Raw genomic sequence first — 143595 nt, 5'->3', positions numbered from 1 at the left:
GAAATACAACAGGAGGAGCAGTTATGGGGGGTCACCAAGAAGGTGTACAGACATGTCAGAGAGCTCCCTGGGGAAGAGATGGGAGCCGTCAGTAGAAAAGATGGTTGAAGTTATGCAAAGGCCCTGAGCATGGAAAGGAGCGTAGTGTTCATGGAAGGTTTGAGGAGAGAAAACATTGTGTGAAATAGTTAATTGGGTGAGTGGGGAGCATGTTTACTGGAGAAATGTTGTAGGACTGGTAGGCGGGGATAGGTACCTGGTGTAGGTTTGCAGTAATAAATTTAAACTAAGACCAGCCCACATGTGATTTTCCCCCAACAATGTTCAGCTCAAGAAGTACAGACACCAAGTAGGTGGGGTTGGAATTCTTAGACCGTCATTGCATATGTGCTTAAGGACTCTCTGCCAGACTCTTCTTTATATAAATGAACTTATGAACAATTTTACACAGACTGCATTATTGTTTAAATTATTATTTAAATGTCCAGGATAAACCATACCGGATTATCTCACATTCTCTGAAGGCCCACGAACAACCTTTGCATCCTTCCCAGGTTATTGCAGACCCACTCTTCTAGGGGTTTCAGCCTTGCTGGGGGTCTTCACATGGCACTTTAACAACTTATATTAAATTCTTACCACTCTTAAAAAATGAATCAAATGTTTTCAGCATTTGAATCCCCTGAAAGAAGATTAATATGTAGTGGAAAATCTAGCAGAGGATTACTTGTTGTGCAGGTGATTCAAACCATGATCCAAAAATCTAAAAATTCAGGAAAGGTTGAGATTATTGCTTAATATTCTGTGAAACAGCCATGGAGTTGTGTTCCTGAATTCTCCATCCCTTTGGATTTCTGTGAGGTGTGGATTCTGGCAAAGAAGGTTTCCCTAAATCCTGCTTTGACTTTTTCCTCTCCACGGGGGTCAGACCTGACAGCTAAGGGCAGCCTTTGTCATGAGAAGTTTCACTACTGTTTTCCTCTTTTTCTGAATAATCAGACAGAAAGGCCTGGGGCAACAAGGCCAGCTCCCAGTGCTATATTTTTAAGAGACCTAGGTGGCCTATCTCTGAAAAAGAAATTGTTTCAAGGTATTAAACATTCCGATATATTGATCCTGATGACCCGGTAGGTCTCCAGAGGTCCCCAGAAATTGGCAAGCAATGTGATTAAATATCTCTCACCCAGGGAGTTCAAGGTGGACTATTTCTGGAAGACCATTTATTTTCAACAGCTCTAGAGAGCAACCAAAAAAAATTACAGATTAGCAATCACGTAATCTTTTATATTAAGTGATAAACACAAGTGCAAGTGTTGACATTGCTAGAATGTAATAGACACCTCATGCTTCAAACCATACATTTAAAAATAACATAAGCAGAATAATTATTCTGGGTATGTACTCACAGACTTTAACTGTTTCTCAGCCATCTCTGCCTCTAACACCATATGTCACTGGTTTTATTCTGAAGGATATTTTTTCAACAGCATTTTATTATTTTTTTACTACTTATTAAAATTGCCAGTGACCATTCCCAAAGTTGCATTTTATGATTAACAAATTTGAAATTGTTGACATCTTTAACTAACTCTTTTCTGTAGACCATAATATTTTAAGTGAGAAAATACTCTCTTTACAATTGCTGAAGTACCTGGTAAACTCAGAAAATTCTGCCCAATAGAATACTCTATCCTAATTTTTTCTTTTTGAAATGTGTAAATATTTTGGCCCAGAAATTTTCACAGATAACTATCTTCTAACCTGTTGACAAATATTTTTAGAAGGCAAAAGGAATTGACAAGTGGTCTTTAATTTATGATTCTTTGGTTATTTCACCAGATTGAGATCCTGCAATATCATAGGGCTTCTCAATTTCATCTAACTCGAGAAGAGAATATCAATTTGTTTGTTTAAATATAGAAGCTCTATCAAAACACTTTTCCCACAAGGTTGAGATATTCTAAATTCTCAGAATTAAACCTTGTAAACTGCTTGAGTGCTCATCGTTTGATTTGTTTGATTTTCACTTGCTTTTCTGGAGATAAATTTCAACGTCTCCACAAGCAAACTGTATTTTCCATTGTTGCAATTTACTAAAAGTTTCAAATGCTGAAGTTTTGCGCACGTCATTTAAGGAATATTTTTATTAAATATTTCCAATGAATTTTAAACAAAGTGCACTCACAATTCACAGGTTACTGTTCATGAGTATATACCAGTAATAATTATTCTGCTCATTTTTTAAAACTTTCATACCATTGTAGAACATTTAAGTTGATGACATGAGCTTCCTCATAAATTATCTTAGCTCATACATGTATAATGTACACATATCTATGCTCATACATATCTAACTTATATGTGTATGTTTATGTATGTATGTTTATTATGTATATATGTATGTTTACACTCATAAATTATGTATCATTTGTAATTTTATATATATTTGTAAATTTTTACAACTATAGCTCTGTTTGGATTGGTAGAACACTGTCACATATTTGGCCTCAGTTATAAATTATATATGCACAACAAGCACATTTCTACTTCATAGTATTTTTTTAATTTTGAAACATTTTTACCACAACATTATGATCCTCCAAAAATTTTACTCATATTATCACCACAAAAACAAATGATTTTATCTTCAAACTTAAATTGTTTAACTAAATTAACATTAGTATTCTCAATAATATCAAATGAACTTCCAGAAGCTTTATTTTGATTCCATGAATTGAATGGGAACAAAATTGAATTATTGGAATTAATTAATTTTCTACTTGAAATATCCAATGACACTGATGGTATAACATCAGAGAAGCCCGCGCACCACAATGAAGAGTGAAGCAATGAAGACTCAACGCAGCCAAAAATAAATAAATAAATTTATTTAAAAAACAAAACAAAACACTTAGCTAGGGAAATCAGGCTATTTGCTGTATATCTATTACAAAACTGATCAGCCTCTCTCTCCCACAAATATCTCACGTAACTTCCCAGGTTTCCTACTGACTCTGTCAACCTATGCGCTGATTTTTGTTGCACTTCGCAGGTCATTTCACAGACCATTGAACAACTGGCTGACACAGCAAGTGGCCAGAAGGAAGAACAGTGTCAAATATTTTTCCCACCACCATGCAAGGTCTGAAGGAAATAACTGTCCCTAACTGTTCCAAGTAGATACATTATTTTTTATCAGAAGTGCCCTGCATGCAGTCCTTGAAAGGGAGGTGCTAGTCAAATTGCATCTATAAAAGGTAAGAAGGAAAGGTTATCACTAGCTGTCTTTCAGATTTAATCACATGTTAAAGTGAGTACATGGGTTTCTCACACTTCTCAACGAGACCATGGCAGAAATGCACAGTGAAGTTCTACCAAACTACCTCTGTTTATTGTAATGTAGTTATTAATAATCATATTAATACCTTATTAAAATATGTAAATTCCAGGTCACATGCTAACCCAGACTGAACACTGGGAAAAAACAGGCCTATACTGGGACTGTCCCAGGCAAAGCAGGACATATGGTCACCTTACTTAGTACTTACTTTAAGCATTTTACACTGTCTGCTTCCACCACAGAAAATATAAAATTTCATAGTAATAATCAAATCCCTCAATTTAAAAAAACTATTCAAATAAGGGGTGTTTGCTAAGAATATACCCAAACTAAGATGCCTAAGCAGAATTGCATTAACAGAGATCAAATGTTGTTTCTCAGTTTTACTGATTAAACTTCTCCACTGAAGGATATCATTGTATTGGTCTCTAGGGGAAGAAGCTCAAGGTCCCTCTTCACTCTTTTTCAAGGAGAGGAAATACTTGGAGGCCAGAGCAGACTGCAGACCCTCACTGAACCTTGTTTTCTAGTTGGGGACAGAGGGGCAGGGTGGGATAAATATCTGTGTACAGTGAAAACCTCTCTCTGGCTCATTTTCCTTTGACACTGATGGCTGTGGATTTCATCTCTGCTGAGTGGAAAATTCCAAGATTTAAATCTGAGCTTAACAAATGGCATATTTTAGGATTCTAAGCCACACAAAATACATTTCCCATATGGACCAATTAAGCTTCCTAAAGTTCTATATTTTGCCTTGAGGCCATAGAGTCAGTCAAATGATTGAATCAATCCAACAAAAAATAAATGTTGAGTGGTTTTTATGTGTCAGACGTGTTCCAGATGCCAGGAATTCAACATTGAATTAGAAGTCCTGGTCTTGTTGGAGGAAGAAAGAGTAGAGAAGGTTAGAAAAATAAATCTCTCAGTATATTTCAAAATGGTAAATGCTATGAAAGGGTATTATAGGGTGCAGGTAAAGTCTATTAGAACCATGCCTAATCAGAACTTAAAGAATAGGAGAGTACTTCCCAGAGAAAGTGATATAAGATGAAAGCTGTTAAAAAGCATTACTCAAATATGGGGATTGGAAGTGAAGGGGAAGGTAACATTCCAGAAAAAATGATGGGCATGTGCAAACTCCCAGGAATAAGTGAGACAAGGCTTGCTCAAGGAACTGAAAGAAAATCTACAAGGCTAGGACACAGATTGAGAGGTGAAAAGAGATTAAAAAAAAAACACAAAAAGCCAATGAGGTGGTAGGAAGAGGCCAGACCATAAAGGACACTGTAAACTATGTTTAATTGCTGGGGGATTTGGGGAAGGTTTGTTTTTTTTTTAATTGAAGTATAGTTGATTTACAATGTTGTGTTACTTTCAGGTGTACAGAAAAGTGATTCAGTTATATATATATATATATATATATATATTCAGTTATATATATGTATATATATATACATATATATATATATATATGTATATATATATTCTTTTTCAGATTCATTCCATTATAGGTTATTACAAGATATTGAATTTAGTTCCCTGTGCTATACAGTAGGACTTTGTTCTTTATCCATTTTATATAAAATACTGTGTATCTGTTCATCTCAAGCTCCTAATTTATCCCTCTCTGCCCCTTTCCCCTCTGGTAACCATAAATTTGTTTTCTATGTCTGTGAGTCTGTTTCTGTTTTGTAAATAAGTTCATTTGTATCATTTTTTAAGTTTCCACATATAAGTGGTATCATATGATATTTGCTTTTCTCTGTCTGACTTACTTCACTTAGTATGATAATCTCTAGGTCCATCCATGTTGCTGCAAATGGCATTATTTCATTCTTTTTTATGACTGAGTAATATTCTGTTGTATATATATACCACGTCTTCTTTATCCATTCTTCTGTTGATGGACTCGTAGGTAGCTTCCATGGCTTTGCTATTGTAAATAGCACCGCTATAAACATTTGGGTACATGTATCTTTTCAAATTAGAGTTTTGTCTGGATATACTCCCAAGAATATGATTGCTAGATCATATGGTAGCTCTATTTTTAGTTTTTTAAGGAACCTCCATACTGTTCTCCATAGTGGCTGCACCAATTTACATTCCCACCAACACTGTAGGAGGGTTCCCTTTTCTCCACACCCTCTCTAGCATTATTATTTGCAGACTTTTTGAAGATGGCCATTCTGACCAGTGTGAGGTGATACCTCACTGTAGTTTTGATTTGCATTTCTCTAACAATTAGTGATATTGAGAATCTTTTCATGTGCCTGTTGGCCATCTGTGTCTCTTCTTTGGAGAAATGTCTATCTAAGTATTCAGTCCATTTTTTTTTTTTTTTTTTTTTTTTTTGCGGTACGCGGGCCTCTCACTGTTGTGGCCTCTCCCGTTGCGGAGCACAGGCTCCGGACGTGCAGGCTCAGCGGCCATGGCTCACGGGCCCAGCCGCTCTGCGGCATGTGGGATCCTCCAGGACTGGGGCACGAACCCGTGTCCCCTGCATCGGCAGGCGGACTCTCAACCACTGCGCCACCAGGGAAGCCCCAATCCATTTTTTGATTGTGTTGTTTGTTTGTTTTTGATATGGAGCTATATGAGCTATTTGTATATTTTGGAGATTAATCCCTTGTCATTTTCATTAATTGCAATTTTTTTTAAGTGCCAGGAGAAAGTGCAAGAGAGAATGGAGATAACCAACAGAGCAAGATTTCTGAGAAGGCAGAAGATGAGAATTCAGAGTAGATGAAGGGTTAAGTCTTAGACAAGAGAAGTAAAAACTCTCACACAGTCACTGTAGAAGAGGAGAAAAAGGTGGATGTAATTACATGTAAGATTGTAGATATTACCAGGAAATAAAAGGATTATATGTCCAAAACCTTCTATTTTCTCTGTGAAGCTGATGGGGTTACCTGGTGTGGGTGAGACAGGATGTGATGGGATAGGTGCTCTAAGGAGCTAGAATAAGGTCTACTATAGCTTCTATGGAAATAGGAGACAGTACTGACTAGGAAAGCATTGTGGATTTGCTTGGACAAAGTTGAGAGTCTAGTTGAGATTACACACCAGAAGTTTAAATGTATTATGTCTATAATTTTGTGTCTTTTCCTCTCTAGATGTGCTCAGTAGCCTGGAATAGGACCAGAGAAAGTAGATAACCAGTTTCTTCAAGGACCAAAATTTTGCCAGACTTTGTGAAAGTAGGACCAGGGAGGAGTACATATTGGCAGAAGACTTGTCTAAGTTGGTGGACCATGCAATTTAACTTGGAAATGGAAGCAAGTAAATGCTGGAGTAGACATACATTAAAAAAAAAAAGAATTAAAAGGTCAAGGAAGTGAATTTTGAAAAATAGATGTAAAGGAAGTATCAAAATAACACAGTTGGAAGTAAAGGAGACTGTGGTCAGAGAGTGGGTGTTTTCAGAAGTGGAGTAGCTCTGAGTGATGCCCAGGTCCATACTGAGCATGGGAGTTCAGATGAAAGTCATGATGAGCTCAAGGAACTGGGAACCCAGATTGCTGGGTGGGTCATGCTCATGATCCTTGAAGTTGTCCAGAATCTTGAGACAAAAGAGAAGACGACCATCCAAGGGTCAGTCTTCCATGAAGGAGGGGTATGAAGTGATGAGGAGGGGTAGACAGATGACCCGGGACTCCTCGGAGGAGGATTTCTTAGTGACACGTCTGGACACTGCTGTGAGTCCAAAGTGGTCAACATTGTAGCATCCTCCACCGCTAACCTGAGGAGCCCAGCTGTAGGAATGAGTGGGCCACACTTCAGAGACAAAGGGAGATGCCTGGAGAGCTGTGATTCTCCAGCTGGGATTGCTTCTTTTTACTTTTATAAAATTTTATTTATTAAACTATAGTTGATTTACAATATTGTGTTAGTTTCAGATTATTTTCCATTATAGGTTATTAGCTTCTTTTAAAATTTAGTTAAATTAATTCTATTTTTATATCTATTAATTCCCTTCTCTTCTTTTTTTCAGGGTATTTGGTTGGCCGTTTCCTAGCCACTAAACCTGAATTTATTTTTGCTAAGTATTCATTTCTCATGGAAGCACTAAACACCAGGGATCCTGTAAGAACTCCATTGGCTGCAATCCAGGTAAAAATGTATAGTGTTCATATAACATCCTTTCCAAACAATCATAATTTAAGTTTCAGTTTTCTTTATGACCCAAAAATTATTAAGAAGATTGTTCTTTTACCCCAGTGGTTAGTTTTGTTAATTATTGTCAGTTCCCTTTCATTTTTTTAAAAAAATTTATTTTATTTACTTTTGGCTGCGTTGGGTCTTTGTTGCTGCGCTCGGGCTTTCTCTAGTTGCGGAGAGCAGGACTACACTTCGTTGCGGTGTGCGGTCTTCTCATTGCGGTGGCTTCTCTTGTTGCGGAGCACGGGTTTTAGGTCTGCGGGCTTCAGTAGCTGTGGCACATGGGTTCAGTAGTTGTGGCTCGTGGGCTCTGGGGTGCAGGCTCAGTAGTTGCGGAGCACAGGCTTAGCGCTCCGCGGCATGTGGGATCTTCCCCGACCAGGGTTTGAACCCACATGCCCTACTTTGGCAGGCGGATTCTTAACCACTGCGCCACCAGGGAAGCCCTCCCTTTCATTTTTAATTTCTAACATATTATACTGTGGTAAGAAGAAAGTGCCCTTCATAATTTCTTCTTTGGAGAATTAATTCACATTCTCTTTGGTACATAGTATTTAATCATTTTGTAAAAGCCCGTGGGTGTTGAAAAAAAATGTTTATTCTCTTTTCATTGGGTATAACATTCAAAGCAAGCTTGTCAGGGCTTCCCGGGTGGCGCAGTGGTTGAGAGTCTGCCTGCCGATGCAGGGGACACGGGTTCGTGCCCCGGTCCGGGAGGATCCCATATGCCACGGAGTGGCTGGGCCCATGAGCCATGGCCGCTGAGCCTGCGCGTCTGGAGCCTGTGCTCCACAACAGGAGAGGCCACAACAGTGAGAGGCCTGCGTACCGCAAAAAAAAAAAGAAAAATCTTGTCCATTGTGCTAGTTCAAAACTTCTATATACAAAATTATATTCAGTCCACATAAATCATCACTTCCTGAGATTTCCTACAGAGATCGTGTTTTTGTCAAATATTCTTCATATTTATAACAGTCTCTGCTTTGTTTCAGTGTATAAATGTTTGTAACTATTTTATTCTCTTGGTGAATTTTACCTTTTTCTATCTATGCTAAGTAACACTTTACATTCCCTTTAATTATTTTGGCCTTGAATTCTATTTTGCCATATATTAATAGTGCCATCCTATTTACCTAACATTTCTCTAACCATCCCTTTATTTTCAACTTTTGTGTGTCATTTTATTCTTGGTGTCTCTTACAAAAGAAATCTATGACTTCAGTTCACTTTCTAACCTGCCATTTATTTACTTTGGTTTCTTGTTCTTTATTTCTTTTTTTCACCTTGCCTTCTTAACCTTCACTGGGTCAATCAAAATTTTTGTTGTTGTTCCTCTTTTCCCTCTCCCAGTATGGAAGACTGTAAATCAGTTAAGATTCAGTTTGGCTGCATGAAATAGAAACTCCAAAATAAGCAGCTTGAAGACTTGAACGCTTTTTTTCCAAGCAAAAGAAGTCTAGCGAAAGTCAGTCCACACCAGTCATTTATACCAGGACTGGAATGGAGGTTCCATTGGCTTCAAGAATCCAGCCACCTTTCCTCTTTCTGCTCCATGGTTCTTACAAAATAACTCCTGTTTCTCAAGGTCATAAGGCAGCTGCTCAGGCTTTAGCAATCATGTACAATTTCCAAGCAGTAGGGAGAAAGAAGGCACAAAGGGCAAGTGTCAGCTGAATCAGCTCCTTTTGAGAAGACTTCCTTGACATTTCATACAGCACTCCATTTACATTTACTGATGTGACCACTACTTATTGCAAGCGTGGCTGGGAAATGGCATCTTTTCAGGAGACATATTACGTCCCTAAATGACATCAGAATTCTATTTCTATGGAAGGAACCAAGAATGGATACTGAGTAGGCAAGTAACACACTGCCACAGCTGCATACTATACTCATTCTATTAATAAATATATTTCTATTTCTAATGAACTTATTTCAATATTTTTGTATTAATATCAACAATTAATATCCATGACTTTCCCCCTGCAAAAAGTGAGGCTGCATCATGTATAATTTTGTACATAATTTACCCCTTTCCTATTCAGTCTCCAAAATTTTGATGAAATTATCTTTAATTTTATTTCAGATATTGTTAATTTTTGTTGTTATATAATAATACATAGTAATATTTTAGATATAATTTTATATGGTTATATATTATTAAAATATACATGTATAATAATATAATAGTAGTCAATATAATAGAGACTATATATTTTAGGAATCATTTCTTAACAATGCTATTAAACACCATGATAAAAAAGAGAATTGTTTATACTTAATTATAAATTCTGTTGGTATCTCTGTTTACCAATCTTTCTTGTATATCAGGTTCTCCTTCCTTGAAATTGTGCTGTTTTTAGACCAATTTTTTTTTCAAAGAATAAGCATGAGTGATATACCTTCACAGCTCTTTATTTTGCCCTCAGAATATTTAACTGGCTACAGAACTCTAGCTTTAAAAGGTGGCAGCTCTGACCCATAGTCCATTAGCTTTCTGGGTAGTAGATAGGACACCAGCACTAATCTGATTTGCTTTCCTTTGTGAGTGACTTTTTTCTCTGTAAAGTAATAAGGTTTTTCTTTACACTTGAAATTCAGAAATTTCAAGCATGTTTAGATGTGAGTGTCTTCTTTCAGTATTCTTACCTAGCTAAACCTTAGTGGTCACTTTGGATCTAAAGTCTTGAGTATATGCTGCCCTCAGGGAAATTGCCTTCTATTTTTGTAAATTTCTGTCTATTTTTCACTTTTTGTCTCCCCTGTGTTTTCTTCTCTTTAACTTCTCTTCAATGAATATTTGTTCTCCTGGGCATATCCTCTATATCTCTTAACTTTCATCCCATAATGTCTATTGTCTTTTTGCTTTACATTACAAAAAAAAAAAACTTAATTTCCAAATCACTGATTTATTATTTAGCCATGTGTTTTCAGTTACTTAGCCCTCCTATTAATTGCTTTCTTTTTAAAATCATAAATCTTTCTTGTTTAGCAATTGGCTCTTCTTCAACAAAATCTGCCCTAGTTTTGTGGATTTAGTATTCACTCAAGGTTTCCTAAGTAATTATAATTTTTGTGTGGAATGAAAAAAGTTTGCTTCATCAAGAATTAGTTATCCTGGGCTTCCCTGGTGGCGCAGTGGTTGAGAGTCCGCCTGCCGATGCAGGGGACACAGGTTCGTGACCCGGTCCGGGAAGATCCTACATGCCGCAGAGCGGCTAGGCCCGTGAGCCATGGCCGCTGAGCCTGTGCGTCCGGAGTCTGTGCTCCGCAACGGGAGAGGCCACAGCAGTGAGAGGCCCGTGTACCGCAAAAAAAAAAAAAAAAAAAAAAAAAGAATTAGTAATTCTGTATTTTTGTCTTCGTTCTTCTTTTTTTTCCAAACTGTTCTTTTTCCGCAAATATTTTGTAATTCTCCGTTTTAAATGAGGCACCTTAAGGCCTTCCTCTCCTAGCACTTTATAATGCTATAAATACCTGGCATAGGTTCCTCCAACTTTCTACATGTCTGTTTCCATCATAGATGGCTCTCCTTCTCCTGAAAGGCCTAAAGGAGCAAACAGGATGAGGATGCTGACAGAAAGGTTTCTTATTAAGGTATGTGGATGTTAAGAAAATGGGGTCAACAGGTAAGCCGGTATTCCTCCTGAAGAACAATCCTTCCTTTCTTTTCTCCTCTGTGACTATCTGAAGGTCCAGAGTCACTGCAGGCCCTGGTTCACTCCTCTCTCCGTTTGCTCACTCCAGGGCAAACCCTTCAGTCAGTCACTCTGTAAACATGAAGAGGGGTGGGGGAATGACTAGCCTGGCTATTCCAGTCATTTGCTTATTTATCTTTATGATTATCTCGTTGGTCAGTTTCTTCTTGAGTTTATTTATTCCTGGCTTCAAGGCTCTCCAGGATTCCTGGGGGGAGAGCAGGTCACATTTCTGGCAGTAGCCCTGTCCCACTTTTATTTCTGCTTGAGTTTCTCCATCACCTGGTCCCAAAAGTTTTCTTTTTCTTTTAACTTTTCAATTGGAAAAGTATTTGGTGTTAATTCATTCAACAAATACTAAATTGAGTTCCTTTTCTGGGCCCTGGAGATACAGCAGTGAAGTTTTCCAGACTGAAGGAAGCTAAAGAGATATGAAGACCAAATATCATGCATGGTCCTAGATTCAATTCTGAAAAGAAAGTCAAGGCACAAAAGAGAAGATTTTTGTTGTTTTGTTGTTGCTGGTTTTCTTTTGTTGTTATTTGTTCTGCTACAAGGGATATGATTGGGACAATTGACATTATTTGAATGTGGATTACATGGTAGTATTGTATCAGTGTTAACTTTCTGACTTTGATGGGTATACTATGGTTATTTAGATTAATGTCTTTGTTTTTAGGAAATATACACTAGTTAAAGTTAATTGGGTATCATGTCTCAAATGGCTGAAAATAATAAAAATAAGTGAGAGAATGATAAGGCAAATGTGGTAAATTATTAACAACTGGAAAATCTGGGTGAAGGGTATACAGAAGTTTTCTTGTTTATTTGTGTAACTTTTATTGAAGTTTGAAAGTATTTCAGAATAAAAAGTTGACCTTTTTTTTACGGAATATGGCAAAGGATGATTAAGATATTACATTTCCTATAGATAAATCTGATAATGGAGAATAAAGCTCATATTTATACAAAAGAAACTTTCTACCACTGGATTCCCAGAGTTAAAGACAGTTACCTGTCTACTCACAGATGGTGCTGGGCCACCCCAGGCCATCCCACAGGAGGTCCCCAGTGTGGAGGAGGACAGCAGGACACGTGCACTCCAAGGGCAGTTTGGGTCCCAAGGGAAAGAGGAGAATAGGTGCTCAGCCCACCACACCTATTCGATCTCTTCTTCCAAACTCCCCACTCATTTCAAGTCACTTCTGCTTAGGGGTGAAGAGAGGCCATGAGTGTTATGCTTGGAGTTTTCTTAGCATGGAAAGAGCCATTCTGAATAGAAGAAACTGATATCTCTTCTAACAACATATGATAAACAAAAGGTTAGTAAGGAAAGTATGTTAAATGAACATATCCCTTGAACAAGCAATTCAACTTCTAAGAGTCTATCCTTCAAAAATATTCACACATGTACACAAAGAATTCCACTTCAGCATTATTAACATAGAGGTAAATTGAAACAACTCCAAAAAATCTATCAATAGGGAAGTGACTAAATTAAAGAGAGTACATTCATTCTTTGAAATACGAGGCTACCATTTTTTAAGATGAGATAAGGCTGTATGTGCTAATAAAATAAGAAAGATGCACAGATGAGAAGTCATCTTAAGACGTTGAGCTGTAAATAAAAATACGGTCCTATTCTTAATTTTTAAGTCTATACATATGTTTGTAAAATGGAAAAGACTCAGAAGGACACATAGAAAATTAAAATGGCTTTTTAGGGCTTCCCTGGTGGCGCAGTGGTTGAGAGTCCGCCTGTCGATGCAGGGGACACAGGTTCGTGCCCCGGTCCGGGAAGATCCCACATGCCGCAGAGCGGCTGGGCCTGTGAGCCGTGGCCGCTGAGCCTGCATGTCCGGAGCCTGTGCTCTGCAATGGGAGAGGCCACAACAGTGAGAGACCAGCGTATCGAAAAAAAAAAAAAAAAAAAAAAAAGGGCTTTTTATAGAGAGGAGAGAAGAATTTCAGTAGCAAATGGGAATTTTCATCTTTCCATATTTTCTGAATTTTTATATGAGCATGTACTGCCTTTCAATCTTTAAGTAACTAAAATGAAAAATATACTCCATTCAGGTAAGGTATGGTTGTACTGTTATTAACATTGAAAAATATTACAATATAGTGTCCATTGAGAAAAGCAGTGCATATATAGTATGATGAAATTCTTTTGAATGTATGTGTGTCTTTGTATGTAACTGGATGCTTCCATGGGACCTTTCTGTCTTTGTTTTGGCAGAAGCCCCCAGGAAGAAAAAAACAAATAATAGGTACCAAGTACCCTCACTTCTAAAGCAAGGTGTTATACCACCTGTGCAGAGCATAGATAGTTCAAAGGATTTTGCCATTCCCCATCACCCATCTCCAGATTCTATGAGACAAACCTCAGAATTCATGGAGCATTTAAAGCCCGTCACTGGGGATTCCTTTGGAGAGGAATGTCAGTGTGCCAGGGAGGAAGAGTGTGCTTCCTCCCTTCATGTTAAACTAGATGAGAAAGGCTTCAATAGAAGCACTTAGGGAGTATGACATGTGTCTTCTGGATCTGAAGGAATGGCGAGTCATATCTATCACTCTTTCTCCTGAAAATTCCAAAAGGAAGAAGCTATCCCGTCACACTGCTCTCACAATGGAATCAAAAGGGCTGTGCTGGTCACAGCCCATGTGTCCAGAAACTGGCAGGGCAAATGGTACATGAGTTTCCCATGGGCCAGAGATAGAGTACAATTGGGAGGAAGTCTCCCTAGGTCTCCTTGAGATAGACTCTACCAGTAGGACACTCCATGAATTGACACAGGAGAGAGGGGATCAGGGACACAGCGGGGGGCATTGGCAACCAGGCCAAACGTACTGTATGCTTCCAAGCCAGAACAGTCCATGAGGGAAGGGAAAGCTTTTAAATGGATGAAAGTTTTGAGTTTTGATATTATAATTCACTTCTTATTTATTGACAGTGTTTGGAAAAGCTATAAAAACAGTTTGCAGTTTCATCCGGGGGTAGAAAAAATGGTTTTACAGAAAAGGTTTCCAAAGGTGGTGGTGAGAAGAATGTTGTTTCTCTACTTTCCTCCTACCATGTCCAGCTTGTTCAATAAACAATTTACATAGATTAACAGTGGCAATATCTGTCACACTGTCGCACGGGCTCACAGGAAGGTTCTCAATGGCTCTGCCTAGTTACCCTTGGTCCAGAGGTGAGGATTTCTCCTCGGGCTCAGCCTCATCATAGATCTGTAAGTACACCACCACCTTCCCAGGGAGGCTTTGGAAGAGTCCAGGATTGTTGTAGACAGTTTTCTACAGGATCAGTGGAGTGGATGAGTCCACTTTAAGAACTGGTTCAGCACTGAGTTCTGACAGGCAGCTCCCAGGTCCTCAGCATGGAATCCAAGGACTGTGATTCCTCATCCTCTCCAACTCCACTCAACCCCTCCTTCTATCCTCTAGCCCTGCCTTGTCTGGTTTCTGGGAGAGGAACCCCTAGCTCAGCAAGCAAGCAACTGTATCTTTCTGTCTTGAAATTAAGCTGAGATTTAAATCTTTGTATCTGCTCCAGTGTAGGCTGGGGAAAGGAGAGAAATAGAAACGGTCCTTGAGGTACTGGAACAGAGCTAGAGGAGATAAAGTCCTGCCATATCTATATCTATATCTATCTATCTATCTATCTATCTATCTATATATATATATATATCCCCCAAACCTGAAAAGGTTAACAACAGCTAACTTTCAACTGTGACATTCCAAGTGATTTTTTCATTCTCATTCTTTTTTTTCCCTTTTGATTATTTTATATATTTTGTATTTTCTAAAATTACTATAAGTATATGTATAGAAATGTATATTGTAATTTAATGGCCTACATGGGACATGTAATGGCCTATATGGGAAAAGAATCTTAAAAAAGAGTGGATATATGTACAACTGATTCACTTTGCTGTACACTTGAAACTAACATAACATTGTAAATCAACTAGACTCCAAGAAAATTTTTAAATAATAATAATAATACCACATAGGAGTGGAAGCATAGAGATTCGGCATTAAAAAAAGAAACATATCTGAATGTGTAAGCAAGAAAAAATTAACAGTGTTCATCTGCAGTCTCTTTTTCATCAGCATTTAAATATAGTCAAGCCAATCTTAACTTGGAAAGAACCCTCCCTCAACACAATATCCCTGCCAACACAGAACTGTCACCACCCAGGCCAAACTTCTTGAAAGTGTCTCTACTCCCTGTCCTCGCTTCTTCATTTCGCATTGACCCCTTTATCACCTCACCAGAAGAACTAGCCTCTAATTTCCCTTCTTGGCTACACGTCAAAGGTCAGATGTCCTTCTCACGGTAACTACTGCAGTCACAGATGATGAGGGGTCCAGGGAGGCCAGATCATCTGCTAATCACCAAAGAAGACATTGCCTTCACCAGGTACATAAGAAATTCAGTACCCTTTCAATGAAGACTAAGAACTATTTTCTTGCTTGGATAACGTGTGATTGAGATTGTTATTTTTTGCTTTTGGAAAACCCTTGAGGAGAATAAGTCAAGCCACAAGGTCCAAAGGAGGGAGACAAATCAAATATTAAGACTATGAATGAATCCCTTAATAGTTAGGCAGGAGCTAGAAGAACATGCATTAAAATATAAACATCTTTAAGGAAAATAAACCAAAATATCCCCATATTGAAATGAGGAATACAAGAGATTGAAACTGAGAGAGATTGAGAGAGGAAGTACAGCGGAGAGGTTAGAGTGTGGACTCTGAAGACGGCTGACCTGGATTCAAATGCCACCAATGCCACTTATTAACTTGGATAAATTACATGACATATCTTGCTTTAATTTCCTAATTTGTAAAAACATACAAACGTTAACAGGATTAGATAAGAAAATCAACTTAAAACTCCCAGCACAGTATCTAACACATAGTAGTAGTATTTTTGTCATCACTGTACCGCCAGCCCGAAATCTTTCCTGAATTCCATACCCGTACATTGAACTACTTAAATAACATCTTGGATAACACCCAGCCAGTTCAATACAACATTCTGGGAATCGAATTCATTATTTCAATCTACCCTACCCAGCCTGTGCTTCCTCCAATGTTCAATAACCATTTTTAATGATGGATTTGTTCTCTTCATTTTGTTAATCCACATTTTCAAAGATTTTAAATGAACTTGTCTAAGGAAAAATGGTGAATTATTTGTAAAAAAGGAAACTAGTCGGCAAAATCAAATTCATAAAAGAAATATCAAATAAGGATTAAAGGAGTTTTGTCGGAAGGAATGTTAGAGCAGAATCCAGATAAATGGATGTAGGAGTAAATAGAGAGATGAGAAATAGAATAAAAGCATAAAGAAATTTTGGTAAAAGGTAAAAAAGTGATAGAGCAGGTAGAGGGAAGCACAGGATTAAAAGAGAGATTTCTCTACAAAGTAGGAATAAAATAATGTTTGTGGGCTAGGGGAAAACTGCCAGAAGAGGAATAAGTTCAAGTTGCAGAAAAATGTGGGAATAAAACCAAGGGTTTAGGAACAATGCCGTGTCCGCTAAGATTTGGGGGACAGGGGTGAGGGTGTTGAGAGTGAAGGTAGGGGAAGAAGGAGAAAGTATGGAAACAGATGACACTGTGTATCAGTATGTTTATATGTGTGTATATATGTTTGGGAAATTGGAAAACATGATTTCCCAATATTTGGGTATCAAATGGATAATGAAATGACCTCAGAGAAATACAGATGAATACTCTGAACCAAATGCCAAAGATGTTGATGAACCTGAGAGACTAACCAAGAAGTCAGTGGGTAAACAACAACTCAAACACAAAATGAACTCCGAGTCCTAACCAGAACCCCCGGTGGCTTGGTTTAAGTTGCATCTGGAAATGCATTCACTTCTTGTCACATGAATTTCTGCTTCCAAAAACCAGACTCTGTTTCAAAAAAATCTAATTATCTCTTTACAGAAAGTTGTGTCATCCTTCTCTTATAGATGAAGAAACAGGCTCAGAGAAACTAAGTCACTGTTTGAAGTCCTAGAAGAGGGGAGTTAACACACCGTGTCTGTCAGCAGAGCCCAAGGTGGTCAAACAGCACCGCCTTGCTGCCTGCCCTGTTGCCCAAAGGTAGCAGGTTTCAGTTAAAGCCGGGAAGTGGAAGAAAGTTCCAGAGAAAGGTTCAGTTGTAGAAGAGATTCTTGGGGACAAAATGTAGTTTCAGGAGGGGGCGAAGGAGGGAGCTGAAAAGTCTGGTGAAAGAGGAGTTAGGGGATGTAATTAAAGATAAAATCTGCCAACCCAGAAAATCCTTCCACAAAAGTAGAAGACAAGGAAGCACTTGTATTACTGAATAAGCATTAAACCAGGATGTGGTGCGCATCACAGGCAATTCACTAAAGAGACTACAAAGACAGAAAGGACTCTCACCCTTATGTATAGACAAGTACATTCGACTTGCATACACGGTATCCAGATAAATGATAATCACACATAGTTCATCTGAAATTCACGTGGTAATTACGGTGGTCATGAGCATTAGCTAATTGCCTTTATCCAAAGGAAAAATACACTTATCTTTATGACGGGAGGTAGTTTTTTTGTTTATTTGTTTTTAGCAATCTGCTCTCTCTTTTTAAATTTTTTATTTATTTTTGGCTGCGTTGGGTCTTTGTGGCGGTGCACGGGCTTCTCATTGCAGTGGCTTCTCTTGTTGTGGAGCACGGACTCTAGGCGTGCGGGCTTCAGTAGTTGGGGCACACGGGCTCTAGAGCGCAGGCTCAGTAGTTGTGGCGCACAGGATTAGCTGCTCTGCGGCTTGTGGGATCTTCCAGCACTAGGGCTCGAACCCATGTCCCCTGCATTGACAGGCAGATTCTCAACCACTGCGCCACCAGGGAAGTCCCGACAGGAGGTAGTTTTGCTACTTGGAGCCAGGCACCTTAATTAGACTCCTAGCCTCCACCGGAATAGGAGATAAGGGAGCTCTGTCCTTGATTGTATTTCAAAGAGTTGGCTCCCAGGCCCTGAGAAAGATGTTCCTTGATTGTAAAGCCTACAGGAAGCTTTTTTTTTTTTTTTAACATCTTTATTGGAGTATAATTGCTTTACAATGTTGTTAGTTGCTGCTGTATAGCAAAGTGAATCAGCTATACATATACATGTATCCCCATATCCCCTCCCTCTTGCACCTCCCTCCCACCCTCCCTATCCCACCCCTCTAGGTGGTCACAAAGCACAGAGCTGATCTCCCTGTGCTATGCAGCTACTTCCCACTAGCTACAAGAAGTTTTTGTTAAAGATTTACATCTCAAAGGAGCAGAGAAAGGATTTACAATTTCAAGTTTTCTAAAGTAAATGCTCTAAGGAAAGGGAGGAGGGATAAGGCATAGGGAAAAGAAAGTTTACCTAGAAAAGACTGAGAAAACGGGGGAACGTGGGTGTTAGCAAGTTTGCTCCTTGAGCTGTTGCTGTGAATTGGGCTTCTGAGCGGTACTTTAGTCCAGAGTTGTTTTGCACCCCATCAGTCTGTCTCTCCCAGGAGTGTGAGGAGGGTCTGCTGATGGTATTACAGATTCGGGTACAAGTTGCACAGGCAGGTAAGATCACATGGTACCTAACAGGTGCCTATTGTATACACACTGAGCACTGATCAGCTGCCCCCAAAAACCCGAGAGAAAAGGGGGAAACCACAGGACTCATTTTGAAACATCACACCCTTCCAAGGAAGGTGCTATTCTCACCCCCTTCAATCACCAAGGTCTATATTTCCCTGTCATCAGAACAGGGAAGTGTGTCCCTTAAACCCACATTCTATTCTATCTAGCGTTGTCCTCCTGGGGACTGGGAAGCAGGACCTCACCCTCAGTGGAATGAGTCACTCGTCCCGCGATGGACATGAACAAGCATGCAGAGCAGGGCATGTGTCGTGTGAGCCCCAGCAGAACATCCTTTAAGAAAACCCTGAGGTGGTGTGTATTCTAGATCTATGTCATATAAAACAAAGTTTCCCACCTGGGTTATCCAGATCCCTAGCGGTTCATGAGAGTGGTAATGTAGGGCCTCTAACTATTTGCTGTCTTTCAATGACTCTAATAATAATTACACATGTCACTAATAAGGATATATAGGAGAAAATATAAAACATCACTCCATTTATTTTAAATTATATAAAACCAATGTTCCAACCCTAATTAGCTTATGTCAATCAGGTTATAAGTGTCTTACATGAATACTGGAATTGATTATTACTTACGTAATGGAATGCTTAGTAAGACAGAACTTGAGATTTCACTAACCTTTTCTAGGTCTAAAGAGAAGGGATCACCTCTGAGCAGATTTTCATTGTTCTGGTAGGAAACACTAAATAGTTATTTTAATTGTACAATTGCAGGATGGGTGGGTATCCGCTCTCCTGGGGAAATGGTATCATCAGAACTTTTCTACATGGCTAGACAAGGCCACTTTATTTAATATCCTCAGCAGCTAGAGCAGATCCCTGGGGTGAAAGTGAGTAAATATGCACAGAGTCCAACAAGGCTTCTAAGAGGACAGGGATCAAGACACTGAGCCCTTCCCTCCTGGGATTAAACTGTAACACACTCCACTCTCATTGCTTGGCTTATCCCAATGGAGTCTGTTGATAGAAAAGGACACCAGGGGCTCCCAAAAGGGAAGTCACTACACAAGGCCAGAGGTGAGATGGGGGAACTGACTGTAGTCCAGCATGTGGCTGTGATCATAAAAGATACTTAACCCAGAAACTCTGGCCTGATGCAGGGTTTTGGGAACAAGGACAGGACATGAGGTCAATGGAAAGAACCATGATTTTGAACCTGACCAGTCCTGGCACTGCTGCTGTGCTGGCTCTTCATCATTCACTATACTCACTGTCAAATTATATATGGTGTGTCCCTGCCTGAAGTTAAGACTAAGAAGATTAGAACTTCCCCGGTATCCAAGAAGAAGGAGAGCAGTGCCAAAGACCACAAACTCTTAAGAAAATCAGTAGAGGGAACACAGTCCGAAGTTCCAAAACCAGAGACCCTAAAAGAAGATGGGGGTCCCCAAGGATCAAGCAGGTGATGAAGGACCCCAGTCTCACTCACTGAGCGAGCCCTGGAGACTTATCACCGAAGAAGTGGTAATAGCTGGACCAGGCAGATTTCTGAATCAATTTAGATTATGAAAGAGGAATAGTGTACTACAGTGGAAAGAGCCAGCACAAATAATCAGCCAACCCAAGGTTTAGTGCCAACTTTGTAATTTATTAGCTGGATGACCTGGGAGGGTTATTCTATGCAAAAGGAGCAGTCAGACAAATTTGTGGCAGGGGAAAGATCGCTGAGCTGTCAGAACTGCTCAGAATGGAGATACTAAAGGGGTGCATGGGAGTATGGAAAGGAGAACTTTCTAGAAAAGGACTAGAATTTTTTTAAACCTTTTATTGTAAAACAAAATACAGATATAGAAAATTTTCTGTACAGAAGCTACAAAACATTACTGTTAATATTATATTACTAGTTAATCATTATTAATAAATTAAGGAATAAATCATGTTCATGATGGAAAGACTCAATACTGTAAAGATGTCTATTTTCTCCAAATTATCTATAGAGTCAATGTTATCCCAATAAAAATCCCAGCAAGTTTTTCTCCCTGGAAAGTAAAAAGAATCCTAGTTCTTAAAAACACTAGATGATGGAACAGCCCCGCAATTACTTCTTATTTACATTATCCTAAATTATACAACAATAATCTGAAAATAACAATGTTAATACTACCAACTCTGATACTCAGAATAGTTTTTTTCAATGCCTATGCATGGGCTTCCCTGGTGGCGCAGTGGTTAAGAATCCTCCTGCCAATGCAGGGGACACAATTTCGATCCCTGGTCCCAGAAGATCCCACATGCTGCGGAGCAACTAAGCCCATGTGTCACAGCTATTTAGCCCGCATGCCACAACTACTGAAGCCCACACGCTTAAAGCCCGTGCTCCCCAGCAGGAGAAGCCACGACAATGAGAAGCCTGCACACCGCAACTAGAGAAAGACTGCGCACATCAACAAAGACCCAACATAGCCAAAACCAAATAAATTCATCTTTTAAAAATGCCTATGTATGCTCCTCATTCTTGTAACCCTGTATCTTAACTGATTGAATATATAACCATTTCATGCTATACCCTTCTTTTTAACTCTCATTTTGTTTTAGTTCTACGTGTAGCTATATTTTTAATGCTTGCCACCGTTCCTTATGGTGATACCTCTCTAGTCTCTCTGATTTTCCGAAGCTCATTTTCTAGTAGATTCCTCAGGAAGGGCACGTTGATAATGGTGTGTGCCCTTATATTTTAAAGTCAGTTTTGCTGGATGTAAAATCCTTAGTTCACATTTTCTTTCCTTGGAGGCTTATATATGTTACTTCATTTTCTTCTTACACAAAGCATTGCTATCACAAAGTCTGATGATAATCGAATTTTCTTTTCCTTTTAAGTCACTTACTGTTTTTGCCTACATGACCAAAGGCTTTTTATGTGTCTGAAGTCCAACAATTTTACTACATTTTGTCTTCGTATTGGTCATTCTGGGCTGATATTCTCAAGTAGAGGATATGCTCTTTCCATTTGTAGCTTCAAATCTTTCTGTTTTCAGGAAAAATTTCTCAAAGTAGGATTTTTAATTGTTCTACTCCCTGTCTTTGGTTTCTTCTCAAGGGACTTCTATTACATGTATAATATTTGCCTCTCATCAATATCAGTCACTTGCTCTTGAATCCCATCTTTCTTAATTTCTCTTATATTTTTTAAAATTTTCCTACTTTTCACTTCTATTTACCTGAAGCATTATCTGTTGTGTTAATTCACTTATATTCCTTCTAGTTAAGTTCACTCTGAAATAATTTTTTCTCTCTTATTTCTCATTCTTTCTGAGTTTGGTCACCTCATTTCGGAGTTCATAATTCTGATTTATGTTGTTCTTTTATGTCTTGAATAATTTTCTTGATGTCTTTTACCTCATTTTTAAATAAAAGATTACAAGATTTGATCTGTTCTGTGAGTATGTTTTCTTGGCATGCTTTCCTTGTCTGTAGGTATGTTATTCTGGTGTTTTTCCTTTTCTATAAAAAAGCTTTTATAGTATTTGACCTTAATACCTTTCTGTTGCTCATTTTTACATAAAATTCGTATTCTCGGACTTTCAGAAGGAAATGTGATACAGGGTGGCTTTTCTAACTTCACAAGCTCCCTCTTCTGTTGTTTTCACATAGTGTTAAAAAATATACATGGCGGCTTCCTTCTGAGATTTCCCATTCTGTTCCCCTACCTCACCCTTACCTTTTCTTCCCTATATTTTGCCCCTCTTGTCCCTATCCTGCACTATTTTTATTCCACTCCCAGCGATTTCTCCTCCGTGGAAGGGAGCCCTGATATTTTCACACCAACAAGGGGTTTGACTCCCCCAGCCAGCCAGCCTCTTCAGACTCCCCGCAGGGCCCTGGCACCCACCCACAAATGCAGTGAGGAAAACCCTTCTCATCTTAAGCTGCTGTTCTCAGATTGGTCTGAAATGCCTTCCAGGGAATACCTGTTAGGCGTTTAGGGGTTTTTCTGCTCTTGAGTTTGCAAGGTTTCCCATCACTTGTCTCTGCTCTCTCCCTTCTAGACACCAATAACAAATTCTCATGTCAGAAGGTGACTTGCCCTCATCCCCTTGCATTTTGGGGTTTGTGAGGATATTGTAACCTAATTTTGTTATAATTATTGTTCATGATTTGGGGATTTTGTCATTTAGTTACTCTGTCTTTAAGTGGGAATTAGGAAAAATTCTGAATCTATTGCTATCACAAAGTCTGATGATAATCTAATTTTCTTTTCCTTTTAAGTCAGCCGTACCCTCTGCTTGTCCCCTGAAGCCTCCCCACTCCTCCTGTGGATCTTTCCTTCTTGCACCTGGAGTCTATATTCAACACAACAGAGATCACCTATGAAGTAGCCTCCACTTCATCTTCTCTCCACACTGCTCACCTGCAAGCTCCCTAAAAGCCCAGAACAGTTCACTGGTGTATCCCCCATGGTGTTCACAGGAAAGAATGCACAACCCAAACAGCCTGGGTTCTTCTCCCAGGGGACCAGACTGCAGCGCTCAGGCCATAACCCCATCCTCCTTCACCCCAGGCCTCACCCAATGCTGAGCCCCAGAACCACCTGGAGAGGAGGACACACTGCCCCACGACCCCAGCTCCTCCAGGACCTCAGTGCCTTGGTTATTCTCCCATCAGAGACAGCAGGAGGACAGCCCACCTTCCTCTGGTGCATGGTCCTGGTCTCAGGCTTGCTGACCCTCTGTCTGTTGGTCTCTCTCTCAAAGATATTCTTGACATTGGATGGCGCTTCGTGGGATTTAGTCAAAAAATGAACAGCCTGTGCACAACCAGAACAGTGATTCAAGACTGCTGCTCAGGACTCAGCACTGCCTGCTTGCAAGTCTCTAGGCACTTGGAAGAAACAGGCCTTACAGGGAGACCTCCGTATTCCAGCAAGATTAGAGAGGGACAGGAAACCAGCTGGGGCAGGAGCGCCTCTCCTTTGTCCACAGAAGTAGGAACTGAGAAGAGATTTCTGTTTCTTTCCATTATTCATTCATTTGACCAACACACACACCAAGTACCTTCCATGTACAGGGCACTGTGAAATTACAAAAATGAAACAGGCTAGGGCTGGGCTGGGCTAGATGAGGGAGAATCTGGTTTAAAGGCAGGGGTGGCCTGAGATGACCTCCGGAGGGAAAGGAAGGCTGCGGGGACCATCAGGCTGCTCCCACAGCACCCTCTGCTGTCCCGGATTTGCTGCAAGTGTCAGACAGCTGATCCCCCTGGGATGTGCCTCCCCCAAAGCACTTCCATCCTCGTTCATGAGAGGGCAGCCTCCACAGGACCAGGGAGGGCAGAAAACACACAAAGCTGGTAGGAAACTGCTCTTAATCCAGTGTTTCTCGCAGGCAGAAGTGTCCTGGGCCTGGGGAAAGGAGGAGGGGAGGGTGAGGGGATGTGAACACTGTCAGTCCAAAGCATGGACTCAGCATCCTCCCGGGAAAGGGAACTTTCCACTCAGGCCTGGTTCCAGCCCTCAAGTCTCAGGCAGTCTTGCATCAGCCAGAGAGCACTGGGAGAGCTGGCAGGGGCCAGCCCACCCACTGGGACGCCGGAACTGGCAGGGGCCTGAGAGGGGTCTAATGAAATACACTTGCTTTACACAGGAGGGGTCAGAGGCCAAGGGAGGGGTGGTGGCTTTCCAGAGAGACCCAGTGAGCCAGTGGCAAAGCTGTGAGAAGAATCCAAGTTCTCCCAGCTGTTTGGCAGAAACGTTCCCAGGGAATGACACTCACAGACCAAAGGTAAACCAGACACATGGCCAGAGGCTTCCTGTGGACATGATATAACCAGGGACCAGAAATGCACGGCTTACAAGCATCAGCTGCAGCAAACGTGAAAAACATTCTAAGACAAGGGGAAGGGAGGTAGGACCAGGTGACTGCTTAACAGATATGGAAACCCAGGCTGTGGCCCTAAAGAAGCCCCCCTCCAGAACCACAGCACGTCCCCAGTTCTGACAGAAACCAACCCACCACGTGAGTCTCTTTCTATCACTCCTATTTCTCACCCCGATGCTCTCCTTGAAGGAGGTTAGTTTGCTTGCCATTCCCCATAGCCCTGACCCTCCATGAAAACTCAGTCCTTAAATGAGCCCTAGATATAAAACCTGTCCTCTTTTCTTAACTCTAAACTCAGAAATGCTAAGTAAGTTTTGTACTGGAAGAGAAAGAGGAAAGAGCCTAGCCAGGCAGCCAGAATGTCCCCATGAAATGCTCTGGAGAATGTCCCAGCCATACCACCACATTCTGTCCCCTGATGTCCTCCCAGGCTTGTGTATGGAAAAATACCCTTTGTTTAATTCGTTTAGCACAGCAGAATTAATCTGGAATGATCAGCATGATTTTACTTAAGGAAAACAAACAGAGAATTTAAAAACAAAAAAACAGGATTCGAACAGCCCAGCTAACAGAATTTTGAGCCTCCCAGGGAGCGCTCACTGCCAGGGTTCACGGGCTGCCCCTTCTACCCCCTGCCTCACAAGACCACTGCTGGGGCTCTGGAATCAACTGGTGGGAATCTGCAGGCACCCCACCTGAGTTCTGACCCTCCCTGGTCCCTGGCCTGTGTTCATTCTAGAAAACTCTCTTCCACTTCAACACCCAGAAACATATCAACGATAGATCCACTGCAGCCTCCAATAAACTCACGTGTGGCAAAAAAGCTAGAAATCTGGAGTGGGAGGGGGAGGGATGGAGGAGAGGCAGAGAGTGTGTCAGACATTGACACTCCAGGTGTCAGAACCAGCAGGGACCTGAGGGTCAACCATTGCCCAAGGAATTACCTGAGCCTTCAGGTGGGACCTCCTCTTCTCCCCAGGCCCTCCTCATACAAACCAAATTACATCATTCTTATTATAGAATAATTTATATCAAAAATAACTGGCCACAGACCTCCTGCCCTCCAAAATAATGACGTCATTTATCCAGGTGTACATTTTTTTGTCTGTAAGAGAATATTTCAGTGACTTTTGGGTAATGTCAAATGAAAGGACTTTGGGGTGATGTCAAAAGAAAACTGGAAGACTCAGAGGCAAATCTGTACTTTTTTTTTTTTTTTTTTTTTTTTTGCTGTACACGGGCCTCTCACTGCTGCAGCCTCTCCTGTTGCGGAGCACAGGCTCCGGACATGCAGGCTCAGCGGCCATGGCTCACGGGCCCAGCCGCTCCGTGGCATGTGGGATCCTCCCAGACCAGGGCACGAACCCGTATCCCCTGCATCGGCAGGTGGACTCTCAACCACTGCACCACCAGGGAAGCCCTCAGAGGCAAATCTGAACATTTAAAATAAAGTTCTTTTAATTAATTTTTATTGGAGTTTAGTTGATTTACAATGTTGTGTTAGTTTCTGCTGTACATCAAAGTGGATCAGTTATACATATACATATATCCACTCTTTTTTAGATTCTTTTCCCATATAGGTCATTACAGAGTACTGAGTAGAGTTCCCTGTGCTATACAGTGGGCCTTTACTAATTATCTATTTTATACAGTAGTGTGTATATGTCAATCCCAATCTCCCAGTTTATCCCTCTCCTCCCCCTTCCCCCTTGGTAACTATAAGTTTGTTTTCTACATCTGTGACTCTATTTCTGTTAAAATAAAGTATTTTTATTTGTCTTGTTTACAAAAAATTCCTTTAGAAGAACTGGGCTCTCTGAATAAGGCACACAGCCAGTAAAGGAAAACAGCAAAGTAACTGTTGGTCTGTTCCTTATTTCACTGGTAGAAAAACAGCAGTTCTCCACGTGACTATCATATTTATGAGGGTCATTATATGGTCTGAAGCCATCGGTCTTGTAACGTCAGAGATAAATTTCTTCTCACTAGTGAGTCAGCAATTCATAGGATAAAGAGTCAGGAGAGAGGGACAGTGCTTGACAAAGCTGTGGTTTGCCGTAGTTGATCACAGGATACAAAGATTTTTCTCTGACTGAGGTATGTAATGTGCACATTGGTCAAAATGGCAGCCTGACCTGCTGCTACTTTTGCAGTCTCAGTGGAGAAAGGTGGGGTTCCCCTGGGTGTAAGAGACAACAAGAACTAAACTAGTTAAACTAATCAGTGACCAGAACAGTGCACGTGGTAGGTACTCAGTAAACATTTATTGAGTGAACAGATGAAGAATAAAGTTAGGTAAATGGATAGAGGGTGCCGGGAAAGAGTATGGCTGGGAGAAAGTGAAGGTCCAAGGATCAAGAGATGGTGTGAAGTTCCCTGTGGCAGTTGGAGCCAATGAAACTTGGGACAGGGATGATTAAAATTCACTGTTAAAGTGTTTTGGGGCTAGAATTTAATCCCAAATTTTCAGCAAATACAAAAACCTTATGTTGGTGGTGCTCAGAAAAATTCAGAGAAAGGGTCAGTGTCCCATATTCGGGGTCAGGGGGGATTCAGGGCTCAAAGAACAGCTCTAGGAATTAAGACACAAATGACACTGACAATTCAGCCAGAAGAGGAAATCATAAGGATCAAAAGAGCAGAAGCTCCTGGGAGTCCACACAGATATTGACAAGGAAGTTGAATTTCCCCCAGTGGGAAGGAGTGTCAAGTCTATTTATTGTGTATGAAAAATAAGTATTAGAGAAAAGTAGAGATAGATCCTTCCTCCCCTGCCCTCACATTGGGAAAGCTGGACTATAAATGCATGAAACAGAGAATACAGGAAACAGCAAAAATTACACATCTACAGTATATATCAAAGCCTGAGGGCTTCCCTGGTGGCGCAGTGGTTATGACTTGGCACTTTCACTGTTGGGGCCGGGGTTTGATCCCTGGTCAGGGAACTACGATCCCACAAGCCATGTGGTGCAACCCAAAGAAAATGAGACATAAGGAAGATTTTGCCATAGAGACTTCCGAAAATGTTTTCCTTGATCTTAAAAAAATGACATACAAAGATAACGGTCCTTTTTCTGCCTCCGAATGTTGAGATGTGATATTTGGAGCAGCAGCAGCCATCTTGCTACCTGAAAAGAGGTAGCCAGAAGACAGGGTTCTTGGGCAGAGAATAGCAGTGTGGAGAAATGGAAAGAGTCTAAGCCTTTGATGATTTGTTTGAATTGCTGAATTAACCAATCCTACTTCCAGTATTCTGTGACAAGAAATAATACCTTTCTTGTTGTTTTAGCCAGTTGAATTGGACTGTTCATTATTCACAAGTGAAAGCATCCTATCTGAGGCTAGCCAGGAAAATTGAGTGCTCTGGGTTGCACTCAAAACCTATATTTCAAAGCCGGTACATCCCTGAACAGGGTCCCCGATGTCAAACCCTCCACCCCACTCGCATGAGGGAATTAATGAGACTAGAAGTTGTTGGAGGACAGAGGGAACAAAAAGTGCCCACCGAACTGAGAAGGCATCTTGAGACTGTAAAATGAGGCAGGCAGCTCCACATAATCAATGGATTAGTTTACTATAGGGTAACTTACACACAAGGTGGGATCAGCATCAGGCAGACAATGATCTGGAAGCATTCACAGCTGCACTCTGCACCACCAAGGGACCCTTGGGATAATTTTACAGTTAACCTAAGGTATGAGGTTAGGAGCTTGGAAACAGGACATGCATTCCTAAGTCAAGGTTTATGAATGAGTAACTAGTCTCATGGGTGCCAGGAATATGTCAAGGAAAGTTTTCATCATTGTTTGGGCACTAAACAGAGCAGAGAGTCCACCTGGTCCTAATGATTATTAAACAATATCTATTAACTACAAAGCCCTTGATGGCAGAGAAGTGATTCACTGCACAGTACAGTCCTCGGTCAGGTGGGAGAGTGCAGGGGACAGAAGGGAGTCAGCAAGGGGCAGCCAAGTGTCCACATCACTGTAAGGGTCCAAGATGGCGTCAGTTATGCTAACAGCCATACAGAAGTGCCCCTAACACATAGATGTGACTATGATGCCTTACAACCACTACCTGTTAGTGTCATTCCTCACGTAGAGTCCTCACTATAGGTTCACAAATGACATGATTCCTTCCAAATCCAAAACTCCATAACTTTGTGATGCTCAGTCTGCCCCAGGAACAACCTCCCTCTCTCCCACTGTGCACTCTGCCATTTTTATTTCACCTTCCAATGTGCAAAATTCGGAGGACAGACCCCTGGTCTCCAGGGTGTCTAACCTCCAACTATCCTTATTTGTGGTAACCCCTTCCCACAGCCTACAATCCTCACATTGGAATAAAACCTTACAGATCAGAGTTATTGACAGAAAACATCCAGTTTAGATATTGTGTATTGTGCTGGTTCTAAAATGCAGATTCCTGGGCTGCATCCCAACTTACTAAATGGAGAGGAAGGGAAGTTCCCCAGTTGACTCTGGTGCGCACTGAATTTCAAGGCTAACCAGCCTGATGCTGTTATCCTTCTTGAAATGACAACCTCCAAAAAGACTCTACCCCTGACCCAAGAGGGTGTCAGATCCTGGAACAGGAATCCTAGAGGTCCTTGGAGATCCCTCTGGACCCTTCCTCTCCTTGCTGAGGAGGAAAATGAGGCCCAGAGAGGGGGAATGGCTGGCCAAGAGCCACACAGTGAAGTAATGGCAGATTGACCCTTGGACATAGGTGTCCCAACTAAAAGCTAATTTTTAAAAAAACAAAATAGGCTTTTTCAAGTTTATAAGACTCACTCAGGTTATGTCAAGTGACACTGGGAGGAAGGACGACCAGGAAAGCATCTCAGGAGGCCTAGTGGAGTGCTGTGCAGGGTACAACTGGGGCTGGGCCGTGAGCCCCTCCGGCTGCTCTAGTGACAGTCATCTTGCCCTAAATATCAGCCCAGGACAAGTACTGCACACATAGTGGCCTCTCTCTGTCTCGCTGGCGTCTCTCTGCCTCTCCTCTCCTCCTCTGCATCTACTACTTTTACATCCCGTTGAGTTTTCATTCTCTCCGTCTCACATTCCGAATTCACTGAGAGGGATCTCGTTGACTTGGTTAGGGACCATCCAGTATGGAGCACCAGAAATGGACACGTCTCTCACCCTGGCCTCCTCAGAAGCCACTGGTCTTCCCTATGTCCAGCCTGGTGGTGGCTGCCTCTGGATAAGACCCAGACTTCCTCACCAAATAGGAGTGGCCAGAGGAACAGGGTCATCTGACACAAAGTTGGGAACTTGTGTGTAAAGAACCACTGTGACCTCTTTTCTCAGAAGAGAGCTACAGGCCTGGCAGCCGGGCTCCACTCCTGTCCATCTTCTGCCTACCCCTGAACCCTTAAGTACAAAGGACAAGTCTCTGTCTTGAAGGGATAGATGGTGGAGGGTGGAGGCTGGTCTGGAGCCTTGGGGTAGGATTGCCAAACTTGGCCAGCAAAATACAGAACACCCAGTTAAATGTGAATTTCAGAAAAACAATAAACAACTTTTTAGTTTAAGTATGTCCCATGCATATTTGAGACATACTTATACTAAAAAAATCATTCACTGCTTATCTGAAATTCACACTTAACTGAGTGACTTGCATTTTATCTGGCAATCCTACCTGGGAGAGCGGGGATCCAGTCTGTTTTGCTCAGTGTTGAATCTCAGGTACCCATAACATGCCTGGTATATAGCAGACACTCATACAATTCTTGTTGAAATATTCAATTATTGAAGAAGTCCTCTCAGAGGTCCCTCCCTCCCCATTAACAGTAAACTTATCCCCCAGGGGCCCGCTTTGAACAGACAAATTGACTCATTCAGTTTACCAGACTGGAGCACTTAGCAAGTGTCAGGATCTGTGCTAACTAAATTGAGATTCAGAGATAAACCATGGCTCTTGTCCTCAAAATGGTAATTGACCAGTAGGAGCAATCGATCTAAACAGAGAATTACAATCGAGTGTGATAAATGCTAAACAACAAAGGCCATCAGGCCAGGGCCAGGAAATTTTGCTCACCACCCTATCTCCAAAACTTGCAACATGGCAGGCACTCAATAAATAGTAGTGGGATGGAATCACAAAAAGGCGAAGATATGAACCACGTATCATGGGACCACAGAGGTGTGGTGATTAACCAAGAGACTGGTCATGGTGAGAAGGTGGGGTTCACTCCAGGGAGGAGGTATTATTTGAAGTGGATTATGAGGTAGGAACACAGCTGGCAGATGGAGAAGAAAGAGCACTCCTGACAGAGGAACAGCTTGAACAGGAATAGCACTTCAGTGAGCAGGGAATAATTCAAAGGGCCAAGAGATGAAGTCAGAAAGGTGGAGAGCCTCAAACACATGGCCAAGGAGTGTGGACTTTATCCAATGGATAATGATGGTCATTAGAGACTTTTGAGTAGGGAAGTCACCTGAACTTCAGGGATTCCTCCAGCATCAGCACAGAAGATGGACTAGAGTGGAGACAGACTTCAAGCCGGAAGGGCAGTGAGAAACAGTGAGAAATAGTCTAGACTGGAAACAGTGGAGGCACAAACTTGTGGATTTTTAGGGGTATTAGGAAATAAGCCTATAGGGCTGCAGCCGTGTCCTCGAGGACACTGTGAATGCCCTCCCCTGTCCATGCCCTGTTCCTAAGTGCCCCGGGCTGCGAGAGGGGAGGTGGCCAGTCAGTGGGGGAAACCGGGGAGGAAGGGGAAGCAGAAGGCAGCCCAAGACAAGCTTCCTTCACTTCACAGCCTCGCCTAAGGAGAGAGCAGCACCCGAGCCATCACAGGATTACGGCCAACCCCTGGGCTCTTCCCTCTTGCTTCCAGAGGGAGGAGAATGCCCCAGCTTGGCTGGCACAGCCCAGAGCTCTCTGTGGTCTACAGGTGGGACTTTACCCTCCGTGGGAACCCCACATGCCCAGCAAGTCGTGCTCCCTGCTGAGGACAGGAGATTCCATCATGGGGCGGGTAGCAGCCCCACCTTCCTGGAGATCATCCAAAAAACAGGTTCCAGAGAGATCTTCGAAACCTCCAGCCAGAGGAGGGCACAGGAAGTCAACTAGTTCAGTCCTAGGCCCAGAACCAGGCCTAGGACGTTTGAACATAAACCCCCACCTAATTTCAAAGGTAACAAAGAACAAAATTTAAATACACTTTATTTTAAAGTAGAATACAAGGAAATGAAAGTCCAAAATTCTTCTCTTTCCAATTTCTTATTCTGCTCCAGGAGGTCTCACTCCAAAGGAATCTGGTTTTGTCCATTTGCCTAGACATCCCTGTTCCTAAGGACTATCCATTTCCAGGCTTCCCTCGTGGTGCAGTGGTTAAGAAGCCGCCTGCCAATGCAGGGGACACGGGCTCGAGCCCTAGTCCGGGAAGATCCCACATGCCGCAGAGCAACTAAACCCGTGCACAACTACTGAGCCCGTGAGCCACAACTACTGAGCCTGCGAGCCACAACTACTGAAGCCTGCGTGCCTAGAGCCCGTACTCTGCAACAAGAGAAGCCACCACATTGAGAAGCCCGTGCACCGCAATGAAGAGTAGCCCGCGCTTGCCGCCACCAGAGAAAAGCCAGCACACAGCAACGAAAACCCAACGCAGCCAAAAATAAATAATAAATTTATTTTTAAAAAAAGAAAGAAAAAGAAGACTATCCATTTCCCACAAGGTCACTTCTCTGTTTCCCCCAACTGGCTGCCAGGGCTCTGGCTGGGCCTCCCCAACTGAGAAAACTCTGACCTCTTGGGATGGGCTGGAGAGAGTGTTCTTTCTGCTGCTCCAGCTGTTTGGTGGAATAAGGTCTGATGTGAAGGGAAAGGTTGGGTACACACGCTCTCCCTATAACGTTAGCTTCCCAAAGTGTGGGGAGGGGTTAGGGACCTGTGTCTCCATCCTCTCCCTGGCCTGGGTGGGGAGCTGCATCTCCAGACCTCTAAGGTGTGACAGGAGGAGGGAGGGTGGTGAGGCTGCAAACCTCCTGAGGATGAGGGGAGTGGAGAGCCAGGAGCATGGGGAGCATCCCCTTGGGGCCAGGAAAAAGGCTATTATGCCTAGAGGCAGGGGGCCAGCTGCATCCTGGTCTTTCCCTCCCATGAAATGTGAGCAGTTCCTCCAGCACCTCCAACGCTGACTTAGTCCACCCCCAAGTAGCTCCTGGGTTCTGCCTTTTCAAAGCCAGCGTAACTGGGACACAGAATACTATGGCACCAGCTCCACATCACAAAACTTAGAAGCACAAGCATATTCTCAGGCTCCAGGGCAATTATGTGCCCAGAACCTAGTGCATGGCTTTTTCTGGGGTTCTTTTGCCGGGGGAGGATGGGGGCCAAGAAACGCTTAATGGGGGTTCAAGGTGCAAGAGAAAGATGTTGTGGAGATGCGTCCTGAGTGCATACTTCACGGAGGGTCTCCAGTGCTGCTTCGGCTGCTGCTTGGGGAAGAGCCTGTCTCATCCATGCTCCCCTTGAGTGTGATCTTCAGTGGGCAGCTCATGGCAGCACAGGGGCTGGAAGGTGGCTCGCTCAGCCAGGGCAGAATGCAGTTGAAACACAAGAGGTGATGGCCAGGCATCTCCACGACAGTCTCCTCCTGACACGGGGGCGCACTGAACTCAGCCAATCAAGTTGCCAATGCCAGCACTGTGCCATAGCGGAAACTCAGTGGTACGCGAGAGAAGAGCACCTCGCCAGGATGCTCTCAGTCAGTGCCAGCTTTCTCCCAACATGTGAACTTAAACCTCAACTGGGAGAAACCTCCCATGGAGAGGTTGATTTGGGCACTGTTTACCATGGGGTGAGGGCCGGGGCATGCCTACTATCTCTTCTCTCAAAGAGGGGCCTTTAAGACACTTCTGGGGCTTCCCTGGTGGCGCAGTGGTTAAGAATCCGCCTGCCAATGCAGGGGACAGTTCGAGCCCTGGCCCGGGAAGATCCCACATGCCGCAGAGCAACTAAGCCCACGAGCCACAACTACTGAGCCCGCGAGCCACAACTACTGAGCCCGCGTGCCTAGAGCCCGTGCTCCGAAACAAGAGAAGCCACTGCAACGAGAGGCCTATGCACTGCAAGGAAGAGTAGCCCCCGCTCGCTGCAACTAGAAAAAAGAAAGCCAGCGTGCAGCAACAAAGACCCAACGTAGCCAAAAATTAATTAATTAATTAATTAATTAATTAATTAATTTTTTAAAAAAGACACTTCTGTCATCTTGCAATACATAGAAATTTAAAATAATGCCGTCAATAGTACTAATTTAACTCAGGTGGGACTAGAGCTGTTTCTTTCCTGTATGAATTCCCCTTAGTGTGCGTTTCATCTTCTCAGTAACTATGTGGAGGGTCAGTCCTGACTCTACAAATTCCTGGGCTTGGCCCCTCAGGACATGAGCAATACACACACACGCACACGCGCACACACACACACACACACACGCCCAAATAACTGTGACCCTTTGAAACTTATATAACACAGTGCTCCACCTGGTCCTTTCTTCCCTGATGCTGGGCAAGCAACTGTCTACACTAGTTTCCTGGGTCCACACTCCCTCTAGCGGCCTCTCTCCTCTTTGCATGGTTGTTAAATCTGCCCATTCATCCTCCCTGATCTTGAAACGAATATTTTCCTTAATAGCATTTAGGTGTGGAAACTTCCTTTTTCTCTTCAAACATCTCAAGCACGCCCTCTAAAAACTCAAACTATTTCCCAAGAAAATCTTATCTTTTCCCCCAGCTTGAACAACAGAACTTCCTTCTTTTTCTCTTTCCTTTTCTTGCTGACTTTTCTCACCACAAGACCAAGACTTGTGTCTCTCATGGACCCCATGCCTCCTTGATGGCCTGAGTAAGTCTGCTTTCTAGAGGCAGAATGTTCCAGGTACAACACTTGTTCGTTTCTCTCTTATCTTTCAGGTTTGCGATAATTCCAAATTGAGTTTTCTCCACTTTCCCGCACGTTGGCATTTCCTCCATTTAAGGGGTCCTGGTCCTTTTTATTGGTATGAAGTCCACCACACCTCTGTGGTTAATCCCACAGCGGGCATCTGAAATACACAACTTCTGAAATAGACAGGGCTTGCTTTATAAAGGTACAACCCCAAGCCAACTTGAGACTGTGTAGCAGTAAATAATTCTAGGAACCTATGGACAGTCCATAAATAAAATCCCTCCATGGTTCCTTCTGTGGCCCTAAGTGAAGTTCATAACAAAGTAGACAATCAGGATCTGGGACAGCCAACCTAGCCTCACTTACTAAAGATTAGCACAAATAATCTGAAGCCAAAATTTAAGTCTTGTGCTCTGTACCCACGTGGAACTGGGGTAATTTCATTCCAGCTTCAACTGTACCTATAAGGCTGCAGGTCAGAGGTAACTTCAGAGGCTTTTGCCTTTTAAAATCCACTGTACTCTGTCCCCCAAGGCTAGTCCTTGATTTTATCACCAAGGCTCCAGAAGGGCCCACCCTGGTGTCATCCCTCCACACCTCTGAATCCGGCCAGTGGAGAAAGCGCCCAGAGAACAGAGGGGAAAAAGCAGACAAAGTATCAGTTTTATTAATGACCAGACCAGCTCCAGACAACCCGCAGCACTCTGACCTCCCTGGCAAACTGAGCTGGAGAATACAATTGAGACACAAGTCCCAAAGGGGCCTCCTCTCTTTCCTGCCTGCCTGCCACTAAACAGAGAGGGAAACAGCAGACATCCCCCAGCGGAGAGGAGGGGAGGGGAAGCCTGTCCAAGTGTGTATGTTTGCATCAGGAGAGGGTAGTGGAGAAGGAGGCAATGCTATTTGGGAACATTCCCGTTCATGCATTAACTCCACTTCCTGGTGAAACATGGTCCAAGAAATGTTCTGCCTCACCAGCTGCCATAGCATCTCGCCCAGCAGTCACCCAGAATAGGAGACCCTTTCATCTTGTATTACTTTTCTTTTTTTGTAATTGAAGTATAGTTGATTTACAATGTTGTACTAGTTTCAGTTTCTGGCATACAGCAAACCATTATAGTTTTTCACAGGATGTTGAATATAGTTCCGTGTGCTATACAGTAGGACCTTGTTTATCTATTTTATATATAGTAGTTTGTATCTGCTAATCCCAAAATCCTAATTTAACCCTCTCCCATCCGCTTTCCACTTTAGTAACCATAAATTTATTTTCTATGTCTGTGAATCTGCTTCTGTTTTGTAAATAAGTTCATTTGTATCGTATTTTAGATTCCACATATAAGTGATACCATATGGTATTTGTCTTTCTGACTTCACTGGGTCCATCCATGTTGCTGCAAATGGCATTATTTCATTCTTTTTTATGGCTAATATTCCATTGTGTATATATATACCACATCTTCTTTATCCCTTAATCTGGCCATGGACATTTAGGTTGATTCCATGTCTTGGCTATTGTAAATAGTGCTGCTATAAACAGTGGGGTGCATGTATCTTTTTGAATTAGAGTTTTCTCTGGATGTATGCCCAGGAGTGGGATTGCTAGATCGTATGGTAGCTCTATTTTTAATTTTTTAAGCAATAGCCATACCGTTTTCCATAGTGGCTGCACCAACTTATTGTACATTCCCACCAACAGTGTAGGAGGGTTCCCTACATCATGTGCCTACTGGCCATCTGTATGTCTTCTTTGGAGAAATGTCTATTTAGATCTTCTGCCCATTTTTTGATTGGGTTGTTAGGTTTTTTTGTTATTGAGTTGTATGGACTCTTTGCATATTTTGGAAATTAAGCCCTTGTCAGTCACATCATTTGCAAATATTTTCTCCCATTCCATTAAGTTGTCTTTTTGTTTTGTTTACAGTTCCCTTTGCTATGGAAAAGTTTATACATTAGATTAGGTCCCATTTGGTTTGGGTTTTCTTGTTTGTTTGTTTGTATTTTGCTTTTATTTCTATGGCCTTGGGAAACTGACCTGAGAAAACATTGCTACGATTTATGTCAGAGGGTGTTTTGCCTATGTTCTCTTCTAGGAGTTTTATGGTGTCATGTCTTATATTTAAGCCTTTAAGCTATTTTGAGTTTATTTTTGTGTATGTTGTGAGGGAGTTGTATTAGTTTTTTAATTATAATTTCTAATTACAAATTACCACAAATGTACTGGCTTAAAACAACACAAATTTATTATCTTGTAGTTCTGGAGTTCAGAAGTCTAAGATGGGTCTCACTTAGTCTAAAATCAAGATGTCAGCAGGAACACACTCCTTTTTGAAGGCTCTAGGGGAGAATCCATTTTTGTAAACTTTTCAGCTTCTAGAGGTCACCCACATTCCTTGGATCATGGCCCCATTGTCTCACTTTCAAACCCAGCAACATCCATCCAGGTTCTCACTTTGCTATCAATCTGTTTCTCTCTTCTGAATCCCTCTTCCATACTTAAGGATCCTTGAGGTTTCATTGGACCAAACCAGATAATCTAGGGTAATCTCCCTATTTTAAACCAGTTGATCAGCAACGTTAATTCCGTCCAAATCCTTATTTCCCCTTTGCCACATAATCTAATATATTCACAGGCTCTGAGGATTAGGACATGGACATCTTTGAGGTTTCTTTGTTTCTTGTTTTTCTGTTTTTTTTTTTTTTGCCTCACCGCATGGCATGTGCTACTCCCCGACTGGGGAGTTGAACCCGCACCCCCTGCAGTGGAAGTCTTAACCACTAGACCACCATGGAAGCCCCGTGGGTTGTTTCTTGGGTTTGTTTGGGGTTTTTCTTGACATGGACATCTTTGGGGGCAATTACTCTGCTACCACACATCTCCTGATCCTATGGGATTGGCCACTACTCACACCCCCTAGTTCTTGGTACCACAGGAATTGGTTATCCCAACCAGAGGCCCCAACCATCCAGCTAGATACTCAGGTCTTTATCCTATCCCAAGTGCTCTTAGAGGAAGATGGTCAACTGAGTCATTCTTGTCAAGCCTGTTCTGTTTTCCTCAGTCATCACAGGAACAAAACCATAGCCTCCGGGACCTATTAACCAGACTCCCATCTCCATTTGACTCTGTCTGTCCCTAATCCAACCCAGTCCTCTGCCTCTCTCTCCCAAACCCTTTTCCTGTGTCCTCTAGAATTGCTGATCTGTGATCAGCAAACTCCTTGAAATCGCCAATGTCTCGTTTTGAACGTTCTCTCAATTGCCTGATCTTAAGTGACATTTTAAGATTTCCTAAGAATCCCACGGCATCTACAAGACTCCCAAGTGGAAGCCGCTGTCTGCCTTACCACCATTAACCTCACAGCCAGAAGGTGGGAAGGGACGTCCTCCTTGCTCCCCATCTCTGTTTCTACCCCACTGCTCCTCATTGACTGACAACCTCAGCACTTGGTCTTCCTCTTCCCACCTGCTCCCCTCACCATTCCTGATGTTCAACATTCACACAGCTGACCTCTCATCCACTCTGGCTTCTCAGCCCTTGACTTTTGTACCTCAGCCTACTCTTTGCTACAGTAACACCCTAAATCTCCAGTTCAAGAATCCCATCCTCCTTCTACAGCCTCCTGACCTTTCATCTCCTTTGCTCTAGAAGTCCAGCAGTAACAACTCTTTCACCTTGTCCAGACCTCCAATCTACTGACTCTGCTATTGTTTCCATGTAACTAATGACTACATTTCCCAGGCTTCCTTGCAGCTAGATGTGGTCATGTGACCAGACTGTGGCCAGTAGGATATGAGCAAATATGATAAGGGCAGTTATGTGTGAGATCCTTGATAGAAGAGAAATGTGTCCTCCCCTTCTCCTTGCTCCCCTTCCCACTGCTGGGAATGAGATGAAGAGGTGGGAGCTGTAGCAGCCATCGTAGGCCACTAAATGGAAGCCACATTTTAAAAAAACAGTTGTGGGACTTCCCTCGTGGCACAGTGGTTAAGAATCCACCTGCCAATGCAGGGGACATGGGTCTGATCCCTGGTCTGAAAGATCCCACATGCTGCAGAGCAACTAAGTCTGTGCGCCACAACTACTGAGCCCACGCACCACAAATACTGAACTCCCATGCCTAGAGCCCATGCTCCACAACAAGAGAAGCCACCGCAATGAGAAGCCTGTGTCCTGCAACGAAGAGTAGCCCTCGCTCGCCACTAGAGAAAGCCAGAGAGTGGCAATGAAGACCCAACGCAGCCAAAAATAAATAAACAAAATAATTAATTAATTTTTTAAAAGTTGCAAAATAGAAAAAGCCTGAGTCTTGAATATTGTGGAGCCACCATAGTACCCCTGTTTAACTTCTGTTAAAGCTGCAGTATTATGACCTTATTACTGCATCTGAAGTAGTATCTTAATATACTTGTCCACTTCATCTTCCTAGCTCACTAAATATATCCTCCATATAATCAATTATTCAAGCCAAAAACCTGAGTCAGTCTTGATTTGTGCTTTTCCCTCAATGCCCACATTAATAAGGCCTTGAACTCTACCTCCAGAATATATCTTGACTTCCTCCCTCTCTCCCGTCTCCCTAGTTCCACCACCATGATTCATCACTCAGATGTCTGCAGTGACCTCCTGACTGACCTCTCTGCCTCTTCTCCTACCCCTTCCAAACCACCCTCCATTCAGCATTTAGACAAGAGATTTTTTTTTTTTTTTTTTGCGGTACGCAGGCCTCTCACTGTTGTGGCCTCTCCCGTTGTGGAGCACAGGCTCTGGATGCGCAGGCCCAGCAGCCATGGCTCACAGGCCCAGCCGCTCCGCAGCATGTGGGATCTTCCCGGACCGGGGCACAAACCCGCGTCCCCTGCATCGGCAGGCGGACTCTCAACCACTGCGCCACCAGGGAAGCCCCAAGTGATATTTTTAAGGTGTATATCATATCACATCAGCCAGTCTGCTGCTTAAACCCTTAGGTGTTTTCCAGTTGCACATCATGTAGAATCCAACTCCTTTCCCAGGGCCGACAGGTTCCCGCCTATATCCGCCCAACCTCTCACGTTCCATTCTCCTGCTCAGTACCTCATGGCCACACTGGCATCCTTCATGGTCCTGGGACACACAGCGTCTTTCCCAGCTCAAGCCTTTCCTCCTCAAGGCTGTTCCCTCTGCTTAGAACCCCGTTCCTCTTGCTCTTTGCTTAGCTGACTCCCGCCCACCCTTCAGGTCTCGGCTCAAATGTCTCTTTTCAGAGAGAACTTCCCTGGCCACCCCGTTCAGCGCTTAGCCCCACCTCCCTTCCCATCCGTTACTTCCGTCACCTCACTCTCTTTATTCCCTCATTGCACTTACCATGGTCTGAAATTATCTTACTTATACACTTGTTTACTTGTGTATATGCTTTCTACCTCAGAAAAATGTGAGCTCCATGAAACCTGGGAACTTGTCAATCATTAGTATTCACCATTTTCTCCCTGGTGCCTTGAACAATAATAACTGGGCAAACAGAGTTCAATGAATGAAGCCCAATTGAATTCATGAGTGAATTGAATGAAGGAATGAATGAATGGTGAAATGAGCTACTCCTTTCCTAGGAAGGAGCAAGTAAGAGACAGAGAGAAACAAGAAGGGTTCACTCAGATGCCCACCCCCTGCAGAAGAAGGGAGCAAAGTCCTCTCCTCTAATGGAAAGGGACACAGGGAGGGGGCAGCAGAAGAGGGTCTCCCTTCCTCGGAGTGGCTGGGAAGAAAAGATCCTGGGAAGGGCTGAGAAGCCTTTGCTCAAAGGCCCAGTGCTCTCTTCCCCAGCCTCTACAGGGTTTATGCAGAGATGAGGAGACCACATTCCCAGAGAACAGGTACAGCATCAGAGGTTCAGGCACTGCACTGCGGAAGCCTGAGGTTATGTCTCGGAAAGGGCTTCTCAACACATGCACAGGGAGGGGGACCCCGGAATTGGGAATTTCTTTTGTTGGGGTTGAGAGAAGTGTCTTTAAAAAGAATATTCCCCACCACTCCCAGACTTCCTACACAAAATATGGAACTCCATCACCAGGAGGGAAGAGGAGGGACAGGGCAACCTCCACAGAGCTTCCTGCTTGCACTCCCTCACCCGAGGAGACAGGAAAGCTAAGGCCTCCGGTCATCTGGCCTTGGACAAGGACAGACGCTGGTTCTCTCCACTGCCGGTTCCATCTCCCCTGTTCCAGGGGCCCTTCTCCTCCAAGGGAAAATCACAGAATCTTCCACACATAGACACTGATGCACAGTTTCAGAACAACCCAGGATCCCAGAGAATTGAGTTAAGAAGAGTCATTAAAGGTCCAGCTTTGGGCCTAATGTAAGGAGCTCCCAGACAGCCTCTGGGTACTTCAGAGACCGAGCTCTCCTTACACATAATGCAGCCTTTTCCAGGCTTGGGCAGCTCTGATGATAAGAGGTTCTTCCTCCCAGCCAGGCCAAATCTGTCTCCTTCACACCAGCATTGCTAGTTCAGTCTGGGGGACCAGCACAGATGAGCTGGTTATTCCCATGTGACAACCTTTGAAACATATGAAGGCAATTATTCTAATAATAAATGCTGCCATTCCATGAATGGTTACCAGGCACTGTGCTAAGCATTTTATGTATATTATCTCATAATCCTTGCAGCATCCCTAGCATGTAGGAATTATTATTCCCATTCTGGAGATTAGGAAATAAACTTGAGAAGTAAAGCCATCAGCCCAGGGTCACCCAGGTATTGGAAGAATCAAGATTTGTTCCAAGACCTGTCTGACTCCATCCAAAGCCCATGCCCTCTCTTCTCCTGTTATGTAAGATCACCTATCCCTAAGAGTCGTCTTTAATCCTGGCTAGACAACACCAAATCCTTCAAGCGTTTCTTCTCTGAGAAGCTCAAGGAGCCCATCTCCCCATTTTCTCCGATAACTTCCAAGTTCAATAAAATCCTCGCGTCATCTAGGCTCAGACCCTCTTCCTGGAGACTGGAGAATGGAAAAGGAAGCTCTGCTTCTGGGACAGCAGAAAATGGAGTCTTCCCAAAGTTCCCCCACTGGGCCCCAGTCTCCCCTCAGTCCTCAAACGCAGCCCTGACGACCCTCTAGTTTCTGCTAACCCTCACCTCCCTTATCACCTGTCAACTTCCTTGTCCCCCAGGATTTGTCCGTCTGGCTCCCCCTTAGCTCACGCCTCTTCTTCCCAACTTCCCAAAGTCCTGCTCAGCCTTAAACAAACCCAACTCCAACTCCCCCTCCTCCACGAAGACTTCTCCAGCTCCTGCCCCTTCCTCAGTGCTCCCAAAGCCCTGATTGCTTCTTTTTTTGGCTTTATTGAGATATAACTGACATACAACATTGTATGAATGTAAGGTGTACAATGTAATGATTTGATATGTGTATATTTTGTGAAGTAATTACCACAATAAGTTTAGTTAGCATGTCCATCACCTCACATAGTTACAATTGTGTTGTGTGTGTGATAACTTCTAAGATCAACTCTCTTAGCAACTTGCAAATACACAATACAGTATAACTATAGTCACCATGCTGTATGTCACATCCCCAGAACTTATTTATCTTAGAACTGGAAGTTTGTACCTTTTGACCCCCTTCACCCATTTTCCCCACCCCCACTCCCCGGCAACCATCAGCCTGCTCTCTGGTTCTAGGGGTTTGATACAAAGCCCTTTTTTCTGCCTCTGCAGCAGAAGTTGCTATTTTGCATTCCATCACATCTGTTCACAGCACTGATTAGGCTTCTGCAGGGCAGAAAGTGTGGCTTTTAAAATTTTATTTATTTATTTATTTATTTTTGGCTGCGTTGGTTCTTCGTTGCTGCGCGCGGGCTTTCTCTCTAGTTGCAGCAAGCGGGGGCCACTCTTCGTTGCAGTGCACGGTCTTCTCACTGCGGTGGCTTTTCTTGTTGTGGATCACGGGCCCTAGGCGCACAGGCCTCAGTAGCTGTGGCCCGCAGGCTACAGAGGGCAGACTTAGCAGTTGTGGCGCATGGGCTTAGTTGTTCCGCGGCACGTGGGATCTTCCCGGACCAGGGCTCGAACCCGTGTCCTGGATTCTTAACCACTGTGCCACCAGGGAAGCCCAGAAAGTGTGGCTTTAATGTCCAAGCCCATTACAGTGTAGGTGTTTGGTAACCGGCTGTTACTGTCAAATGCAGACTGACATCTTTGATCCTTCAACTGGAAGAATGGTGGTTAGACTGCGGAAAGTCAGAAAGCAGGATCAACATTGAAGAGCCGGTTGAGATACCGGGAGAGCTCAGCCCCTCCACGTGACCCAGCACCTGGGCGCCACCTGGTCTCTGGGAATTGAATAAAAGAATCCAGCTCCAAAGAGTCCAAGGAAGGAAACAGGGTTTGAAGCAGGATCTGCTGCCCTCTGGTGGCCATTCCACCTCAGGGCCGTTCACTTGATGTCCTCTCCTTCCCCACACAGAGAAGATGCTGGTATGAATTTAAAACCTGATGCCCCTCTCTCCAGGCACAATCGTAACTGTGCCCAGAATTTCAACTGGGCACCAAGATACAATAGATGGAATTTCAAAAAGAGGCACCAAATCATCATAGGAAGAATTTCAAAAGAAGTGTTTAAGAACTAGTTTCTAACCCCCTCAGCCAGATCAAGGAGACAGAAAGGCATCATTATAGAGAGAGAAGGTGTTAGCGAGACAGTAACAAGGAAGGGATGGGGTTAAACCAGAGTATGTCATATCTTGCAGAAGTAGAGTACCAGGGAATAAGAGAAAGCGCTAACACGCCCTGGACAAGCTCACGTTAAGAAACAGAGCAAACATTTCAGAACCCCTCTCTGTTCTCTTTACTGATGATTTGGAGAAAGGTGAACTATGGCCTCCTAGGTCTTCATGTGGAAAGAATCAGTCTCAATAATTAATGATTTTAAAAAGAAAAAAGAATGTAGAAACTATTATCAGAAAATGAAGTGACCATAGCAAAGATAATAAATCAGCCTTAAAGACACCCAGTTCTCTTTCAAAGGTAAAGATCAGCCTGAAGCACATTCTTGAGCTGTTCTGTAGGATCCAAACCCCTCAACCACTCAACCACCAGATTCACTGGAGCCCAGGGAATGACAATACTGACCTTTGCTGACCCTCGTGACTTCACTCAACGAGGTGCCTGGATTTTGTCAGCCTAGAGTGCCCTTTGCCTCATGTCAATGCTAAAATCTCCACTCCAAGGGCAAGGATTGCCACCATTTTGGAACGCACAACATATGTTTGAACGTGTCATACTGCACAAGCGTGTCTGGAACTCCACCTCTATGTGGAAGATCACACTCGACCGTTCATGAATATGCATGCACCTTTAGCTTAAAACTTCCCTGATCCTGATGTTTTGGGAGACAAGACTTTGAGAGCTATCTCCCTGTCTCCTTGCTTGTCACAAGTAATAAATGTTTCTGCTTTAATCAAAATTACTTGGCGTGCTCATTGGCTAAGCACCCCAAGCGATGGACCCATTGCATCCAGTAACAAAGGGAGGATTCTGCAAGGAGGAAATGCATGGAGGAAGCTGTGCTGTGAGCCCCATCCCCTCTCTCCCAAGGAAGGGAAGGGGGCCTACCCCCTTGCAGCAAACCTAGTGGATGCTGGCATGGGTTACCCCAAGAGCTGAATACGTGGCCCCTAGAGTGGGGAGCAGCATGTCCTGAGGGCTGAATGCTTCCCAGAAGTTTAGAAGGAGAGACAAGCACCAGGGAACCGCGTGTAGGCAGGCTGGCTGAGCTGATGCTCTGGGACAGCCTGGGCTCCCAGAGTTTGCCTGGCAAAGGAAGAGCCAACTATGGGTCCTGGAGGAGAAACAGGTGTATCCCCACACATGCATCTTGGGTGCTGTCCAATAGGGCTTCCTCAAGGGACAAAGAGACCCCAGCAGCTGAGGAAGGAGGCTCAAGTTTCTGGGATAAGGAAACACAGGTAAACAGAGCTGATGGCAAAGCTCTGAGGAGCCAGGAGAGCACCCAGTAGAGAATGGTCACCAGAGAATATCAGAGAGGAAGGGCGAGGACACTGCCAGCTGATGGAGGAGGAGGCTGAGTGCCAAAGGGTGTAAAAACTCACCTACCCCTTCCTGTCTGCTCTGCACCACCCCCACTGGGCAGGGCTGGGTGGGGAGGGGGAAGGGAGAAGAGAAGCCAGCCACCCGCCCCTTTCCCGGCTCCAACTGAAGCAGGGCCCAGCAGTCCACAGAAGAGTGATGTTAAATAGAAGATTATGCTTAGTGAAACAAGTCAGAGGACAACAAATACTAAATGATATCACTGCTATTTGGAATCTAAAAATGATATAAATGAACCTATATACAAAACAGAAACAGACTCATAGACATTGAGAACAGACTCATGGTTACCAAAGGGAGAGGAAGGGAGAGGAGGATAAACTAGCAGTATGGGATTAACAGATACACACCTGCTCTACTTAAAATAGAGAAGCAACAAGGATGCACTGTATAGCACAGGGAATTATGTCCAATATCTTGTAATAACCTGTAATAGAATGTAATCTTAAAGAAAAAAACTGAATCACTATGCTGTACACCTGAAACTAATGCAATATTGTAAATCAACTAGACTTCAATTAAAAAAAAAAAAGACTAAGAATAGCAAGCCAAAAAAAAAAACAGTTTTAGGTTTTGGTTCATACTTTGGCCTGGTCATTCTAATCTCTGAGTTGAGCCTGTCTCTTATCTAAGAGTGAGCAGAATAGTTAAGAGGCTTTCCAGGGTTTTCTCCCAGGAGCAAGAGAATAAATTCTCCCTGCCCACTGGCCCAATAAAGTATAAAGGATTGCATCATGAAATCAAACTTATCAGGTAATCAAAATGCAACTTTATTCTTTTATTACATGAAAAGTTGTGGTTGTCATATAATATATAGTATATAATATACACAATAACATGTACAATATACAATACAGAATACGTACGATATACAATGTATAATGTAATGGGAGTTACACTCTCCCCTCCAATGGGACTAAATTACAGGGACCCAGGATTTTCCCTTCAAAGTCCCCTCAGCTTTCTTGACTCCAATCTAGAACAGCCCTACTCCCATCCCTTTGCCTCTGTACCACCAGTAGCCTTTCTTTCTAGGCCTCTTGAGACCCAGTCCAACCCCACCTATGGGTCCTGAGCACTTTCTCTACTTCTGGGGGAGGGGGAGGGACCCAGAGCCTTGGTCTCCTGTACCAGCCCTGGCACAGCCTTCTAGAGTACTCACCACCTCGCTGAACTGCCAGGCAATCTCACTATCTGTAGCGGGCCGAAGAGTGTCTCAAAAAAAATCACGTCCACCCAGAACCTCAGAATGTGACCTTATTTGGAATAGGGTCTTTGCAGATGTAATTAATTAAGGATCTTGAGATGAAATTATCCTGGATTTAGGGTGGGTGCTAAATCCAATGACTGATGTCTTCACAGGAAGAGGAGAGAGGACACAGAGAACACACAGAGGGAAGAAAGCCATGTGTAGACAGAGGCAGAGACTGGAGTTATGCTGCCACAAACCCAGGAACACCTGGGGCCATCGGAAGCTGAGAGAGAAGGAAGGATTGTCCCCTAGAGCCGTCAGAGGGAGCATGGCCCTGCTGACACCTTGATTTCAGACTCCTAGCCTCCAGAACTGTAAGAGAATAAACTCCTATTGTTTTAAGCCACCCAGTTAGTGGTACTTTGTTACAGCAGCCCTAGGAACTAATACACCATCTCCCCCTGTCCTTCCGGCTATAGCAGTATTCAATGGCCAACCCCCGGCAAGAGGAATGCCAAGGCTTGGGCTGGGGCCCAGTGCCCTCTGCCAAGCTTGGTAGGAGTGAGGGAGGAGGATGGGCTGTGACTTTCAAATGACCCTTCTCCAACCACACTCCCCTGCTGAGCAGCCCCCGGGAGAAAACCAGGCATCTGCTCCCTGGCCGCCTACCATCAACAACGCACCCAGAGCCCAGGGGCCCCTTCCCTCCTACTCCCAGTAACCTACCTCAGTCCCGTCCTGTGGCTGGGGAATTTTCCATCCCACCCCCAAGTCAAAGTCAGTAGATTTAATCATTAACAGGGCGGGTGTTAATTAGCGGGGCAGGGTGATCCTCCATGCTGATGAGGACACAGCTGGCCATCAAGAACAGCTTGACCAGACAAGGGTGGGAAGAGCAGGGTCTCGCTAAAAAGGGGCAGGGGGTGTTCTGCAGAACCCCTCCCAATTCTGAAATTTTTGAAGCCCCCATTTCTTTGTCCCTGCCTTTTCCAGAGTCAAAGGAGGAAACATTAGCTAAGATGATCTCGTTACTCATGTTCCTTTCACAAGAGCTTGATGGGTGCCAGGCACTGAGCTAGGCACTCTGTGGACATCACCTTATCCCACCCTCACTAGGATAATAGAGATACCTGTTAGTTACAGATAAAGAAACCAAGGCTCAGAGAAGTTAAACATCTTGCCCAAAGTGGCAGAGCTAAGATTTGAACCCAGGAGACGGTTATCCGAGCAATCAGAGGTCATATTGACCTTCCTCCTTCCCTGATGCACCTCATTCTTGTACTTTCACTTTGCAGTATTTGTCATTTATAATTACCTAGTTACCCTACTCCACCCGGAGCCCTGCTAGGCTGTAAGATGCCAGTGGACAGAGACTGTACTTGTTCTGTGCTCCACTGTATCCCCAGTGCTTAGCACAATGCCTGGCACATATGAATACCTGATAAAGATTGGTTGGGGGCTTCCCTGGTGGTGCAGTGGTTGAGAGTCCGCCTGCCGATGCAGGGGACATGGGTTCGTGCCCCGGTCTGGGAGGATCCCACATGTCGTGGAGTGGCTGGGCCTGTGAGCCATGGCCGCTGAGCCTGCACGTCCGGAGCCTATGCTCCGCAACGGGAGAGGCCACAACAGTGAGAGGCCCACGTACCACAAAAAAAAAAAAAAAAAAAAAAAAAAAAGATTGGTTGGAAGTATAATTCAACCTGTTAGAGAGCTGGGGTGGAAGGCGAGGGATTGGATCTTCTAGACTAGTGATGATCACAGGGTTAAAATGCATTTCAAGAGGTCCTCTGATCTACGCCCCTGCTTCAGGTTCAGCCGTTGCCTCCAAATCTGGCTTATTGGGGAAAACATTGGCATGGGTTCAGGTCCTTGGAAGAGCTGCTTCCTCTCTCTTGGCCACAGTTTCCCCTCTCTAGCTCAAGGATGTTGGGTTGACTGATCTTTACGTCTCTTCCACCTCTACCAGTTTGTGGTTCAAGAAGAGGCAAAGCATTTTGGAAATGAGCATCCCCTCGGTTTGAATCACCAGCTCTGGCCCCATTCCCAACAGTGCCAGCTGCAAGCGGGTGTGCACCCAAGCCTGGCAGAATCGCAACAGTGGGTTTTTTTGCAGGCAAACCAGGACTCAAGCAGCTGAAGGAGGTTGGGCCTTCCAGGTCATCCCCTGAGAGGCCACACATCTACTCCAACAGTGCTGCTGGGGCTCACAAGAAGTTCTGGAAACTTCTCTCGCAGAGATGGTTTCTAGAAGGGCTTTGGAGCCCCAGGGGGCAGACAGCCTCACTGCAGGATACCCACACCTCAGTTCTAGATCCAGTTCTGTTCCTCGTCTGGTTTCCCTCCTTCTTCACAAGGCACAACCCCTAAAGACTCTCACTCGTTTCCAGAAGAGCAAAGCCACCCCAAAGGACAAAGATTCGCTCCCCAGTAAGGATTTTTCAGAGCAGATGCCACCAGTTCTGAGATGATTCCAAAAGACTTTCCAGAAATGTTTGAGAAACTGCAGCAAATTGGTAGGAGCATATGGCTTCCCAGGGGACCACTTGGATAGGGTCATTACTCCTTTGGGTGTATAGAGTCCTCAGAGCTGAATGCGTGGAAAGTGCGCATGCATCATGTTTTCTGTTCTTTTTTTTTTTGAATTTTATTTGACATCATGTTTTCAACAGGCAGGAGTTTAGCCCTGACACACTGGCCAGCAGGGAGACGCAAAGACAGAGGTAAGGGCTTGGCCTCCTGGGTTCTAATCATAATTCCTGACCTCCTTCCTGGTTGGGTGTGGGGGTTAGTAAATTAACGCAGGAGAAGGTTAGTGGGGGGGTGAGGATGACAGACAAATAAAAGCAGAAATGCTGAGAACCACAAAGAGCAGCCACATTAAGCCAGAGTCCAGCTTGGAGAGTAGGGGCGGGTGGGAGCTGTGAAGCAATTGCATCACCGAGTCATATCCCTGTAACCTTAAATATTTCATGGACCCAGAAATACACCACGTGGAACAGCTGCTGCTCCTCCGGTGGGGCCGGGACTGCGTCAGGGACGTGAACGCTTGCACACACACAAGCACACCTTGCACAGGCATGTGCAAGCCAGGGACGGGGCAGGCTCCGCTCTTACTCATTCTAGGAAGGGCTCCAGGAGCAGGCATTGCAACTCCCAACCTCATATGCAAGCGACCCACGTCTTCTTCCACCCACAAGCCCAACAGACACCACAGTCACCCACCCAGCTCCGGGCATAAAAAAGGTCAAAACGACATCACAGGCCTTCACAGACAGACCCCTTCCAGCTTGTGTAGCAACCCCAGGACCAGAGGCTGCAGCCAGCCACACTCCCCTCCCTGCTACACTTAAACGTTTTGCCCCCACCCCCAGGCTCCTGCCAAGCCAGAACCAGGAGCTGCCTGTCCTCCCTCCCCGCTCTTCCCCCTCCTCTGCCTCTACCCCAGCGTTGGCTGCTCCCGGGAACCCTTGTCCTACACAGCCCCCGTCAGCCATCTCTCCAAAGCCTGAGCGCTCTGGGCCCTCTCCTGACATGGAGCTTTCAGGGGAAGGGAGTCTGAGGATCTGGAGCCTGAGAAGGGAAAAGGAAGTGTGGATGTGAGGCTTTGGGAGGAATTTCCATGACCAAACTCAAGTTTGAAGGGAATACGGCAAACTGGGTGACTGGGGTGGGTGTGGAGGGTCTTCTTTTGAGAACCTGGAAAGGTGACTCCCCTAACTCTGCTGTCCTTCCAGGAGATAACACGACAATAATAACAGCAGCTATCAATTAATTGAGGGCCTTCTATGTGCCAGGTGCCTTACCTCCTATGATACTGAACTTTATCAGGTAGGGACAATTCTGCCCATTTTACAGATGTGGAAATCAAGCCTCAGCGAGGGGCATCTGAGTCACCAGAGACGGGGGTGTGGGAACCCTGGCTTCAAGTTCCAGGTTCCAGGGTCCTGGTGGAATGGGGTAGGGGAGGGACAAGTCACCTACTTAAAGGACACCTTGGACCCTGCTCTGTGTATGTGTAGTTAAGAGATGGGTGAGCGGAGGGAAAGCCAGAGAGAGCACCTGGGTCCTATTGGGCCCCCTTGTCCCCCACCCTAACCTTATCTTCTTGGCTTCAGTACCTTCACACACCCTCCTTCCAATGTCACCTGGGGGGAGGGGAGCAACTGGAAGGGAGGGATCTGAGGATCCAACCAGCTGTTATCCAGACTGGCCCTGCTACCTAAAAGAGAGCACAAAGGGGCTATGCATGTGTAGGCTGGGTGTAGGGGGTCATTCCTGGAGTCCAACTGCCAGCAAAACAGGAGCGAATTAACAGCAGATAGAGGTCTGGCTGGCCCACTAGGTGCCTATAACCCCAGCCTTGCCCTGAGAAAAGTGAGCCAGACCTGTTTTGGATAAAGGGATACGGTTAGGGGGAAGAGCAGGGGAGGTTATTTGGGGAGGTAAGATGGAAAGGGGCAATGTGAAATCCAGGCCAGGGAAGGGCTGCCTGGAAAAGGAGGCAACTGAGGATTTAGGCTGACCACTTAGAGGAGAGGATGATACCAGGGTTCCCAGAATACCGGGCATCAATCTGTACGGAACGTGCCAGTTGCTCAGTTTAAGACTAAGGAAACAGATCTCTGGCCCTGGCCTCTACCCAGCCCCTCCCTCAGAACTCCCTGTGCCCATTTCTTCTCCTCCCCCAAAGATGCATCCAGCCCTGCCCCTCCTCAGTGCCCAGCACCTCTCCTCCCTCTACCCAGTGGGCCCCAGCCCCTGGCAGAGTGCCCACCAGCTCCGGTGAATATCCTATCTCCCTCACTCACTAGTATTGACATCTTGGTCCTACACCAAACTAGTAAGTTCTTCACATAGTCTCACCTCCATCCCTTCAGTTACAGCAGATCCTTTTCATTATTCTGCCAATAGTGGAACTGGAAACCAACCCCATCTATAAACAAGCCACCCCACCAAAGGTGTTTCCCTCTCCATCCCCGGGAAGTGTTCTCCCCTGGCAGGCCTTTCACCTGCTTTACATCCCCAGAATTTAGCAAGCAAGAAGAGAAACCTATTTCACAAGCATTACTGGCTCGCCACACCCATTTCTCCTTCTGCTGAGTCCCAGATGGTCCTGCTCCCTGAGCCCTCCACCCACTGCCATCAGCACTTCAAGACAGAGGCTCTGGATACCCTCTGAGGTCTTCGGTTCCCCCTCTCGCTGCACAGTGAACCCAGACCTGTGCCGAGACCCCACGCCTCCCCTCCAAGTTTCCACCTCCGCTCTAGTGGTCTCCTCTCAGTGGAAAGTCCCTCTCCTGGTCTAACTTTAATCCCTCCTGCTGGAAGCCTAGATCCCCTTTCTTTCTTTTCTCTATGAGGCGACCCCTTTAAGATCAGAAAGGAAATCTTCCTCTAGCGTTTGCAGCCTCCTCTCTGGCAGCGCCCCTCCACATTCCCAGCCCTTCAATTCTGCCCCAGCCTGGAGAAGTTCTCCACCTCCACTCCCCGCCCAGAACTCTGAGGATCCCCGCATACCCATCCGGTTTGTGTCCACTGCGACCGGGACCCAGGTTCGCCCGCCAGCGGGGCGGTGACCCCCGCCAGCCGGCGGCGCAGCCACCACGGGGTTAAGGCTCCGGGCGTGGGGAAGGGGAGGGGGCCGGGAGGGGCGGGTGCCGAGCCAATCGGCGGCCGCGGAGTCCCCGGGGCCGCGAGCCGGGAGCGCTGAGCCGGGAGCCGAGAGCCAAGCGCGCCGGGCTGGGGCCGGGCCGGAGCGGAGCGAAGAGGGAGCGCTCCCGCCCCAGCCCCGAGTCCGCCGCCTGCCCGCCCGCCGCCGCCGCCGCCGCCGCCGCCGGCCCAGCGGCCGCCGCCCCAGCCATGGAGCAAGACCACAGCCCCCGGAAGATCCAGTTCACCGTCCCGCTGCTAGAGCCGCACCTTGACCCAGAGGCGGCGGAGCAGGTGCGGAGCGGGGCGGGGCTGCAGGGAACTCGCCCCACAGAGGACGAGGGACCCTGGACTGTGCGATCCAAGACCCCCGCTAAGTCCTCCCTTGGCGGTGCGCCCCTGCGAGCGCCGGCGCGCTGTTTGGGGGGAGGGGTCTTCTCTCCCCTCCCCCACCGTGGAAGCCCTATCTCCCCGTCTGTGCTTCTTCGAGACGGACTGAAGGACGAGAGCCTGCCCTCGAAGCCGGTCCCCGCGAGAGTTGCTCCCCGCCTCCCCAGCCCTGGGGGAGGGGGCTTGCCTGAGGACACGACCCCTCCCCCCTTCGCCAGTCTTTCATCCCCCACCCAGTCAGCCCCCTGCCAGAGTTTCTGAGCTCGGTAGGGGCGCCCAAAGGTGTCGGAGGGCCTAAGGGAGAGGGCAGGTAATGGAGAGAGTTGAAAGAGGAGAAAGAGACCCCCCAGCCCTCTCCTAATTGGGGGCGACCCTGCCGGACCCCAGAGGGTGAGGACAAGAAGGGGCTGAGGAAAACTGCGAGGGCCGGGGCTTGGGGGAGAGGAGTGGTCGTGTCAGCAGGCTGACTCCGCGCTCTGCAGGTCTGGACAGTGGGTCCTTATTCCCATCTCCTGCCCTTTGGATCGGTAATGGGGTGGGGGGGCGGGAAGGGGAGGGAATGGAGAGAATGGCCCTGGGGAGCGCGAAACGAGGGCTTTCTCGGGGCTGGGGTCCTAGCTGGGCGTGGGCAAGGTAGAAGCACTGTGCTGGCCTGGGCTCAAGGGGTGGGAGTCCAGGGCCCTGGCCCAGCCTCCCGGCCTGGCCTATTTTTAGCTCCGAGCAGCCTGGCAGAGGCGGCAGTGTATGAGACTGTGTGAGCAAGTGTGTGTATCAGGGAGAGTGAGCCTGTGCGTGGAGACGGTGACCACCCGTGGTCGCTACTACCGCCCATTTGCCAAATATTTGTTCATTTGCTCGTTGCTCCATCTCTTTTCGCATTCTCTATCCATTTGCCTAGACATCCCTGTTCCTAAAGACTATCCATCTCCCACAAGGTCACTTCTCTGTTTCCCCCAACCGGCTGCCAAGTCTCTGGCTGGGCCTCCCCACCTGAGAAAACTCTGACCTCTTGGGATGGGCTGGAGAGAGTGTTCTTTCTGCTGCTCCAGCTGTTTGGTGGAATAAAGTCTGATGTGAAGGGAAAGGCTGGGTACACACACTCTCCCTATAACGTTAGCTTCCCAAAGTGTGGGGAGGGGTTAGGGACCTGTGTCTCCATCCTCTCCCTGGCCTGTGGGGGGAGCCGCATCTCCAGACCTCTAAGGTGTGACAGGAGGAGGGAGGGTGGTGAGACTGCAAACCTCCTGAGGATGAGGAGGGTGGAGAGCCAGGAGCATGGGGAGCGTCCCCTTGGGGTCAGGAAAAAGGCTATTATGCCTAGAGGCAGGGGGCCGGCTAAGATAACCTCAGACCCAGGGGAAAGCGCCCAGGAGTGTGAGCTACCGGCTCAGGGGTGAGGTTCCAAGCAGAAATGCCTTTCACTGGCACAGCAAGTGCTCACTGCCTGACGCCTGCCTCTGTTTGGTGTTAGATGTGGCAGGTGTAGGTGTGTGTTGGGGGAGGGCAGGCCAGCTGGCCCAGGGCTCTGGGGAGCAGGGGAGGAGGATGAGGCAGTGCTATAGAGCCAGAGGGAAAAAGAGCTGGGACTTCAGCCTGCTTTTCTCTCATCTTCAGAAATCTGTGTCTGCTCAACCTGAAATTCTACCTGCAGTCTAACTTCAGCCCCCTTTGCCGTGTTACCCAAGTGTGTAGGCAAAAAGCTCCAGGCTTGGCAGGAACACCTAACCCAGACTGACATGAGAGGGCGGCGGGGGTTGGAAACTCTGAGTTATGGAGCACAGGGTGGCAGGGGATGGAGGGGTGCCCACAACTACCAGGTCCTTGGCATAACTGGTTTGGAAAGAGATCAGAGGCAAAGGCACCAAGTGTCCTTGAGAACTAGGATTTGTGATCGGGGCAAGGAAAATAAGAGACCGCCTACTCATTTGCTAGTAGTTCAGGTGCCTGGGAGGTACTTCAGGAAGTCTAACTTTACTCCCTCCTGCTGTAGGACATCAAAATTCTCAAGGACTCTGAGTGCTTAGAAATCTTGTCCAAGGCAAGGAAATTGGTTAAGGGACCTGTCCAAGATCACAGAGCCCTGCTGCCCTCTCAGAGGCCCTTTCTATCAAACTTGCAGACTCCTTCTCAGGCTCCCAACCCCCATTAATCCCCACCCCCACCGCACCCTCTCCCTGTCTCAGCTCCCCTCCCCCAGGGCAGGAAAGAAATAGAGAGGAGTCCTCTCTTAGGAGAAGGATGGCCTCACCCCACATGCACGAAGCACACTTGCCCACCTGCTGGCCCCCAGCACGTTTGCACCAGGAATAGCCAGTGACGGACTCACAAATAATGTCTATGCTGTGCATGTTCGTATGTACACACAAACACACACACAGAACTGGTATTGCCAGGGACCTTGAAATGCCACCAAAAACAGATACTGCTGGATCCTCCTAAGAAAACAGTCCCTACCCCAACCTACCCCCATTCTCTGTACCCATTTCTTCTTTGAGGTGTCCTTCTCTCAGATTAACCTTGCCCCCAGCTAGGGCTGATACCCACTTTCTGCCCTGGAGGGAGCTGCAGGGACTCCAACCCCACGGTACCCTTCACTTTCAAGCCTCCAGAGAAACAGAAAAAACTACGTGTCCCAAGCGTCCTTGGACTGACTTCAACAACAGTCAACTTTATTGGCAGCAAGACAAAAGAACAGAGGCGGGGAAAGGGGGCTCAGAGGCCCAGCAGTCAATCCGCTCTTATCTGTTACTTTCTTAGAATGGGACCCCAGAGCCCAGGATAAGATTTTTCAGCTTAGCTTTAGTCCCTGACCAGGGTCCTGCCTCACGCTTCTCCTCATATTATATTTACCATGACAAGGATTTCCCCAGGCCGTATTTCCTGACAAATCAGAAAGGCAGTGCGTAGAAGGATAAGGAGGAGATGAGGGAGGGAGGGGCATGGGCCAGGTGAAGGCACGTTCAGACCTACCTTCTCTGTGCTGTCCTCCGGGCTGGGTGGGGTTCGAGGGGCGCTCTCTGCAGGTGCTGGCCCACCACAGGTTCATGTCCGTTTGGGGAGTGGGCTGGAAGGCTAAGGGGAAAGCTTTGTGCCCTCTCGGGTTATTTCTGACCATTGATCCAGGATGGACGGAAGGACAGCAGGCCAGAGATCGATGCATTAGCGCAGATATAGCTGCTGAGATGGAGAGCTGGGGCCAGGACCCGGGAGATGCGGAGACAGAAAGGGGGTTGGGGGAAGCAGGGAGTGGAGGTGGTCTTCTGGGTCCCCAGGGCAGAGGGACGGGCCCAAGAACGTCCACCCGGAGACCGTGGGTTCAGTGTAACGTGACACTTTTGGAGGTGTGCTAAGTGGGCGGCCTGGATTATGTTGCTGAGTGTGCGTGGGGCTGTGATGCTTCCACGTGTACTTGACCTCTTCCCTCAGATCCGGAGGCGCCGCCCCACCCCTGCCACCCTCGTGCTGACCAGTGACCAGTCATCCCCAGGTAACCCCAGGATGGGTCGCTGAAGGGAGTGGGGGCTGCTGAAGACAGCTGGGTCCCAGTGAGAGAAGGTGGGTGCTAGACAGGAGGGCACATCTGAGGAGCCCGCCGTCTCCTCAGTCCTGGAGGCAGGGAAGCAGTGGCTGAGTTAGCAGGGGGATTTCCTCCGCTGTGGAAAGACAGAGCAGTGCTAGGAAGGAGGGGAGACAACCTGGTTCCTAAGCCCCCCAGGAGTTGAGGTGGTCAACTGGAGTGTTGGTTGCTGTGGCAACAGCCTTCCAGGTTTCTCCAGCAACTGAGAGGCTGCTGCCCCCACCGCCAGAGGCGGTGACAGCTGTGAGGGAGAGGGACCGCCGCCATCAGCTATTCTCATGGCCCCCAGAGGGGAAGGGGAAGGTTAGAAACAGCTCAGGGAGCAGCTGGCATTCTGGTCACCAGTGTCGCCATCAAGGTCTGGGGAGAGAACAAGGTCTCAGAGAATGTCAGGGGCACTGGCGAGAGCATGGAAGAGAGGTAGTGATGCTAATAAACCGGACTGGAATTCAGGATACCTGAGTCTCCAACTTTCCTCCAACTACTAAAAAGGACTGTCCTGGGCCCTGCACAGGATAAGTTTGCTGTTCTCTATCCGGTGTTCCCTCCTAGGCATGTTTCAGTTCTGGATCGGGGGCTGACTGGAAGGAGACAGGGAGGAAAAGGACAAAAGGACCACAAACCCTGCCTTCAAGAACCTACAGGTTTGAGGCAAGGATGTAGATGCAGACTGACCACAGAGGCAAGGACAGGACTAGAAGCAGGAGGTAAAGCCAGCCAGCAGAGCAGGAAGGAGCTGGAGGGAAGAGGCTGGGGACAGCCACCATCAGGGCCAGCTTCCTAGGGGCAGATGTGAGGGACGGATCAGGAAGGAGGTGATTGCAGAGGCTCCTCCCCTTGGGAAGTCAGTCTGCGGGACCCCCTGGATTTCCCATCCTCATCACTTTCTCCTTTCCCTCCTTCCCTCAGAGGTGGATGAAGATCGGGTCCCCAACCCACATCTCAAGGTGAGTTGGCCCCTCCCGCTCAGCCCAGCACAGAGAACCCCCAGACCCATTAGAAGATTATTCCTCAACCCCCCATCTGTAGGACCTTTTGTCTCCCTCTTTCTTGTACCCCCCCCACATGTTCTTGAGTGGATGTACACACATGGTCCTCTGCGTTCTCCCATATACGTTCTCCTTGCTCACCATCATGGGGGTGGGGGCCGAGGAAGCAGTTTTCTTCCCCCACTTGCTGAAGCCCACACCTACCCCCAGTCTCCAGTCCCAAAGCATGGCACGGCAGGGAGGAGGGCGAGAAGGGCGGACGCCCACCTGTGCTCTGTGCCCTTCACAGTCCACTTTGTCCATGTCTCCACGGCAACAGAAGAAGGTGACGAGGACCACACCCACAATGAAAGGTTCGGAAGACCCTTCCCCGCTATGCCTGATGCTGAGCAGTGGCCGGGATGACCCCTTTGGAAGGAATCCTTGGGAAGTCATTAAATCTGCCTTTATTAAAGGAGAGTCGTTGCTGGACCACCCGGGGCTGCATTCCAGCTCTGCCACCCACTAGCTGGGTGGCCTTGGAGAACCTGCTTAACCTACAGGGGCCCTGAATACTACCTCACTTTGGCAGTTAAATAAAGTATGTGAACTCACCCGGCATAATGCACAGCTCAGAGGAGGTACTCAAATATTTCTTGAATCTAAATTGAGTCTTTTCTCCTGCCCCCAAAGGAGACCAGGTATCCCAGCAAGTCAGGAGGATCTTTTGATCTTAAAGGCTCTTCCTTTCCCCTCCCTTACCTTTGAAAAAAGTACATTTTATTGTCTAGCTTTAGTCCCTCCTTATTGCCCAGCAGATGTCCCTCCTTGTTCAATCTCAGACAGGAAAGTCAAACCACACGGGCAGTGTGTGCTGGCCCTCTAGTGGGGCTGTCAAATCTGAGGGTCCATGGAGGAGGCTGGGCAGTCACGTCCAATGCTCTCTCCCTTTCTGTTTGCCCTCAGAGATCCAGATGATGGTTGAACATCAGCTGGGGCAACAGCAGCAGGGAGAGGAGCCTGAAGGAGCCGCTGAGAGCACAGGGACACAGGAGCCCTGCCCACCTGGGATCAGAGACACAGCAGCGGAGTCGTGGCTGGGCACCTCTGGGAAAGCACACAGTACGTTCAGGCTGGGGAGGGACCAACCCCAGGGGAGGCCAGCCTTCCCCATTGTAGGGAGGGGCCTAGCAGTAGCCAGAAACTGTCTTGAGAGTATGGATTCTTTGCATGGATGGCATGTGTTTGCATCTCTTCATCTTTCTTTACTGAATGACTCCATCCCCTCCCAACTTGGACTTCAGAGCTCCCTGTTGTATCGGGGGAGCCCGCCGGAATGGGAGCAGCCTTCATGGGCTGGAATCCTGGCTCTGCCACTTTATCAGCCCAGAGATCTTGAGCAGCTTAACCTCAATCAGGAAAGTGATAATGATGGCGCCTATTGCATTGGGTTGTTTGTGAAAATTCAGTGAGACTGGTCCTTAGCCCAGCAGTGAACACAAAGTATGCAAGCAATGGAACCTGCATGTCCATGAGTCCTTATCCCAGATGTGGGCCAGAAGTCAGAATTTTTCCAGTTTTATGAAGGTGACACGATATATATACCATATGTTCCATAATACCCCCAGCAGAGCCCCCTGTAATCAAACACATGAATATTTCTGCAGGGAAATGAATGGTCACACTAAGTGAGATTAAATAGGCTATCAAAAGCTCATCTCTATTCAGGTCAGGTTTAGCCACACTTTGAGATCATACCCAGAATTTTAAGCTTTTTTTTAGAGGGTTTTTTTTTTTCAATTTCCGATTGCAGATTTTTAAAAAATAGTGAACCTAAGTAGTCATTGTGACCAGAGAAAACCCTGTTGGTCTTGCCCCGTTGCCTTCCGCTTGGTCTTGGGCTCCTCTCAGGGGTCGTTGAAGTATGGGCTAGGGTGAGCAGAAGCAGCTGTCTCTCTCCAAGCCCTCGTGAATACTACCTGTCCCTCCCACCACCTGTTCTCCCTCCTCAGAGCCTGCAGAATCCATCCCTAACGCTCAGAAGAGGGGCAGTGAGAAACCCAGCACAGAGGAACCCTCAACCCATAGACCACCACTGGATTCCAAGGGAGCCAGTTCGGTAAGACCCCAGGGCTGGGCTGCCCAGTCTGCAGGAGAGCAGGCTGTGTGGGGAGGGTGAGGGCTAAGATCTGAAGTCAAGGAAAAGTGGGACAAAGGACCAGCTTCAGTCACTGAAAAGCTGTCCTCTGTGGCCAGAGGATTTGCATCTCCCTGGAAGGACAGACAGAGAAACGGGATAAAAGTGCAACAGGAGGCATTGAGGTTAGACTCTGTCTGAGGATTTCTGGCTCCTGGAATGGGTGATGGAAGTAGACCGTGGATTTTCTGATAAAGGGCATTTGGAACCCAAAGGGAGACCCTCACCTGTCCAGGCTGGTGAGCAGTGGTCCTGCCTGGAATGGAGACACTGATGAAGTAACCCTGTGAGCTCTGATTTTACAGTCTCCCCTCCCCTGTGTAGACTGGACACGGGGCCAGGGACTGGTGTCAGACATTAGAAGTTAGATGCCTAACGGGATGGTTGGACACACCAGCAGGGGAGGGGACAATAGGACCTCAAGCCTCTCACTCACCTTCTCTTTCTACCCGCTTCCCTCGCAACAGATCTGAGAGTGAAGGAGGTATCTTGGAATCAAGACTGCAGTTGGGAATGCACGGACACTGAATTTGTTTCTTATTTCTCACTTTTGGGGAAAATCTCTTGTTTTTAAAAGTGATAAATTTAGTGTTAAGTCCTTGGTATTCTCTTTCTTTCCCAACTCGGAGAATCTTTTCTCCCTCCCGTCTTGTCCTGCCCTCTCTATAGCCCCCCTCCCTCTTGCCCAACTGCCTCCAGGAAGGAGGAAATAAGGAAGCTGGACAGGAGCCTTGAGAAGGGAGTTTTACCCCAGCCTTGCCCTGACTTGCTGGGGGAAGAGAGCTGAGGGTCAGATAGGTAGGAGGACTGACTTCCGGGGTACCAAGAAGGAAGGATGGCCCCAGGCTCTCTTCATATTGAGGAAAAGATACAACCACCTGGCAGGGCTGCCCTGAAGCCTTGGAGCCCTAAGGCCCGGCTGGCTGCGACGCTGCTGTGGGCGCCATCTGCTGAACAAAGCTGGGAACTGCACCCTGGCACTTGGCCCATGGGAAAGAGGCGGGGTGTTGCGGGGATGCCTGCCTGCCTGCCCTCCAAGCCTCAGTGATTCCCAAGCTTCAAGATGTGTTCCTTCTCCAGCTGTGCGGAGACCACCACCCAGATTCCAACCTGTTAGCCAAGCTAGATTGAGGACACAGTGGCTATTCACGGAGAGGCCCTTGCTGGGAACTAGAAAGGTCACCTCTCCCCCTTGTTCAAGACACCAAGGGGCCAGGGTAAACGACGAAAGCTGAGCAGAAGTGAAGAACCTTCCTCAGACCCCACAGCCAGGCCTCTCCTGTCTACTGCTTTTGATTTTTCCAGGCAGTGGAGAGAGGAGAGGAGGGGAGGGGAGATTCACCCCTCTTTACTGAAGAAGTAGTGTGATGGAGAGAAAAAAGAACTTCAGAAGTGTAAGGTCCCCTTCTGCCACCCTTGCTGTGCAACTCAGGCAAGACCTCACCTCTCTGGGCCTCCATACATAACAGGATGAACACCACACCAGGGTTTCATCAGCTTGAAGAGACAGTGCACGTGAAGATGCCCAGTGCACTTTCACCCGGCAAACACCACACACAGCCAGGCCAGGTCTCCCTTCTTTATTGATCTCTGGCTATAGCAGGATTCTGGGAGACCAAGGGCGGGGGTGAGTCTCATGCGTCTCTGCCCCACTCAGGGTGGGGTAGGAGGGACAAGTGGCAGGTGGCAGGGCTAAGAGACCATGGATATGACTTCACAGGAACAGGGCCCACTGTACAAATGCATGGTTGGTACAAGAAAGGAGGAGGGCAGTCACCTGGACTTGGGCCCTTCCTGGGACAAAGCGGGGCGAGAGGAGCCTGAGGAGAGGAAGGGGCAGGGGCCTGGCTGGGCTCTCGCCAGAGGACACGAGAGCAGCAGCCCTGAGCCCCTGCCTGCCTTTCCACCCGCCACTCCCCACTTGTCCTGGGGAGGGGCCTCTTGGGCCAGGGCTAGGAGGGGGAGGGACCCTCTCTGTCAGCAACACATGATTACTGGGTTACACCTCACCCTCCCCATGCGCCCTTGACCCCAACCCAGCTCTCCCCACCTGTGCTCGTAGGATGTATCCTGAAGGTGCTTTGCTGGGGAGACTTCAAAGCACTTTACAGACATTGGTCGGATGGGAGCCTCCCAGCCCCAGGGGAGAGGAAGGAGGCAAAGGGTTCAGGACTCAGCCAGGGCAGGTGACAAGCCCCAGGGGCCTAGACCAGGCCTGAGTCCTTGGGGACCCCAGGAAAGGCCTCCTCTCAGCCCCTGGTGGCAATGGCTCCTCTTCCCCCAGTCACCATTTCAGAATGGGAGAGAGGGAAGATTGCAGGGTCTGGGCTGGGGATGGGACTGAAGCAGTGCAGGTCTGGGGTAAAGAGGATGCCCCCCATTCCCAAGCCCTAGAAAGGTACCATGCCCTGAAGGAGCCCACTCCCCTACCCTCACATAGGCTCTGAAAACCCCCAGCTTCCTATCCTATTCCAGCCCTTCCCAGGAGAGGAAAGGGGGGACCCAGACCTGCCAGCTAAGATCTGGGGTGGGGGCTGAGGAAACCCCCCAAATGTATTGCTTAGAAACTTGGAGGCAAAAAGGATGGGGGAGGACCCAGGGGGCTGGCATCTCCAACCCTCCCCCCCAGGCCCTGGGAAGCCTCCCGGAAGCTCCCCTCCAGCCGGTCATCTGGCCATAGGGAGAGTCCAGAGGCAGGGGGGGATGGACACAGTGGCCACTGGGAGCCTGAAGTTCCCCGGTCTTGCCGCCGGGAGATTAACTTGCACCCCAATGGGTGTCGGGTGGGGACAGGCCCTTTCCCCAATCCCGCAATCTCTGGCATTTGTCCTTCGGGTGGGTTGTCTGTTCCTCGACGTCCACGCTCCCTTGGAGCAGATGGGGGAGCCAGTCCCGATAGATGGTGCTGATGACATCGAACACTTTGGACTCGGTGAGGACCTGGGGGAAGAGGAGACACCTCGGTGCTCTGACCTCCTCCTTCATCTCCAGCCTGACTTACCTTCCTCGGGTCCCACTGGATCCCCACTCAATCCCGCTTACAGTTGAGCAAAAAATGCCCTGCAGAAGGAGCTCAGCCAGGGCGCGAGCGGGGCTGGATTGAAAGTCATGCCCAGCTGACCTCCCGGAGCCTTGGGCCCTGAGTGCTGTCTCTCCCCAGGCCCTCACAAAGGAGCTGCTCAGCCCCACTCCTCTCTCCCTGCAGGTGGGAGGACTCTGCTCTCCACTCAGGCCCCAGCTCGAGTCTGTGTGTTCACTTCCTCCATATCCCTGCTGGGAAAGAGGGAAGGACCACCTTGCATCCACTGAACCCCAGAGATGACCCTTCAAAGAGGCCTGTGGGACACCCTGCTGGCCCAACTCCCTGCGGAACCTTAAGCCCCTCCCCATCCACCGCGACAGGCTCACCTGGGCCAGCCCCAGGCTAGTCCAGATTCCCGTTCTGGTTGTGCTCATCTTCAGCAGGGGAGGCTGGGGCCTCTTCCTCACAGGGGGACAGCTCGTCAATGGACATCTGGTTGGCGACGCCTGCAAAGGGGCATGAAGGAAGCTGGGACCAGACCAAGCAGTATGTTTCCCCCAAACCCAAGGAGTATGTGGAGACAAGTAAGGGATTCTCACACATCCCCCTTCCTTCGAGCTGAGCTACGTTCAACCCACACCCACCTGGGGACAGCCTCTCCACCTTGCTAAAATGCACAGCCCTCAACTCCCACGTTAAAGAAGAGATGTCCCAGCCAGGGCCACCAGGTTACCACATCCACAGGGTACCACTGACAGACCGCAATGTGCATGGGGTCCCTCGGGTCGTGGCATGTGGCTGTCCCTATCCTCTCTCAAGTCCGCATTCTAGAACAGTCCAGGCCAGTCAGCCAGTCAGTCGTTCCTGTGATCTTACTGCAGCCTAGTCAGTCACCTTCCCAACTCAGGGAAGGAGTCAGACAAAGGGTTGCTTGACGGGCTTAAGGAAAAGGGACCCGCTCCTGCCGCATCAGCCACCCTCCCCGCAAGGCCTCATCCTCCCAATGGACCCACCACTTGCTGCCCGTTCCTTCCATTTCTGCTTGTTCTCCTGAATGTATTTGATCCAGGTAGAGCGGAAGCTGACCACGTCGGGGTTGGGGTCTCCCACTTCCACATCCAGAGAAGGCTGGCGCCACTGGAAGCTAAAAGCCGGACCCCAACATTGCAGAGGTCAGGCCCTGCCCACTCCAGAGCCATCTTCACAGCCCTCGGAGTAGAGGGGGTAGAAGACCAGTCGGCTCAGGGAGCCTCATCCTTCTCCTCTTTTCCCTCTGCTAGGTACCCGCAGTCCCCATCCCTCTCCACACCTTCCCTCCTACTAGAAGGAAAATAAAAGCAGATTAGCAGAAAGGCAATAAAGACAGAGCTAATGGGAGAGATGTAATTACGGTGGAGGGAACAGAGGTGCAGACCACACTCCCTGCCCCCCATCCTTCCGCCCCTGTGTCTGACTCGCGGTAGAGGGGCTCCCAATTTTGGAGTCGCCTGCTTCTCCACGCCCGCCATACCTGTACCTCCTCCCTGGGAGTCAGTGCTCTCTGTGGGCCCCCGGCTGCTGCGGCCACCCTCACCTGGGCTGGGTTTTCGACTTGGAGTCTTCCTCCCCCATGGGCTGGACGCTCTTCTCGGCCACATCAGTCAGCACAGAGAACGTGGGTTCCACGATGAAGTCAATGAAACCTGCAGTGCAGGGGTAACACAATGGAGCCATCTGACCTGGGGGCCTGGGCAGAGGATGTGGCCGGCACAGCTGTGCCCCCGGCTGCATGTAAAACAGGGTCACCTGGGGCTGAAAAGTTCCCGGTGGGGGCAGCCTTTGCGATGATGCCTTTGCGACCCCAGAGAACTCCACCCCAGGACCCCATGCTCTAGCACAGCGGGCTTGCCGTTACGGGAAGAATGGCTTTGAAGGATGTGGACTTAGAGAGGTCCTGACCCGGCCCAGCCAGCATCCTTTAGCCTTCGCAACTCTCTCCTTCCTGCGGGAAGGGACACTTACCAATCTGGGACTGTGCCACGAGAGTGGAGGTGCGGTCACAGAGCGGAGAAAAGGGCAGGCCCAGCTCTGCCTCTTTGTCACCCTGGGGGAGCAGACAGCGCGGGGAAGCACCTCAGTCTACCAGATCGAGGTGCAGCTGGGGGTAGAAGGGGCTGCCGGGGGAGAAGAGGGATCTCTGTGCCTTTGACCTGGAAATGAGTGGCATGCAAGTGCCACTGCCAGCAATTACTGTTAAGCTTTTCGGAGATGACACTATACCCCATGGGTCTGGGATCCGGTTGGCAGCTGCAGGCCACTGAATGAGGAGCTGGAGTAGGAACAGGGAACTTGGAGAACAAAGGGGAGAGAAGGCCCCATGGGCGGGGGCGGGGGCAGGCAAAGAGGCCTCGTACCTGGCGGAAGAATTCCTCCATGAGGGTTTTGGTCCAGCGGCTGTGAACCGACCACTGCTTGGTTGGGTGGCTGATGTCAGCAGCATGGAGCAGTAGAGACAGGGCCTTGGACTTATCAATCCTGTTGGGGCAGATGGCAAGGGGAGGGAGACTGGTCTTTTAGGAAGAGGAAGCCTGGACCATTCCTAACTTCCCATCACACGCCTTCTCACAGATCAAACACCCTGTGAGACTAGACACACACACACATTTACATATGTATAGGAAGCAGCCCAGGCTCTCAGAATCAAAGGGCCTGGGTTCGAATCCCCACCATACCTATCACACGCTAGCTGTGTGACAAAGAGCAAGTTACTTAACATTTACATATTTCATTCTCCTCAATCCTAAGTGGAAATAATAACAGAATCTGCCACATAGAGTTGTTCTGAGAATTAAATGACATACAGGATATAAGTATTTAGAAGAGTGTCTGGCACCTAATAAGTGCTCGGTAGATGTAATCTATTATTATTATTATTATTATTATTATTTCCCAACAATGACATGCTCTGACACTGCACTCTCCCACACCCAGACACCGTACAATTTTTTTTTTTTTTTTTTTTTTGTGGTACGCGGGCCTCTCACTGTTGTGGCCTCTCCCGTTGTGGAGCACAGGCTCCGGACGCGCAGGCTCAGCGGCCGTGGCTCACAGGCCCAGCCGCTCCGCAGTATGTGGGATCCTCCCGGACCAGGGCATGAACCCGTGTCCCCTGCATCGGCAGGAGGACTCTCAACCACTGCGCCACCAGGGAAGCCCGACACCATACAATTTTTAACACACACCCTCAGGACACACAAACACAGTCTGTTCTCCCTTACATTTATATACTCCCACCCACTTTTAAGCAACATTAGATGTAATTATGGCATTTCTTCTGTGCTTTTTTTTTTTTAACCTCACATGACTCTCCCAATAGCCCTATTAGAGTAGGAACTGGTGGCAAGCTATTGTGGAGAGAGGCATTACATTTTCACATTTCACAGATATAGAAATGAGTCCAAAGAGTTGAATGCTTTTCCATTACATTCCAGAGTAAGCCTGACCTGAAGCTGCCCTGAGAACGCCCATCTCAGACCCCCAGGCCAAGCGCTCTCCAGTAGACCGGCTGCCTGGGCTGTACACATCACATACACAAGATACACTCAGATACCTGGAGCCAGGAGAGTTTCTATATCCAGGTAAAGACTTGTCACACCCTTTACCCATGCGGATCCCCCCCCCAATTCACACACCCCTCACTCTGGCCTATGCCCAGCCACACCCCACCATATCTCACCTTTCCAGCTGCTGCAAGGCCGTCTTCATGGACTTCACTTGCTGGAAATGGCAGGACATGTCTGTGGCCAACACCATCTCGATGACCAGGGCCCGCAGCTCTCTGAAAGGACAGAACCCAAGTATTGATCAGCACTGCTAGGCAGGAGTTCCGGGAAGTGGGAAAAGAGGGTTGGGGTGAGGGGGTCCCTAGGGATGCCCACTCCTGGCTTCTGCTCACACAAACTCATCCTTGGTGAGGTTGATGAAAATGTTCATCTCGTCGTCCTGCATCATTCGGAAAACAGAGCTGATGTGGTGATTCTCCAGCACCGAGCGATCATTGTACAGGATGGCGCATTCCGACCTGCAAAGCCCAAGTCACCGTGTCCGGCCCTCTGCACCTCCACTCGGCCCCTCCTGCCCCTGCCACGTCCCCACCCCCCTCACTTGGTCTGGATGTGGAAGCTGTTGGTAGTGCCGGTGTGCTCATAGTCGTGGATGGCTGCAGCAAAGATGATGGCCAGGACCTCGATCTCCGACAGGCAGTGCTGGGAGAAAGAGACAGACGATGAGAGGGGGCGGACCCCGTGCCGGCCGCTGCCCAGAGACCTCCACACACAGGCAGGACTGCTCAGCCCAGCCCTTCCATTCTTTGAGGCCAGCTCTTGGGCTAATGCAGCCACGTTTCTCAGCTCGCGGAATGGCCAAAGACCTTCCTCCATCACAACCAGCAACACTTCCATCACATCCCGGCACACATCCCCAGCGCTGCCCATGAAGTTACGGTCCACCCAGGAATACTCTAGAGTGAGTAAGCCCAATCTGAATCTGTAAAGACTTTGGGATGCCAAAGGAGAGGAACCAAAGAGAGAAAAAAGGAAATGGGAGTAAAGTCTAGACTTCCCGGTTCTGCAGCCATAAGACCCTGAGTCACAGAAGAGTGATTTCCAGGGCACTTACCACCATCCCTGTGCGGAGCAAGAAGCAATGGACCGTCTGGGTAACGTCAGCTGCGTGGATCTGGTTATGGTAAGGGTTCTTGTACTTCCCATAGCCTGTCTCCAAGGCATCCAGGAAAGTCATCAAAAACACAGTGGGAATCTGCAGTAGGACGGAGGAAATCGAGATTTGTGGAGGATGTGCGGGAATGGCAGGCGGCTGAAGACGGAGGTCAGCAAGGCCCTTTCTTTGGAAGGCAACAGGGCATAGGAGAGCGCTGGCTCTGCAATCGGGTGAACCTGGGCTCACATCCTGGCTCTACCACCTGCTGGCTGTGTGACCTTGCGCAAGTCACGTGCCTTCCTGTGCCTCAGATGCTCAACTGCAGAATGAAGAGAATACCACCTACCTTGAATTTAACGAGATAAGCACAAGGCACTCAGTAAGTGTTCTCTAGAGAGTAGCTATAATTACTATCATTTCCCTGGAGATTTTTAAGAAGAGGAAAGAAAGTTTCCCTCCTACCTTCCAACCGCTTCACCCCATCCCCAAGCCAATACCATGGAGAGGGGCTCAGAAGCAAACGAAAGAATAAGATGACCCGGGGCTTCCCCGGTGGCGCAGTGGTTGAGAGTCCGCCTGCCGATGCAGGGGACACGGGTTCGTGCCCCGGTCCGGGAGGATCCCACATGCCGCGGGGCAGCTGGGCCTGTGAGCCATGGCCGCTGAGACTGCGCATCCGGAGCCTGTGCTCCGCAACGGGAGAGGCCACAACAGTGAGAGGCCCGCGTACCGCAAAAAAAAAGAAAAGAATAAGATGACCCGGAGAGGCTCCTCTAGCCAGATGTGGATCACCCCCTCCTCTGAGAAGCCTTTCTCCACCCTTCGACCACCACACACACACACCCAAGCAGCAGGAGCCAGAGCTCTGTCAGGCTGCGGGCTACTCAATCCTGTCTCAATCCTGTCTCGGTCTCTGCAGGTGCCCTGGGGTACGTTTGCTTCCTTCAAAGGCCCAAGGTTCCGGGAGGGCGGGGCTGGTGTCTGTACCTGTCCCTAGATCTCTGAGGATGCAAGGAGAGCGGGGTTCAGGACTTGAGGAAGCTTCTGTAGAGATGCGCAGTAGTGACGAGACAACAGAGGATGTGCCACTAGTCAGTCAGACCCTCACATCCCCTGTCCCAACCCCTGGAGGGCTGTGCCCCAAATTCAGGGAATTTTAAAGGACTGTTTCCATGACAACCGACCTTGCTTTTGCGTTGCCATGGTGTCCCTGGAGGAAGGGAAGGGAAGGGGAGGAGCATGGGAGGGGCTGGGTGCCCAGGAAGAGAATGTGGAGCTTGAAAAGGGCGGCTCCAAGGGGGTCTCTACTACTAGAGCAAGAAGGCTCCTCTCTCTCGAACTGCCTTGGAGCAAGGTGGGCTGGGGCTAGGCCAAACCCAACGTGATGCAGTTACTCTTGGAGTTCCCGGGAACCAGTCCTTCCAGGTGAGGAAGCACCTGTAGGAGAACTTGGTGTCTGGAGGAAGCCTGAGAACCAGTCTGGAGAAACGTGAGCTGGGAAAAGTCTTAGGAAAAATAAGAGCCTGCTGTTCTCCGTCCTGGAGAGGGCAGGATTGGAAAGAAGAAAACGCAACTGCAGAAGAACAGGGCTCAGGGAGGCACTGAAGAAAATCTCAGCTGAGCATCTCAGGGAAGTTCTGGAAACCCCTTGGGAGTTATAAAGGGAGGAGTCAAGGGTCAAGGAAAGGCTCTCACACACCAATAGTCTGTTATAGTGAAGTGGAGGCACAGGTGGCCGGGTGACCTTCCAGAGCCCTCTGGGAGGGGCCCTCCAGCTGGACTCCTTTGACCCCCCAAAACCCCTCAGAACACACATGTTCTCCTCCACCCTAACGCCTATTGTCACCCTCACCCAAGTGCTCACCAAATACCCCCCTGGCGACTCCTCAGCTCCCCTCACCCTCCACTTCCAAGTGTGGTTTCTCCACGTGCAAGTGATCTTTTTCCAGCCCCTGTTCCCAAAAGACGCTCCCTCCTGGCACAGGATCTGAAGAGGACGTTAATCCTGTACACTTCCTGGCCAGCCAAGCTGAAGAGCAAATCGAGTTCACACCCTCCCTCCCCTCCTACAGCCCTACCTAGCTTTGCCAAGAGCTGACCCTCTCCCTAAAATTCCTTGGACAGAGACTAGAGCTGGAGGGGGAGGGGAGGGAGAGCCCCCCCAAAACAAATGGAGAGACGGAGACCCCCCCAAAAAAAGCAAATGGAGAGACGCTAGTCCTGCAGGGCACCAGCTGAGAGCATCTGGCCTCTAAGCCTCCAGCATCCATGGGCAGGGGCAGGAGGGCGGAAGCAGGGAGCTGAACTTGCAGCCAGCCTGGAGAGGACAAGTTAGGGGACAAAGCCAAGGACGAGAGTGCAGAATCCTAGGCTGGACAGTTGCAGGGCTAGAATCTTCCCCTAGAAAGCAATACATGAAGCCAGAGGCTGGGACTGCAGCAAGTGAAGGAAAGGCTAGACTGGGGTGTGCACGGGGTGACTTCACTGCCAGTGAGACCGAGCCAGGGAGCCTGTGGAATCTGCTGCTTGTTGGGACCCTTTGAGAACAGGGTGGTGGGAGTAGAGAATCCTACCCAGAGGCGGGGATAGGATGCTGCCCAACCTTAAAGCGGCTGATGAGGTTGTGCCGAGTCAGCAACTCAAAAACAATGGTCCTCAGGGCGTGGTCATCAGCTGCCCGGTTCAAGGAAAAGACATCAAAGCACCAGAGATCCAGGTTCTGTGGAGAAACAAGGAACTAGGCAGGGAGACTCCCAAAGGGGACATCCCCTGCAGCAGCGAGGGCTGCAGGTAGACTTCAAGGAGGACTTCCCAATGATTACAGAGGCTCGGGAAGCAGGAAAACAAAGAAGTGGTAAATAGGCCTCTTTCTTCCCAGATATCATTCAGTATGGGAGTGACAAGAAGTCAGGAGTGTGCCTCTTGAGTGGGGAAAAGTTGTTTTGAGGAATATGGAAACAACAGTTAAAAGGGAAGGCAGGGGCTTCCCTGGTGGCGCAGTGGTTGGGAGTCTGCCCGCTGATGCGGGGGACGCGGGTTCGTGCCCCGGTCCGGGAGGATCCCACATGCTGCAGAGCAGCTGGGCCCGTGAGCCATGGCCGCTGAGCCTGCGCGTCCAGAGCCTGTGCTCCGCAACGGGAGAGGCCGCAGCAGTGAGAGGCCCGCGTACCGCAAAAAAAAAAAAAAAAGGGAAGGCAAAAATCATCCCGTAAAGAGTCTGAAAGTCCCAAGGACTGTTCCACACCCCCCAAGCTTCTCCTCTTGCCTGAAACCCCCAGGATCACCTTGAGACAGTTGAGGACCGCAGTGGAATGGGTGGGGCCCACAGAGGTGTACGTCCTCCGGAACATCCTGAGGGAGAAGAACGAAAAGGAGCCCAGGTGTGAGGTCTGGGAATGGCGTCGGATCAGGCGGGGCTGTGCGGATAGGCCGTGGGCGTGTGAGGCTGGTGGTACAGTGGGGTCCTGGAAGACGAGGGTGGCTGGGAACGAGGGACACAGCTAGGGGTAGAAGCGGGCAGGGCGTGGGTGAGCCTCACCGTTCCACGAAGATCCCAGCCTGCACCGCGTGCACGATACTCCGAAACTTGGGCTTCTCCTCTGCTCGGCGGCCTTTGGCCCGGGCCTGCTGGGTGAAGGTGGAGGCCAGCCAGTCCCGCACCTCCGAAGGCACCGCGTCAGACCGCAGCTCCTGCAGCTCATCCTCCGTGTCCAAGATTTGCCTGAGGCCCCAGAAAGGGAGTCACAAAGGAAAGACGGCAGGTGCTTCCACAGCCTAGAGGCCCATGCCCAGCCACACCTTGGAAACTCTCACACCAGCTCTCTCCCTTCTCTGACCCTCCCTTTCCTTTCTTTTGCTAAGTCTTTTTACTTCTGTTTATCTGATGTCTCCAATAATGAAACAGGTCACTATGCGAGGTAGTGAGCACCCCAGCTCTGGAAGTATTCAAGCAGACAGTGGAATGGATACCACCTGTCGAGGATGCTACAGACCAGCAGCACTGTCCTCCAGAAATAAAATGCAAGCCACGTATAAGTTACTTAAATTGTCTAGTAGCCACATTCAAAGGTTAAAAAAACAGGTGAAATCCATTTTAATGATAACATTTCTTTAACCTAATACACGCAAAGTACTATCATTCCAACGTGGAATCAGTATAAAAATATTAATGAGATAGTTGACATTCTCTTTTCAAAATCTTTTGAAATCCAGCATGTATTTTACATACACACACATCTCAATTCACACTTGCTACATTTCAAGCCCCACAGCCATGTGTGACCAGTGGCTCCCATCCTGGGCGCGCAGGTCTGGAAGGCCTCCGCACTGGGAAGCAGGTTAGGACTAGATGACCTTTAAGGTCCCGTCCAGCTCTGGAACAGTGTTCTCTTCTTTTTTTTTTTTTTTTTTTTTTTTTCTTTTTGCGGTATGCGGGCCTCTCACTGTTGTGGCCTCCCCCGTTGCGGAGCACAGGCTCCAGACGCGCAGGCCCAGCGGCCATGGCTCACGGGCCCAGCCGCTCCGCGGCATATGGGATCCTCCCAGACCGGGGCACGAACCCGTATCCCCTGCATCGGCAGACGGACTCTCAACCACTGCGCCACCAGGGAGGCCCCTGTTCTCTTCTTGATGTCTGTGTTTGTCTCTGTCTCTGCAACTCTATGCCTGTACCTCTGCCGATATTTCTACCTACAGATCTATCTACCCTCCCGCCCCTCCTCCCTGCTCTGGCCGGGTCAGGTTTCTGTCCGACTCCCCAGCCCTCCCTGAATCACTGTGTCTGTCTGGTATCTTTCTCCTCCGTGTGTGGGTTTCTCCCCGCAGCCCCATGTCACCACTCTCACCGCGTCTCATTTATGTAGACGGCCTCCAGCAGGGAAGCTGTGTACTCCAGGTTTTGCTTCAGCTCCTCAATGTTTACCTCCCCATTCTCCAACTGCTTCACCATGTAGCGCAGCCTGTAGGGGTACAGATAACCTGCTTAGGCGCTGCCACCTTGTCAAGAGAACAGGATACCTCTAATAGGATGCATTTTACAGAAACAGCCTCAGTCTTCCATAACCCATTAATCTTTCTAATAGAATAACAGCAGTTGGGCTTCCCTGGTGGCACAGTGGTTAAGAATCTGCCTGCCAATGCAGGGGACACAGGTTCGATCCCTGGTCTGGGAAGATCCCACATGCCACGGAGTAGCTAAGCCCATGCGCCACAACTACTGAGCCTGCGCTCTAGAGCCTGCAAGCCACAACTACTGAGCCCACGTGCCACAACTACTGAAGCCTGTGTGTCTAGAGCCCATGCTTCCCAACAAGAGAAGCCACAACAATGAGAGGCCCGCGCACCACAACAAAGACCCAACATAGCCAAAAATAAATAAATAAATAAATTTATTAAAAAATAAAAAGAATCCTCCTGCCAATACAGGGGACACAGGTTTGAGCCCTGGTCCGGGAAGATCCCACGTGCTGTGGAGCAACTAAGCCCATGCGCCACAACTACTGAGCCCGCGTGCCACAACTACTGAAGCCCGTGCACCTAGAACCCTGCTCCGCAACAAGAGAAGCCACCACACTGAGAAGCCCATGCACCGCAACAAAGAGTAGCCCCCGCTCGCTGCAACTAGAGAAAGCCCACGTGCAGCAACAAGGACCCAATGCAACCAAAAATAAATGAACAAATTAATTAATATTTTTAAAAAAGAATTAAAAATATAACAGCAGTTAATGTTTTTCATCACAGGTCATTGCCACTGCCTGTACTAAGTTTACCTAGCCCCCAAAGTTAAATCTCAGGCTCTTCCATGGTCCCCCTCTGACCTCTCAACGCCCCCCTTTTAGTCAGTGTTTCCTGAAAACTCTTGTTTAGATTGCCCAGGGCCCAGCAGAATTAGGCAGGTACAAGCTCCCGGGGTGATGTTTTGGGGATGAGCTGTTTCATAGTCTGAATGACCAAGAGCTGAAACTGCTTATTTCCCCCTAAGAGAGGGCTTTGGGATCAACAACCATCAAAAGAGCCCCCAGCATTCTTTCATTATGTCTTTTGGTCTTGGCGGGGAGGGGGTTCATGTCCACAGCCCCGCTGTCTCTGGCAAGGATGGCAAAGACACAGAACAAAGACCAATCTGAATTGGTCTTTCGCCTGGCCTCACTCCATCCCGGCAGAGCTAATCGATTATGATTCCAGAATCCATCAACCAGGAAAAAGCAGGGTTAACCCCTGCCTCCCCAGTGCCACTCCAGAGAGAACCTCTGGCCAAGGGTGACTGTACCCATCCCCTACCTCTGCCCCGTGGCAGCTTCCCACAGAGCCAAAGTGGGGAGGGTGGGGTTGGAGGTCTCACTTACTGGATGCTTCGCCTGAAGGAACAATCCCTCATACTTTGCACTCATGAATTCCAGGGAATTAACAGGGAGGCTTCTTAAAAGTCTGGTTTGTGACTGCCTGAGTCCAGCCCAGGCAGTCACAAAGCAAACAGAGCTCTCTGACTTTAGATAGTGATTTTAAAGAAAGCAATGAAACATTCCTCTCTGGCTCCTTCCCCCAGCCCTGCCCCATCCCATCCCACCTAAAACCAAGATGGCGTGAAATGGTGGCCAGCACAGTTCGCCACTGAGAGGGGCTTCAGAAACCCAAGGTCACCCTATGAGTCAGGGAGGAGAAGAGAATGAGTCAGGGACCGGAGGCTGAAATTAGCATCGATTCCCAGGGATGCCGGGGTGGGGGGAGGGAGAACAATGGCATTCCTGAACAGAAGCAGCTCTAGAATCCCGGGGTCTCAGCAGCTTTGGAATAGGGGCATCCAGAATAGCCAGCCCCAGGAAGCGTCAGGGACCAGCAGTCCTGGCCAAAGACAGGTCTGAGTGCAAATGGGGCAGAAGGGAAAGGGGAAAAATGGGTGGGGAAAGAAGTTGGAGGGTGACACTGCAGCCTCCTCGGTGGGCTATCTTCTAATATCACTTCCAGCCTTCCTGCTGCACCATCTCCATGTGGAAAGCGCAGGTGGTTCAACAAGGAAGAGTCCGGGTTCAGTAAAGCTCAGCCCCAGCTCAGGCTTCATTAGGGAGGAGGAATAGAGGCTGACAACATAAAAGGCTTTCCAGGGGGCTTCCCTGGTGGTGCAGTGGTTAAGAATCCGCCTGCCAATGCAGGGGACACGGGTTCGAGGCCTGGTCCGGGAAGATCCCACATGCCGCAGAGCAACTAAGCCCGTGCACCACAACTACTAAGCCTGCGCTCTAGAGCCCGCGAGCCACAACTACTGAAGCCTACACACCTAGGTCCCGTGCTCTGCAACAAGAGAAGCCACTGCAATGAGAAGCCCACGCACCGCAACGAAGAGTAGCAACCCCCACCCCCCGCTTGCCGCAACTAGAGAAAGCCCGCGCGCAGCAATGAAGACCCAATGCAGCCGTAAATTAATTAATTAATTAGTTAAATTTTTTTAAAAAGGCTTTCCAGCCAATGGACTGGAAAGGAGCAACTGAGAGCTGACCAGAGATCACAGAGGAGAGAGATACACTCTGTCATTGGGGCACACAGCTTCCCTCTCCTGGTCAGTCCCCAGGGCCAGGGACCCTCAACTCTGGGGACACACAACCCAGGAAGAAACAAAGGCCTCTGGTCCCATCTCTTCCCAATCCCAGCCCCAGTCTTCCATTTCGATCAGCCCCTTTTACAGTGGAAAACTCTGCCCACTAGGGGTCAATACCCACCACCAAAGTTCTTCTTTCTTGAGCCACCTAGGGAAACACACATCCCAGCACAAGCTCCCAAGTGAACAGCCAAGCCCATGGGTGCTCATCTGCATGTATTTGCATAATCTCTGACAATGCTGCCAGCTCTACATTTTAAAAGGACTCTCTCCTACATTATCTCCTTTTGCCTTCACAATGGGCCTAGAGGGAGGGAGAGAGGGAGGCGGGAAGGCAGCGCTGCCCCTATTTCCAATGCAGAAACCCAGGCTCCCAGCACAACTCTGGAAGACAGGACGCCTGGATGCAGACCTTTCACTTCCTGGCTCTGAGTCCTGGGCAAGTCACTAATTCTTCATCAGTGTCTATCAAAGTGTGGCCTGTAGACCACTGCATCTGAATCACCTGGGATACTTGTGAAAATTTTAGATTCTGGGCCTCACTGCACAACTACTACTGAACCAGAATTTCTGAAGTTTGGGTCCAGGGATCTGCATTTTTAACAAACATCCCAGATAATTCTCATTCACACTAAAGTTGGAGAACCTTTATTTTCAAGCTTCAATTCCTTCATCTGTTAAATAGTGAGGACAATAGTAAACCACCTGTTAATAAGAGGAGTAAATGAAAGAATGTATGTGAAAGGCCTGGCATATAAAATGAGGCTCTTTAAACATGATTTGAATTGGAATTAACTGACCAGCATCATGCTGGCCCAGCTCACGCCTCACTTCCTTCAAGTCCAACAAGCACCTACCTGCCTTCTTGATCCCAAGTCCAGGTGGAGAAGAGTGAGCCTAGTTTGGACGGAGGCCGGTAATTAGGAAGCCCCCTAACAGAGGAAATGAGAGGATGATAATGACCATGATCTCTCCTTTATAATTACAAAGCTGACTTGAGCCTCACAATCTCCTTATGGGGGAGGTTATAAGACTCGTCCGAGGTCACACAACTTGTCAATCTCACTCAGGTTGGCAAGCCTACAGCTCACTCTACTGGAGCCTAACTGTGTCCCAAACACCAAAAGCGAGGCTGGACCCCACTGCATCACAGCTCCTTCAGGGTCAGTCATCCAGGCTTCCTGGGGTGATGGTGTCTGCAGACACCATCAGACCCCCAGGAAACTGGGGGTGTCTTGATGGCACTGACAGTGACTTTTCTATCCTGGCTGCTGTGCCCTGAGCACACAGTACATGCTCAGTAAATGTTCATTAAACAATAAAAGGGAATGGGAGCAGATTAATCAGGTCGGGGGCTATCTGCCAGCACTCCCAATTGAGATCTCAGGGCTTGGGGAGCAGAGTGCGGTTGTAGGCTGGCTTTCAACATGGTCCTCCCTCCAAGTTCCTCCCATCTCCACCTCTCGATGTTGTCCAGGAGCTCTTTTATAGCTTCTGTTGAAATCTGAACCCAACATGATCCAGATACCAGAGGGAGGGGGTAAAGGAGGAAAAGAAAGATTAAAGAATAAATTTGACAAATGGGGAGGCCAAGGAAGGGACCTGGACTCGGGCAGCTGGAAGGATCCAGGTGCTGAACTTCTCCCTCCTGAAGTTACATAACTCTCCCCACGTGTCTCCCCACGACACTTCCTGGCCTGGCGGGGGGCCTCTCTGACTCTAACGCCCTTCAGAGTTAGGATCTCCACAGACCCACCCAAGGTCCACACCTTGGCATTCATCTGCTTGGATGAGCAGGATGCTCACCCCTGTCCAGTCCTCGTCCAGACCTAAGGAAACCTGGAAGTTTCCCAACAGTCCTTCCACTCCACTCCTAGCCCTGGTTCACCACCACCACTTCTTTCTCCTTTATCTTCAGTCCCCATACCACGACGGGAAAGCCTCAGGTCCTGACTGCTGGAGGCCCCAGTCTCTCCCAGCTCTTGGCAGCCAGCTGGAAAAGGCGGCTCTGAGCAGTAATAATCCCAACGCCCCAGAAGAGTGCAGCTTCTCCAGCCCCCACCGGATGATCTGACGATTTCCAAAGTCCCCTGCCACTACTTCCAGCACCCACACTCCCTGAAAGATCACTGTAAGTAGGGGGTTTAGGACAGGGCAGCCTCAAGCTAAGAGGCTGGGAGTTGAGAGAAGAATCCTATTCCCCTCTGGAGGTTTTAAGACCAGATGAGGAGATATTGGAGGAATATGAGGTCCTAACTGATGCTGGGGGTCAGGAAGGAGAGAAAGAGGGGAAACACTACTAAGTCACCCGCCACTGCTAACACACACACACACACACAGCGTATGGGGCTGTCAAGTCTTGATCCCTCCCCTCCACCAAACTAAAACTGGTAGACCCACAGCAGCCTGTCCTCCTCCTCCCCTCTCCCTTCCTCATCCCTGGCCGCCTACCTGAGGATGGGGCCCTGGAGGTAACTCTTCGGCACAGGAACAGGGTTTGCCATGGGAATCAAAGTTTCCTACTTCAGAGTATCAAAATGCTGCCCCCAGGCCCCCTGGGCCCCTGAGGGGAATGGCTCCCTCTTGGGCCCCTGACTTCCTCCTCCAGGTCTCAGCAAAAGTGACTGACCAGAGAGAATTTGGGGGAGGAGAACAGGAGGAGCCTGGCTGGAGGAAGGAGTGATGAGGCAGAGACCCAGCCCACAGCAAGTGGGTGAGAGGCCGCAGGAAAAGTTTCACATCTGAATCAGACTGAAAACAAGAATCTGTTCTCAGAAGAATCCCAGAAAGGACAGAAATAGTACAGGCCAGCCCCTTGCTCTGAGGAGGTGGGGCTCCTCTTTGGGGAGAAGGAAAGGGTTAGTAGGAGGCTTAAGGGTGCAGGGACAGGGAACCATCCTGAATTTGTCCATGAGAGGAAGTCTGTAGTGAAGGGAAAGGGCCCTGTAAGAGCCCCTCAGCGAGGCTAAGGCAGATTCGGCTCCCTCCCAGGGTCTTTTTCCGGGGCCATTCTTCAAAATGAGCTTTAACCCACCTGAAAGGATGGGAACAAGACCGGAAGACAACTAGGAACTGCAGGAGAGGGGCTCGCTAAAGCTAGGGATCCGGGGATCCTTGCCCAGAGATCCGCTCAACAGGGAGGGAAGCCCCCACCCAAGTAGTGACTGAAAGTCAGAAGGACTTGCTCATCGAAACCGAGAGGCTGGGCAAGTTTCTTTAATACTCCCAGCCCCAGTTTCCTCATCTGTAAAACGGGGACTGGGGAATAACCGTGAATTAACTGGAGAGAGGTCAATCCAGCCCAGAGGCAGAAGAGAAGTGATGGGATAGCCTAGAAAGTGCCTGGGAACCAAGACTCCTCTTTCTCCTCCTGGCTTTGCTCTCGCTCAGGTTAGAAAGAAAAAGAACCCAGGCTCTACGGCGCGAAGTGGATGTGCGTATACAGCTCCAACCCGCGTCCGGATTGGCGGTGGGGTGACATCACCAATACAAGGGCATTGGGGTCGCGATTGGTCAGCGGAGGGGCGAGGCGGGGCTAAGGGGGAGAGCCGGAGTGAAGCCAAACGCAGCGGGTGAAGAGAGTTCCGCTCGATTAGTCTCCTTAATCTACGGCTTAGGGCTGGGGGTAACGTGGGGATGAGGAAAAGCGACTAGAGGGGATGAGTATGACAGGAGAAAGAGAAAAGAAAGGAAACGGGCCAAGAGCCAGGATTTTATGATGGGAAGTCTTGCTCCACCCCCCGCACACACCCCGCCTCGCACCCCTCCCACCAAAAGCAGGGAGAAATCAAAATACCTTGTCACCGTGCCATATCCTTGAAGGCTTATAAACAAATGAAGTTTGGGAAATTACTGGGACCAGCGGAAGTGGGCTTCAGCAGCAGCAAGAAGCAGCAATGCAGGCTAAACGTCTACAAAATTGTGTTCTAGTGAACTCCTGGTAGCCATGCAGCGCGGCTGCTGCGCTAGGTAGTGTTTTTAGAGAGAAAGAACTAGACCCAGAGTCAGAGACCTAGAACTGCCACCCAGAGGATGAGGGACAAGTTATGCAGCCTGCTCTGTAGACAAGCTCGCTTGGAGAGATACAGATGGGGTGGGAGTGGGGGCAGGTGGTACACCAGCAAACACCAACCCAAGCCAGCTCCCCTCCCTCACCTGACTCCAGGCCCAGCCCCCTGAGCCAAGTAGGCACTAACCTCAACCATCCTACTGAAAGGTAGACATTTCTTAGACTAGAAAAGCTCTAGAGATGATGTCTTGTCCATCCCTCTGCTCTCTTGCCCAGTAGAACCAAAGATGGTTGGACAAATAACAGCTTACCACATCACCCCACGTGCACAGATGCTGCATCATCCCAGCGTGCACGCCGTACATGCTCATCCCAGCCTATTATCAACTGTTCCTAATTAGGATATTGATCAACCACCATCCCTTCCTGGGAAAAAAAATTTTTCCCACGTATCCACTCACCCACACATATACACACATGCCACGCTCTACCTCTGTCTGAGCTAAGGAGACTGTTCCCTGGATGGGAGGCAGGGCATAGATGTGATGATCCCAGCATGAATCTTCCTTCAACCCTTAAATGTAGTTTTAAAATAGCAAGGAGCCCAACTACAATGCCTCCCTCCCTGGTCCATCCCCACTATTCCCCACCTGCACTGAAGAACAGGAGCTGGAATAGGGGATGAGCAAAGCATAGGAGACTCTGCCTGTCGTCAGAGGAGAGGGATGTGAGGGGGAGTGGGTGGAGGGGTGTTGGGGAAGGGATTACCTGGCTGATCTAAAGGCTCCAAAATCTCAGAAGTTGAAAAAAATCAAGGTAATCATCTAAATCCAATAGAAAAAGGATATGAATTAAAATCAGGAGATTTTGCCTGGACTTTAGCACTATGTGTGACCTTGGACAAGACACCCTGGGCTCCAGTTTCCTTGCTGTAAAATGGGTAAGTACACGCTTCATAGAATTCTCACAAGGATCAAATGAGGTCTTATGAGAGCACCCTGGGAACTATAAAGTGATGCATAAATGCAAAAGATTACTATTTAGTTTTTATTTTAGTTAGTTCAGCAAGGTTCATTACAACTCCTCCATGAACAAAGTCCCCCGTGCCCACCCTTGTACCCAGGGCCCCTGATGTGGAAAAGCCCAGTCTCCCCGCCACCACCATTCCAGATGTCTGGGTCTCCTCCCCGGCTCCTTATTCCAGGGACCAGGGAAGCAGCGGAAGCGGAAGCTGGGGACATGCAGAGCATGGAGCTCCAGAGACCAGGAACAACCAGATCCCCACCTTACCCAAGCAGTGCCGCTCCCCTCACTCCCCTGGCTTCCCACTGCTATACAGGCAGCCCCAGTTCTGGCAGCTGGCTGGGCACAGTGGCGGGGGTGGCTCCAGAGATAAAAATAGCCCCCCTGGTGACAGAGCTGGGGTACCATCCCGGGAGGCGACAGGCCTCAGGTTGACATGGCAGCGGTGGTGAGAGATCTCCAGGTACTGGACAGAGGAGCTGGATGGAGGGAGGGTCGAGGGAGAATTGGGCAGGGCCTGGGGAAGGCTGGTGGGTAGTGGGGGAAGGACAGGAGCCAGGCGAGTGGAGGGAGATGAGGGAGAGGGGCAGGAGGTATTAAGGGGGCAGGGAAGGAAAGAAAGGACACTTGAAAAGTGCTGCTGAAGAAGGTCTGGGAAACACTGAAGAAGAGGGGGAGTTGTCGGCTCACACCCCACGTGTGTCTGAAGGCAACTCCCCCCTCCGCCTCCTGACCGGAAGCCCTTTCTCACAGGTGTTCCTAGCAACAGCCCAGCACAGCTCAGATCAGCTGAGGCAGGGGTAATCTAAGCAGCTGGAGCCTTAGGCCAGCCTAATAAGAACCCAGATACCCCAGCTGCCTTCGCAGCACACAAATGAGTCATGTCTCCCTCAGGCTTCAGCCCTTGAAAGACGGAGGAAATAGGAGGGGTCGGCAAGAAGGTCAGGGGAAGGGTAGCCAGAGAGGAGGCTCCCAGGACCCCACCCAGGAGAACTCCGTCTCTGGCTCACTTGCTCACTCCTCTTCGCCCTCCCTGCACTATTTAATTCTACTCATTAACCTCCTGCGCGAGGATCACCCCACCGGCCCTCCAAACCACGTCCCAACAGATGTTCCCAGCAGATGTCCTGCTTCCAGGGGACCTGACAGACGTTGAAGGGGGCCTGGGTTGGGAGAGTGAGTTGGAAGCTTGGCAAGGTACTGACTGCCAGTGTGATGGGAGCAGCTCTAGACTGTGAATCAGCAGCATTTGAGTCTGGTCTCAGCCCTGTCCCCCACCTCACCAACTGTTTCTGGGCATCAGTTTCCCCCTCTGTAACACATTATGGTTCTCAGAGTCACTGCCTGGGTTGGAAGCACTAGGGAAGTAGGGTGCCTGGGTCTCGGGTCCCTGGTTGGAGTTTATCTTTCTGACTGGCTCACTGCTTCCCCCAACTTAGCCCTAACCTGATGCTTTAAAGGAGGAGGGTGGCTTTCTTCTTTACCATAGGAAGGTTACATTCTAACCTCCATGAACTTTCCAGGAAGTTCTCTTGCATATCTATCTTCAGTCCATCTCGCTGCAATGAAAACAACAGCATTTTCTTGGCATGTCAAAGAAGAACAGAAAGGAAGAGAATGGGCAGGACAAAGACGTCTTTGGGGTGAGTCTGGTGCAACTTGATTTATTATGTTTCTTTCAGATTGGAATTTCTAAAGCTACTGCTTGTAGAGAGACGGTTGGGGTTTAGGGAGCCTGATAATACTGTTGGCATGTGTGCTCACTCAACCCAGGCCCCGAGAAGTTTCCAAACAAGGTGGGCGCAGAGGAGAGAACTAGGCGGATGGTGCCAAGTTAGATGATCAAGAGATGATAAACAGGGGAGCAGAGAAGCCAAGGAATAGGAAGGAAAGAAGCTTCTCTGGTCCCCAGGTCCTGCCTGCCAGAGAGTCATTAAGCCCCCTGGAAGCCAAGCTCCCTTCCCAACCTAAATGGTGCCAATGCCAGCTGGCAGGCTAATCCCACTGCAGCCACTGTAATTATTTGCAAGTCTGACTTCTCATTGCAGCTGAGGAATCAACTGACCTGGGGGCCTGGCTGGATCCAACAGTGCCACCTGAGTACCCCCCTTTCTAGCTTATCTCCCAGCCCTGAGCCCCCAGGCCTCTCCCTGGATGTGCCCTTTCTCCCCCAAGCCTGCTTCTCCACCAAAACCCCATCCCAGCTCCCTCAGTGGACCTCTGCCAGGTCTGGGATGCTGAAGTCATATCCTAACCTGCTGTTTTCTTCCCAGAGAGCGAGAAGATGCCACTGGAACTGAGGGGAGAGGAGCAGCTGCAGGACTGGGGACATGGGAGACAGAGGGGCAAGAGCACTGGCACGAGGGACCTTCCTGCAACGAATGGATCACAACTCGCTTTTCTCCTTTTCCCTTCTCAGTAGACCTTCTTCCCCCACAAGTCCCATCTTTGCCCCACTCACTATTCCCAGGATTCTCCCCCAGTTCTCGCAGACCATTAAGTCTTCCTCCCTTAGGGGACAATCTCATTACATAACAACTGGGAGACCAGTCTCCCAGTGGTCTCACCTGCAGCCCACCTGCTGCCCTGGTTCTGTCCCCCTTTCTCTGCTGCTGTCCTGAAGAGAGTTGGAAAATAGCTACTCAACTTCCATACCTGCGAAAATCAGCCCCGTGAGATCCAAAGGCAATTACCCGGCTTCCTCCCCAGAGGAGCTGGGAGGATGAGGTCACTGAGATGGCAAAAGAAAGGCCTTGCAGAATACAGGAGTTGAGGCTGGGCTCATCAGGCGGCCCCAAAGGGTGCCTGCAGCAAACTTGCCCTGAACCATCACCACAATCACCGCAACAACACCTGAGCCTGGGGAAGCTGGGGGGGGGGGCGGGGGGGGTGGTGGTCCTCGCTCCTGACCAAGAGAGAGAGGAAGAGGGACAAGAGAGGAGAGCAAAATAGAGCCCAGCAGAGAAAGAGAAACCAGAAAGAGATGGGAACAAAGGAGGGAAGGGGATAGAGGAAAGGCTGCAGGAAGAATCAAAGAAGAGGAAAGCAGAGGGAGCAGAGAAGCTGCAAACAAATCCTTGATGATCCCCGTAAAGACTCAAAAAAGAAGGAAAGATCTGTTTCAAGGTTCCCGGCTCCTCCATCCCAATCTGATGGGAATCGCCAAAAAAATAAAGAGAAGATGAGACACAACCCCTCACTGCATTGACTTCAGGAGCTCCCTGGACTGGGGGCAGGTGGAAAGGGTCTAGAGACATCCAAGCTTCCTGAGTCTGTCACCTGGCCTTCCAGTCCCATAGCATCATCCCCAACCTACTTCACCCTCCTCCTGGCAAAAGTGTTAAGTGGCAACCTCAAACTGGGATCTCCTCTGTCTTTTTTAACCGGCCTCCTGGGGCTCCCGGGCAAGCAGAGTGCTTTTGGGTTCTAAGGGTAAGAGATTCTCTAGAATAGGATGTGTCATACCTGGTCATATCACCCCCAGGCCTAGAGACTTAGGATAAATGCCAGAGGGGAATTCCTCCAATGCTCACGGAATTCACCAACACAGTCCCTAGGCTGCCCACACCCACCAAAACTTAAAATTGCTCCATCCACTTCTAGTTTGACCAGTCCGGAAAGAGATGACAAGGAGTAAGTTTCTCTCTTTTCTTTTGACCTCAGGGGCCCACACCCTTTGTGGGACAGCCCTCTTCCCACCCAACCCAGCCTTCTATTCTCTAAGCTCAGTCACCTGCCTCACCCCCTCCAGACAACCGCTCATCAGCAAGACTCTTCCAAATCAGGTCCCAGACACCAGGACTCAAACCTATTAAGTCATTCATATTCCTGCCTCTTGAGTCTTTATTTTCTCCCCATCCAAGCCAATGGCCACCCATTTATTCCCATCCCGCTGCCTCTTCACACAGCAAGCTCTCCCATGCTGAAAGAACTTCAGACTTTATCATTTAACAGCCACTTTCATATGGACGCTACCAAATAAAGAACAGAGATGCAGAAATTATGTGACTTCAAGATCATGCAGCTAATACTTGGCAGAGTGGAAACAAGAACTCAAGCTCAAGTCTCCCGATATTCCCTCTGCTCTTCCACTGCCACCACTCTGGTCCCCGGTCCCCTCCAGCCACCTGTTCTGACCAGAGGTTTGTGAAGTTCTCCCCTTGGTCTAAATTTGAGTTCCCGTATCTCTGCACCTCCCCCTCATCTTACTGCAGGTGTTTTTCCACCCTCTACCATCGAGAGATGCCTCATTCAAGACAAAGTTGGTGGGGGCAATAGCTGCCTCATTCAAGACAATAGAGGGGGATATAAAACCCAGGGAGGAGAGATTCCCTTTGCCATGGTTGAATATAAAGGAAGAAGGGCCAATCCAGGGAGGAAGGCACTAAAAATCATTCCTGCCAAGGCCTGGGAGAAATGATGCTCCTTTTTCTCCAGAGGTCCGGGGAGCCAGTTTATCCTGCAGTCTTCATGGCAGCTCCACAGCCATATGCAGAGAAAGGACAGCAGCACAGTTTTCAAAACTGGTAAGAGCCACAGAAGGTCAGTCCACGGGGCATATACAAAATGAAGACAAAAGGTGGGATAAATCAGTGAGGCACCCAGTCCAGTCCCTGGGCTTCTTCCTCCTGTGCATTTGACCTCCCCAGATTGTCCAAAATTTGGGTGTGTCACAAACACATACACCAGATCACACATACATATTATCCCATTACCTATACACACACTCACGTACACATGTACATCATCTCATTCATACATAGGACAATTTCAGGTATTCAGGTAAGCGCGTGTTTATTATCCCAACATATTTATTATCACACATGCCATTTATAAACATAAAAACAGACATCGTCATGGAGCTCACACTCCACCAAATGTCCTTGTCACTCACATCAACCTTTACCCAGATTCATATGTATACACGTCAGGCATTCACAATTTCATCCTGATATATCTCGTTCATATATCCAGATTGTTTCTGTATCTTCTCTGTAACTCCTTCAGTTCCAGGCTCTGGTCTGAGGTCCTCAAAAGAGGGGACCACACCTTTTGAACATCACCCTCTAAAAGCAACAACAAAAACAACCTCTCCCTTTCTTCCATCCCCATGCCTACTCCCCTCACCCCCTACACACAGGAATACACGCAGCACAGAATCAGAGACGGAACTGGGCTCTGTGACATATACAGGTATATTCATTAATTCATTTGTTCATTCCTTTATTTAAGAGCAATTTTTTTTTTTTCTTTTTGCGGTATGCGGGCCTCTCACTGTTGTGGCCTCTCCCGTTGCGGAGCACAGGCTCCGGACGCGCAGGCCCAGCGGCCATGGCTCACGGGCCCAGCCGCTCCGCGGCATATGGGATCCTCCCAGACCGGGGCACGAACCTGTATCCCCTGCATCGGCAGGCGGACTCTCAACCACTGCGCCACCAGGGAGGCCCTAAGAGCAATTTTTGAGTGCCTATTATGTTCTGAGTCCCACACTAGACTCTGATGAAACAAAGATGGGCAAAAATAATCCCCAACTGGGTCTTTGCTCCAGGTCCCCTGAAATGACCTTGAACCACAGCTTAGGACATTGGGTCTAGACCATGGGAGCCTGAGTGTACACCATGTGGAGAAAGGAGAAGAGAAAGGGATTGTGTCTATACTATCCCAAGGAAAAGGGAAGTTCTGTCTGTAAAATTCCAGGAGGAACTGGAGCAGAGAGAAGAGAGTGATGCTTGTACTATCCTGGGAGAGGGAGAGAGAGAAATCATATATGTGCTCTTCCTGTGTAGGTAACCCCCCCCAAAGGAAAATATGAGGCAGATACCAGAATGGTTGAATTTTACCACTTGGATGGGTGTGGCAAAACGAGGAGCAGGAGGCTTTCTCTACCCTCCACTCCATCTGTTGGAGTTGATCCATATTACAAGCTCCACAGAATCAGGGACTGAGTCCGTTTTGTCCACCACTATATCCCCAGCATCCAGCACATCACCTGCCCCACAGGGGGCACTCAGTTAATAGTTGTTAAATGAATGAATGAGCTAAGGATGGCAAACCAATCTCTGCTCATAGCTTTTCTTGTTTCACAAAAGACACCGAAAACCCTTTCAACTTCTACTGGCCCTTCCCCACACTCCTCAAGGCCCTCTGGTCTCAGAGAAGGGTGGGCAGGCAAGTCCAGTCCTCCATCTTAAGGTTAAAGATGCTGAAACTCATCTGGCCAACCCATCATCCCTGAACTGCCTGTCTCAGCCTCTCTCATGCCTCAGCCTATTAGTCTGCTTAGGTAGGAAAATCTTCCTGCTAGGTAGAGGTGAAATCCCACACTGGAGACTCTCCAGCTAATATGCTCCAGATTCTGAATTTAGCTTTGGCAGAGTGCTAGTACGGGAAACAGAATTCCTGGATGCCCTTCCCAAGAAGAAATTGCCCTGGACAATTATATTCCTATGGGTTTTTTTAACCAGAGGAAAAAACACCAGGCCCAGGTTCCCTAAAGAGAATCTTGATGTCCCAGATTAGAAATTAAAAGGGTCATAGGGGTGGGGGAGATAGGATATGTTGAGCATGGGAATCTATATAGTCCATCTGTCTTCATTTCTGTTCAGTGTCTAGTCCTGAGATAATCACGTCCATCTACCTATTTCCAGACTAAATAGCCCCTTCCCACCCAGGCCTATTTGGGGACAGTGGTGACTAGGGGTGAGGGTGAGGGTTCTATTTCCATTTAAAGGAAGAAATGTCCTCTTTGCTCACCTCTTCAGAAAGCACTCGACCCTGAGAGTTGTTTCCCTCTCCTACCCAGCAAAAGTCCTAAATCCTTTTATGTCCCTTCATCTGATTGGCAAAGCACACACCCCCTGCCCAATATTCAAACAGGGCCAAATCTAGTAAGCTATCAACTTGGGATCTAACTTGATATCAAGATCTGCCTCTGCTTTGAAAACGTGAGACTGGGAATCTATTCCTGGTAATTAACATTGAGGAGATGGTACTTTTCTGGGTAAGTTATTACATGCAGCTAGCACTCTTAAGGACCAGATTGCTGAAGTGAGTGAAGACCAGAACAGTCTCACCAATAAGATTAGTGATCCTTGTCCACAGTGATCTCCTGTAAGGACATCTCAGCCAACACACTCTGTAGGGGCAGCTGCCTCTACGCCCTTCTTCCCCTGGGTTTCAGTGCCTCCTTGTGAGGGTCCTCTTCTCTTGCCATTGACCACTTCTCACACTAAAGGAAGAAATAGCAATTTGCTTCCAGAAAAGACCTGTGGTTAGCAAGGTGTGGGAGAGAGTGAAATGGTAGAACCTGCTCATTTGCAGCATCCCTTACCTGGAACAGAGGCCGGGGAAGTACACGACGGGCCACCAGTGCTGTGGGGAAGCATCCTAGGACACCTTGAATTCTGCCACTTAGAGACCCTGTGGACGCTTCTTACCTTTTGACCGCTTCCCTACCTGTCCTTCCCAGCTTAGTTCCTGTTCACAGAGCAGTGTTTTCCGTCAAGAATCACCCAGTGCTCCTCCCAACAAAAATCAGTTCAATCTGGTTTTCCATTTCTTCATCCCAGAACCTCATTCCAAGGCTGCACTTCATGGAGCCCGCAAGTTGCATTGGTCAGAGACAGCAAAGGAGGGGACCGAGAAGCATATTTGGATTCCACTATGGCACATTCGTTGCCCACTATGCCTCCATTCTCCCTAAGGCCTCTCTAAGCAGCCAGTGTGTAAATCAGACCCACGGGCCCAATATAAAGGCGTCATCTTATCACCACAGGTGAAGGCTTTTTAAAAAACACAATCATAAACATCTATCCATATTCTACCCCCATCTCTCCCTCTGCCGGAGCCCAGAAATGAAAAGCTTCAGCGCTCACCATTGAGAATGCTGGTGAGGAACTGGGTTTGGAGGCTGTGTTTCCTGTATTTCCTCACCAAACATCTGCAGCCTCTTTCCTAGGGCCATGGACAGTCTTAGCAGGGAGAGGAGCACTTCCCTAGCTCTAGTTAAGAATCAACAGACTGCGGAGATGACCCGATGGCAGCTGACAGGGAGATAAACATGATGCACGGCTTGTCTTTGACTCAATACTCTCCTTCTCTGATGAGCAGGAAGAAAAGTTCCTTTCCCTCCCTGAAACTGGAGTATGGGACAACGGAGTCCTCCCCTTTCCCATTTATTCCTCCCCACATGCCCTCTTCCTGCAACAATAAGATGCCTAAATGTGCTTGGAGATCCTTGGGAGACCCTACAGCAACAAATAGGCTTTGACAGTTACCTTGCCCCTGTCAACAAATCTCTCTTCACCACCACCCCAGCTCCCAGGTAGGGGCTCCACCCCTCCTCCTCCAGATCCCAGGTCGGGGTTCCACCCCTTCTCTAGATCCCAGATGGGTCCCCCATTATTAATATGCAGAGAGGTGAGCAGCTCAGGTAATGGGGTGCCCCGCCCCCGCCCATCCCCTCCCTCCCCACCCCCCCCGTTGGATGCAGGAGGCGGAAACCACCAATCCCAGTCGAGATACATATAACCCACAGGTTAGCACAAGTATCCCCATGCAGTAGATCTGCATCTGTGTGCAATCACTCTACACACATCTCTGTGACCCTGGGACAGTCATGCACACACATGTGATGTGTCTCACATCTGCACACCCCTGCACATGGATACGTGTGAGTCGGCCTGGCACCTCGCGAATGCTGCCCGTCCGCGGCCCTGCCACACCGCAAATATTGTGCCGCCTCTCTGCGCTGCATGTGTCACCCGGGGGGTCCGCAGGCACATCGTTAGCTCTGCAACTCCTAAACCCGCTCCAACCAGCCGGCTTGCTCCGCACATGCCTTGCACATGTGGTCTGGCCACGCGTGTCAGGGCAGCTTATTTCCTCTCACCTGCCAACATGTGTGCCCGAGAGAATCCACCGGCCCGGCCCCGGCTCTCCCCCGCCTTTCCAGGCTCCCTAAGATCCCTTCCCCCAACTCCCCTGCCCGGGGACTTACAGAGACCGAAGCTTAATCCACATCTTCTTGCTGGGGGCTGACTTCAGCTCCAGGTCTGACGGGCAATCCGACTGCAGCATCTCGGGAGGGCTGGGGGGGGACAGCTCCATGCTCAGCCTCTGTCTACGGAACAGAGGAAGGAGACAGCCCCGCGGCTCAGCCTCAGCCGCTAGCCGGGAGACCCGCGCCCTCCATCCCAGCCCCTTCCCACCTGCGGCTGGCGGGGACCAGCCAGGCCGGTGTCTCTAGGCTCGGCCCTAGCTGGCAGAGCTGCAGTTCCTGAGGCTCCTCCTCTCCCGCTGCCCAGCCGAGCTCTGGGCTCCCAGTCCAAGCCCTCCGCGCCGCCGCCGCCGCCGCCGCCGCCGCCGCCGCCGCGCGCTGCCGGAGCCGCCTCCTCGCCTCTCTCCTCCTCCCCGGGCCGGCTTCCCCTCCCTTTCCCCCCTCCCTTCTCTGCCTGCGCGCTCGTCTCTCACTCCTCGCAGCCTCTCCTCCCCCTCCCAAAGGAACGCTTGGCAGCCTGGGGCACACACAGCCGGCAGCGCCCAAAGGCGAGTGCACGCACGCTGGCGCCGGGTGCGGGAGGCTGCGTGTGCCCCACGCGGGTGGATGTGAGTGCGTGTTCACGGAGCGCAGTGCAGGCGGCGGGCGGCAGGACTTCGCTCTGGGCGGTGCTGTGGGTTCCCTGGGTGTGTGTTTTGAGTTTCTGTGTGAGTGCGTGCCGTTTCAGAGCCGCTGGTGCGTCCCAGGCGTGAAGGAGGGGTCGGGGACGAGTCCACAGCTCTCTGCCTGGGGTCCTGGGCACCCGCTGAGTGAGGCCACCCACCACAAGAACCCAGCCCCAGACCAGACCCTCGCATGTGTGGTCCTGACTTTGAGGTGAGAACTCCAGCGTCTGCTCTGAGTGGCCACGGTATCCCACACCTCTGCCCCCGTTCCCTTAGCGCGGTCTTGCTGACACGCACGCATCATGTGGCCTTCCCCCTGGGGCCTCTAACTACCCACCTGGCGGGTGGGAGTTTCTCCTAAACTGAAAGCTTTCCAGAGAGAATTCACAAGAGCAGGCCGCACCCCATCTTCATTTGGCTATAGATAACTCCATAAGGGCCAGGAAATCATTCCTATCTCATCTCAACCCCTGCTGTAGCTTTCCAGTTTATTTCCTCTTATTCTGTCTTCTGTGAAAGAAATCTAATGGCTAAGGGCCCAACACAAAACAGTTTAGCTGCTTAAAACATCTGTAGAATGTATGATCTGGAATTTGAACTCAAGACTTGTAACAGGGCAAAGCCTCTTCCACCAAATTGAGTCCTACCTGGAACTCTGGCAGGAACCACCTTAGGATTCCTTAAACTTCTCCTCCTTAATGACCACCTACTTTGGCATTGGGGAAAATCCTATATAAACAGAAAGTGGAGATGTATTCACTAACGAATCCATGATCCCAGAATGGGAGTTTTAATTTCAAGAACTCTGGAGGTTGGAAGGAGGGGTGATAAGGAAAAGATATGTACTCCATTCTAAATATCGGGTGGAAGCTCCCCTCATCCCAAGCAATGGAGGAGAAAAGAACAGAAGAGGCAGCGTGAAGAGTCCCAACATAAAATGATTGCCTTCTAGGCAATTAGGTTAGGTCAGGCCTTCAGACCTGACAGGACAGAGAAGTATCAGCAGAACCAGCTCCCAGGAAATACAGAGGCAGAAGGAGAGAGCAAAGTCAGAGATGCAGAAAAAAGCAGAAAGAATACTGAGACTTCAGCCTCTCTGTCCATCTAACTTCAGCACACACTGTTTCCCCTCCTGGCCAGTGGAACTGTCCCAGCCAAGACATAGATGCCTCTGAGATCCGAGTCTAACTCCTACACAATCCAGCTCTCAAAACTTGAGAGCAATCACCTTCCTTATCAACTGAAAAAGAATGGGCTGGAAACCATAATTCTTTTTTTTTAAATTTATTTTTGGCTGCATTAGGGGTCTTTGTTGCTGTGCGCAGGCTTTCTCTAATTGTGGCAAGCGGGGGCTACTCTTTGTTGCGGTGCACGGGCTTCTCATTGTGGTGGCTTCTCTTGTTGCGGAGCATGTCCTCTAGGCGTGCAGGCTTCAGTAGTTGTGGCTCGTGGGCTCAGCAGTTGTGGCTCATGGGCTCTAGAGCACAGGCTCAGTGGCTGTGGCACACAGGCTTAGTTGCTCCGCAGCACGTGGGATCTTCCCGGACCAGGGCTCAAACCCATGTCCCCTGCATTGGCAGGCGGATTCTTAACCACTGCGCCACCAGGGAAGTCCTGGAAACTATCATTCAAAAGAACTGCAAAATAAGATTACAGCTAAAGAGATTTAATTAGGAAATTAGGATTAGAGCTAAGGAGCTCTCCAAATTAGGCAGGTATTTCAAGTAGAAGAGGTGGGAAAGAGGCAGGAGATGTACTTCCCGAGGGATCTCTCAACGTTTCTTGTCAACACAGGGGCATATCCCATCCCTGCCCTCTCAGGCCCCCAAGTCCTAACCCAGTTTAAGAAAAGGAAAATTCACTCACACACACACACACACACACACACACACACACACACACACACACACACACAAATTATTCATGAAAGATACTTCAGAGTCCATGTAGTCTCACCCCATCCATTTAACAAATGAGAAACTAAGCCCAGAAAAATTATGTGGTCCCACAGAGTCAGTGACAAAGCCAGGGCCAAGTCTCCTAAACTGTTTCTAGTGCTTTTCTGTTCTGTGGCTCTCTTTCTCTTTCTTTATCCCCGGTCCTGGCATTTAACCTCAACCTCATCCCTCTTGTTTTAATCCAATCCCATTTCTGCCTTACCCTACCTCTACAGAGGTAAGAACAGGGTATGTCTGCTGCATTCATAAGCTCAAAAGACCACCACCGTTCTTCTCTCCCTGTCTTTTCCCCTTGTCCTCCACCCCCAGCTTTCCCAGGCCCCTTCTGCCCAACCTCATCCCTCTCTTTTTCAGCTTCCAAACTGCCTCTGCCCCAGAGACCCTGCCTCCTCACTCCCCTAACCCCAGCCGACAAGCTTTGAGTTTGATAGAGACCAAAAAAAAAAAAAAAAAACCGATGCTTTGGCAGCGGGTGGCGGTGACGGCTGGATGTGATCTGCCTCCTACAGGAATGCTATTTAAAGGGGCAGCCTCACAATCCTCTCCCTCCAAAGTGACAAGAGAAAAGCCTGCTCCTCAATCTCTCCAGAGCTGCAAACTCAGCTCAAGTTAACTTCTGACTTCCTCAGCCTGCACCCTGGCCTGCTGCTCCTGCTTCCTATTTAGGTGGGAGGGAGAGGACTTGACAACTCATCGAGGTGTGGGGGCTGAGGGGGGATTCATCCTCATCTCCTTTGATGACAGGTACTTAGGAGGAGCAGGAGGCCCTGTGGGGTGGAGGACTGGAAGAACACGCGTCCCCCAACCGCGTGAGTGCATCTCAACCAGGTGCCAGCTTCTTCTCAAAGTCAAACTTTGTTGGAGGAGAAGTGATCTAGGCAAGAGGATCTAAGGTTAGGGAAGTCTTGTCCCTAGCGGGGACCTCCTTCCCTTCTGGGTCCCCATGCGCAAACCACATTTGTTCTTTTCCTCCCAGGCAAAGTGCCAAAGGGTGAGATCCCCTCGGCCAGGCCCTGGCCCCCCGCACTTTAAGGCTGCCCTCACCCACCCACTGGACTGAACAGCGTAGTGGGGGAAGCACTGTTTTTACTGCCCAAAGGAACGGGGAGCTCCTCTGCAAGCATCTCGCCCCAGGTCTGGTGGGAGGGATAATTCTATCTCATTGCTGCAAACAAGTTAATGGAGATTTTAATGAAAACACTGCACTGATGAAAACGCTGAGGCTAGAACCTACTCTCTGCCTGTGAGACAAAACAATCGGGGTCAGAATTTCTCCTTGATATTCATTCTGCAGTTCCTTTTAGACCTAACTAAAGCGAGCTGGGGATCTGAGAGGAGAAAGCAGTTCATCGCTGATTGCATCCCAGACTGTAAGAGGTCAGAGACCCTCCTGGCCAAGGAAGTAAACTGCCTAAAATGCCAATGGGTCCTATTACCTCATCTGTCCTTCACCTCTAGACAGTCACCTTTTGTTTCAGATGGTAAAGTCCATATGTCCTCACCTTCTCCTGTTTTTGCTCATTCTAGGGTCTCTGGATTCCCTGATGAAGAGGCAGTCGGGGCAGGTAGAAAAGTCTAGGACTGAATGTCATATTTGGGTCCCAGTTCCAGATGTACTGCTAAACATGTGACCTTCATTAAGTCATTTAACATCTCTGAATCTGCTTACTGGCCTGAAATAGGGAAGCCTTCCCTGGCTACCTTGCAGAATTGTCTTAAGGATGTGAGAGCACTTTGAAAAATTTTATGTGGTAGAGAAGTGTGTGTGTGTGATTATATGTTTATAAAAAGATATTATGTCATTATTACACATCTTATGTCTACCCTCTATTCCCCTGCAGCAACTTGTCTTGCTGTCCTCCTTTAGAAAAGGAGGACAGATTTGTGTTGCCAGGATTTAGGGAAGGGGAAGGGGGTTACAGGAGGGACATAAAAGAACAAAATGAGGGGTTCTCTTCTTTAATATTTATTTATTTATTTGGCTGCATCGGGTCTTAGTTGTGGCGCGTGGGCTCTTCTTTGCGGTGTGTGGGCTTCTCTCTTGCTGTGGCACGTGGGGCTCAGTAGTTGTGGCACACAGGCTCTCTAGTTGTGGTGTGCGGGCTCTAGAGTGCATGGGCTTAGTTGCCCCGTGGCATGTGGGATCTTAGTTCCCCGAGCAGGGATTGAACCCGCGTCCCCTGCATTGGAGGGCAGATTCTTAACCACTGGGCCACAAGCGAAGTCCCTGAGGGGGTTCTTGCAGTGATAAAACTGTCCTGTGTCTTGACCATGGTGGCGGATGCATGAACCTACATGTGATAAAGCTGTACAGAGCTAAATACACACAATGAAACGAGTATTGGGATTGATAAAGTGCTGTTGGCAACTTGTGATTAAAAAAAAGATGTAAACATGAAAAAAAAGTCCTGGTTATGATGGCATAGTATAGTTTTGCAAGATGTTACCTTTGAGGAAAACTGGTAAAGGTACACAGGATCACTCTGTATTATTTCTTACGAGTGCATGTGGATTAACTATCTCAATAAATATTTTAATTTTTTTAAAAAGTGATTATGTCTACCCTCTATTCCCCTGCAGCAACGTCTTGCTGTCCTCTGGGAGGCTCCTCTTAGCGATTCCACATGTATATGGAAAAAGGATCTCCCAGCTCCTCAACGAGAAGATCCCAGCAGAGATATAAGAGGGTAAGGGTAGTTGCTCAGATATTTCTGAGCTTTCTCTTCCTCATCAACTTTGCCGTCAGTCTCAGTAGGCCTGACCCCGAATCACTCCTTGGAACGTAATGTCCTTTCCATAGCACAGAAGGACAATTCACTGACGCACGAAGCAGGACCCTCTGATGCTTCTATCCTAAAGAGTAGACAACTGTTGCTAAGAAAAACTTGTGTATTGATTATGGCTGCCAAGTTTAATGCATATTGACTAAGCCTGGGTCTCGAGAAATAAAGATCAAACACACAAATATCTAAAAATAGCTAACAAATAGCTTTAATGAACTCCGATGGATTTGCTGAAAACCAAAAATCGCTTCCCTTTTATCATGGAAGTATAGACATGACCCTAATTAATCAATTAGTTCATTATATTTGCCCATTCCAACCACTCTAGACTTGTGACATATATGATCTGTTGCTCCAGTCCTCCCTGGCACTGGGTGCACAGAAGTGCTGGATGGGGGCCGCTGTTTCCTGCCACGGAGTTAACTAAACCTAGTTTAGTGCTATCTTGAATGCCCTGGGCTTTGTGACACTTGAAATTCTAATTAGTGCAGAAAAGGGCTAAGCGGAAACAGCTTGTACTCCCTCAAGTATACCTACTCTCAGGGCCCTGTAACCTAATGAGGTCTATGAAATTTAAGATCTAGAAGAGCAATCCCTGCCTGGAGCAACAGCTGCACCCAGGATGACAAGGGGATTTGGGTTGTTAGTCCCTCCAAACGGGGGAGGACACCCCCAAACGCTATGTGACGGAGATTCACATGACACTGGTGACCTACAGTTAATCTAGACTGACCTTCTGCTCTGGGTTGTGGCGATGTCCAGGAAAAGCAGGAGGGGTTAAAGTTAAACAGATGAGAGGACTTAACTGGTTACCTACAAGGTGTGGTAGGGCAGGTGAGGGGGGGTTTGGGGCAATGAAAACCTCTCAAGAGCACGTCCTCATTGTTCCTGCAGGCTGCACAGCTGGAAGCAGAGGAAGAGACTCACGGCTCCTACAAGAGCTCCCACAAGGGAAAAAGGGGTTCCTTGGCTACTACTTTGCAGTAGGGGCAGGCTGAACGCTTGCTGAACACATTTGGAAAAGGAAGAGAGGAGATAATCGTCCTAATGAATGTGCAGGAGATAAAAGCAGCTCCAGTGGGAGGATTACAGGCTCATCATAGTTTAATATGATGATTGATCATCTCTGCCCGCCATCATTATCCTGGAATAGTGATGAAGGTCGAAGAGACCCATGCCAGTCAGAGCTCAAGCTCTAGTCCCCAGAAGATAGAAAACATACTTGTGTGTCAAGTTTTTTTCATTGTAAAAATTCATACCCGTGGCCCCAATCCCCTAACTTTTTTCCATAAAAAAATCCTCCATTCCCCGCCCCAGTGGGCCCCACTTCTCTATGATATCTCAGCCCTGGGCTGTTCCCCCATATTCCTCTTCACCAACTCTGACTTCACCCCATTCCCACCCTTTGAGAAAATAGCCACAGTTTCCAGTGCAGCATGGGCTGAGGTAGGTCCAAGGGGCCCTTCAGTGGGTACTGGCCGACACTCGGTTCAGGTGGAAGGCCCGGGATACCTCCCGATAGGCATTTCGAAGCAGGACATATGGGAAACAGGACTCCAGCATGTCCAGAGTCAGGAAGGAGGATTCCTCCACCACCTGGAAGAGAAAGGGCCAAGATAGATGAGGACCCCAGGTAGGGCATACCTCAGTGACACCCTTTCCTCTTCATTCAGTTCCCTGGGCCCTCTGGGGTGCTTAGAGTTACAAGTGAATGGGGTTCCCAAGGCACTCTCCCCCCATTCCTCCCACACTTCATTCCACTCTAGGAAAGCAATGTGGCCTCTTCAGCTCCATTATAATGGCCTCTGTGCCCCTCCTCAGGGTTATATAAAGGGCTCAGAAGAAGAAAGCAGGAAAGAATCACTTCTCTAGCAACGGAAAAACTCCCATTCCCATTCTGGATGCTAAATCATACGTGGGAGGGCAGCACAGATGCAGGTAAGGATGGATAAAAGAGCTAACGACAAAGCTCTGCAGAGAAAGAAACAATTACCACTACAGGCCAAGAAAGAGGGGTCTGGAATCCACAAGGGTCCTCTTGTGCTGGGCCTCAGTCTCCTCCCTCCCTTAGTACAGTGCTTGGGGAACAGTAAGGATGCTGCATAAAGGAGCAGGCATGATTAATTAGTTTAATTAGAAGCCTGTGTGCCGCGGTAATCCCTGCAGCCCACAGAGCCAAGCAGAATGATAGATGGAGATACCTGGGTAAGACAGAGGGAAGCGGGGCAGGGAGATATTAGCAGAAGAGCAGCACAGCCTAGCGTTGGGCCAGAGGGCCCCCTTCCCTAAGGAAGGAACAAGCCTAGTGTTGGGCCAGAGGGCCCCCTTCCCTAAGGAAGGAACAGGGTGTCTTTCCTTTGGTACTCTCCTCACCCAAGAGGTTGTGGGACTAAAAACACACTCTGGAGAGAAGTGTCCCATATCCTCTGGCAGTTCACACAGATGGGCCTTCCCAATATGTCTGGTGTTTCAAGTCCTGAAAATTCACTCAGGGAAGAGAATCTACCGTCTCTCCTCTAACACGTTTCTCTCCCTGCAGCCCTTTCAAGTTTTAAAATTTGTAAGATACTGCAATTCTCAAACCATGCACACACAATACACACAACAGCCTCAGAAAAGCAGACACCACAGGCTGAAGGAAAGGAAATCTGCCTGTAAAACTGTAGCTCTGATCTTGGGTTGGATGACAGAAAGAATTTCTTGCTACACACAAGACTTTCAAAACTTAAGCCAGGAGAGAGATAGGATCTCTTTTCCAGGACATGACCCTTGGGTACAGGGAAATGAGTGGTGGCTTCAAGAAGACCCACTTGCCCAAGACTTCTATTCTCCACTCTATTAAGCACAGAAAATCCCAGGGCTCCTAACTGGAGGAAATTCATGGTAGTGGAAGCAGCCCTAGAGTGAAGGCCAAGAAATGGGTTCTAGTCCCAAATCAGCCCTAGAGTGAAGGCCAAGAAATGGGTTCTAGTCCCAAATCTGCCCATGTATTCTGGGGGAGACCTTGGATGTCATCTTTCCCTCCCTCTCACCTATGAATTGTGAGGACTGGACTAACTGCCAGCATCTGATCTGGTTCCAACATCTAAGATTCCATGAGCCTATGACAGAGTCATTCCTTCCCCCGGGACACCCAAGCCAGGAACAATCTGACAGTAGTGGGGATGGGTACTGCCCAGGCTTGGCAGCCAAGACAGAAAGACCCCACAGAGAGAAGTGCCGGCCCAGGATTTGGGGCTACATGAGTAGCCTCTTAACTCAAAATACAGCTCCTTCCCTTCAGTCATTTCCAATTTTTCTGTGGAACCATTTGCATTTAAATTACTTTGCAGCAGCTTGGCCCTCTGTCTCTTCCCTCCTACAAAAAGTGCCTGGTCCTAGCTCTGTTCCAGCCACTCTGCAGGCCTGTGATGCCGTAAGGGGCAGACAGCTTCCCACACTTTGGGGCGGGGGGAGGGTGGGACGCAAAGCAGTGGGAGGAGATAGCACTGAGCGGCAATACAGCATCACCTCCAACCTCACAGAGGTGAAAACTGCCCAAGGGAATGAACAGGCGTGCCTAAATCATCCAGAAACTAAACGAAGCAGCGGAGAGAGGGGACTAACATTTATTTAGCCTCTCTTATGTACTAGGCACTTTTATATATACCGTCTCATGAATCCTTGCCCCTCTATCATAAGGATAATTGCCCACTTTCATGGCTGAAGAATCAGTCTCAGAAAGGTTAATTAACTTGCCCTAGGTCCCGCTGCTCTGAAGACTGTGCTCTACCTAGCATACTACACTTGCCTTCCCTCTGCCCTCCTTTGCCTCCTGTGCCTTCTCACCCCTCACCTCACCCCTGCCCCCTCAGGTCCATTCTCTTCTCTTCTCCATCATAATCCTTAATCAGCCCAACCTAGGCCTTTTTCAAGCTGGAGAAACTGAGACACAGATACCACTCAATGCCTGTGTATTTAAAGAAGGAGACCCAGAGGGAGTCCCAGGCTTGCCTGCCCCTAATATTTGTCAGCCTGGCCAAGAGTACAAATGGAAGCCCATATATCATATGACTAAATAAATCAGACAAACTATTCTTCCTTGTGACCTTTGCAATATGTAGTCGTCTCTCAGTATTCATGGGGTACTGGCAGGGGGTTTGTTCTAGGACCACCCCTGGAACTAATTCAGGGGATTCAGATACCAGAATCTGTAGATGCCCAAGTTACTTATATAAAATGGCATAGTATTTGCATATAACCTACAATATCTTCCCATATACTTAAATCACCTCTAGATTACTTATAATACCTAATACAATGTAAATGCTGCATAAACCATTGTAAATACAGTGTAAATGCTTAAATAGTTGCTGGTGTGGGCAAACTCAAGTTTTGCTTTATAGAACTTCCTGGAATATTTTTTTTAATATTTTCAATCCACGATTGGTTGAATCCATGTCTGAGAACCTGTGGATATGGAGGGCTGAGTGTACCTTTACGATTTCATGGAAGACAGGTTTGAATCAAGAATTCTTAGACCCCTCAGAGTTCTGCACCAGGATAGGGGGAAGAGAGGGAATCAGCCTCCAGCCTGGCCCCCTTCTCCTCCCACCCCCAGTCTGGGGGATCTGTATACACACATAAACTTCCTGTCTGCACATCTAAACTCCAGCCATACATTCCGTGGGCTCTAGAGCACAGTCTGCCTCGGTAGGATGGACTTGAAGAAGCTCAGCCCAAGCCCTACAAGTGGGCTGGAGCTGCTTAGCAGAGAATTCTGAGGCCCTAGAAATCTTTAGTGGGGGCTTCAAGGTGGGGCACAGGCCCCAGGTGGGCATGTCCTCTTCCTGTAGGCCAGTGGGGGCCCACTTAAACCCAGGGCCCCAGACAGGAGCCCCTCCTGTCCACGTCTAAGTGCAGCACTAACCGAGGGAATCAAACTTTAGAGCAAAAGAGTAAGCGTGTTGAAGAGGGAAACAGGGTCAAGAGGAAAAGATTTTTTAAAAGTTAACTGGGTCAGAGTTCCCAGAACTTTCTGCCAAAGTAGGGGAAAGGCCACAGCTTGGGAAGACAGAACAGACAGCAGGAGCTGTCTGATTCATGGCCCACCTGGCTCCCTGCCTTACAGCTTTTCAGCTAAAATCCCATCCCTCCTCTGAGCCCCCCTCCCCCTCCCCCAGTTCAGCTGTGTGCTACTCAGCACCTTCTTCGTGGTACTCTTAAGGACAAGAAGTACAGCGGTAGGAAGTGGTCAAGTAAAACCAAACATGTACTGGACAGACAGTTATGGATGAGGGACACAGCTGCCCCACCATGTCAGACTCAAGAACACTGCAGGGAAAGGGGCCCAGTTAGCTAGGGGCTGGGAGGACCCTGTCCTGCAGAGAAGTCCTCGAAGTCTCTACTACCTTGGGATCACAGGACAAGTCTAGAATGTTCGCCAGAACGTAAGGCCTAGGCCTCCTCAGGCAGAATTAAGTTCTTAGTTAATGCTTTTGGGTGATAACAATGGCTGGGAGCCAAGGACCCTGAAGAGGAACCTCCTTCTGGCCCTTCCTCAAACACCAACTTATACCAGATACATACCAAGCGCATGAGCAGAGAAATGGATTCCCGATTTCTGGTTTTAAGCTTGTCAGTCTCCTGGCCCAGCTGCAGGAGGCTGACAGAAGCTACCTGTAAGGGAAGAATTTGTAAGGAAGCAGATTTTTTTTTTTTTTTTTTTTTTGCGGTACGCGGGCCTCTCACTGTTGTGGCCTCTCCCGTTGTGGAGCACAGGCTCCAGACACGCAGGCTCAGCAGCCATGGCTCACGGGCCCAGCCGCTCCACGGCATGTGGGATCCTCCCGGACCGGGGCACGAACCCATGTCCCCTGCATCAGCAGGCGGACTCTCAACCACTGCGCCACCAGGGAAGCCCAGGAAGCAGATTTTATGGTCAGGGTAGGACAGCCTCAGACTACAGAAGTCAACAAAAGATCAGGAGGTGAGTTAAGAAGTGCCGGGATGTTCCTGGAGGCTCAGGGTGGGCAAGCGGCAAATCCCAGAGGTTTCAGAGATGCACACTGCCTCTAAACTAGCCAGTGCAGACAACAGGAGGTTGCTGGGGATGCTGGAGGAGAGGCTGCAAGGGGCGAAGAAAGAACCTGCAGCAGAGGCAGGTAATATTGTATGCCGGGAGATTAATCTCTTTTCCTAGGCGGCCTCCAGACACCACTGTCATCCGACTGTTTGCAGCTGACTCCCCACCCGACCAGAGACAGAGCTGGGCCTCTGATTCAGACACAGTGCTCTTGGTATTCTCCTCCTGTCAACTCCCGAATGGCTGTCCTCTTCGTTCACCTTCAGGCCCCCAACAGACCAAAGAGGGAGAAAGGTATGTCACTAACTGCATCCCAGGCCCAGGTTACCTGTATTTAGCAAACAAAGAGGGTAAAAGGGGAAAGGCGGGGGGGTGATTCCCTTGTCACCCCATCTTAGAGATCTGGTGTGAATCCTCTTTCTATCCAAGATGCTCAGAGCCCATTTTGTGTGGCCTGTTGTCCCAGTTTAAATAGAGACCCTCTCACTAAGCTTCCAAGTCCCTGACATGTACTTCTCAGGACAAGAGTGTGATTGATTCCCTAGAGCATATGATCTACTGTTTCCTCCTAAAAGGAGATAGATAAGGACCCAGTTTTTCAATCAGGACCAGGCTTTGCAAAAGAATAAGCTCCCTATTGCTGAGAATGCTCAAGCAGGCAGTGGGTACTGGACCATGTTTCAGAAGTGTATGGATGGGATTCCTCCACGGAGTATTTAGAATGGGAAGCTCTGGGGCCTCTTTGAACAAAGGAAAGAGATTACTTATTCTGTGATTTTCCAGAGGCAAAACTTAGATCAATAATGATAGCTAGGGCTTCCCTGGTGGCGCAGTGGTTGAGAGCCCACCTGCCGATGCGGGGGACGCGGGTTCGTGCCCCGGTCCGGGAGGATCCCATATGCCACGGAGTGGCTGGGCCCGTGAGCCATGGCCACTGAGCCTGCGTGTCCGGAGCCTGTGCTCCACAACGGGAGAGGCCACAACAGTGAGAGGCCCACGTACCGCCAAAAAAAAAAAAAAAAATAATAATAATAATAATGATAGCTACAGGGAGTCAAACTTCGGCTAAAAATAATTTTAACAATTTTTTTCAAACAAATTGGACATAACTTATAGTAAAATCAGCTGCTTGATTGTAAGTTCCAGTCCCTGGAAATCTAGACCAGCGATTCTCAAAGTAAGATCACAGGATGGGCAGCACGAACATTTCCTGGGAACTTGTTGAAATTGCAAAATTTCCAGCCCCACCTCTAATCCACTGAATCAGAAATTCTCCAGGTGATTCTGACTTACAATGAAGTTTGAGAATTTGAAAAAAGCTTGACTTTTTATCAGTATTAGAGTGGAAAAGGGCCTTATAGATTATAAAACTCAGTGTCTCTCCAACTTCACTGTGCATCTGGTCTCCTGGAGACCTTGTTAAAAACAGAGGCCTGGACTCACCCTAGAATATTATAATTCAGTAGGTCTGGTGTAAGGATCAGAAATATGTATTTTAACAAATTCCTCAGGATAATGTAATGCACACCAGGTAGTGAATCATGGATTCCGTTTAATCTTTCTAGTCAATAAATGGGAAAACTGAGGCCCCAAAAGTTTGGGTCTTCAGAGATCACACAACTGCTTAGTGGCAGATACAAAACTAGAACTCAGATTTGCTAACTCTTAGTCCAATGCTCCTTCCAAGTATTTGGGCAGAGGCTGAAACACCAGCTGTTAGAGAATCTAGAAGAAACCCCTGCCTTTCACAAAGTGGCCTCTCACTACTTAATGAATAGGATGGGAGGTTAGGCTCCGAGGCCTGCTCCACAATAACTGTCTATGGATTTAAGTCAAACCAATTCCCACCAGACTTTGCAATCGTCCATTCCTTATAACCTATACCCACTCACCACCAGAAATTCCTTGAGGTGAGTTTCAATGTTCTTGTTGTAGAGGGTGAAGAGGGCAGCAGCCACCTGGATGATGGCTTTGGTCAAGCAGTGAATATTGTTGCTGTAACCTAGGTTATTATTGACAGAGAGGGAGAGAAAAGAAAGGAAAGTGAGCCACCCCAGGCGACCCCAGCTAGTAACTTCTCATTTTTTCAGGCTGGGCCATCCCTATTTGACACCAAAAGGACTGGAAGGCATTTGAGGATTAGGAGAAGGATATTCCTATGAAATTTCACTGGAATTGAATTTTAGGAATAGTTCATTCTCGAGTGCTTTTTGAAACCAAACTTTACATCTGAGTCAGAAGTCTGTGTTTTCCAGATAAATGTCTCCATCTCATCTCCCGACCCCAGGACACTAACCTAAACGGCACTGGTCCCTCAAACCTACTCCTTACTTACCATCCTTCTCAATGCTATAGAAGGAAGCTGGGTCCATGGCAAGGAGGGGGAGGGAAACGGCAAGAAAGATCAAGAGCAGGCAGGCCACCTTATATTCTTCCTCAGGGGATGACGTATCTGGAAAGAAGGAAAAAGGAAAAGAGAGTAAGGTCAGCAAACAGGAGTTTTCTTCCAGGGGGTCCTACTTCGCAGAATTACTAGGAGGATCACATGAGAAACTATCTGTGAAAATAATCTGTAGAGCACTATAGGCAAGTCACTCCTGCTGCAGGGGACAGTACTAGCCTCCACTGATAGTGAGAGGCCTGAGTCCTGGAGGCTTCCCCTGGTGACTGAGCACAGCTCTTGGCAAAGGGCTCTGCTGACACGCAGTTTGAGGGCACTCTGTCAGCTACCTGATGGGGTACAGAGGCAGGAAGGAGAGGAAAGAGTCTCACCAAAACCGAGAGAGAAGAGGGAGAGCCAGTCTGGCAATTTCAAAAGGGCTTACCACCACCCCCTGATTCCTTCCTATTCTGAGTGTGTACAAGTATGAATGTGCTAATCCGAGGAAATGTGTCATGGAAATATAAGAGGCAAGTGTGAGTCCAGGGGAGGAAGTGCATGGTGCCAAGGTGATTACAGGGGAGGGGAGAGCACAAGATCGTTCTGGGGAAATTGGATGCTATACCACACAACTTAATACGAATTCACGTCTACTGTGTATTGTTCGCTCATCGTTTCATTTGCATTACTCTTATTTCCCCAACCAGGTTGTAAGTTCCTTTGAGCACTTGCTGAGTACCAGACTCTCACTTAATACTTTTTAGCTGATTGACAGATCAACTGATTAGAACCTGACTAGAAATCTAAATTGCCTGTGGAAGTATTTTCTGGGGATTAGAGACTATGCTTTAAGTCTTTCCTTAGCTCCCAGTGTATAACCTCTGAATTCCCAATCCTAAATAAAGGCTTCTTTGAGACTGACATTTTTCCACCCCAAAATAGGGCCCAAGCCCTCCGTTGCCCCCTTTCCCCAATCTTACCAGTTTTCAGATTGGCAATGGCAGCCACCAGAGCTGGGTCAATGTCACAGCCCACCCCTGCAGCAGAGGCTAGCTCAAAGACACTCAGGGTCACCTGGTAGAGAAGAAAACAACATTCTGGAGGGTATCCCCTGGAGAGAAGGGCTTGACAGAAGCTACAGGCAGTCAAGACTCCTGGATCACAGATTTTAAACTTTTGGTGTACTATCATCTTTTCTGGGTATTCCTTTCAAAGATCTCCCTAACCTACAGAGGAAAGAGGAAAAAAAAAAAATTCAGCGCTTTAGCTTGGCATTCAGATTCTCCACAGTACAAGTTTATTTTTTCAACCTTATTTCCTCAAATGCTTCCTACAATCAATGCAGCCAGGGTAATTTATTCACTGTCTCCAAGCTACAACTTACTTTCTTACTTGCATGCTTCGGTTCATGTGCTTCCCTCTTCTAGAGTGTCCTTTCTTCTTGAGAGATGATGGAAAATATATATATTGGTCCCTGCCCCTGGTTCCTGACACAGGGCTCCTAAAACCCTTATAATTTCCTAAGTGATAAAAACACTAGGAGGGCTTCCCTGGTGGCGCAGTGGTTGAGAGTCTGCCTGCCGATGCAGGGGACACAGGTTCGTGCCCCGGTCTGGGAAGATCCCACATGCCGCGGAGCGGCTGGGCCCGTGAGCCACGGCCGCTGAGCCTGCGCGTCCGGAGCCTGTGCTCCACAACGGGAGAGGCCACAGCAGTGAGAGGCCCGCATACTAAAAAAACAAACAAACAAAACACTAGGAGCATTTTTTTGTTCTTATGCGGCAACTCTGGGCGTGCTCCCGAACAGCTCCCGGATGGCGGCTGGTCACCAGAAAGACCAAGCTTGGTTGGAAGCTGGGAATTTTCAGCCGCACCACACCCCCCCTTCTCCAGAGAGGGGAGCGGGCCTGGAAATAGAGTTAATAATTGATCATGCCTACGTGAAGAAGCCTCCATAAAATCCCAACAGTATGGGGTTCAGAGAGCCTCCAGGTTGAGAACACATCCACGGACCAGGAGGGTGATGCAGCCCAACTCCATGGAGACAGAAGTTCCTGCCCTCAGGATCCTCCCAGACTTCGCCCCGTGTATCTCTCCATCTGGCTGTTTATCTTACATCCTTTATCACATCCTTTAATAAACTGGTAGATGTGTTTCCCCGAGTTCTGTGAGCCACTCTAGCAAATTAATGGAAAATAAGGAGGGGGATATTGGAACCTCTGACCTACAGCCTGTTGGTCAGAAGCACAGGTGACAACTCAGGTTTGCAACTGGCTTCTGAAGTGGGGAGTAGGTGCAGACTTGTGGGAGTGAACCCTTAGCCTGTGTGATCTGACACTATCTCCAGGTAGATAGTGTCAGAATTAAGTTTCAGGACACCCAACTGGTGTCACAGAGAATTGGTGTGGGGAAAACCCTCCACACATTTGGTGACCAGAAGTGTCAGAAGTGAAGTGTTCTGTGTGAGAGGAAAAAAGACACGCAGGAAAGAAACACGCAGGAAAGAACTGGGGTTTTCCCTACATAGGAAGGAAAAACGTCTAGAGCTTTTCCTATTTACCTCTCCTCTACTTATATCTAAGTGACACCCACCCTTGAGGCCTAACTCAAATCTCATGTTCTCTATGGAGCCCACCCTGTTGACTTCAGCCCAAGCTCATCTCTCTCTCCTTAACCTGGCACCACTTACTTCGCAGTGATCACACACAGCACCTGGTATCATCAGTTTTCTTTTCAGATTGGAGGTGAGACGTATGGCTTATCTCATCAACTAGATTACAATTTTTTTTTTTAACCTCATGGCATAGAGAGGGGAGAAAAAGGCTTTGGAGTGAGAATATCTGGGTTCAAATCCTAGCACCACCACTTACTAAATGTGTGACCTTGGCTAAAAGTCACTTAACTTCTTCGAGCCTCCACTTTCTCATCTGCAAAAGTGGGATAATGATACCTACCTCACAGAGTTGCTGTGAAGATTAAATTAGACCACATTTGTAAAGCATCTACCCTAGTGACTCACAGAGTCACTAAGACACTAATAACCATTATCCCTTTCGCTCTACTTCCTTTCTCTCAAAGCCAGGAACTCTGCATTTCTTTTATCCTCTCTAGGCTTTAGCACAATGCTAAGCACATAGAAGGCATTTGGTTAATATTGATTGATTGATTCCTGAATCCCTCACTGTACTTAGAATCAGGTTCCCAGGATGTAGCCCCAAACACCCATCCACAAAGTACTCAGACCCCTTTTGAGGTTAAAAAAAAAAAAGACTTGAAAATGTTCTGAGAGAACAAGGATAACTGTTTCAACAGTAGATAACTAAGTAGAGTATCTTATGCAAAGAACCCCACAGACATAACAATAAACACACTGCCTGTGTTGCTGGACACAGAAAGTTCACCTCAGCCACATTCTGCTCTGCCCTTTATTTAAATTCCCTACTAACTAAATAACCCTGCTCATGGCACCCATGACCTAGGAGATCAGGGCCCTGGTCCATGACCTGTGGTTTTCTGGAGGAAGAAAGTGATCATTGAAGGAGCTTCTGTTCTCTTCTCCTAATCTTCTCACCCCTCTGAGGCAGTAACAGAATCTCTGACGGACAGGTCATCCCCCGCGCCACCTGACCTGCTTATTCTCCCAGGCAGGCAGAGCCTAAAGCTCGGAGCTGCCTGGGAGATGCCAGCTAGACACACTCCTGACAGGCCAGAGCGTTCAGCCCCACCACCAACAGCTGCCTGAACCCCAGGCTCACCGTGACACCAAAGACCTGGCCTGAAGGAGCAGCCAGCCCAGTGAAACGTCACCCCCTCAGGGCCCGTGACCCCTTGACCCTCATCATCTGATTTCAGGCAGAGAGAGAGGAAATGTTCACAACTCTTTTGACCTCAAGGTAAAGGAAGTTTTTTTCTCTAAGTTTTCTTTTTTTTTCTGCTTCCTGTTAACCAGTTTCCTCTTCTCACAGACCTCCCTCCATTAACGGAATCAATTATAAGAGAAGTGCCCTGCCCTGTGCATTTGAAGGCCCTTGTTCCCAGCCTTCAGCTGTATTTCCTGCAAAACATACTTGTTTGTTCTAGGTGATTCAAAAGGCAAGTTGAAGTGAGGTGGGGGAGGGGGAATGGATGTTTAACTTGGGTGCTTACAGAGTCCCCTCCGCCTTTCCCCATCTCTAGAGGAAATGAGGCCCAAGGCAGGTGACACACACACAGAGGAACCAGAAAGTTTCACAACTAGGAGGAAGAAAAGGCCAGAAAAAGAAAGGAAAATCTGAGGGCAGGCAGGGTGGGTAGGAACGGAAGAAACAAATTTTACAAAAAGTACCCAGGCTCCTGACTAAAGAGGGGACTTGTCTGCATATAGTTGGGTATCTAATTTGCACATCTTAGGAGAAAAGCTGTAGAAACTATCCTAGACCTTACTCCTCTCCCTCCAGTAACATTTCCCTAGCCCCCCGCAGGATCTCCCCAGGGTTCCCCAGCTGTGCACCCCCTCGTCTGACCAACGCCCCTCCCTCCACAAAAATCTCCCCCAACGTGTTTCTATTCAACTTCTGGCTCTTCTCCCTGCAGTATTCTTCAGAGCCCTCTCTCCCTTACAAGATCCTAGCTCCATCCATTTTCAACAACAAAAATCTCCTAATTAGATTCCACTTTGCACTCTCCCATACCTTGATATCTGTGTCTGGGGTGACAGACTCCTTCAGGCACTCAATGGGACCCATAAGAAATGGGCAGTGGGAGGAGAAAACCTGGAGGAAAGAGAGTACAAATGAGTCCAAGGGACAGTGGCCGGTGCCTTCAAACAGGTGGAAACAAAGAATCAAAAACAAGCCCTCAGCTTAGATAAGAATTTAGCCAGCTTCCCATGCCACTTCTCTCCTCATGTGTCTACGTTTCTTCAGCTCATCTAGCCTCAAAGAACTTCCAGGACCTCTACCGAATTAAGCTCCGTTCTCCTCAATGCTCACCAACCCTTTCCACAACTTCTCACACAAGCCCTACCCAAGGCTTTATCCTGTGGCAGCCCCCTCTCCCCCAGCTCACCTCCCGAAGTCCCTCTTGGGCCATGGCCCTAAAACTGAGGATAACTCCAATGATGGTCATACGCTTCAGCACATTATCAGCCCCTGAGGAGAAAGAAGAACGTTCAAGAAGAGAACTCAGGAGAATGGCCATGGCTTTGCTTCTTCAGACCCAGCCTAGGCCCCAGAGCCCCAAAAACCCATCATCCACAATGCTTTTCCCACAGTTCCTTCTCCCTTTAGGAGACGTGCTCACCCATCAGCTGGGGAAGCAGAGAAGCCATCAAGTCTGCCTTGCTAAAGTTGGATCTGATCTGAACAAGTACATCCATGTTTTCCACCACCAGCTTCTGCAGCCAGGACACAGAGCCATTAAGCACGAAAAGATGAGACCCATGGTACATCTCCCCCCCAGTCTCCTACTCCTACCCTTCTTCCCCCGAGGGCTGGACCTTCTTCCCGGGGGCTTGCTTCCACAGTACCTTCAGCTCCACAATCTGAGAGGTCACATGCCACATCAGGTTTTCACTCAGGAACTTCATGCCATAGGGGCCCAGGAGTTCAGCCAAAGCCCGCAACTCTGGAATAGAGTCACAGAGGTCCCAGGTGGGACTCAGAGAACACTGGTGCATTTGCACAATAGCTATAGGGTAACGTGAACACCTTAAGTGCTTTTCAGCAAGGAAAGGAAGTGGGAAGTTGGAGAGCAAACGTAGCCTGAAATCCTGTATTCAGGTGACAGGTCTGGCCTGCCTGTGGGACAATTTACCCTCTCCCCACTGGTACCCACACCAAGACGTACCACAAATGATAACTATTCACTTTTCATTCCTATAAGAATCTAGACTTTCCCAGTCCCTTTACATGGCACCTGGGCTTTACTCTTGCTGGACTAGCTGCACTAGCTTTATCAGATGTTAAGCCCCTCTCTGAGCCTCAGTTCACTTCTCTGTAAAATGAAGAAATTAACATCCACTCTGAATACCTCACAGAGTTGATATGACAGCATAATCAGTACACATCCCCAGACTCCCCGTTGTCTTTTCCCTTAAATTCTTCTTCCCTCAAGTCTGCCCCATTACCTTATCCCTCCCTACCCAACCTGCTTCTGGCCCTTTGTGAATTAAATAAAACCTGGGTGAGGAGATCCCATGTTAGAAACACTAGTGACAAATTCAGACAGGGAAGAGCTCCAGCTATGATCTTTGGTTATGGGCGGTCCCAGCAAAGAAAACCATAAAGACCAGAAGTAACAAGAGACCAGTAGAGGAAAGGTGAGTTTAATATAGTTAACAAGAGTTCAGAGGGAAAAGGAAAGCAAGGCTCCACACTCAAGTGTTTAAAGGCAGGACCAGTGGACCTCCACCTCTGCCATTGACAAAGGAAGTGGAACTGGTCACAGCAGCCGACACAGAGCCTCATGTGGAATAAATACTAAACATTTTTAGTCACCTATTTACAATAGGAACAACTGAGCTGAGAACTAGAAAAGGATTTCCTAACTGGTCAACTTCGATAATTCTAAAATGGCTGACAGAGAGGCAGAGAGGCTGAACTGCCTTCTCTGGAGAGAAGACACACTGATCTACTGATTTGGATCTGCCAACTCTCCTTACTCTAGTCCTCTCTAGGCTAGTAACCCTAGGGCATCCTTCTCTATCCACCTATCTGTTTTTGCAGCAGCATTGCCCCATCACCATGGTAACCCAGGGAAATTGGGGTGGGGGTGGTAGAAGGGGGAATCAGCATTACCTCCTGCTGCTCCTCAGTTGTCAGAGAGACCTAAAGCTGATTTTAGATGCTGCCTACAGTCTGTGGGAGGAATTGATAAGAAGGGGACATCTGAAGCCTCCAGCAGGTAAAGGGTAGGGTCAGCTCACTGATGGAGACAGTATGAGGGTAAGAAGAAGGCAGAGCTGGAAAACAGAACTGTATACTCTGACTTTCATAACACCCCCCAAGGAAGGGGAAGAATGGAGAGGGCAGGGTCATTGAAACATCTCCTACCTGTCTCAGATACCGTGCGGGGTCCATGACTTACACGGAGGTGAGAGGAAGGAGGAAGCAGTGGGATAGTTCATGAATCAGTCAGTCAGTAAAACAAATCTATTAAAAAGGATCTGCATGGCTTCAAGCCCCCTTTAAAGAGAGAATAACTTCCCAACTCATCCACGACACACTCCTCATCTGCCTGCCTTGAGACACAAAAGCACTTCTATACACTGGGGAGCAGCGTGACATAGTGACTAAGCACCCAGGTTCTGGGATTTGACTGCCTTGAGTTGAAATCCCAGTTTTACCATCTATGAATGATGTATGACCTTAATCAAGCTCCTTAACCTCTCTGTGTGGCAGTGTCCTCATCTGTATAATGGGGGTAATAAGAGTACCTACCTCAAGGCTGCTGTGAGGAGTAAAGGAGTTAAATACATGTGAACATTTAGAACCAAGCCCACACTAAATGTCGTCCATTAGCTCATCATCATTATTAAACAGCAGCAATCCAAGCACTAGCTAAGGCTCTAAAACTTATCCCTCAGGAAGAAGATGCCATGATGTCAGACCACTGTTTAATAATTCCAAACATCAGAATGTCCTCCTTACATTTATCCTTTACCCCTCATTATATGTCCTACTCTTTACTCTTTGTGGAAATGGAAAATAACCATTTACTACCCTTCGAAGAATAAATCCTTTCAGTGACTTGAGTGCCCCTGCCTAGCTCCTAACTCCCCTCATCTTCCCTCTCCACCTTCAACCCCCAAGCCACTCCTCAATTCTGGGCCTCACTTGAAATCTCTTTTTACTGTCCCTAAGGTAGAATCTAGCAGAGATCTAGGAGAGTACAGAATGAGCCTCTGGGAAGGTAGGAGAATTTAGATGGGATCCATAGGTTAAGATATCGTATTGAGGGGAAAGGTTCGGCTCCCTGACAGGAGACCAGGCTCTGGGCTCACCAGAGATGTCAGAGAACTCCTCTGCGCTGAAGTTCTGCTCCCCTTCTCTGGGGAGGCTGAGGAAGGCCTGCATGGCTGGTGAGAGGATAATGGTCCCACTGCTCGCCTGTCTAAGCAGACTTTCTAGGTACCTACAAGGTTGGCAAGAAAGCACAGAAGATTAGTGTTCAATCCTTTCTCCCTACCACCACCACTGGGCTCAGGAAGAGAAACTCCACCAAAGGCTGGGGTGGGGAGAAGAGACTCAAAGAAGACAGTACAACACTCTAATTAACACCCCAAGCTGTTGGCTCAAAAACAACTGGCAGTAGCGTGGTTCTGCTTTGCCTCTAATCTGCAGGGCATTTGGCTGCGCTGTCAGACGTAATGGTGTGCACGCCCTACCACCTTTTCCAGCTACTGCACGCCCCTCACCCTTGGCCTTCCTCTGTCAGGTGAGACAAGCCTAAGCTGACAAGACAAAAATTCCTACTAATTGGGCTCATCTGAAATAAACTTAGCCTCAACCTCTCCAATGAGAGTGTTGGACTAAGGGCCTAGGACCCTGGAAGCAGGTCTCAAGTCAAACCTCCTGGACGGAGAGAGGTCCAGTGAACACCTGTCATCCAGTCTCCAAATATGCCCTCCTGACCTCTGGGCAAGCTGAGAAGGCCTCCAGCCAGTGTCAGCAGAGGGTGTGGCAATGCCTGCCACTCACCCAGGCACTAGCTCCGGGCCTAGGTCTTACAGAAGTCCCAAGCTAACCACGGGTAGGTCAAAACCAGCACTCAAACGTGAGGTTTTTTCCTTTTAATTTGAATCAGTTGTCAAATTTTTGAAACTGAGAGATTTTACATTAAAATAAGGATTTAGTGGGGCAGGGATCAGATGGGGCTAAGTGGTGGCCACCGCCTTTCAGAGGGGCATGCCCTCTCCAACTATCCAAAGTCGCCACCTAGCCCACAACACCCATTCACCTTACCTGCCAGGCCCCTGTTGGCATTTTATTGTAAACCTTGTCTCAGTCTTTCCCCCTCCTCAGGGGGTTCTTTGCAGCCGGGCTCCTGCCGAGCTGATACTGGATTAAGAACGCCACCCAGTGGCTTAGGGAGGTAGGAATCCAGCTCCTCTCCCCATCCTTAACCCTCAAAGGAAATACTGCTGACCCCTGCCTCCTCCAGTCTTGGGGAGGAGGCTCCTTTCGCTATGAAGAACAATCTACTAGACACGACATGGTCATGTCGGGAGGTAAGGAGACAGTGCTCCAGAGAGATGGTGTGAGACAGATGGTGTGAGACACTGGACAAAGAGAGAAACAAGAGAACTTCAGAAAGAGGAAGAGAGATCATTTGAAATGAAAACAGTAAGAATCCAGAAAAGGAAGGTTAAGAACGGCAGATTAAGAGGAAAAGGGCCAAATTGTTACAGAGTAGATCAATCGATGTTACATGGAAGCTTAGAAAGAGACCTCATGGTGGACAGAGGGGATCTGAGTTTGCCCCAGCTTACAGCTCCAGTCCTCGGGCAGAAACAAGCTTCTGTTTGGGGGTCTATGACCCTAGGAGCTAAAATGCCTGGTCCCGAGGTCCTACTGCATAAAGGAAAAAGTGCTAACAAAGAAGTAAGGCAGTGAGAGAGGATAAGCAACACTGACCAATTTGTGTAGAGAGTGGTGATTGTCTGTTCCCCACACGAGTCCAGTGGCTGCGTCTGCTGCAGGAGGGCATTGCGGATGACTCTGGACACATCTGCACCCAAAAACTGGGCCAGTGACTTTATGAAACTGATGTATGCTTTGACTCCTACCAAGAGCTCAGAAGGCCTGGCGATCTCCTGGGTTGTGGCATTGTAGCCAGCCAGCCACACAATGGCTCTAGGTGAGAAAAACCATAATCACAATCATAATGACAAACATAGTAACAGTTATCACATTTAAACTGTGTTCTGGGTGCTGTACTATGATTTAACTACATGCATTATCTCATGTAAATCTCACAGCAACCCAATAAGGTAGGTACAATTATTATCCCCATTTTATGGATGAAGAAACTGAGACACAGATATTAAGCCACTTGCCATCTGTGAAGACCACACAGCTAGCAAGTGGCAAAGCTGGGACCTGAATCCAATAACATTTGATTCTCAATCACCATGCTCTTCTGCCTCCTCTGGAGAAATTAAATCAGGTGGTAAAAGACCTGGGCTCCCAATTGCCATCTAACTGTACGTGCTTGCTTACAACCTCCTGCACTCTCAGGGCCAGCATTTGTCTTTTCTCCTCGGAAAGAATTAGTTCCAATGACTGTCAGAAATGGAAAATCACACCCAGAAATCTTTAGAAGTGCAGTGCAATCCCAAGTGGCCACGGGATGCCAGGTGGAGAGAGAGTACACTTGGCTGGCACACATCTATAGCCAACCTTAGAGAAGGTAGAATAACTGTCCACACTGTACTATTTTAGGGGCACACCAGGAACACCCCTCCTCACTGGACTCCCAGCCCCTTCCAAAATACCTTCCCCAGGAACCTGAGAATCCACAATTAGAGTCAGTCCCCTGCCTGAGGCTTTCTTCCTTGTTAAAATGTAAACAGTAGGGGAAAGAGGAACATTAGACTTTGCCAATACAAGCTTTTGTCAGTCATCTGCACATCAGTATGAAAGAGTCCATCAGGTTCTCCCTAAAGCCACAGATGTTTGGGAGTTTTTTGTTTGTTCTGTGTTTTTGGAAAACTTTATGGCAGGGGAGGGGAAGGGAACAGGAGGGCCTACTCCCCAGATGAAAAGGAAAAGAGAAAAGGTACCACTTGAGGAAAAATACTACGGAAGGGACAGACGGGAGGCAAGCCTAATCTATTTTAGAGTTTTCATTGAGGCCAAACCTTTAGGCCAACTTCCATTAGGCCAACTTCCAGGCTTTAGGAACAATGATGCCAGGGACATGCTGCTCCAGGGCCTAGAAACCATTGCCAGCTTCTGAAGGTTTACGCATGGATGATTATCAAATTGTCATCTTCTTGACATTTTATATGCACCTGAGACACTTCCTTCCATATAGCTAAAGTGTACGGAATGAAAACAAACTAATTTTACTGTCACCCAAGCAAAAACTAATTGAAAAATTAGCCTGCATCTCCTACAGTCAAGGCACAGACTCCTAACTGTTCTACCTACTCCTGTCCTTGGCCCCCCTAGTGCAGACAGAGTGAACCTACTGAAATGTTGAGTGAAATCATGTTCCTGCTCTGGTCAAACCCTGCCTAGGCTCCCCGTCTCACTCAGAATCAAAGCCAAAATCCTTACGATGGCATAGAGCCAGCTGAACCGTCAGTCTGCCACTCCTCCAGCCTCTCTGACCTCACGTCCTACCAGTCTCCCCCTGGCTCATACTGGTCTCCTCCTTCTTCCCTGAACATACCAGGCATGTTCCCACCTCAGAGCCTTTGCACTTGCTGTTTCCTCCGCCCAGAATGTCCTTTCCCCAGATAGTCACCCACTTGGCTTCCTCAATTCCTTCAGGAGTTCACTCAACTGTCACTTTCTCAAGCAGGCCTTCCCTGGCCACCCTATGTAAAATTTCACCACCACCACCACTACACACTTCCCATCTCCTTTTCCTGCTTTAACTTTCTGCTTAGCACTTATTTCCTAATCTATCATATATGCTATGTTCTTATTTTTCTTGCCTCTCCCACTAGAAGGTAAGCTTTATGTGGCCAGGAATCTTTATTTCTTTTGTATACTGCTGTATTAACAGCTTCGAGAACACTGATGACACACAATAGATGTTCAATAAATACTTGTTAAGTAAATGAGTAAATATACTACGTATTGCAAAATGAAACACAGAAGACTAGGAGATTATTCATAAAAAATTTTTCCCCTCACTCCCCTAATTTGCCTACTATAGTGCCCAATTTGAATGTAAGGAATGTTCCTGCAGCTTCAGGGAGCGAAAGAATGAGAGGCAAAATGGAAGGAAGGGAATTTATTTTGTTGAGGCCTATATATGTCACTCATTATTATCTTTAATTCTCTACCAATTCTCAATTACAGGTAATTCTCATTATAAGGTAAATATCATTATCCTTACTCTATAGGGTAGGAAATTAAGGCTCAAACAAGTTAGATAACCTGCTCTGATGTCTTAGCTAACAGCATCAACACAGATCTGCTGACTGCAAAGGCCCCACTCATCCTACTAAACCAGTGATGACAAGTTCTGGTTGTTCATCAAAACCACCTATAGAGGGACTTCCCTGGTGGTCCAGTGGTAAAGAATCCGCCTTACAATTCAGGGACATGGGATTGATTCCTGGTCAGGGAACTAAGATCCCACATGTCGTGGGGCAACTAAGCCCGTGCACCAAAACTACTAAGCTCAAGCGCCTCAACTAGAGAACCCGTGTGCCACAAACTACAGAGTCCACGCACTCTGGAACCCGTACGCCACATCTACGGAGTCCACGTGCCCTGGAGCCTGCACGCCACAACTAGAGAGAGAAAACCCACACGCCACAACTAGAGAGAAGCTCAAGTGCTGCAACGAAAGATCCCACATGCCTCAGCGAAGATCCAGCATGCTGCAACTAAGACCCGATGCAGCCAAAAATAAAACAAACAAATAAATAAATAATAAAATAAATCTTAAAAAAAAAAGAAACCTATAAAGGTTTGGGGTTCTTTTATTTGTTTGTTTGTTTGTTTGTTTTTGGCTGCATTGGGTCTTTGTTACTGCGCGTGGGCTTTCTCTAGTTGCAGCGAGTAGGGGCTACTCTTCGTTGCAGTGCACGGGTTTCTCATTGTGGTGGCTTCTCTTGTTGCAGAGCACGGGCTCTAGGCACATGGGCTTCAGTAGTTGTGCACGTGGGCTCAGTAGTTGTGGCTCGCAGGCTCTAGAGCACAGGCTCAGTAGTTGTGGCACATGGGCTTATTTGCTCCACTGCATGTGGGATCTTCCTAGACCAGGGATCAAACCCATGTCCCCTGCATTGGCAGGAGGATTCTTAACAACTGTGCCACCATGGAAGTCTGGGTTCTTTTCATTTATTTATTTATTTATTTATTTTTTGTGGTACGCGGGCGTCTCACTGTTGTGGCCTCTCCCGTTGCAGAGCACAGGCTCTGGATGCACAGGCTCAGCGGCCATGGCTCACGGGCCTAGCCGTTCCGCGGCATGTGGGATCTTCCCGGACGGGGGCACGAACCCGTGTCTCCTGCATCGGCAGGCGGACTCTCAACCACTGTGCCACCAGGGAAGCCCTCATTTATTTATTTTTAATAGAGATGCTTGGGACCTATGCCAGAATGACTGCATCAGAATGACCACCAAGATGGATCTAATGGAACCCAACTTTGAGAACTACCATACTAAGCAAACAGAAGACAACAAAAGAGTGATACCTGTTGAGTCTGGCCTCCAGATGGCTGCTGAGATACTCAGAAGGGAAGATGGTGTGTTCAAATACACAGAAGCTGTGTACATGATTCATTGTCAGTGCCAATTCTGTCAAGTTTAGGTGTAGCTTGTCCATGCTGAGTAAAATTGAGAAAGTAAAATGAGCCTCCATTACAGGTCTGGCACTGCCTGCTAGTATCTGGGGAGGATCTGTCAGGCCCATGACCCTCAGACCCCTTTCATCTTCTGGAAAAACTCAGCCTAGAAGAGTACACATTGATGGCGACTTCAAAGGCAAAGTAGAAAATTCATATTTAAGAGCTTTTCCATATCTGTCATTCCCCACCACCACTTCCACACTCTTTTGCTGCATCACCTTCCCTCTTTCCTGTTCTCCCTTCTTTGAGGTAGTGCCCTGTTGGCCCTCTAAGGCCTAGGTCCTCACTTGGTGACAATGCTGCGGTTCTTCCGGTGACTCTCAGCTCCTGGTTTGTCCCTCTCAGGCTCTCCTTTTCTCGGAGTCTGCCTCTGCTTCATAGTTTTCTTGTTTTTGGCCTTGCTGATGGTAGTGGCACAGTGCTTAGGTAGAAGCTTTAGAAACAAACACAAGTGAATGGAGAAATGAGATTCGTTCCTAAAACTGCCAAGTAATCCATCTAGCAGTTATAAATAGGTCCCTCCCTTATGGTCTGTTCTTTTCTCATTCTGCCTTTCCCTCTCTTTCCTTCCATACATCTCTTCATTTGGAATTACTCTTAGAGCATGATAGCAGCCATGAGAAAACTGGTTTTCTTACTTAATAGTCACACTTGTTTTTTTTTAAATCCAAGCTTCTACTGTTTCCAAAAAATCAAGTCTACCTTGATGGGCAAAGGTGCATCAACCTTGAAACCATGCAAAGCTGTCTGTGGTAGATTCTGAAAGTAGTTCCCAAAATGCAACTCTATTAGTAATGGCAACATCACTATTTATTCAAAATGATAACTTTGGAGGGGTCAGTACTCATTTGCAAAAGTTTTGGTGTGTGTGAAAATAATACATAATGTTTTAGTCAACCCTGATACAGCCCTGAGCAAATATCTTTAACTGTGTCCTTTGCATGTAGTAGGTATTCAAGTTGAGCAATGAATATACCCATAATTGTACTTATTTACATATCTTCTTTGCATTAATTATTAAAATTTCTTTCAAACGTGTATTTGTACACCTTTCTCCCTTAAATTGGGACATTCCCCAAGGGGAGGAATTGTGTACCTTTCCTTCTGGGACCCCATCCCAAAAACCCAGCACAGGGCTTAGTGCCCAATAAATACCAAATAATATAGCAGCTAACATCTATTGAGAATTGCATACCAAATATTTAACATATGCTATTTCATTTCACCTTTATGATACTTCTTTTAAGAAACTATTTTTGGACTTCCCTGGTGGCACAGTGGTTAAGAATCCTCCTGTCAATGCAGAGGACACAGGTTCGATCCCTGGTCCAGGAGGCTCCCACATGCCACAGAGCAACTAAGCCTGTGTGCCACAACTACTGAGCCTGCGTGCCACAACTACTGAGCCCGTGCGCCACAACTACTGAAGCCCGTGCACTCTAGGGCCCATGCTCTGCAACAAGAGAAGCCACCACAATGAGAAGCCCACAAACCGCAATGAAGAGTAGTCCCCGTTCACCACAACTAGAGAAAGCCCACACGCGGTAACAAAGACCCAACACAGCCAAAAATTAAAAAAAATAAAGAGAAACTATTTTTATCTCCATTTTACGTATGAGAAAATGGAAAGGTTAAGTAATATAACTGTGCATATGTACACACACGCACGCACACGCACACAACCTGACTCCCCTCCTACCAAAGTTGCCACAAAGCCTGACTCAAACCCAGGAAGGGTGGGTAGTCTAGGAAACCTGAAAGAATCCAGGGCAACAGAGGAACAAGTTCTTCATTTTCAAATTTCCTATAAACTTAGGCTGAGCTAATCATGACCGGGTGCTATGAGTCAGTCAATGGAGGGGAGGGGAAAACAACAGACAAAGACACAAAAGCAAAGCAGAAATTTCCAGCTGAAAATCAGCATACAGAATCCAGAAGCAAAGTGAAGAATAACACTATGATGGTGAAGTATGTTGAATTAGTGATTCAATATTAACATTCATTAACATAATTCAAAATACTAATAAAATCAGGAAGGTTGACTCCTCAAAAAAAAAAAAAAAAGACACAAAAGCAGCCCTGAGGATAAACACAAAGGAGGTGCCTGAAAATGTTCAGATAGCTACAGATTAGGGTGCAGATGGACAGAAAGGTGAGACAAGACAGGTGATCTGGGGCCACTGTTCTAAGTATGTGTACACAGGGCAGAGAGAGGAGGGGAAGTAAATTAGAAAGTTAACTCATCTCTTGGAACACTTCAAATGAAAGCACAGATTTTGTTTCAGTGCAGCTGTTCAAATTAGAGTATTTTTAGACACCTCTATTAAGTCCCAAGGGAGTAAAGACTGAGATGGGACTACACTAAAAAAAGAAGCCTGCCATAAACTCATGTACACAAAAGCCCTAGCCCTACCTGAAAGGGTTAGAGAACTTGGTGTTTGAGAAGAAGATAAAGGTAGATAGAGGGGAAGGCACCAAGGGACTGCAGAGGGCAGACTGAAACAGAGAGAGGGCTGAGCCTACCTGCTCACTCAGGTTTCGCTGTTCAGCACAGACCTCCAGGACACAGTTGCTGGTCTGCTTGGCCAACTCTTCCAGGAAGGAGTTGCAGTGATGAAGACCATGGTTCTTCAGGTGGGGGTACTTTGGGAAAGAGGACCCAAGGAAGAAACTGTCATCACCAGGACAACCACTTCTTCCTCATAATACTGTTCTGAGCCCCAGCCTGAGCCACCCACTCCCACAGAAGAAGAAAATGAGACCCAGAGAGAGTACACATTCTACATAAAGCTGAGACATTTAGGGACTTGCATCAGATACCTATGTTTGTACCCTTCCTGGGACCAAAATCAACCCTTGGAATTGTGTTTTGGGGGAATAAGAATGAGATGTGATTAAAGAGATGACAGGGTTTGGAGTTCAGGGTACTCACCTCCTCTGGGCACATCTCGTGAGTGCAATGGACAAAGTGAGCACAAATCAGGGGAAAAGCAATGGCATAACGCAACATGGCAGGTTCCTCCAGGGTCATAGCAAACATCTTCTCAAATGTACGAAGATGAAAGCTGCGGAAAAGGGGGAAGGACACTTACAACCTGGGTTTAGGAGCTGGTCCCTTTGAGATAGAGAGAATATTCATTCTTTCAACAAATATTTATTGATATTCACCCCTCCCTCCTTAATTTTCCTACCCTTAAGGTAGACGGGAACCCAAGAAACTCAACCCCTTCAGACTTTTTTACTGGATCCCAGGACAGGTTAGTATTGGGTTGGCCAAAAAGTTCATCTGGTTTTTTTCCGTAAGATGGCTCTAGTAGCACTTAGTTGTCTTTAACTTCATTCGAAACAACTTCTGTTAGACTGTATTGTGACAGCTGTCATATCAGCATGCCTTTAAAAAAAATGTATCAAAATTGGTGAATTTTTGTGTAGCCATTTTAGTATTGAAGATGAGAGGAAAAAAGCAACATTTTTGGCATATTATGTTTTATTATTTCAAGAAAGGTAAAAGCGCAACTGAAACGCAGAAAAAGATTTGTGCAGTACATTGAGAAGGTGCTGTGACTGCTTAAAGTTGTCAAAAGTGATTTGCGAAGTTTCTTGCTGGAGATTTCTTGCTGGACAACGCTCCATGGTCGGGTAGACCAGTTGAAGTTGATAGCGATCAAATTGAGACATCAATTGAGAACAATCAATGTTATACCACGCGGGAGATAGCCGGCATACTCAAAATATCCAAATCAAGTGCTGAAAATCATTTGCACCAGCTTGGTTACATTAATCGCTTTGATGTTTGGGTTCCACATAACTTAAGCAAGAAAAAAACCTCCTTGACCATATTTCCACATGTGATTCTCTACTTAAACATAAAAAAAGTTCCATTTTTAAAACAAATTGTGAAGAGCGATGAAAAGTGGATACTGTACAATAATGTGGAACGGAAGAGATCGTGGGGCAAGCGAAACGAACCACCACCAACCACACCAAAGGCCGGGCTTCATCAAAAGAAGGTGATGTGCATATGGTGGGACTGGAAGAGGGTCCTCTATAATGAGCTCCTTCTGGAAAACCAAATGATTAATTCCAACAAGTACTGCTCCCAGTTAGATCAACTGAAAGCAGCACTCAACGAAAAGCGTCCGGAATTAGTCAACAGAAAACGCATAATCTTCCATCAGGATAACGCAAGACCACATGTTTCTTTGATGACCAGACAAAAACGGTTACAGCTTGGCCGGGAAGTTCTGATCCACCTGCAGCATTGCACCTTCGATTTCCATTTATTTTGGTCTTTAAAAAATCCTCTTCATGGAGAGAATTTCAATTCCCTGGAAGACTGTAAAAGGCACCTGAAACAGTTCTTTGCTCAAAAAGATAAAAAGTTTTGGGAAGATGGAATTATGAAGCTGCCTGAAAAATGGCAGAAGGTAGTGGAACAAAAGAGTTAAAACGTTGTTCAGTAAAGTTCTTAGTGAAAATGAAAAATGTGTCTTTCATTTTTACGTTAAAAACCGAAGGAACCTTTTGGCCAACCCAATAATACCTCCTTCCCTTTTCTTGTACAAAATTTGCTATTCCTCCCTCAGAACCTCTGCATGATTTGGGCCCTGATTTAGAAGTCCCTCAGTATTACTAATTCACATCTCTCTCAAAATTTGACACTCAGGCTCCAGAAAACTTTCTCTGATTAATTTCATGAGACTGATCTTTCCTCAACCCTGTATTCTCTCAACATCATGCACATTTGCCATTATTATGTTGATGTCCTTTTCACATATGGGTATTATACCTCCCCACTCACACTGAATGCAGAGAGCAGAGCCAACATATTGTGTTGTGTGTTTGATCTCTCAAAGGGTAGAGTTATGAACAACAGTGGTCACTTAGTAAAGGCCGAATGTTACCCAAGGAAGACAAACTCATTTGCATTCCCTAAGACCCTGTTCCCCAGCCCTCCCAATTATTTTCAGTCCTCTCCACTAAACTTCCAAGTTTTCCATGTCTCTTTTAAATCACAATGTCCCAAGAATAAAAAGAAGGAGCAAGTTCCACATATAACCATGAGGAAAAGACAATCAATGAATTATCCCAGAGAAGAGAAGGCTGTGTAAAGTCCAAATGGCTTTTCTAAAGAAAGCCAACACAAAAGGGAATCAGCTTCAAATTCCTACCACTTGATAAAAGCCGGAAAGAAGAAGCTGTGGAGTTTGAGCAACCATCTTTAAAGAGATCTCAAAGAAAACAAGCCTTTCCCGTATATCTGGGGGAATTAGAGTCCTCCACAGAGGCCAGGCAAGAGGTCGGGTCAATTGATAAAGAGCTCTGAGTCAGGACATACCAGAAAGTAGATAAATCAGAAGTTTCCACCAGCATATTCTCTACTGAGTCCAGCATTTGAGAGTGAAAGACAATGAGGTTCATCACCTTGGCTAAGTCAGGGTTCTCGTGCAGGTGCAGGGGAGCCTTAGCCACACTGGTATACGCCTATGGTTGGAGTTCGGAAAAGGGTGGAGAAAAACAAGATAAATGAAAAAGACTCCCAGCCTTGGGACTACAGTTTGGCTGGTATTTGTCCTGTCCAATCAGCAGTTTTCAGTGTTGAATCATTCCATACAGCAGAGCTTAGGAGTTAGAAAGAGAAGGGATTGTGAGGGAGAAAAAACCTTGAGAATGGGGGACCATTAACAGAAACAGACCTACCTGTAGACGGAACCAGTCCAGCCTCAATCCAGAAAATTCAAATTTTTCTCCATTATCAACTGCAAGAAAAATAGAAGTTTAAAAGGAAATAATAAAACAGCACCTCCATCCAGCTGCATGGAATGGTATAATAGGTCCTCTTCAAAGTCATCTTGGCTATTCCTTGGCTCAAGAGATCAATATTTCTAGAAAAAAAGATGTTTGCCCTCACTCTTCCTCCTCCAATTCCCTCCAGTTACCTTGTTTGAGATTCAGAGAGGAGAGAGTATTGACGAATGAGGACATTATGATGGACTCCTCCTCAGGACACACAGACAGGTTCTAAAAGAGAAGGTGGAGTTACCGTCAAGGAGGTATAAGCTCCACCAGGAGAGAAACAGGGACCACAAGGCTCAGTCAGTGCATGAAGGTAGAAAGAGCTGCCAAGTGCCACAAGCAAAGAGAAAGAACCAAACAGGACACGGAGGAAACTCCCTGAGTTCCCGGCCGTGCTAACACCCAACTGCCCTTTACTCTTCTCTCCTATTTCTATGCAGCTTCACTTGGGGAAAAAAATTGCTAAGATTATTAGTCCTTTTTTTAATTTTAACAAACGTAGAGGGGAAAATCGGGCTTTTTGACACACAATCTACAGAACATGAGATTCAGCTAGGGTGGCCCCCAGGGGAAAATGACCAGGGATCACCCCAAAATTTCCAAAGTATCATCAATTAAACATACTTGAATGATGTCACTGAGCACAAGAGCATCAAATCTGGCCAGGTACTGAAGGTGGTATTGCTCTATCACCTTGATGTGTCTTCGGACCAGAGCCCTAATCTCCTCCAACAAGAAAAGCAGTTCTGCAATGCTCCTACAAAGTCAAGGATGAGAACAGAGAGCTGTATGAGACTGAAAACCTGACCCAAAACAAAGACAGCGACAACAGGGCAGAAACTGAGACCTCCCGAAGTCATTTGATGTCCCCCCCGTCCATTTTCCCAGTCCATCTAAGGTCAAGATTCTTAACCATGTCAAGTACTAACGAGTCAGCGTAGTCCTCAGGTGTCTTCGTCTTGGTGACATTTTCTGTGTGGCGAACCAGCCAAGTGACCTCATCACGAATGAAGGACAGGGCCATGAAAGCAAAAAGGGCCTAAGGAGGGGACAGGGACTATGAGAATTTTCAACTTTAAAAATGGATTTCAGGGCTTCCCTGGTGGCGCAGTGGTTGAGAGTCCGCCTGCCAGTGCAGGGGACGCGAGTTCGTGCCCCGGTCTGGGAGGATCCCACATGCCGCGGAGCAGCTGGGCCCGCTGAGCCTGCGCGTCCGGAGCCTGTGCTCCGCAACGGGAGAGGCCACAACAGTGAGAGGCCCACGTACCGAAAAAAAAAAAAAAATGGATTTCAAAGCACAGAGAAAACTATCATGAAAATACGCATATGGATACAACTGTGTAACCATACCAACAGTGGTATCCAATATTAAACACAGAGACTCACAAAAAACTATCTGTCTTCAATTAGTTCACAGTCAAATAGAGGATAAGTACACAAATAGCTATAATATATGATATACTATGATAGTGCCCAAAAAAGAGATACAAGAAGTTTTAGGGTACTCTAAGAAGATTCAAGGGAATCAGCATATACATACACAAACAGAACAAAAAACTCAGAAATACAAAAACTCATGAATGCCAAGTCATCGCCCACATAGGAGTCTTTTATCATTGAACATCGTCCCCCTCCCAACGTTTCTTTCTCTTGCCTTGGGACCCAGTAGTCCTGGTTCATCGGTTAACACAGTCTCCAGCTCCTTCACAGCCATCCGCAGAAATTGACGCCTTTGAGAGTGAAACTGGCCACTGAGGAAAGAAAGTGGAAACTAGAGAATATTGCCTCATCCACCCTTAAAAATCTTCCAAAGGCAGTGCAGAAGACAGCTGCATTTAGGAAGGGGTGTCAGCTAGGAGGAAGGTTCAATGCCACAGTTAGACCTGGTAAGGAAACACAAGAATCTGTGGAGCAGCTGGAAGTTCTTGGGTTGAGACAATAAGGCTGTACAGAAACTTGGGTGAGAACAAGGAGAGGAGAGAACAATCTCAGGAGAGATTCCTATTCCATCCCCTCTGGAAGAGCTCATTCCCCGCCTTTACCTGTTTGCAATTGCATGTTCCTTGCTTTCCTTTATGTCTGCCACTCGCTTGCCATACCTGAGGATTGACATACACACAGAAGGGTTGGCCATACCACCAGCTAAAGGCCTCGTCCCACCTTCCCAGTCCTCAGAGATTCCAAATTACAGCCTGCAGGGAGCATGGGCAGCCTTCACCATCAGGATCTTTCCAAACCTAACTTTTTACCCTGACCTATTAACAAGAGACTCATAGAGCTTAGAGATTATCTAGTTCTCATCATTATTTTGCAGATAAAGAAAATAATACCTGCAGAAGAAAACTGACTTTCTCAAGGTCACATAGGGTTTTAATGGCAAAGCTGGGACTAGATTTCTTGTCCTGTGCTCCTGCCTTGACACCTTCAAGCCGAAGTACTCTTCCAGGTTTGAGGGAAATACAAAGAAGCAGTGCATAAATATGACACAGGCCCTGCTCTCAAGTAAAAGTAGTTACTCCAGCTCTCCCCTGGGTCCCATTCCCACCCACCTCCTCTTAGAATTTAACCTTATCAGTTACCCTTTTGTCACTTCAATCTCTCTCTCTCTCCACTGGTTTATTCTCTTCTCCCAATAAGCCTCCCTTATTCTAAAAGGACCCTGCTTGACCCTGACAATCTACTGAACTTTGCTCATTCTCCCACACCACCAAACTCCTCCAGAGAGATACCTTTAGTCTTTTTCACCTCACCTTTCACTGACCCTTGAAGTCCATATGACCTTAGACACTAAACAAACTGCTCTCTCTAAGGTCACCATCAACTTTTGAATCACCAAATTAGATGGCCTTTTCATTGTTCTTTGTTTCTCCGTAACATTTGACTCTCCTGACCATATTTCTTTTTTTCAACTAGTGACCCATGCTCAAAAGTCCCACACTGCTTTAGGCTCTATGCTCCCTATGTCCCTTATATCTGTCTTCTCTTGTCCTGCATCTGTTGCCACCACATTAGTCGAATTTATAACCTTTCGTTTCTCTTCTCCAAACCACCCCTTATTGAGCTTAGCACAGAATCAAAGAAATTTAGAGTTGGAAAGTATCTTAATCAAATCAGGATTCAACTCCACAGCATTCCTGGTGGGTAATTATTTCATCCTCTACGTGGTATGATGGAAAGTGAGAGGATTAAGAGTCCAAAAATCTGGAGTGATTTCCTAATTCTATCTCTTATTAACTGAGTGACACTGAAACTGAGCCTCTATTTTCTCATTTATAAAAGAAGATATTGGGACTTCCCTGGCGGTCTAGTGGTTAGGACTCGGCACTTCCACTGCAGGGGGGCACGGGTTTGATCCCTGGTCAGGGAACTAAGATCCCGCATGCCGTGTGGTGCAGCCAAAAAAAAAAAAAAAAAGAATATATTAAACATATACCTGAGTATAAGTAACATGAAGATCAAACTAGATCATTTATGTCAAAGAACTCCCTAAACTATAAATCTTACATGTTAGTGTTGTTCTTAGTGATGGGGAACAACACACGCTTCAAACATCCCTTCCATTCCCCAGAAGCGGTAATCGTTAGAAAGTTTTTCTATATATCTGTATCTATTTACCTCCTGTAACTTCTAATTATTAATCTTAGATTTACTCTCTCTTAAATCTGGCAATGAATTTTTAACAACACTCAGTTGTTGAGAGTATGAGGAATAAGTATTCTCATAGATGGTAGATAATACATCTGTTTGGAGGACAATTTGGGAAGAGCTATTAAAATTTGAAATATGCATATCCTTTACCCCAGCAATTCCACTTGTAAGAATTTACCCTATAGAAATGTTCACAAAGATATATGTCTAAGGATGTTCATTTCAACATTGTTTGTAAAGGTTTTTTTTAAAAAAAAAAAAAAAGGAGGGAGAGAGGGAACACTTCAAATGTCCATCAATAGTGGATTGGGTAAATAAATTATGTTACAACCACATAATGAAATACTGTTTGACTGTTAAAAAGAATAAGTCTCTATAGACTGATACGCAAAGATATCCAAAATACAGTAAGTAAAAAAAAAAAAAAAACAACTTCAGAATATAATGTAGAGGGGCTTCCCTGGTAGCACAGTGGTTAGGAATCCGTCTACCAATGCAGGGGACACAGGTTCGAGCCCGGGTCCGGGAAAATCCCACATGCCGTGGAGCAATTAAGCCCGTGTGCCACAACTACTGAGCCTATATTCTAGAGCCCGTGAGCCACAACTACTGAGCCCACGCGCCTAGAGCCTATGCTCTGCAACGAGAAACCACCGCAATGAGAACCACGGGCACCGCAACAAGGAGTATTCCCCACTCGCAGCAACTAGAGAAAGCCCGCGTGCAAACAAAGGCCCAACGCAGTCAAAAAAAAAAAAAGAATATAATGTAGAATGTGGATCCATTGCTTTTTATCAATTGCTTATATAAGGTTGAAAATATATGCACACCTTTACATGTTCATATATATACACAAGCATCTGGAGGACATGCACCAAACTATTCTGGGAAGTGAGACTGTAGTCAACTTCCTCTTTGTATTTTTCACATTTCTGGTGTTAGTTTTGCAACTACAAAGATAATAAAGGTATTTGACCCCTTCCTTAATCCCACACCTCCTTCTCATTATAGCTCTGTCTCTATTCTTCCCTTCAAGATCAAACTTCATGAAAGAGTTACTTACTAAATTCCTTATCTCCCATTTGGTCCTAAACCCACTGCAATCCAGGTTTTGACCTCAGCACTCAACTGACGTTATCCACAAGAAGGGGACTAAGACCATCTTTACAGCCAAATTCAATGAACATTTTCCTGTCCTCATTTTATTTGACCTCCCAACATCATCTAACATATTTATAGATAACTGGTCCTTTCTTCTTAGCATGTCTTCTTCCCTTGCCTCTGTTATTCTTCTTCTCAGCACCTCTCACTGATTTCTCTGCCTCTGCTGGCCCTTAAATTTCAACGTTCTCAGAGGTTCTACCCCAGTCTCTTCCCACTCCACACATTCTCCGTGAGTAATCTCACCTACTCCCATGGCTTTGATTATCATTTTGCCAATCTTTATCTGAATCCAGATCTCGCTCCTAAGTTCCACAATCACAAGGTAAGAGGTCTACATCTAACTTCACTGTGCTACAAATACTTCAAATTCAAACTGCTTAAAACTGAATTCACAACCTTTCCCCCACAAACCAGCTTTTATCATATGTTCTTTATCTTAAGGAATACCAAGTATCCAATCCAGAAACCTTGACTTCATCCTCAATTCCTCCTAATTTACTTAATTAATCCTGCTTCTAGTTTTTTTCCACCTAACTTCTTTTCTTCCCTGCAGCCAGAGTGACTTTTTCTAAAATGCAAATATGATTATGTCACTCCCCTGTTTAAAAATCACTCAGTGGGGACCTCCCTGGTGGCACAGTGGTTAAGAATCTGCCTGCCAATGCAGGGGACACGGATTCGAGACCTGGTCCAGGAAGATCCCACATACCGCGGAGCACCTAAGCCCGAGCACCACAACAACTGAGCCTGCACTCTAGAGCCTGCGAGCCACAACTACTGAGCCCGCACACCACAACTACTGTAGCCCTTGCGCCTAGAGCCTGTGCTCCGCAACAAGAGAAGCCACCGCAGTGAGAAGCCCACGCACCGCAACGAAGAGTAGCCCCCGCTCGCCGCAACTAGAGAAAAGCCTGCACGCAGCAACGAAGACCCAACGCAGTCAATAAACAAATAAATAAATTTATTTATTTTTTTAAAAAAGAAAAATCACTCAGTGGCTCCCTATCCCTTTTTTTTAAAATAAACTTATTTATTTATTTTTGGCTGCATTGGGTCTTCGTTGCTGCGCGCGAGCTTTCTCTAGTTGCGGCGAGTGGGGGCTACTCTTCGTTGCAGTGCGCGGCTACTCTTCGTTGCGGTGCGCGGGCTTCTCATTGTGGTGGCTTCTCTTGCTGTGGAGCACAGGTTCTAGGCACGCGGGCTCAGTAGTTGTGGCGCACGGGCTCAGTAGTTGTGGCACACGGGCTCTAGAGCATAGGTTCAGTAGTTGCTCCGCGGCATGTGGGATCTTCCCAGACCAGGGATCAAACCCGTGTTCCCTGCACTGGCAGGCAGATTCTTAACCGCTGCGCCACCAGGGAAGTCCCTCCCTAGGCTTTTTAGAACAGGCTCAAACCCCATGACAGGACATCCAAGGCCCCAACTTACCTCTCCAAATCTGTCTCTTGACAACATCTTCATTTTTGTAACCTGGGCTATATGAATTTCTTAGAACTTGCCATGCTCCCTTTTGCCTCGAAATCTTGATAGTTTCTCTGCCTAAAGTATCTTTCTCTGCCTTAAGCAACTTCCCTGCCTTTCCATCCCCACCCCCACCACTCCAGCGCGCGCACGCGCACACACACACACACGCTTTCCCTGTTTAATTCTTCAGGTCTATCTGTCTCCAGGTTTTCCTGGATCCTCCAGGGCCAGTTTAAGTATCCTTCTAAAGCACTTTAGGTTTATACATCATAATCCCTTATTATATCACAACAGTTTATCTATTTTTCACTAATTTGCAAGCCCTTTGAGAGCAGAGATTCTGTCTTTTTTTATTTAATAAGCACATATACTGCACTTACAAAGTACCAGGCACTTTTCTACATGCTTTATAAATAGCTACTCTTTCATTCCTCATAACAACCCTATGAGGTAGGTCATAGAGAAGTACTATTTTTATTTATAGACAAATCGAGGCATGGCATAGAGAAGCTAAGTAACTTGCTCAAGATCACATAGCCAGTAAGTGGTAGAGCTGGAATTCAAACACAGGTAATCTGGTTTCAGAATCCATTATCTTAACCTCTATGCTATCTTATTAACTAATGTATCAAGTGAAGCACCTAGTAAATAGAATGTATTCAATAAACATTTCTTCAATAATTAGAATTATTCCTTAACACCTGTACTTGGGACACTTATGGAGACTAGAAAAGGATGTCAGGAGGGGCTAAAAATCCCTAAAGAAGATTAGCTGGGACCTCATATCTCACCCTTTCAAACCGCTAAACAGATCCTCGGTGACCTTGTGCACTTGCAGCACATCTTCCCGTATGAGGGTGATGTACAGGGAACCCTGCAGACACAGCTTCCACAGCTTCTGGCACTGGCTATTGGAGTTGAGGCACCCGTGACAAAGAAGAAACCCAACTGTGGGTGGGTAAAACAGTGCAGAGGAAGGCTTTTAGAATCTGATCTCCATATAACATGCTATGTCTGTTCCCACCTCATCCCACAAAACTTACTGACAATCCAGCGCTCCATCACTTCCACAGACAGGTACTCACAAGCCATCTATGAGAAGAGAGGCAGAGATGGTCTAGCAGTTATTTAACTTGGTCTACGCTAAAGACTAAGGCAGTCAAGACAAGGGCAGTTAAGCTAGAATTTGAGTATCAAAACCAACTTTTATTTTACCAGACTGGATAAGGGCACTTTGATAGGCCAATATCTGGGAAACCTGCCAATAATGGAGGTGAGGCACTAGAAGTGGAGTGAGGAAAAAAGAATATAGTTGAGAAAAGAAAAAGGAACTTGGACTGGAAGTGAGGACAAACAAATGGTTTGACATAACTTCTCTTCAACAATTCAGGAGAGTAATACTCAAAATCTCATGATTTCCCTCTCCCTTGGATTCTTTTACCATGTAAAGTATACATCACTTGTTTGGTGCTTCTCATACTCTTGTACCGTCAGTTGTATTTTTATGAATACATGGCATATCTTCCTACTAGATTATAAATTCTTTGAAGCAAGGACCTTGGGCTGATAGTGGTTGAATAAAAACATTTGTTAATTAATTGACATCTATGCTCAAGTTCCTGCTGGGCTGAATAGGCGCCTAATGACTCAGTTTCATCCATTCATTCATTCTATGAACATTTATTAAATTCCTTCTGTGGGCAGGCACACACTAATCCTGGTCCAAAGAAAAGCTCCAACCCAACCAACCCAACTATGATTTTTTTTAGCCACAAGAGGCGATCAACTCAGAGGTATATCCTAGAAGAGGGCTAAAGCACTCTTAGGGCTGATATTTCCTGAAAAGAAGCACCCTCTAAAGAGATGGCCTTGGAAAGAGAATGCTTCCACTGACAAGAGGAAAAGGGAACTCACTGTGTCTGAATTAGCAGGGTTAATCATGGCTGCAGGGGTGCTGATGAGACTTAGAAGCTGGGCACTACGCCACTGCTCAGCCCCCTGGTTCCTTCGGACAAACAGAAAGTGCAAAGAAAGCAGGGCTCCACTCACAGCCTGTGGAGAAAAACAAATGAATCTTCAATGTCAATGATGGGGACAACATACTTCTGCCTGAGGAATTCTCCACTCTCTCAAGAAACTTGCCTTTGTGTGAGGCCCAAACTCCTCTGTCAGCTTCTTCAGAGGGTGGTCATACTCCAAGACCATCTGACCCAGACGGGCAAAACTGGGGTCACTGGAAGCATAGGAAAAAGGAGTTACAGCCCTCCCTTAAACATGACGTAAACTCTCATGTTTGCATATAGGATAACGATGTGTACATAGTCTGGTATTCTCCACCACCTCCAAAGATACTAAACTGTGAATTACATATACAGATAACTCACTCCAGGCCCAGGTATAACTAAGACAGAATCACATTACTTGGGGCTGGTCCATGAAAGTTTCTTCCTTATAAGCACCTGAAATAAGGTTGGACGCATGATAGGTATTCTATAAATTCATATTTATTAGTCATAAAATCAAGTAATATGGCTGGACCCAAATCTGTATACAACCCAAAAGAATATATATACATTCAAAGCGAATGGTAAGTCATGTGCCTAGGTATTCATGTAGGCACATGGGAATACACATCATACATAGAACAATGTTCCACAGCCCACTCTGATCCCTCTGGTCTTTATTTTTTTCAGCCCTTAAATACTTTTATTTGCACTAATGGAAAGGCAAAGAATTGCAGATAATCCAAAATCCATTTATATTTGGCTCCAAATGTATTTTCATACATTACTCACCTCTAATGGCTTTAACTTTACTAATATTATTCCTACCAATATTAAAAAGAATTTTCTTTGCCTTTTGCAATAACCTCAAAAGCAGAGTGGCATGGGCTTCCCTGGTGGTGCAGTGGTTGAGAGCCCGCCTGCTGATGCAGGGGACACGGGTTCATGCCCCGGTCCGGGAGGATCCCACATGCCGCGGAGCGGCTGGGCCCGTGAGCCATGGCCGCTGAGCCTGCACGTCCGGAGCCTGTGCTCCACAACAGGAGAGGCCACAACAGTGAGAGGCCCGCGTACCGCAAAAAACAAAACAACAACAACAAAAAAAACAGAGTGGCAGCCAGCCCAGGATTAAAAACTCATTAGAGACAGTGGAATTGTTTTATTTTGCCTGGGTTATCATATAGATTATAGATTCTCACATGAGAAAGCATGCCATCTATTTCTCTTGTATCCACCTTTACCTCATAGCGCCATGTATGAGATTCTTCATTTTGTATATCTCAACTCACCTATGTCCATGCAGCATCTCATGGGCACAGTTGTACACGCCAATGAGCACCCGTCGATCCTCAATCCGTGACAGAAGTAAAATAACTGAGGTATAGGTCACTATCAAGTCCAGGTAACTCCGAGTGAAGTCAAAGTTGAGATTCTACAAGGAAAATACATAGGAACCCAAGAACAGCAAGGCCTATTAACCACTATTTCCCCAACCATTCCAGACAGCGATAAACAGACTCTGGAAAGACCTATTTAGAAGGAGAAACTGACAAGACTGCAAATTCAGAAGGAGAAAATTTTAACAAAATTCAGGAGCTAAAAGTGAGCTCAAGATATAAGGAGGCCAGGAAATAAGGTGACATTTAGAGGTTGGAGGAGGTAGAATAAGAAGATTTTTATGTGAATTCTGGATTAAATAAATCACACTGCTGATCTGCTTAACATGTAAATACACTTTAACTTCAACATTTTTACAAAAGAATTATAGCCCTGGAATTAATAGCCATTCATTCATTATACAGTATATATTATATTATATATATTATATTATAGTCCTGGGGGAAGAGCCATTCCTCCAGTCCCATCTCACCCCACACTGTCCCAACAGAGACAATTTCCGTGGCTCTAGGATAGAAGAGAATTGCCAAGAATCTTACAATATCAAAATGGCACTGGCAGGCATCAATCGTGTTGAGAAGTTCATATACATGATCCTGGGGGTAGAATCAGAGATGAGAATGAATAAAGAATAAAGAGAAGATGACATGTACTACCAGAATTTGAGGGGAAGGTTCTCTCCCTTGGAGGTCCTAGAAAGCCACTGAATAACACAAGAGAGGGTTGCTGAGTAGAGGGAGTTCCTCCTCCGTAAGCTGTCCATGGGCCCCTATCAGGCTACCCTACTGGATGCCCATGTCTCCACAGGCACAAGTCACTACTACATTATGCACACTTTCCCTGATATTATCATCCCAGTGCCCCCTTCCTCCACAGAAAAAGGTTACAAGATGCAGACCATCTGATAGGCTGTTCCTAAAATACCAAAAATCAGACACATTTTTATTGATGAATCCCCAAATCAGTCTGTTCTTCGATTCTGTCTCTTATTCTCAGAAGTTAATCATTAACAAATGGGAAAACTACCCAACTTTCTACATGTTTCTGTTTACTGATCACCTACTATGTACTAAGTATTTACTAGGTAAGTTGCATAAACTTCATTTAACCTCATTTCAGTGTAAGAGGGATTCTTTTTCTTTTCATACATAATTTTACCTAAATAAATATGCAGTTTTACTGTGGACACGTCCCTCCCCGCAACATCAGCACCCACCCTCCATCCTGCCCAACCCTCAGGTAAACCAGTTTAACAACCTGGTATGTCCTTTCTTAATTTTCATCCTATTTATATAATCCTATTAGATAGGGAGAAAAAGAGAGAGAGGGGTCTTTTTGAAAATCATTTGTGTTAAAATTTTGAGATAATATTACACTGTTCTTATCATTTTACTTTTCTTATTCAACCTTACCTGCTAAAATTCCTCAAGTCATCTGGTAGAGCACTAATGTACTTCTTATTAATGGCTGCGTATTAGCCCATGGTATGGCCAATTCATTCAGCCTTTTTCCCACTGATGAGTGTTTGCTTTGTTCCAATTCCTGGCCCTATCCACTGCACATTGGTACTTTCATTTCTACAAAAGTGGAACTGCTAGATCAAAGGGTATATATATTTTTATTTTTAAAATACGTTGCCAAAAGATTTGAACAGGTTCTTTACAATTAAAAATATAAAAATGATGAACAAGCACATGAAAAGACGCCCAATAATATTAGTCATCAGGGAAATGCAAATTAAAATCACAAGAAGATATCACTACACACCCATCAGAATGACTAAAATTCGGGAGTTCCCTGGTGGTCCAGAGGTTAGGACTTGGCGCTATCACTTCAGTGGCCCAGGTTCAATCCCTGTTCAGGGAACTAAGATTCTGAAAACTGTTTGGCACGGCCAAAAAACAACAAAAGAAGAATGACTAAAAGCAAGTGTTGATGAGAATGTGGAGCAACTGGAACACTAATATATTGCTGACGGGAAGGGAAAATGGAACCATGACTTTGGAAAAAATGTTTGGCAGTTTCTTATAAAATTAAACATATACATACCATATGATTTAGCAATTCAACTTCTAGATTATTTACCCAAGTGAAATGAAAAATGATTTGTACTCAAATGTTTATGGCAACTTGTGCATAATGGCCAAAAACTGGACACAACCCAAAAGTCCATCAACAGGTAAGTGGATAAACAGATTGTATCCATACAGTGAAATAGTGCTCAGCAAAAATAGGAAATGAATCATGAAACATAAACAAATCTTAAAAACATGCTGAGTGAAGGAAGCCAGACACAAAAGAAAACATGCTATATAGATTCTAATTATATATATGAACCCCTGAAAAAGAAAAACCTAATCTGGAAAGCAGACCAGTGGTTGCCTGGGGCCAGGAGTCAGGGAGGTAGGGATGGACTGAGGAAAAAAAGGTGCAGGGAAGCTTTGGGTTGCTGGTAATTTTCTGTACTTTTTTTTTTTTTTTTTTGCGATACGTGGGCCTCTCACTGTTGTGGCCTCTCCCACTGCGGAGCACAGGCTCCAGACGCGCAGGCTCAGTGGCCATGGCTCACGGGCCCAGCTGCTCCGCGGCATGTGGGATCCTCCCGGACCGGGGCACGAACCCGTGTCCCCTGCATCGGCAGGCGGACTCTCAACCACTGCGCCACCAGGGAAGCCCTAATTTTCTGTACTTTGTGGCAGTTGTTACACAGGTGTATACATTTGCAAACTTATTAAATGTATGGGGAAAAATGTTTCCAAGTTACCTTCCCCAAAAGGCTGTATCTAAAGTAACATATGGGGAAACTGAGGCTAAGAGCAGTGAAGAAACTCCCCAAAGATCACAAAACTAGTAAGGCAAAGTATCAGAATTAGAACCCGGAGGCCATGATCTTCTGTATATACTACATGATCTCAAGACCTCTGTCTAGGTCTATGCTGCCTCCTTTGCTGGGAGGGCCTGTCTACAACTCCTTCCTGCAACCCAGTTCCCAAGGGATATAAGATATAACTGATGTTTGCTTTCAACCTCTCATACAACCAGTGTCACTATACTGTAAAGACAGAATCAGAAGGGAATGGATTTAACATCTGCTTGGCCTATTACTTTATTATATGCTAAACACTGTACTAGATGTTTTCAATGTGTTATCTCATTTAATTCTCACAAATACCCCATGTAGTAAATCTCATTTCCCCTTTTATAGATAAAGAAACTGGGAGTCAAAGAGTTTCTTGTCTAAAGCCATACAGTTTGTAAGTGATAAAGCTGAGATTTAAAACCAGGTCTGTCTGATTCAGAGCCTACCTACTTTACAATGCACAATATCTCCGTGTCTCTGTTTCCCTTCCTGCCCTGAATGAGGCATACTAGGTTCCTTGGGCTCAGAACTTTACCACTGCAGCAACCAGAGGTATCCTTAAATCTCCTTTGGACAAATTTTCTAGTAATAGGCTTTCTATATGCTTCCAGCATTCTTCTACTACCTCCACCAGTGCCTACCTTCTTCCTAATCACTACTCTCAATTCCAAATGAATTAACCTCTGACCTGACCCTCCTTCAGACCTTACGGTCTTCGTGTCCCAACTTCTCTCTTCATTCCATGATCTAATGAACAGCCTGGATTAGCTCCCTAGAGAAAACACAGGACACCCAAAGCAGAGTCCCATACTCTTGTACCATCTGAAGAAATACTATAATACCATCACAAACTTAAATGGCTCAGATGACTAAAATTTGTGTTATTTCTTGAATATATAAATAATAGGTGTTCGTTGCAGAAAAATTAGAAAATACAAACATAATTTCTATTTATTTATTTATTTATTTATTTATTTTATGTGGTACGCGGGCCTCTCACTGTTGTGGCCTCTCCCGTCGCGGAGCACAGGCTCCGGACGTGCAGGCTCAGCGGCCATGGTTCACGGGCCCAGCCGCTCCGCGGCATGTGGAATCTTCCCGGACCGGGGCATGAACCCATGTCCCCTGCATCAGCAGGCGGACTCTCAACCACTGTGCCACCAGGGAAGCCCTCAATTTATTTTTAAAGCCACTCATAATCTCACTATGTAAGGAAGTTCCAACCTTATTTATATGCATATTTATCTATGTAAATATACATTTTAGGGACATCTCCTGTCGTAAGCTACATTGTAATTTGCTTTTATACTAAAGAACATGTGAAGAGCATTTTTCCATGCCAATTAATATAAATATGTGTTATCTTTAACACCTGTATAATATTCATTTATAGACATATACTCTGAACTTTTAACTAAGCCTCTATTTTTTGAATATATCAATTATCAAGTTGTCACTATCATAAATAATGCAACAGAGTACATTCTTGTACATATACCTTTGCACTTCTGATTGTTTCCTTAAGACAAATTTCTAGAATTAGAATTGTTACATTTAAAAGTATATACTTTTAGGGGCTTCCCTGGTGGTGCAGCAGTTGAGAGTCTGCTTGCTAATGCAGGGGACACGGGTTCGGGCCCTGGCCTGGGAGGATCCCACATGCCGCGGACCAACTGGGCCTGTGAGCCACAACTACTGAGCCTGCACGTCTGGAGCCTGTGCTCCGCAACAAGAGAGGCCGCGATAGTGAGAGGCCCGCGCACCGCGATGAAGAGTGGCCCCCACTTGCCACAATTGGAAAAAGCCCTGGCACAGAAACAAAGACCCAACACAGCAAAAATAAATAAGTTAATAAACTCCTACCCCCAAAATCTTCTAAATAAATAAATAAATAAATAAATACTCAGTCTCTAAGTATCATTTTTAAAAAAAGTATATATATATATATATATATATATTTGCAGAGCACAGGCTCCGGACGCGCAGGCTCAGCGGCCATGGCTCACGGGCCTAGCCGCTCCACGGCATGTGGGATCTTCCCGGTCCGGGGCACGAACCTGTGTGCCCTGCATCGGCAGGCGGACTCTCAACCACTGTGCCACCAGGGAAGCCCTAAAAGTATATATTTTTAAGACTTTTGAAACACTATATTGATCTGCCCTTCAAAAACATTGTACTAAATAATTTTTCACAGTTTATGTTTACAAAAATAGTATATGCTCATTGTTTAAAACTCAATTTATCATCCATGTATTATGCCACCAAACACTGTTAACAATTAGACAAATCCAAATTGAGGGAAATTCTGAAAAATAACTAGTCTGGATGCTTCAAAAAGGTCAGTGTCATGAAAGACAAAATAAGGCTGAGAACTATTCTAGATTAAAGACTAAAGCAACATGACAACTAAGAGACATGACATCATAAATTCAATGTATGATCCTTGAGACAACTAGAGGAATATGAATATGGGTTATATATTAACTATAACATTGTAGCAATTTTACATTTCCTGAGTACGATAATTGTATTAAGGTTAGGTAAGAAAATATTCTTGCTCTTAGCAGATGTATGCTAAAGTATTCAGGGAGGGAAATGTCACGATGCCTGCAACTAACTCAAATGGTTCAAGAAAAAAAAAAGGTAAGCAAACATGGCAAAATACTAAAAATCAGGACATCCAGGGGGAGAGTAGAACAATATTCATTGTACCATTCTTGAAATTTTTCAGTAGATTTGTAATAAACTGTTGGGTAAGAATACTTAAAATTTTAACTCAAATAATACAAACATGTATAGTGCAATAAGTTAAAGCCAATCATAATAATCCACCCAAAGGCAGGTATTTTTAACAGTTTAATGTGAAATATTCCAAATCTTTCATATATATATATATATATATATATATACTAACACTATGTGTATATAAGTTTATGTATCTTTTAAAACAAAAATAAAATTGTATCATACACTATTCTGCATTCACTTTCATTTAACAATACAACTTAGATATCCCTTCATATATCAATACATCTTATTTTTTCAAGAAACGGGAAAAAGGAACATAAAAGAACATCCAAACATTGGGGACCTGGGCTAGAGAGAGCTCACCCGAAATTCCATAACGTCCACAAATGACTGGTAGTAGTTGGTGAGGAATCTAATTATCTCAGATTTTTCCCGATGTACTGGTCCTAAATGTTGCTGAGAGAAACAAAATAAAAAACACAAATTAAGACGACAATTGATCAAAGTAACCCAAGAAGAACAGGGGTTGTACCTTAAACATTCTTAAAGAGGATTAAAATACACTGACAGGGGCTTCCCTGGTGGCGCAGTGGTTGAGAATCTGCCTGCTAATGCAGGGCACATGGGTTCGAGCCCTGGTCTGGGAGGATCCCACATGCCGCGGAGCAACTAGGCCCGCGAGCCACAACTACTGAGCCTGTGCGTCTGGAGCCTGTGCTCCGCAACGGGAGAGGCCGCGATAGTGAGAGGCCCGCGCACCACGATGAAGAGTGGCCCCCGCTTGCCACAACTAGAGAAAGCCCTCGCACAGAAACAAAGACCCAACACAGCAAAAAAATAAATAAATAAAAATAAAATACACTGACAGGAAGTTGGAAAGTCTTCGGACTCTGAAGGTTTTTAAACAGAGATTATTCTCTATCTAGGCAGGATGGTTGCATGCAATCCTGACTGGATATAGAGTGTGAAATGAGAGGAAATTTCAAGGTCTCTTTCAGCTAAAGAGGTTTATTATTCATATCAAAGTCAAAAGAAGCTGAATGAGAAGATGCTATAGGTAAGATGGTAAGAAATCTAGGGCTAACATTTAATAAGGGAGAAGTAAGGCATATGACACTAGATACATAACTCTAAGGCAATAACCGAGAAAACACTGAGGGGAAATAGGAACAACAATAAAATATATGCAACTGCTTCATCGATAGAGCTGTCTTTCTTGGTAAGAACAAAGTGTTCTTGTGAATCTTACAATGGAGAAAGGGGCAATGCTTTGCTCCAGTTTACCCTAGGAGAATCCCATCTTATCTCAGAATTCTTAAGACTACAACAACCTGAAGCCCTGTGGTTGAGCTTAGGAAAACTAAAAGAAGGCTACTCCATCCCCTGCCAAGTTCAAAGAGAGGCAGTCAAAAGAGAGTTTGAACCATCCAAGCACAGAGTTATTTCAGAGAAAGGAGAGAAGAGGGACAGCATTCTCACCGTGCTGTTTCGGACATCTATGTTGGGAAATTTCTTGTTGATGTACTTGAGAGATGATTCCATGGACTTTTCCAGTAAGAAAGGGGGCTTGGATTTGGGGTCTGAACAAGTCTGCACAAATAAATAACACAATATTTCAACCCTTTCTCCCGCTCCTTGGAAACATACCTCTTCCTGCATCATGCATTCTCACACAATCTCTCTTAGGGAAAGGGAATCTGGGAATTAATTATAAAAGTATAAGAGCAGGTCAGGAACAAGTTCCAGGACATTAAGCCAACTATCAGAAGAGCTAAGTAAACTCAGCATTTCGTCTTGCTGGGTAAAGTTTAACATCTGCTCGCCCGGCACAAAGAGGAAGCTCTCTCCTCACCCCTCAGCTGAAGCCGGAAGGAGTGAGAAAAGCAGCTGCTCAGGAGTTAGACGCTGTGGGAGAATCAGTGTCACAATTATGTCCATTATATAAGCATCCTATCCCAAAGGGCATTTATAGGGGGCATGGAGACAGAGAAACTATGTCCCCAGTGATTTGTTTTATTATGAAATGCACCAAAGTCTCCTCCCCCAAGTCCGCTATTTTCTCTTCCAGAAATTCCCCACTCCCACCCGTCTTTATCTCTTAACTTCACTAGGCCCAGCCCCTAGCCCACCTCTTGCCACCAGCTTCTCCCAATTCCAAAGTTCTTACCCTAAACACACATATATATAACCACAGCAAGAACTGTCTCAGAGTCTAAGTCCCTCAGAAGGTACCTACTCTTTTTTGAATCCAAATAGCATATCTATTTTTTCCTTTTAGGGAAAGTACTTGCATGAAAAAGTTTTTGCCAGGGACCCAACTTTGGCTGTCTTCAGAGTGTGGGGGACTAGCACTAAACAATAAGACCCAGAATTCTAGACCCAGACTTTTATCCAGGAGACCCGGAACACAGTTATTTCCCATCCCACCTCTAACCCCAGCAGGAAGCAGACACCCTCGTTGGGGTGAGATTCATACCAAGAAAGGCGGAAGCCCTGAAAAAAAGCCTCCGCTTCTGCCTCCCAGCACTGGCTGTCCTACATAATCCGAGTGACTGAAGGCCAGTTAAACTAGTGAGAAAGAGGAGCAAGCCTAACGGCTGGACCTGCCTCAGGGTTCCCTGCCTTACTACTGCTGGAATAGTCAGTACTAGTCCACTTGCTTATGCTTACCTTCTTGATGTTATACATTCGGATGAGAACCCCCTGACCTCGGTCATTCAGGATAGTGAGCTTCTCTGCTAATTTATGCTGGTAGGCAGAAGTCAAAGACATGATGGCCACGGAGAGAGAGGAGCATCCAGACAGCAATGCCTGATCTCCCCAAACACTTTCAGCTTGGGTGGTGACACCCTCTGGGCGGAGGCACCCAGCCTGGTTGGTGCGCTGGTCTTCCCGTTGCCTCTACAATTGGCTCATGGCTGAAAGCAGTCATTACACCTCACAGGCCCTCCGAATCTTCTGTGCTTCCTCTTGCACACTCAGCAGGGGAGACTTCCTCTTTCTAGCTGTGCAGCATTTTTGGTAAGACTGTAAAATGTGTGGAAGTGGGGGAAAGGGGCAGGCTTTCAAGGCTCTTCACAGGCTGCCACCAACCTTTTTGGCCTTACCCTTCCACTAGTGCCCTATATAAAGCTCCACACCAGACAAAAAGTATCAACCATCCCAGGCCCATCCACCTATATACTTTCCCTCTTTTATATCCCCATCAAGAATGCCTATGTTATTCTCTCCTGAACCTTAAGCCTATTCACATTTTAGGGCCTAGATTAAATTCTAACTCCTCCAAACTACCCCATTCAATGTCAAACATTATATAACACTGTATTCCTTGTTATATTTTTAAGTATATGTCTTATCTCCCCAACTACATCATAAGCTCCTTAATGACAGGAATTGTATCTAACACTTCTCTATATCCCCCTAGCACAATGATTCTCAGTGTGGTCACATTAGCATCACCTGGAAACTTATCAGACATGCAAATTCTCAGGTCCCACCCCAAACCTACTGAATCCAAAACTCTGGGGTAGTATCCAGCACTCTGTTTTAACAAGCCCTCCAGGTTAAATTCAATGCTCTCCCAGGTTTGAGAACCACCACTTAAGTACAATGATTCTTAAAGGTGCTTAAGAAACTGAGATCAATCCCTGTCTCCTGAGATTCAGGATTGGCAGGTCTGCAGTGGGGTCTAGAAGTGTGCATTAACAAGTACTCTAGGAGGTTTTGGTGCAAATGTTCCATTGGACACATATTGAGAAACAATTATCTAGAACACCACCTCTTAGACACAATAGCCACTCAATAAATATGCTGATTTATTTGTTGAATTATTAAGACTAAACTGGGAAATAGGCTCCATAAAGAAGAACCAAAGGGCTTCCCTGGTGGCGCAGTGGTTGAGAGTCCGCCTGCCAATGCAAGGGACACGGGTTCGTGCCCTGGTCCAGGAGGATCCCACATGCCGCGGAGCGGCTGGGCCCGTGAGCCATGGCCGCTGAGCCTGCGCGTCCGGAGTCTGTGCTCCGCAACGGGAGAGGCCACAACAGTGAGAGGCCTGCATACCGCAAAAAAAAAAAAAAAGAAGAACCAAATTAACTGAGATTAACAAGAGGAAATTAATGACAGACTTTAAATCTTAGAAGACTAGATAAATTTTAGCACTATAATATTTTTGTCACTCCGAGTTAGGCCTTAACTCCCTAACTCAAGAAAATCAGCTCCCTTTCAAGTTTCTTTCAAGGCAAAAAGCAGAAAGTCCTCAGAAAATTCTAAATCAAACAGAATTGTCTTCATATCTACCTCCTTTCTAACACCTTTTCAAATAAACAAGAAGATGGAATAAAATTCCAAATATCTCTAAGGTAGACTTTGCATTTTCGGAAAACAGAATCTTCCTTCCAGCTTATTTACTGCAATTGAGTCCCTAGAAGGCTATGGGCCTAGCATAAGGTGAGATTGGCCCCAAATATTTGAATTACCTGCTGTTACCAACGAAACTCAGGTTCTACTAAAGAGATCCGTGAGGTTTCTATTGGTCTTTCACCTTGATGGAGGAGAATAAAGGGCAGGCAGTAAGACACCAATATCCACGGAGCTGACCAGCAGTATAGCAGCAGCCTCCTTATGGGTTAGTATAGTTCCTTTTGGATCTTTCTCACTTGCATTTCTTATCCCCATCCAAAAAATTTTGTTAAAGACACTCCATGCCAAGCCAATCTTATGCTCTGCTCCCCTATTATGTACTCACCAGCTTAGTGGGGACCATGTTCTCAGTGTCCTATGTTCATTTTTCATTTCTGCCTTTCTCATTTATATATGCTTTCCCTCTTGCTGACCCAAATCCCAGTCAATCTTCTGGATCTAGCACAAACAATCTCAAGTCCAGCCCTTGCTGAACTCCTACAGCACTTGGTCTATAGCACATATTTTACACCTAAATTAGTTTTTACCTTTAATTGCCCATTTCACATTATACTGCCACCTCAGCTGAACTGTAAGATTGCTAGAGCCTAGAAACACTTATTTGCCTGTACTTGGCATATGGGAAAAGCCTACATTTTGGAATCAGACAGAATTCTGGGTTCAATAGTTGAGTACAGTGGACTGAGCCTTATGACTTAGAGGCTAGGATCCCAGGTTCTAGAGCCAGATAGCTTGAGTTCACATCCCAAGTCTATCACTTAGCAGCTTTGATCCAGTGTCCCTGTCTGTAAAATTGAGATGATATTAATAGTTCCTATCTCTTGGGAGTACTGTGTGTATTAATTAAGTTACTGCATGTAAAGTGATGACCTGGTTATTTACTATGTACCAGGTACTTTAAGCGCTTGACATGTATTACATCAAACAATAGTAATAATGATACTCAAGCACTTGCTAGCTTTTTTTTTTCAGAGAAAACAACTGACAGTATTTATTGCCACTGATAAAATACAAACTATCAAGCAGAAATGACAATTTTGGAAAACTTTTATCCACTACTAGGAGCCTGACAGATTCCCGATACTTAAAGTCGTTCCTGGGGCTTCCCTGGTGGCGCAGTGGTTAAGAATCCGCCTGCCAGTGCAGGGGACACGGGTTCGTGCCCCGGTCCGGGAGGATCCCACATGCCGCGGAGCGGCTGGGCCCGTGAGCCACAACTACTGAGCCTGTACTGCACGTCTGGAGCCTGTGCTCTGCAACGGGAGAGGCTGCGACAGTGAGAGGCCCGCGCACCGCGATGAAGAGTGGCCCCCGCTCCGCAACTGGAGAAAGCCCACACACAGAAGTGAAGACCCAATACAGCCAAAAATAAATAAATAAATAAATAAATTTATTTTTTAAAAAAAGAAAAAGTCGTTCCTGATGACATCAACACTTACTAGCTTTGTAACTTTAAGCTATCTACCACCATTGAGTTGGTTTCCTAATCTATACAATGGCAGTAATCCCTCATACAACTGTGCAAGTAATTATATGACGTGGTGTATGTAAATATTTGGCTCAAGACCTGGTACACTGGATTAGGAACGCCAAATATAAATTTTTGATTTTTTTAGCATGTAGTGAGCTTATGTTGCTTTCTGTGGAATTCTATTTGGCACCCCATAAAGAAAAAGGCCAGGTTTAAAGATGAGACTAATCATGCCAACAGGTAATCTCTAGAGGAACTTCACTGGAAACATTATGTGTCAGGTCCTGCTGGAAACTGGAGGAACACTTCTAAGGGGAGTTTAATTACCCCAGAGCAGGGTCTAGTAACCCTGGCTACAAATCAGAATACCCTGTGGAACTCTTTTAAAGCCACAGTTAGCCAGACCCCATTCATGAAGATTCTAATACAACAGTTCTGGAGTGGGGTCAAAGGCTCTGTCACTTTAAAACTACTCAGTGATTCTCATGCACAACCAGGCTTGAGAACCACTTCTCAAGACCTAACTATGACATCAAAAGCTTCCAAACCTCTGAGAAACCACAGAACACATGATGGGAGAAGAGGAATTGAGTAGAAAGTTGCTTCACACCACTTGAACAGAAAGTTGCTTCACATCACTTGACTGAAAGGTACTTTGCTTTCCCTCCCGTCAAACTTCAGCTATTTGCCTTGTTTTGCCTTACAGAAGGATTGTTCTCCTGTTCAAGTGACCCTGCCCTTCGGATTCTTGAGAGTCACTGCTTTAAGAATAAGTTTGGTCTAAAAAGCCTTTAGACTAGGTTTAAGTGTCAAGCTAGCATCAAGGTTGGAATACTCTTGCCAAGTCTAACAAATGGTATTAAACCAAATGGCATCCATTATAGTGTTGGCCTCTCTACATGGGATATTCAGCTATCAATAATTAGGTGAACGATCCCAGGTCACCAATTCTTGAGGCCTATTCCTGAAGCACTCTTTGTTTATTAAGACCAGGCTTTCAGTCCAATCAAACTTCAAATTTTTCTAGGCTGCTGGCTAAAAATAAGGGTTTGAGGTTATCTAAAGACTACATTTAGGTATTAAAGCTCTTTTTCCATTATCTTTAAGAATCTTCATTGTAAAACAACTATACCCCAATAATAATAATTTAAAAAAGAAAGAAGAAGAATCTAAAGATAGCTATGCAATGTTGGATTATACTGCGCCTTTATATTCAGGGAGCCAATTCACTTCAGAGTAATTGCTCACGGCTCTACTATAACCAATAAT

The 143595-nt window shown here is 46.9% G+C and overlaps 3 protein-coding genes across 4 annotated transcripts; 1 reads left to right on the top strand and 2 right to left on the bottom strand.

Moving 5' to 3' along the window:
• Window positions 1-51588: 51588 nt before the first annotated feature.
• PPP1R1A (protein phosphatase 1 regulatory inhibitor subunit 1A) lies at window positions 51589-59245 on the top strand. Of its 2 annotated transcripts, none has more exons than XM_082636451.1 (7): window positions 51589-51809; window positions 55332-55392; window positions 56392-56429; window positions 56791-56824; window positions 57417-57572; window positions 58463-58569; window positions 59115-59245. In XM_082636451.1, the coding sequence occupies exons 1-7, from the start codon at window positions 51726-51728 to the stop codon at window positions 59118-59120; spliced, it is 486 nt and encodes a 161-aa protein (XP_082492577.1). In that variant the 5' UTR covers window positions 51589-51725; the 3' UTR covers window positions 59121-59245. The 2 variants fall into 2 exon arrangements, with proteins under 2 accessions (XP_082492577.1, XP_082492576.1); XM_082636450.1 differs by having other exon boundaries at window positions 56761-56824.
• Window positions 59246-61242: 1997 nt separating this feature from the next.
• Window positions 61243-76548, bottom strand: PDE1B (phosphodiesterase 1B). Its single transcript, XM_082636441.1, has 15 exons — window positions 76410-76548; window positions 71212-71325; window positions 69906-70088; window positions 69652-69718; window positions 68970-69086; window positions 66326-66466; window positions 65813-65913; window positions 65604-65729; window positions 65385-65486; window positions 64063-64183; window positions 63671-63752; window positions 63243-63351; window positions 62683-62813; window positions 62056-62175; window positions 61243-61587 (listed from the first exon to the last, which is right to left on the bottom strand). Exons 1-14 carry the CDS (start codon window positions 76460-76462, stop codon window positions 62072-62074), a joined length of 1551 nt encoding a protein of 516 aa, XP_082492567.1. The 5' UTR covers window positions 76463-76548; the 3' UTR covers window positions 61243-61587; window positions 62056-62071.
• A 17028-nt stretch (window positions 76549-93576) lies between these two features.
• On the bottom strand, window positions 93577-139205 carry NCKAP1L (NCK associated protein 1 like; the record flags this gene model as incomplete). The annotated part of the gene is made up of 31 exons (XM_082636455.1): window positions 93577-94990; window positions 98963-99052; window positions 101351-101460; window positions 101794-101910; window positions 102819-102912; window positions 106509-106589; window positions 106885-106967; window positions 107119-107212; window positions 107345-107442; window positions 109820-109950; window positions 111453-111671; window positions 115200-115331; window positions 115640-115785; window positions 117876-117995; window positions 118285-118417; window positions 120691-120836; window positions 121053-121111; window positions 121292-121373; window positions 121773-121905; window positions 122078-122187; window positions 122803-122899; window positions 123191-123247; window positions 128216-128372; window positions 128468-128516; window positions 129339-129476; window positions 129567-129657; window positions 130717-130859; window positions 131365-131421; window positions 136797-136889; window positions 137913-138023; window positions 139104-139205. 31 exons carry the CDS (start codon window positions 139203-139205, stop codon window positions 94859-94861), a joined length of 3405 nt encoding a protein of 1134 aa, XP_082492581.1. The 3' UTR covers window positions 93577-94858.
• Between the last annotated feature and the right edge of the window lie 4390 nt (window positions 139206-143595).

Source organism: Mesoplodon mirus (assembly GCF_964341445.2).
Source record: "Mesoplodon mirus genome assembly, chromosome: 11".
Lineage (NCBI taxonomy): Eukaryota > Metazoa > Chordata > Mammalia > Artiodactyla > Ziphiidae > Mesoplodon > Mesoplodon mirus.
Note: the sequence above shows the minus strand (reverse complement) of the source record. Positions and strands in the feature narration are given on the sequence as shown.

Bases quoted from the DNA above. Each gene is read 5' to 3' on its own strand.
- PDE1B (XM_082636441.1), bottom strand. From the start codon at position 76,462: ATGGCAAACCCTGTTCCTGTGCCGAAGAGTTACCTCCAGGGCCCCATC. The intron at 62,814-63,242 runs GTGAGGGTGGCC...TCCGGCTTTTAG, and splicing joins AAGTCGAAAACCCAGCCCAG to CTTCCAGTGGCGCCAGCCTT. The intron at 62,176-62,682 runs GTGGGTCCATTG...GCCCCTTTGCAG, and splicing joins GAAGGAACGGGCAGCAAGTG to GCGTCGCCAACCAGATGTCC.
- PPP1R1A (XM_082636450.1), top strand. From the start codon at position 51,726: ATGGAGCAAGACCACAGCCCCCGGAAGATCCAGTTCACCGTCCCGCTG. The intron at 55,393-56,391 runs GTAACCCCAGGA...TCCTTCCCTCAG, and splicing joins CAGTGACCAGTCATCCCCAG to AGGTGGATGAAGATCGGGTC. The intron at 56,825-57,416 runs GTTCGGAAGACC...GTTTGCCCTCAG, and splicing joins GACCACACCCACAATGAAAG to AGATCCAGATGATGGTTGAA.